This window comes from Corythoichthys intestinalis, chromosome 14 (assembly GCF_030265065.1).
Source record: "Corythoichthys intestinalis isolate RoL2023-P3 chromosome 14, ASM3026506v1, whole genome shotgun sequence".
In the NCBI taxonomy this organism is placed as follows: domain Eukaryota; kingdom Metazoa; phylum Chordata; class Actinopteri; order Syngnathiformes; family Syngnathidae; genus Corythoichthys; species Corythoichthys intestinalis.
This window is the reverse complement of record NC_080408.1, coordinates 33,562,101-33,706,279: the sequence shown is the minus strand read 5'-3', so window position 1 is coordinate 33,706,279 and position 144,179 is coordinate 33,562,101. Positions and strand designations below refer to the sequence as shown.

At 38.3% G+C, this 144,179-nt stretch overlaps 5 protein-coding genes and 1 long non-coding RNA gene across 8 annotated transcripts in view; 5 read left to right on the top strand and 1 right to left on the bottom strand.

Annotated features, from left to right (window-relative positions):
* Positions 1-49,999: 49,999 nt before the first annotated feature.
* On the top strand, positions 50,000-52,949 carry LOC130929990 (regulator of G-protein signaling 5-like). The gene is made up of 5 exons (XM_057857644.1): positions 50,000-50,137; positions 50,244-50,333; positions 50,448-50,503; positions 51,198-51,361; positions 51,438-52,949. Exons 1-5 carry the CDS (start codon positions 50,094-50,096, stop codon positions 51,636-51,638), a joined length of 555 nt encoding a protein of 184 aa, XP_057713627.1. The 5' UTR covers positions 50,000-50,093; the 3' UTR covers positions 51,639-52,949.
* A 21,300-nt stretch (positions 52,950-74,249) lies between these two features.
* LOC130930217 (carboxyl-terminal PDZ ligand of neuronal nitric oxide synthase protein-like) lies at positions 74,250-96,952 on the top strand. The gene is made up of 10 exons (XM_057858010.1): positions 74,250-74,687; positions 74,949-75,020; positions 82,382-82,471; positions 82,546-82,604; positions 84,861-84,969; positions 89,663-89,792; positions 90,053-90,174; positions 90,391-90,552; positions 92,720-92,888; positions 92,993-96,952. Exons 1-10 carry the CDS (start codon positions 74,583-74,585, stop codon positions 93,511-93,513), a joined length of 1,539 nt encoding a protein of 512 aa, XP_057713993.1. The 5' UTR covers positions 74,250-74,582; the 3' UTR covers positions 93,514-96,952.
* Positions 88,919-90,137, bottom strand: LOC130930219 (uncharacterized). The gene is made up of 3 exons (XR_009067014.1): positions 90,088-90,137; positions 89,938-89,999; positions 88,919-89,725 (listed from the first exon to the last, which is right to left on the bottom strand). It is a non-coding gene; the product is annotated as an uncharacterized LOC130930219 (long non-coding RNA).
* A 5,834-nt stretch (positions 96,953-102,786) lies between the features above and the next one.
* Positions 102,787-114,732, top strand: LOC130930218 (discoidin domain-containing receptor 2-like). The gene is made up of 17 exons (XM_057858011.1): positions 102,787-102,860; positions 103,181-103,278; positions 104,016-104,118; positions 104,195-104,432; positions 104,516-104,663; positions 104,753-104,855; positions 107,579-107,765; positions 107,841-108,081; positions 108,178-108,243; positions 109,257-109,393; positions 109,491-109,698; positions 109,882-110,102; positions 110,170-110,297; positions 113,211-113,429; positions 113,525-113,759; positions 114,016-114,165; positions 114,323-114,732. The coding sequence occupies exons 1-17, from the start codon at positions 102,844-102,846 to the stop codon at positions 114,446-114,448; spliced, it is 2,625 nt and encodes an 874-aa protein (XP_057713994.1). The 5' UTR covers positions 102,787-102,843; the 3' UTR covers positions 114,449-114,732.
* A 1,844-nt stretch (positions 114,733-116,576) lies between these two features.
* Positions 116,577-126,516, top strand: hsd17b7 (hydroxysteroid (17-beta) dehydrogenase 7). 3 transcript variants are annotated; one of them, XM_057858350.1, is made up of 9 exons: positions 116,577-116,970; positions 120,006-120,144; positions 120,219-120,311; positions 120,407-120,521; positions 125,009-125,203; positions 125,291-125,395; positions 125,489-125,545; positions 125,631-125,729; positions 125,829-126,516. In XM_057858350.1, the coding sequence occupies exons 2-9, from the start codon at positions 120,017-120,019 to the stop codon at positions 125,925-125,927; spliced, it is 891 nt and encodes a 296-aa protein (XP_057714333.1). In that variant the 5' UTR covers positions 116,577-116,970; positions 120,006-120,016; the 3' UTR covers positions 125,928-126,516. The 3 variants fall into 3 exon arrangements, with proteins under 3 accessions (XP_057714333.1, XP_057714334.1, XP_057714332.1); XM_057858349.1 differs by lacking the exon at positions 116,577-116,970 and adding an exon at positions 118,090-118,284 and having other exon boundaries at positions 119,941-120,144; XM_057858351.1 differs by lacking the exons at positions 116,577-116,970; positions 125,489-125,545; positions 125,631-125,729; positions 125,829-126,516 and adding an exon at positions 118,070-118,284 and having other exon boundaries at positions 119,941-120,144; positions 120,407-120,534.
* Positions 126,517-135,458: 8,942 nt separating this feature from the next.
* Positions 135,459-144,179, top strand: part of LOC130930299 (plasminogen activator inhibitor 1 RNA-binding protein-like) — a 24,504-nt gene continuing 15,783 nt past the window's right edge. Inside the window, exons 1-3 of the mRNA XM_057858161.1 lie at positions 135,459-135,839; positions 142,621-142,825; positions 142,900-143,040. Of these exons, the coding sequence (XP_057714144.1) occupies positions 135,584-135,839; positions 142,621-142,825; positions 142,900-143,040 (602 nt within the window). The 5' untranslated portion in view covers positions 135,459-135,583. The remainder of the gene's footprint in view (positions 135,840-142,620; positions 142,826-142,899; positions 143,041-144,179) is intronic.

Below are 144,179 nucleotides of genomic sequence, written 5' to 3'. Positions count from 1 at the left end.
CGATAAATAGGGGGCCTGCATTGTTGACGAGGCCGTCAAAGCTGACCGAGTGGAATCACAGACAAAGAGCTTTTTTCGTTGAAAATTTTTGTGAATAAATGCTTAAATCCTTGAATTCTTTTAAATATCGACGTAAAACAGATTCTTGGTTAAAAGCAAAAAAAAACAAAAAAAACGTGCAGATAGCATTTAATTTCTGTAATTATGTCGAATGTGCGGCTCGTCTTTAAGTTCACTGTGGCGCCACAACACCACAACAAAGAGCTTTTACATTGAAATTCTTGTGAATAAATACTTAAATCTCTGAATTCTTTATAAATATGGACGTAAAAAACAGTCTCGATTCTTGGTTAAAAGCAAAAGAAACCATGCAGGTAACATTTATTTTCTGTAAATATGTTGAATGTGGGACTCGTCTTTAAGTTCACCCTGGCGCCGCCTTACCACAACTCCACAGCAAAGAGCTTTTACATTGAAATTCTTGTGAATAAATACTTAAATCCTTGAATTCTTCATAGATATGGATGTAAAACAGTCTAGATTTTTGGTTAAAAGCAAAAAAACGTGCAGTTAGCATTTATTTTACGAACATTGCGAACTACATTGCGGCTTATTTCTCCATTTTTTCACAACGTTTCAAAATGCATACATGGTACGAAAAATATATTAATTACCTTAAATCCTCGAACAAATCACTCCTGAGACAATCCTTCCTGTTTGTATGTAATACAGCTTTCGTACTTTTTGAACCGAAATCCACCGTTAGTTCGCTGCGTGCGTGTGTTTGTGAATAGCTTCTCTTGATGTGAGCGGCCACCTGCTTGAAGGAATTGCACAGTGCATGGCCGAGCTGACCCATCAATAATGATGATGTGTATGACTAAATATAAATATAATGTCCAAATCTGTGGACACCATGTCTTGTGTTAAGTTTATTTTTCAATTATCAAAAAATTTATAAGCCCAATAAAGGCTTTAGTAACATTATTTTACATTCCCTTCACCCATGGTGAATATAGTCCAATAAAAGTATGCTTTCCTTCAATAGAAAATTTGATTTAACCCTTTTGTGGTTGACCTCATAGATTTAAAGACAGTTAGACTACCTCTGAATGTATCGTATGCCAGCTCAATGCCACCAACAGCACAGCAGATCCTCTGGCAACAAGACTGCCTCCACTCATTTATTGAGTTTTTTTCCTTTGTCACCCGTGAGCTGCCCTTTGTGAGTGAAAACACTATGAAATTCTCTTTGGAAGGTAGACAAATCACCTTAATGGATTTTATCTCCATTTATGAAATTACCCTTTTAGCTTAAGTGCTCTGATGAATATGTTCAAAAACTGAACATTGTGAGGCGATCGTTTGCCTTTTTCGTTGTCATACCGTGCACAGCTGTAATTCCGCTCATATATGTCAGAAAATTACTTGGCATTCTTCCTCAAACTCAGATTTGAAAATAATAATAGTAGCTACACTTACAGAAGTAGAAGCGTATTATAAACTTGGAGGTCACTATCGAGACTCAGGGCTGCTGTATAAAGCACAATTTCTAGTATGTGGAATCCTTCAATCCCATTATTTTGTTGAATAGAGCAAAAAAAAACAGTCTTAACAAGAATATGGTGACACATATTTTCATTTTCTTGTTGTTTTTTGCTGGTTTCTAGTTTAAAAAATCATTCTTCACGCTTAAAATCCAATGCAGTCCCTTAAAAAATATACATATCAGTTTTACTTGAACCTAGGTTTATCACTGTTAAAGGCACTGAAACATTGTCCTTCACTGCCAGACCTCCCACCATAGGTGGTAGAAAGTGTTTCATGGCCACGCACATTTTGGCGCAACTGCTGAGTCACACAAGGACATGTCTAAAGAACTTGATGAGAGCTGAAAAGAAGACCTTTTTCATTGATTTGCAGACGCACAATTGTGCCCAAAATGAGCCTATCAACTTCAGAACAACAAAGCACCGACGTGAGGTCTCACATAGGGAACTAGTCAAGCTGGTACAACCAATAGAGGGTCAATTTTGGAGAGATTTAAACTCAGGAACTCCAGGTACTCCAAGTTTTAGTCATAACACATAATGTGTGATTGATTTTCTTTCACCATTTGTGTTATCAGATGAACGCTTTAATTTGTCTAATTATTTGGCTGTTGATTGCACAAATATTGGCACACTTATCAACCTCATGAGAGCACGCGGGGCTAAAAAAGGTAAACAAATAGAGTTGTTTATATCTTTAAACCCTTGCCTGGCCGGTTTTCTAATATAAACTTTCTTTTTATTTTACCAACTACCACAACACATATTCTGTTAATTCTATGCTTATACCTGGGTTCACAGTGAATGAAGTAAAGGGGAACTAAATCAAATGTGTTTCAATGATCTGGTATTACGGTATTTCAAATTCGCAGATCTCCTTTATCAGCTGCACTTTACCTAAAGTTTTTTATTTTTATTTTTTTTTCAAGTAAAATTAAACATTAAAAAATAAATAAGGCAGAAAACACAGACAAAAGCCGTTTCTGCTCTTGCACTCCTCTTTAAAAGAAACTGCAGTATTTTAAGCCAAAACAACTGTTGTGTTTGATAGAACAATATGTCTATATGCTGCCATAGCAGATTCATGGCGCATTAAGCCCCCAAACTATTTTTAATTTGTCCGTTTTACCCTGAAAACCCCCGTTTACAGACGTCTCGCAACCGCTTTTGTTTCAACCTAGCCATAAAAAGAAGGTAAATAATTATATTTATTATTACAAATGTGTGTCATTTTTAACTTTGAATCATTTATTGATGTCTAATATTTAGTTTAAAAAAGAAAACGACTTTTAAAAATTATTCACTCGCATATTTTAAACTTTTAAACAAATTATGTCGCAATGAAAAATTTGGCGTCTGTAAAAAAGTCACGGATATCTTACCTCATAACTATCGCTTAATTGTTTTTATTTTGTTACTGTCGCATTTTCCCAGATATGTTAGGTGATAAATAATGGATCCAAACAAAGAAAAATTGAAAAATAACGTTTAAAAGGGTAACTATATAAAAAAAAGAAAATCTCAACCACTCCTTGTTGTCTGCGATTTCTGCATCACGACCCTTGTTATATCACCATGTTTCACCCATAAAATCCAAAATAAATCTGGCAGTGGCCATTCACTGCTGTGCCTTGACACTCGGTAATACATGCTACATGGAGTTTTTGGATCAAAAAACAAAGGTAAGTACGTGATAATATCTTGTTAAAATCGTGGCGTCTTTAATTCTGCTCTTGCATGTTCTCGCCTCCTGTAAGGGTTTTGCTGTTTAATTTTTTTTTTTTTTTAAATGCCCTCCTCTTCAAAATTGTTCTTCCCCCAGGAAATTGAGATTTTAAGCTTTCCAATGATGTATCACACGTGCATATCGGACAATTTTGAAATTTGGCCGAACTGGGTGCCTCAGAGCGGAACTTCAAGTCACCTGAGTGTTTTCCGCCATAAATAAAAAAGGAAAACTGCATTTATGCGTATGTATTCCAAGCATGGTACAGTGGTACTTCTATATACAAATTTAATTCGTTCCAGGACCTGGTTTCTAAGTCGAAATGATCGTATGTCGAGTGGGATTTTCTCTTAAGAAAACATTCGTTAAACAGCCCAAAAACCTATCCTAAATCCTGAATAAATGCTTTTGGTACAATTTCAAATAGCAATTACACATAAAAAAAAAAAACAAATACATTCTAAATACAATTTGGAATTATAATACTAATTATGTAACAAATCAGGTTCTAATGTGGCGGTTGTGTTTTGCATGCTGTTCCTGAACGCACCTTGTGACTGATGACAGCGCGAGACAGGTGTGCTTTTTTGTTTTTTTACTTTCACTTTTTGTGTTCTGTTGTTACCGGCGTCGGCTACGGCAGACAGTAGCCGTGCTGTGTTGCACAAATTCTCAAATAAATGATTAAAAGCCTGACGAGGCTGGCAATTTCCTTGCTAATGTTACAACAATAATAATTTTCACCTTAACTTGTAAAGACTGGCAAACGGAGGTTGTAGGAGGACCGCTGAGATTGTACACATATTCCGGCTGTATTGTCGGATCCCTTTCACGGACGAGCACACCACGCTCATCTTTTTCTATCATTTTCATCTTGATTTAAATGCTAAGGGTCACCTTTTTCCTTTTTTCATCACCTGCACTAACCATCTTGGGACTCAAGTTGCTTTCTCTCTAAAGAAAATCCGCTGTGTGTCCATCCGTCCTGCAATGAAATTGTGACGCTGTCATAAATTGTCATCTTTCGGGCATGTTTTCATATGTCGAGACACATGGCAAGTCAAATTTTACATCATTTTATGTCGAAAGGATCGTATGTCAATGCGATCGTGTGTCGAGGTACCAATGTAGTTTGGTTGGTCACATACAGTATTTAGTAGAGATGTGATTGAAAATTTGGCGCCGAAAACTTTTGGTCGAAATTGCATTTTCAGTTTTCGATTAAAAGACCCAAAGTTTACCACCGAAAAGTGTGAAGAACTATAGCTCTTGTGATGACGTACAGTGTATCAAAAAAGTGAGTACACCCCTCGCATTTCTGCAGATATTTAAGTATACCTTTTAATGGGACAACACTGACAAAATGACACTTTGGCACAATAAAAAGTAGTCTGGTGCAGCTTATATAATAGAGTGAATTTATTTTCCCCTCAAAATAACTCAAAATATAGCCATTTATTGTGCAATAATCTAAATGTAACATGTATTTGTTACATGTTTTGATGCATTTCTTTGCATCATATAAGATTTATATCAGAATTTGGAGGGGCTTGGAATGGATTAGGGCATTTCAATGAAAAACGCGTCTCTACCTAGAATTTTCAAGTTACGAAACCAGTTCCAGAACCAGTTAATTTCATATGTACAGGTAATATTGTACTTTTTTGTTTTTGTGAACTACAGTTCCACACAAATGAACATCGAGAGTTCATTTAGCTTAGCAACTCGAGGCATGAGACCCATTTTTCGAGTGTCCCAAACTTCCAAGAAAGCACATTTATCAAGGTTTCATCGGCTGTGACGTGTGTGTCTACATCTACCGAACAAATGCTATGACGACGCCAGCGCTCACTGCCGCCAGGAACGCACCCTCCCACGGGGTTTCAGAATTAGCACCTTTCAAACTAAATTTCTCATGCCTCCTGGGTTGTAGAACCAATGGGAAGGCAAAGGGCATTAATGGAAAAATAATCAAATAACCGTATGTTTCGGACTATAAGTCGCACCTGAGTATAACTCGCACCAGCCATAAAATGCCTAACAAAGAGGAAAAAACCATATATACGTCGCACCGGAGTATAAGTCGCATTTTGGGGGGAAATTTACTTGATAAAATCCAATACATAGAACAGTTATGTCATCTTGAAAGGCAATTTAAAATAAAAATACAATAGAGAACAACATGCTGAATAAGTGTACAGGATGATAATATTACATGATACATGAACAACGAAATGCGAATTTGACCGGTATGTTAACGTATCATAGCTATTAAAAGTTATTCAAATAACTATAGCATAAAGAACATGCTAACAAGTTTACCAAACCATCAGTGTCACTCCAAAACACCAAAATAACATGTGAAATGATATAATAATGTGTTAATAATTTCACACATAAGTCGCTCCAGAGTATAAGTCGCAGTCCCAGCCAAACTATGTAAAAAAACATGATTTATAGTCCGAAAATGCAGAAGATACATTTTTGTAATGAAATAAAAAATGAATTATACACATGAGTAAAAAACACATGGCCTTTCGGTTTTCGGCCAAGTGTTTTCAATATTTGGTTTGGTTTTGGCCAAGAATTTTGCTTTCGGTCTTGTCTGCGAGACCCTCTATAATACAAAACACAAGTTAAAACATGGTAGCACTTCTTTTTCTTATTTTTGTTTGTGCACATATAAAATTTCCAGAGTTTTGGGGCAGAAATTGCACTTAATCTTTAAGAAGTTATTGTGATTGATGTTCTATTTGATTCATATTATATTACTAAACACTATACTGCAGTATTATACTATTTTTGCATGTGTTTACCAAGGACAGAAATAACATTCCACACATGGACACATAGCGATAAAGCATGAAAGCACTATACTTTGCCATGTCCACTATGGAAAAATGCATTATAATGAGATTCTCGGAGGAAAGATGCAAGAAAAACACTAGAAAATGTCCAAGGATTTCTGCAGGGTTAGAAAATTGATCATAAAGACAGAACACACATTCTCTTTCTGTTTATGTTCTCCTCACATAACTGCGAATTGTGTGCTTGTTTGTGAGACACTGTAGGGCTGTGTATGTGATGCAACTTCCATCCATAATGTTAATTCACCAGCTCACAGGCATACATGAACACACAATCCTATTATGTGACACAAAAGCCTGCTAAATGTTTTTAAGGCTTGGAATTTACTGATTTGCTTGTGCTGAGTGCACAATGCCATCTTAATAATGTGCAGGTCTCTGTATTTTTGGGAGGTTTAGAAGTAATTCGGTGAGTTTTTTTTTTTCATTCCAAGCATTCAAGTGACAAGCTTTATATATTTATTTATTATTGTAGTTGTGATGGTGGTTGAATGGGTTGCTCTCTGCACAGATAGATGTGTCTTTGCTGTCCTCAGATGGCTATATATGGAATTGCATGAATGCGGGAGGTCGAAAAGCACATTCGGGTACAATCATGGCAAGCATGTAACACTTTCCAGATTGAACATAACAGTGAGCAGTGATTCTGTTTTTTAATATATACATAATGCTGTTGATAACCTTTCATGAGTGTATCCGAATGCAAAGACGGAGAGCCCAAGATTGGTACTGTCTGACATTAACACCACTTTAAATAGGGTGTCCATTTCCACAACACTAAAAAGGAGGGCAATTTGTGGCATGTTTTGTATTTTAACTCAAGCGTACTCCCCAAATAATACAATTTTCTACATGATAATATGGGTATAATACAGTGACTCTGAGATAGTTAATCACAAGACAATTTATCAATGGGACCACATTATGATGGAGGACTTTCTGGGAAATAAATATTACGGAGAAGTTGAAAATTATTTGTACACAGTAAGCTATTCTTATTTTGTCAATGCATCCCTCTTGCAAAGTGCAGTTCCAAAAAACATTTATGGCTTTACATACACAAAATAATTTTGCATAAATATAGAGAGTGAAGATGGCACATTTTTTACTCTTTCATGAATATCTTATAATCAACACTGCTTCGAATAATAATTCATTTATTAGAAGGAAGCTTCATATCTTGGCAGGTTTTTGACATCCTCGTTTTTCAAATATTTTTTTTAAAACAGCAACATAATATAATCAACCAAAACAGCTTAACACTTTACGACACTTTGTGACAACCATGCCCACACTATGGGGTTCGTTGTCATTCTGAATTTTAAATGGGATTGAAAAAATATAAACTTTTAAATGATTTTTTAAAAATGATTATTATTCATCTTAATAAACATGGAACGTTAACTGGACTACATTTTAACATTTGTATTAGATTAGAAAGGAATAGGGAATACTTCAATATTTTAAAATTTTCTGTAAAAAAGTTATTGCCTCTTATCTCAAACCAATATGTGACTTTACAGTTACAGTTTTTCTCAATTCTTAACACACAAAAATCTAAACTTTGGCACAGTTTGCACAACCTTAACTTAACCTTAACGGATCATTTGCTCAACCCGAATTTTCACTACTGCACACTCCCTTAACTCCCCTAGACTCTGACTTTCCTTCTTTACAATCTTTAGCCAGTTGCACATCACATTCTTGTCAAAACCACACACACTGCACACCTCTCGTGTAAAAGCTCAAAGCTTCAACCTACAACACAATGCAATCAATTGCACGTTAAAGTGCCTACGACAGCAAAAAGCATGTTCATTTCATAGTTTATGCGGTATTTTATGCTCCTGAATGAAATGGACCGCTTAGATGTGTGTGGAAGCGATCAATTTATATTCAATTTTTTTAATCCCGCGCCATGAAAATGAGTGACTTTCTGGATTGAGGAAGAATGCCAATGTGACGTCACCAGCATCTCACAATATAGCCTGCAGATGGACTGCGAATTCCGCTGATTTTGCGGATTATTTTGTTTATTTTTCGCATCACTCCAGCCAAATGTGCTGAAGAGTTTTGTTGCTGCACCATGGAAAGGCGTGTGAGCCTTTTTGGGTTTCAAAAATTTCCTGTTTACCGCGCAAAAAGGCCAAAACAAGTCCGACAACTGTGGGACCATTGGACTTACGAGGAAGTGAGTAAACATTGTGTTTTGCATTATGTCAAATACGGGGATCATGGCACACGTTTAAATAAGGAGGTGGCTTGCATTTTGTGGGTGACAATGCTTTCTGTCCACCGGGAAGACCACTCGGCCGACGACCGGAGACTTGTTTCACACCCCCCTTGGTCCTCTTCGCGTGCCCACCGAGAGAGCGCTATACCCAGCTTATGCTCGTGCGATTCTCCATATCGTCCAGACTTCCAGCCCCCTCTGCCCTTTTGTTGTGCCCAGACCACTATCCTCGGGTTGGGTTCGGGCAGCTACTCGCTCCTCCAACATCGGACGATTTGTTGGGCAGTCATTCTCCAGCTGCTTCCCCGGCAAACGAGCTCTCCTGCCCGCAGCAGGGGAACGACGAGCTGTAACTTGCTCGCTGCTGCTGGGGTTGCCGATCGGCGAAGACAATCGACAATCCTGCCGCCGTGTGAAATGATCCGGAGTAGTTTTGTGTGATTTTTCGCTTCGTAAAGCAAGAATAAGACTTGGAAACGCCGCTCGATTCGGGTTATCATGTCGGCTAGCTGTCACGCCTCCTGTTTTTTTTTTACGCTTTTTGAAGCTGGGGCAGGGAAATGACAAAAGCCGGACTAACTCCGGTGGCATAAAATATCGTTCGGGGGTTGCAATTAGTCGACAGTTTTGACCATAATGGAGTAATTTTGCCATGTTGTACTGAATAAATGCATTTTTATTATTTCATATTCCATTTAGCACAAGACTGTTATTTGTCATGACCATACCCTTTATTTAGCAATTAGGGGAAATAGTTAGATAAAAAATATCCTGTAAAAATATTGGAGTAGAGAGATTGAAATTGACATTTTACTGCTCTCTTCGTCGCATTTTCCTCGTTCTGTATAATTCCCACTCAGTGGGCTGAACTCTAAATCAGATGAAATCCTGACCCTGCCGACGTCATCCTCCAGCTGGGGACGCTAGAGCGCTATAATTACAGGACAAATTTCTCGTCATCTGCGCTTTGTGTCTCAAAATATGATTCTAAATTACATAATAATGCTATTTAAGATTTTTTTTATGCTGTCACGGTTACTTTAACCTGTTGTTAAAACACTACATACAATGTTTTGCTGTAACACACACCTCATGTAACATGCCAGTTGTATCAACCTACAACACACGAGTGTTCAAAACGCAACACATTCAATGTCTGATGAGCAATTTATTAGCAATCAGGACTGCAGCATATAAGTGCCTTGCATCTCCTCCTCTTTGTTTGGTGAACCATAGAAAACCTTCCAGAGAGCGACCAGAGAAGTGTAAAAGTGAGAGGAGGGGGAGGACGGATTGTAGCAGGAGGAGCACAACGAGGAGGTGGAAGAAGACTGAGAGGAGCACGAGGAGAAAGACAGACTGGAGCACAAATAGGACAGAGAGGAGCAGGAACACGAGGAGCAGAAGGAGAATAGAAAGGAGGAGAAGGAGTGAGAAGAAGGAGATTATGGCCACTGTGATGGACCATGTGCGAAAACATGGTTAGAGCATGAGGAAGGCTGGCTTGACGGTCCAGCCCAATCTCAGCCAATGTACAATTAGTGCCATCATAGGAACATTCTGGATAGAAAACGGGTAAATCTATGTCTCGTGTACAATAAAACAATACAGCATTTGTGTACTATATACCGTATTGGCCGAATATAAGACAGTGTTTTTTGCATTGAAATAAGACTAAAAAAGTGGGGGTCGTCTTATATTCGCGGTCTTGACGTTATACCCATTCACGACGCTAGATGACGCCAGATATCATTGAAGCGATGTTCCGTCATGACAGATCTCAGCTATTCTCCAGTTTAACAAGTTTGCATTATTTTATTGCAATGTTTTTCCTTATTCAGATTTGTTTCAAGACTACAGTTACAGTTGGATTTCACTTTAATGGTGAATGCAGTTATTGCAATTTTGTTGTTTTATCACAATAGATTGGTTTGTTTACATTTCAAAAACCAGAAGACATTCATTTACGAATGTGATTGCACTTTAGTTTACATATTTAAATGTTCAGATATTAAAATTTGAATGAGGCTAAATAAAATGCCCTTTCTCTCAAATATATTGTTATAATCATTTGTTTCAGATGTACTGTAATTATTTTCTGTATAAAAATTAATTTGGTGTTCAAAAAGTCTATATTCAAACTTGAGTCTTAAAAAAGAGGGGGTCTTATTATAATCAGGGCCGTCTCATATTCCGGCCAATACGGTACATTGTGTATTGTACTGTATATACTCTGTATTTCCAATGTATAATAATACAGTGTGCTCACAGTAGTTCTAATTTGCATGACCGAAAGACAACCTGACAATGGGGCGTGAACACGTGTTTTCACACCAGACGAGGAGAGCCTAGTTGTGAACATGGTTTGTGAAAAAAATGCAATTACCCTAAGGCAGATTAAACAGAAGATCCTAACAGATAATGCAGCTTTCAATACGATCCAAGCAAGCCACACAAGGTGGTTCTTCCAGAGATGTCAAGATCGGGAGAGCATCACCTGTGATGTGGACCAGGCATGCAAACTTGCCACCTTTGGCAAAATTTCGCCGTTTTGAAATCAAAATGGGTCATTCTTCTGAATCACGTAGATCCGAGGAGAAAAAAATGGGCGAGGTGGGGAGGGTGGGGGGACTGGGGGGTCTGTCAACGAGCGAGTGAAACCGTTAACTTCAAAACCGCAGTCTATTCTCAAAACTACACTCTAGTCCAGGGGTCCCCATCTGCAGGGCCGCGGACCGGTTCCAGTGCGCATTTGCTACCTGGCCGCACAGAGATAATAATTTAATAACGACCGCATTCTGTCCGAATTAACCCTGTGCCTCTGCTTAACACACCAATATCCCTGTCTACTCTAGATATAATACTACGGGATTGATTAGAATGTCGTCATAGAAATTCATTGATTGGACTGCTAGCAGTACATCTTGTTTGTGTATATAATATATCTATGTGCACTTGTCCTCGATAATAACGTACTACTAGGCCGCGGGCGCAGCACATTTGTTCCCAGAAATAATTAGCCCCCACACGAGCGAAGATGACTGGAAAACGGACGTCTTTGGAGATATTTTTACGGTGAAAAGGGCACCTGACGAGCCTACAACCTCGAAGACCCACGAACGGCAAAGGAGTGGATTCTTGACCCGTTTGTGAATAAACCTTATTAAACGTACATTTGAGACAACAACTCTACCGAGGTTCTGGATTAAAGTCATTCCGAAATATCCTGACATCGCTACGAGAGCACTGAAAACCTTGCTGCAATATCCAAAATCGTATCTTTGTGAAGCGGGCTTCTTAATTAATGCTTAACGACGAGGCGAAGTCGTTAATGGTGCAGTTTTTGTGTGCAGCTAACATGGCAGGATGTATCTGTGGAGAACTTTTCTACAAGTCCTTCCATGATCAAACGTAAGTTAATATTCCTTTCTTTCAAGAAAGTTTGTGTAGTGTTTACCTTGGAATCGCTGCATTTGCGCATTTTGCGGCTATGTTTAACGTTACGCGCATGCGCAGAACCACATCGTTGCAATTTTTGATGGGTTGCAAAATTTGTCAGAACACCGGTCGGTGCAAAAAAGACCCAAATAACACCGGTCCGTGGTGCAAAAAAGGTTGGAGACCCCTGCTCTAGTCCGATGACCTAGACCTATCACTGCCACTCTCTTCTCATGACAACAAATGACTGACAATAGTGAGAGACGGGAGTACATCTGTTCTCTGCTTAATGCAAATGGGACATACTGTATATTTTATTATTTAGATTTTGTATAATTTGCTACTTAATGCATCTTATATGTTCTGATTTCAGGATGAGAGATTTAGACTTGTATATGTGAAATTATTATGTACTGTGTTTAATTCGAGATGTCTCTGGTTGCACTATGAAATGCACTTTTCCGCGCATGCCGTGTGTCCATGTTACTTTGTCACATTTTTCACCCCTAACCAGTTTGCATGCCTGTGATGACGGCCTCTGGCCTGACAGAAATCAAAGCATTAAGATGCTTCATCATGATGAATCCTCAATCATGTACAAAAAGAAAAAAAATAAATTTGGCTATATATTTGTGTGCTGTTTGAAAGCTTGTTTTATGAAAAAGGAGGGTATACTGAGTCATTTTTCTAAAAGGGAAATTTTTTTTTTTTCCAGATACATTTTCATTTATTTAGTGAATTCCATTTGACAATAGTGTTTTCAGTTTTGCACTACAATGTGCTGCAAATGCTCAGTAGTGTGCAGCAAAAGCTTAGCTGTGTGTACCGAATGAATGGTATGTGTGTCATTGGAAATACGACTGTATGTAACAAATGAAAACAAGAGTGAAAACAATGTAGATATTTGATGGTACGAGTCTTCCTGCAAAGGGAGTGTCAGGTTTAGCATTTTGTGTGCAGTTTTCAGTTTTGTGTGTTCAATATTTAGAAAGCCGTTATTGTATTGAGAAACGTGTGTTGACAATCGAGAAAAACTGTAAAAAAAAAAAAAAAAATGTTGCTTTTCTGAGCACCATGATAATCATTTCAATACTGATATTGTGCAAAAGTCACCCTCAGGTGGTTGAGTTGTAGTGTGACAACCAACCCATGAGATAAAAAAATCTTGCTCTCCCTTAATAGATGCAGACGTCAGATAGGGAATTTGTGCTGGGTTTAGACCGTTTATTTATTTATATATTTGTTTGTTTATTTGATAGGGACAGTGCACATTAATGAGCATCTATTTAGACACATCCAAAAGATGTAAATATGCTGGATTATAGCAAAAATGCTAATTAACATCCACTGTCCCTAGGCAGGTAACAGAACAGAGAGACACAGGAAGACATAAGAATAAGAGGTTACAATAAAAATCAGCACAGGACAACATGGGAGGTGGGGCGAGTCCATCTAATACATCACACAAGGGATTTGAATTCTCAAGGCTTGATAAATTGTACTTTTTTTTTTTTTTTTTTTTTAGTATTACAAACATCGAATGCATTGGTTTTGTGGCATAGACCATTAACAGTTTTTTATAGAGAGATTGTATGGTGTTGCATGTTTTCACACTTGCCAGTTGCCAACGTGTAATGCAATATTCAATGTGTGATAGAATCATTGAATGCAGAAACATTCTAGAAATCCCAAGTGTTATGAATGGCCGTATTTGTTTAAAATTGTTGACGTTGAATTTCACTGATTTGTTGTACTATGCTGATGATACATTGTGCAAGGTAATCCTGCGCAGCACAAGAAAAACCACAGATTTTCCCATTATGTCGCATTGTGTTCAAGTGCAATTAGAAAAGGAGGACAAATTATCGTCCAGTTTGAGGCTGTGCAGGACTGCCTGGCCTAAATCCAGACATATGAACGTAAACAGAACATTCACTTAAAGTGCAACAGAATGATACACAACAAGTGCAACACCTAACCCTAACCCATGCAACTATTATTACACAATGAGCAAACACTAAAACAATTCAGAACAAGCATTTATTTACAAATGCGGCTAGGTATGCTGCAGTGCTGAGTTTTAATAGTTGTCGATCCCTGAGGTAGTCGTAGATGTTTTTGTTTTTCCGACTTGTGAGTAAGGTTGGTCACTCAGTGAGATAATGTATCATTTTAATGAAGGACTATTACAGTGATCCCTTGTTTTTCATGGTTAATAGGGACCAGAACCAGCCGCGATAAGTGAAAAACCGCAAAGTAGTGACCCCCCTGAAAAAACATTTGTGTATGTGTGTGTGTGTGTTTGTTTATTGTATTTATTCAGATTTTGCACTGGAAACAGATACATACAAGACATGTTTTGATTTTTAAAAAATATTAACATAATTTTTTTTTAAAAATACATAAATAAAACTTTTATCATAGACATCATCATTATTGATGGGTCAGCTCGACTATGCACTGCGCAACTCCTTCAAGCAGGGGGCTCCCCACATCAAGAGGAGCTATTCACAAACAGCGAACTAATGGTGGATTTGGGTTCAAAAAGTACGAAAGCTGTACCACATACAAACAGGAAAGATTGTCTCAGAAGTGATTTGTTCGAGGATTCAAGGTAAATATTATATTTTTCGTACCATGCATGCATTTTGAAACGTGAAAAAAAATTGAGAAATTAGCCACTCAGGCATTAGCATCATTGTTCGCAATATTTACGTAAAATAAATGCTACCTGCACGTTTTTGTTTTTTTTTTGCTTTTGCTTTTAACCAAGAATTGAGACTGTTTTACGTCCATATCTATAAAGAATTCAGAGATTTAAACATTAATTGAGGAGAATTTCGACGTAAAAAGCTCTTTGTTGTGGTAAGGCAGCGCCATAATGAACTTAAAGACGTTCCGCACATTCCACATATTTGCGTAAAATAAATGCTACCTGCATGCTTTCTTTTGCTTTTAACCAAGAATCGAATTGTTTTACGTCTATATCTATAAAGAATTCAGGGATTTAAGCATTTATTCACAAGAATTTTTAACAAAAAAAGCCTGTTGACTGTGATTCCACTGTGTCAGCTTTGACGGCCTCGCCAACAATGAAGGCCCCCTATTTGTTGACCCCCGCCCCGTAAATTACATTATGAGGTCTATGCCTTTTATGTATAAACATTTTTTTAATAATTGGTTTTTAGGCACTTCAAATGTAATAATTGTGAGAGGTTTTAAACATGTTACTGTCCCACCGAATTATTTTTAAACAAGAATAAAGTAGAAATATGCTTGCCTTTATTAAATGCTTCATTGAGTGAGTCCACTCAAATCCGCTCAAGCTGTTCACTTACACACAGTGAGTTCCCACAGCAAATGTTTAACAAGTTAAACGATGATTGATGCATACGGCGCCTTGAAGTTTCTGCTTACAGGCATCTCTGGCAAGATCAAACCTTTACGTCTGTCAGTCATCGTTAACTTTAATAAGCAACTCCAGTGCACTGCCTGACTACGAAAAAAGCAGGAGGGAGAGTGTGACTATGTGATCGGATCAGGACAGCTCATCTCTATTTATTTTTTATTTTTTTCGTTGGAAAACAAATCGGCAATGGACTGAGGGCTGGAAGTAGCGATGGATCACTGTATTTGCTTGCTTGAAGGCAAGTGGTGGATACATGCAGAAGGTTAATTGTACACTCCACCATCTACTGGAAGTGTACTCAATAGTTCTGACTGACATTACATATGAATTGTCCAGACGGATAATGTTCCTGTAGCATCATTTTTTGGACAATAAACTCAATGGCTGACACTGACAATGATAGACGCCCAATACTTTCTCATTTAGGTGTCATTTAGGCTGCCTGCACGTTCAAATGGTGATCTATTGCCATCAGTAGCTGTTTGTAAGTTAACTTTGTCCACAAACGTAAACAATAGAGGAACCTTACACATTCCTACATAGGTTACGTTACATTGAATAATCAGCACACCTGATTACAGTGCTGGCCAAAAGTATTGGCACCCCTGCAATTCTGTCAGCTAATTCTCAATTTCTCCCAGAAAATGATTGCAATTACAAATGCTTTGGTAGTAATATCTTCATTTATTTTGCTTGCAATAAAAAACACAAAAGAGAATGGGAAAAAAATCAATCATGATTTTACACAAAACTCCAAAAATGGGCCGGACTTAAGGATTGGCACCCTTTGAAAAATCATGTGATGCTTCTCTGATTTGTGTAATTAACAGCACCTGTTACTTACCTGTGGCACATAACAGGCGGCAAACCAAATCACACTTGTAGCTAGTTCAAATGGATTAAAGTTGACACAACCTCTGTCCTGTGTCCTGAACATGGTCCCCACAGTCAAACAATGCGGCGGTTCCCTGATGTTTTGGGGTTGCTTTTCTGCCTCTGGCACTGGACTGCTTGACCGTGTGCATGGCATTATGAAGACTACCAACAAATTTTGCAGCATAATTTAGGGCACTGTGTGGGAAAGCTGGGTCTCCCACAGAGGTCATGGGTCTTCCAGCTGGACAATGACCCAAAACACACTTCAAAAAGCACTAGAAAATGGTTTGAGAGAAAGCACTTGAGACTTCGAAAGTGGCCAGCAATGAGTCAGACTTGAATCCCATAGAACACCTCTGTAGAGGTCTGAAAATGGCAGTTTGGAGAAGGTCCCCTTCAAATCTCAGGGACCTGGAGCAGTTGGCCAAAGAAGAATGGTCTAAAATTCCAATAGAGCATTGTAAGAAACTCATTGATGGATACCGGAAGCGGGTGTTCGCAGTTATTTTGTGTAAATGTTGTGCTACCAAGTATTAGGCTGAGGGTACCAAAATTTTTGTCCAGTCCATTTTTGGAGTAAAATGATCTTTTTTTTTTTTTTTTCCCGATTCTCTTTTGTGGTTTTTCATTGCAAACAAAATAAATGAAGATTACTACTTACTACCAAAGCATTTGTAATTGCAATCATTTTCTGGTAGAAATTGATTATTATCTGACAGAATTGCAGGAGTGCCAATACTTTTGGCCAGCATTGTACTGTATATCTCAGGGAAAATTCATATGCCACAGCACACATGTTGGGTAGCAGGCACATGTAGCACATACATGTACAACCATTGACAGCTGTAATCTAACAACCCCTCTAAAACCTAAAGGGAACGAGAGACAGCTTTAAATTGCACCACATGAGGAATAAAACTTTAATTATGCATGAATGTTACCCCTAATTCCATTTAGGGTGCTTGGAAATGGTGAAGAACTCCTAATAAAGAAGAAATACAGGATATGTGAGAGAACACTAATGCCTGAATATTGCTTTTCTTTACCCAGGCCTGGTTTATTTGACCTTGGAGTCTTTGCTGAAGAAGATGCATTCATAGCTTTATTACTGATTATTTTTCGGTTTTGTGTTTTCTTGACAATTGGCTCATGTAACTATTTCCCAACTGGAGTTTTCTTTGAATGTTAAGGGGTTTAAAACAATAACCTAGAATCACCAAGAATGATTGTTAAGAAAGAATTTCCACATAAGTGATGAGGGTTGCAGTTCATTCAGTGATGATAATGGAATACCGCGGTATTCAATCCCAAGGGTGAAAAAGAGCAATTCCCACACATGACGGAGGCTTGCAGTCACATGACTGGAATTTGGCAAGATGGGAAAGTTGTTGCTCATTCCTATTATTTTCACTTAGGAAGATAAAGTCACAAACAGCTGTCAGCTTTAATGTTAACAACTGTAAATTTATAATTCTCCAAAAAGCCATAATGGAGGTGCTTAGGGAAACTAAGGGTTCTGTGTTAGCAAATATTCTCCAAATTAATTGCTTATTATAGTGTGCGGAGCAGACACAGAACAGTGACTTCCTGCTGGTATTCAACAGAGTTGAGTGGGTTTAAAAGCATCGCTTTGTCACTGTACAAGTCGCATGCTGTGCGAATCAGCTGTATTCGACACTGCTAACACAGTGAAACATATTGTCTTGTTTTGTGAGTGAAATCATTAGAAGAAACAGATCTGGTTCAAGGTTTAATGCAATACTGTATGTAGCATTTGCAATATTTGATGGATGGGCTATATTGATCGAAAATAGATACGCTCATAAGTTAATTGTATATTTATTAGGGCTGTCAAAATTATCACGTTAACGCGCGGTAATTAATTTTTTAAATTAATCACGTTAAAATATTTGACGCAATTAACGCACATGTCCCGCTCAGAAAGTATTCTGCCTTTTGGTAAGTTATACAGTAAGACTTTTTGTGCTGTCCAACAGCGAACTCTTGTGGTCGCTTTGCGACATGGTGTATTGTTTTCTTTCCAGTTCATTATGGCTGCACGACGTCTCGGGCTGATAATGTTGTTTATATGATCCTTGGACAAGATTTGTCCGTTAGTATGGTTGTTGTAAAGAATGTACATATTATGTTAGTAAGCGAAATGTTATATTTTTTGTATGAGACGCTTTTTGTTTATGTTTAGTGAACCTGTATAGCGTGCTAAGCTAACGTTGTTGCTAATGCAATGCTTGTGTACTTTTTTTTCTAAAGAGGACAATGGTTTGAGGCCATTTTATTAATAAATCAGATGAAAAAGGAAGAAGTCTAATTATTAAGGCGTCGTTCACTAGCTGTCTAGCTTTGGAAAAAGTAGACGCTTCGGAGTCAGGAGAGCATAGACAGATTTAAATGACAGTAGAGTGAAATGCCCACTACAGTCCTTTTGTACCGTATGTTGAATGTATATATCCATCTTGTGTCTTATCTTTCCATTCCAACAATTTATTTTACAGAATATATATATAATTTACAGAAAAATATGGCATATTTTATAGATGGTTTGAATTGCGATTAATTGCGATTTATTACGATTAATTAATTTTTAAGCTGTAATTAACTCGATTAAAAATTTTAATCGTTTGACAGCCCTAATATTTATATTCTTACTCATACTCAGGCTGAGCAAATTAACAAGTTCAACTCCAGGCTAACTCACTAAATAATTAACAAAGTTAATTATTGCAATCAGGCATTATCATTACAGCCATCAAAGAAGATGTTAAGCCTTTTGTCTGCTTTATCTGTGTCTAATTCTCAACAGTTGAGAACCCACCATCAGTTAGGTCAATCAATTAAAGTGGTGGGCCAAGGATGCAGGCTCACATAGCAGCTTATTTTTGGTAGAATACTAACTGGTTATGTTGCGCTGTGACAAAAGAAAACAAAAATGTTTAAAAGTTGTAATTGTGTTGGGATTTTTCTGAAAGAACACATTCATTAATTCAGCAGTACTGTATATACAGTTGGAGCTAAATAACACTTGTTAATTTTTTTAATTGTGTGTAACAATTCATCTCATGCACAAATTATGATTTTTCTTTTTCTAGTTGTTTTCACCGATTTTTTTTTTTTTTTTAATTCAGATAGGACAGGGTACTCAAACATGCGGCCCACAGGCCAATTGCAGGTCCACAAGACTCTATTTCGCGGCCCCCATGTGATATCCAATTGTAGTATTAGTATTGCCTGCGAGTATTTTAAAATGGGCAATTTAAAAGAATATGTAAAGAATTCTTAATTATAATGCATTATTTAACTAAAAGATCCATTTTGGGGAAAAGATAATGATTTAATCATCAATTAACGATTTAATCATAGGGCATTTGAAAAAAAAAAAAAAAAAAACATGAGTAATAAATATATATATGGCGGAAAACACAAACAACACTGAAAAAGTCATTTCTGCTCTTGCGCCCCTCTTTAAAATAAACTGCTGTATTTTAAACCAAAAGAACTGTTGTGTCTGATAGAACAATATGTCTACTGTATATGCTGCCATAGCAGTTCCATGGCACATTAAGCCTCCTAACTATTTTCAATTTGTCTGTTTTACCCTGGACAGCCCCGTTTACAGCGCTCAACCACTTTTGTTTCAACCCAGCCGTAAAAGAAGGCAAGTAAATATATTTATCATTCGAAATGTCTATCATTTTTAGCTTAGAATAATTTATATTTAGTTTAAAAAAAATAAAAAAAAACACTTTATAAAATTATTCACTCGCATATTTTAAACTTTTACACAAATTACGTCACAATGAAAAAAATAGTGTCTGTAAATAGGTCAGGGATATCTACCACATAACTATTGCTTTTTTTTTTTTTTTTTTTTTTTTTTTTTGGTTACTGTCGCATTTTCCTAAGTATTTTAGATGATAAGTAATTGATCCAAACAAAGAAAAATTGAAAAGGAAAAAAAAACGTTAAAAAGGGTAAATATTTGAAAAAGAAAATCTCAACCACTCCTTTGCATTGCGACCCTTGTTATATTACCCATAAAATCCCCAAAAAGTCCAGATGTTGCCATTCACAGCTTTGTCTTGACACTAGGTAAGACATGCTACACGGAGCTTATGGATCAAAACAAGGTAAGTACGCGATACTGTAATATCTCGTTAAAATCTTTCATTCGTCTTTCATTATGCTCTCTCATGCTCTTACCTTGAGTTAGAGTTTAGGGGTTTGAATTTTTTTTTTTTTTTAACGTGCCCTCCTGTTCAAAATTTATCTTCCCCGAGAAAACTGAGATTTTAAGCTTTCCAATTATGTACCACACATGCATATAGTGACAAATTTGAAATTTGGCCAAATTGGGGGTCTTAGAGCGGAACTTCATATACAAAAAAAATTCTTTTTTTAATATATACCTGTATATATGGTGGAAAAAATAGACAAGACTGAAAAAAACAGTTTCTGCTCTTGGAACTCCTGGTGTATTTCAAGCCAAAAGAACTGTTGTGTTTGATAGAACAATATGTCTATGCTGTCACAGCAGACTCATGGCACATTAAGCCCCCAAACTATTTTTAATTTGTCCGTTTTACCCTGGAAACCACCGTTTACAGACGTCGCGCAACCGCTTTTGTTTCAACCTAGCAATAAAAAGTAGGTAAGTAATTATATTCATTATTCAAAATGTCTGCCATTTTTAGTTTAGCATCATTATTTGATGTCTAATATTTTGTTTGAAAAAAAAAAAAAAAAACTTTAAAAAATTATTCACTCACATATTATTCATTATATTCACTTTTAAACAATCATGTCACAATCAAAAAAATGGTGTCTCTCAATAAGTCACAGATATCTACCTCATAACTATCGCTTGATTTTATTTATTTTTTTGTTACTGCCGCATTTTCCCCGATATGTTAGATGATAAATAATTGATCCAAACAAAGGCAAATTTTAAAAAATGTTTAAAAGGTTAAATATAAGAAAAAGAAAATCGCGAACTCTCCTTGATGTCTGCGATTTCTGCATCGCGACCCTTGTTATATCACCATGTTTCACTCAAAAAATCTCCCAAAAATCCGTCTGTTGCCATTCATAGCTGTGTCTTGACACTCGGTGATACATGCTACCTGGAGTTTTGGGATCGAAACAAGGTATATACACGATAATATCGTGTTAAAATTATGGCGTCTTTAATTAAATTCCCTCATGCTCTCACCTCCAGTTAGGGTTTTGCTGTTATTTATTTATTTATTTTTTTAATGCCGTCCTGTTCAAAATTTTTCTTACCCCAGAAAATTGAGATTTTAAGCTTTCCGATGATGTATCACACATGCATATCAGACAATTTTGAAATTTGGCCAAATTGGGGGTCTCAGAGCAGTGTATCATGCCTACAGTCAAGCATGGTGGTGGGAATGACCCCCCGCACCTCTTCAATCTCTGCAGCAATGCTGTTAGCACTCCTGTAACGAGTCACATGACATTTTGGAGGGAAAATGACAAGCAGTACTCAATTTGGACATCGAAGTAATCCCCATGGGGTGTACTCACTTTTCTTGCCAGGGGTTTACATATTAATGGCTATATTTTGAGTTATTTTGAGGGGAAAATAAATTAACTCTATTATATAAGCTGCACACAGACTACTTTTCACTGTGTCAAAGTGTCATTTTGTCAGTGTTGTCCCATGAAAGGATACACTTAAATATCTGCAGAAATGCGAGGGGTGTACTCACTTTTTTGATACACTGTTTATATGGCGGAAAACACTCAGGTGACTTGTAGTTCCGCTCTGAGACCCCCAATTTGGCCAAATTTCAAAATTGTCCGATATGCACGTGTGCTACATCATTGGAAAGATTAAAATCCCAATTTTCTGGGGGAAGAAACATTTTGAACAGGAGGGCTTTTTTTTTTTTAATGTTTTTTAAACAGCAAAGCTTGGCTTAAAATACAGCAGTTTATTTTAAAGAGGAGTGCAAGAGCAGGAACTGTTTTTTCAGTCCTGTCTGTGTTTCCCGCCGTATACAGTTCTAAATAAAATAAATAAATAACAAAATATATTGGGAAAAAAATTCAAATAAGTATTTCCCGTGTGTAATTTGTTCTGTGAATTATCTTTATTTAATTAGTTTTATTTTATAAATCTCTTCTCCTCACATAGGTTCACTCTTTGGCTGCCATTCATGGCAATCAATGCCATCTAATAGAAGTCCAATGGAAAGGGGATGAAAGTGGTTGAACGACCGCTTCAAGCCCCCCCAGTGACTACTGACCCTGAAAGGGTTAAAGTGATTAACCACAGGAGACTTGTGCCAAAATTTTGCGATTAGAAAAGAATTGTGATTATTATCCTGCCCTCATTCTTACGTACAGCACAGATCTAGATTGGGCTGTCGAAATGCGAGCCACCCTCTTTCACCCAATTAATGTCGAAGCAATAAGGTTTGTGTTTTAAGTGACTTTTTCAATAATTGTATCTGCTTGGAAATACACAACTGAAAAAGATCAGTGTACAAATCGTTTGCGCTAAATCAAGGAGTTAAGAATAAAATGTTTTATGTCACAGTCGAGGGCCTTTGTTTACCCTCTTTGTTTTGTCTTTGGCATCACACCTGTGCTTTGACTTTGCGTCTGTGCAGTACGGTATTCCAGATGTACTATTTGTGGATAGATTGTGTTTGAAACAACCTAAAAGAGACATAAAAGAGACGTTACCCTTGTAGTCGCTTCTTTCCTTGGACATTGATGCTTTGCCTGCAACATCTGTTAAAATAAACAAAAACAAGATTCAAAGAAACAAACAAAACACTGGGAATAAATTTACCACAGAAAGAAACAATTACAATGGTACCCAGTGGTGAAAGAGGCTAGATTTTTTCGCCAGAACTCCCTGATATAAAGGTCGCCACGGAGCCAGAATTTTTATTTATTTATTTATTTTGGGAGGGGGGTGGGGGGTCAAACTTTCTAAAACCATTGAAATGCAAAGAAATCTGCTTTCGGCATAATTATAACATACTCTCACAAGACAAACATGAGAAACTGATTTTCAATCAAAATTGCATTTTTTTTGTCAATGATTTGCAAAATAACAGTTAATAAAAACCCCAGTTACGCCAACTTTTATTCTCATAGTAATAGTACGAGAAAAAAGTCGAACTACTACAGAAATAAACGTCAAATTAAAAGTACGAAAGTAATAGTCGTATTATTATGTGGGGCTAATGTAGCTGGATAAGCAGCCATGAACTTTACGTTGTGCGTTGCCGCCCTCGTTAAAATCAACAATATTGAAGGCATCTTGTCTTTAAGAATAGTTTTACACATAAGGAAATCCTTAATATTTTGCCTCATCTACATCAAATTATAATCAATAGAAGGATTTATTCTAATGCATCATCGTAGCTCCTAGCTAAGGTACACATACGTAAAATGTGTAGCGACCTACAACTACATTACCCCTATGTAATAATACAACTTTTTTCTCGTAGCCAAAGTAAGACTTTAATCTTATAGTCCACTTTTATTTCCCCCTTTATTTGGCCCAAATACGCTGTCATAGTATGTAAATCTGACATTGGTAGATTGTTTTCTTCTTGGAGATGAAATGTTTGTGTGGAAGCCTGGCAGTTTATTTTTAAACATGTTTTAACAGTTCCTGTCATATTTTATGGATCAAAGCACCGTTCTGCCCCTTTCCTGCCACGAATCTTTTACCGAAACGGCGTTCCGGGCCGTTCCGTTCTGGCCCACTTCAACCCCTGGTTGTACTTGTACTTACGGCATTAATTGGTTGTGGAAGTAGTCTCGTAACCTGAAAATTCTGTAAGTAGAGACACATTTTCCATGTAACACATTCAAATCACTCCATATACCTAACCTAACCGTTAATACCTGTGATGAAGTAGATAATAGAACATAATGCAAAGGAGAAAAAAAAAATCCCTTTCGAATGAGGCGATGTCCTCTTCTTTCACGAGGATGAAAATGGCTTAGTGCAAAGTGGCATTGTCGCAGACTCCCGTGTCAGTGATTGTGTCTCCAGCTATTTCCTTGTCCTTAATCCAGAGAAGAGGTCTCTCCATCATCATGAAACTGACTTCTCTTACATGAAAGGATACAGTAGTTCACGCTCTTCAAAGGTGTTTCTGCTTTGATGGCTTCCATCTCTTTCAGTATGGTGCCCATCTCACTTTTCGTGATACTGAAATGCGAGGAGACCTGTACTCTAATATGCTATCAATGTAGAGAACTGTGTGTTAGCTTGAAAAAAAACTCTTTGTGAGATAAAAATGCGAGGAAACCTGTGCTCTTTTGCCGAGGAAGCCCGCTATCACAACAACAACACCGTCACTCCTGTGCACGTCATCATACTGCCACACCCAAATTAAAACATCATCGACAATAGGCCAACAGGAGTTTATAATCACATTACTGAATCATGATGGGAAAGATAATGACCAATAGGGTGTGACATTTAAAAGCAGAAAGTGCGTATGTATCTTTTACAAGGGCGTAGATTTGGTCTAAACATTGTTGAGACTATAACAGCATAACCTGCATATACACTTTTTGCTGGGGACGGGACATTAATAAGACCAGACAGATTGGGTGAACGGGGGTCAGGGCTCAGTTCTCAGATATATGCTGATGTGTTGCCTACGTAAAAATGAAAAAAGTTAAATTTGTTTCCATGGGGGAAATCCCACCTTCTTCACATCAAGGAAATTTACAGTGGCTGTGTTTTTGTGTGTGTTATTTTTTTTAAGAAATGTATGCATAGGCAGCAAATAAAATTATTTTTCAATGAATGATGGAGAAAATAAATAAATATATTTTAATCAATGAATAAATGAACAGTTGAATTAACGTTAACGGTAGGAAACACATACATTACAGGAGGGACATCTCTAATCTGCTTCCTACTCGAGTTTTGCAGGTTAGCAAGTTAACACAGTTTAATATTATGCTAACTGTGATGAAGGTTGCAGACTTTCAGTAGCAAAATTAGTAGCGTGTTCCTCCACAACACTGACGTCTACTTACAGTGTCTGCTGCTGCAGCTGGCCGAAAAAAAATTCTAATATCCCTCGTCTTTGAAAGGAGTGGAGCAAACGGCATGTTGACATGTATTTCTGTCATGGTTGTGTGAGTGTGCGTGCTTGTTTGTTCTAGTCATCAGCCAATCAAACGTGCATTTGAGAAGAAAAAAATGGACCGGCACATTCAGCAGGTGAAAAGGGGTAAAGTCTGAACATAATGAAAATACAGAAATTCACTTAGTAATGGAAGGGTCAATTCTATTCTTACAGCATATGGTAAGACACTATAAATTAGTATAATTAATAACTGTCATCAATTATAATCATTATAAAATTCAAATAAAGTTGCTTAAAAGTTGGTGGGGACAGTTTCAGCATCCTGAAAAGTTGGTAGTGTTATCTCCCTACTGTCCCTATGCAAACCTACGCCCTTGATCTTTTACAGTACTGTACTGTATTTTTTCCTGACGTATCCTGAAATTTCTTACGTAACAAGAGGCAATATTCTCCCATTGAGGCGTGTCATGACATGAAAATTCCGTTTGTAGAGTTACTAATGCATTTGGTTTTTTTTAACAGTGTCTGAGCAAACCATTTTAGCAATTATTGTACATTTATGTGAGTATACAGTAATTTAGTATTAAAAGGCAAGAAAAAAAAACAAAATATAATATTGGTACGTTATCAGCATTGCCCGATTCACACAGCCAGGTATCGGAATTGGTATCACAAGCCAAAAATATGGTATCGGTGCACTCATAATAAAGCTGAATTTGGATTGACATGGCCATACAGTATTCATTAAACATGTTTAATTGGTTGTAGTTCATGGTCATGCTGAACTACATCACACTGTGAAGCGTTTCCATTTTGTCCCCTCATTTAGAAAGTTAAATGACACGGGTACTTAATGAAGCCCTCACTGATCACACAAGACGTGGCCGTTTCATGTAGGCTTTACTTAGCGCTTCACCGTGTGCTGTCCGAGCATGCTGCGAGCATGGCCTTGCAGTCTAATGGCCAGCCTAGGTTTACTTTCTGAGAAGCGCGCCTGCCTGCACCCATTTCTCCACTTGATCGTTGCTGAGCAAGCTCTCAAATGATGGGCTTTCAAGGTCCTTGTAGGTTAAGGCGTCACCTGGCAGCAAAAATAATACAAGGCGTGGGGCAAACTCCTGTCTACCTTTCTTGAGAAAAACAAATTGAAATAGCACTCAGGAGAGCGCAGAGGTCCGCCGAGGGAAAACAATCCTGAGCATTTCCATCCGACTTGTTTACTGACATGGAATGGCTTCTTGCCAACTCTATACAAAGTTTCACAGGCAGGAGTAATGATGATCAGGAGAAAAAGTAAATAGTAATCTTTATAAGTTCCTTCATTTAATTACTCTATGTTCATTCATTTAATTACTCTAACTAGAAAATGCAATTTCTCTAGTGGGGATGCTTTGCTCTCTCTTCCATGGGTCACTTCCTGTACATTTTGGGAACTCGATTTTAAATAGTGATTTTATTAACTCATTCGCTGCCATTGCGGCATCAGGAAAGGCGAGGCAAATTTATTTGTATAGCACAATTCAACACAAGGCAATTCAAACTGCTTTACATCACATCAAGATCCCACAAGCAGAGATAAAATGATTTGTAAAAATCACGTTAAGTCAAAAGAAAGTTAAAAACAAAGAAAATTGAAACAGTAAGATTATACTTAAAAATTACATTAAATCAACAATACAATTTCAAATAAAATAATTGAAATCAGAAATAGGGATGGACACATGAAGCCTCATGAAGCAATGAAGCTTTGCAGCCAATTGGTTTGCACATGTAGTAAAGCTTCATGGTGCTTCATTTACTCTATGGCGCCATCAAGTGGTCTAGAAGCCCAAGAGGTCAAGCTTAAAACCCTTTATTGCCAAATGGATTACATTTGATACACTTAGAATTTCATAATTTTGAGACTAATTCAGAATTTTGAAATATCTTTCCTCCAAAAAAAAATAATGGATGCAAGTCAACTAACGCATCTGCAGGTTCCATGAGGGAAAAAAAAGGATTTAGCAAGGGTTATAGATACTAGAGCGCTTATTACACACATATATATTTTTTTTTTCTTTTTAACAAATTTGAAAAAAAGGTTTCATTAAGACCTTATTTTTCAAATTTTGTGATTCTCTGACAATTGCTTCATATTGCTGGCATTACAGGGTTAAGACAAAGATATGAATGTGCTTGTGTTAGTAATTTAGTATGTGAACAAAATACAACAAGTGCTAAGGATAATTTGTTATTCATTTTTATTTAGAAATAATAGCTATCCCACAGTGGCTGGATTTAAACGGTTTCTTTTTTTTTGGTCCATATTTCACCAGCTTTAGAAAATATTCTTTCACAAGGCACAGATGAAGCTGGGGTGGAGAGTAATGCGAGTGCCAGTTCATATAAATTTGGGTAGGTATTTTTATGTGTATCCCAGTACACTAATGGATTGTTCATTCTGTCGATGTTTGGTTCAGATAGGTACTTTTGGACCTCCAGGGTTATTTCAGCTAGGGTGTTTGGGATTAATAAAGTTTTTCTGCCTTACCTTATTGGAAGCAATCAAATCAAAATGTTCCCTTACAGGGGAGGATTGCCTTTTTCGCGCGGGTTCCATTGCAAGCAACGGACAAGGCTGGAAAAAAGATTGCACTAGTTGCACTGTTGCGCACAGGTGTAACAACTATAGGAGCCCGAAATCCACAAAATGTGAAATAACAGGCGATCGCCATTGCGTTTTGCAACCAATTTATACCGTAGTCTGTACTGTGCTTGCAATGCACACCAAACGTCTGACCTCTCCCGAAGCGTCTACGTGAATCAGCGGGCCGGCAAGGCTTTACACGTCATAATTTCCGGGTTTTGCCGAAATGGCACGCGCCTTGATACTAGCTTCGTGGAAACGCCCTTCCCATTACTCGACACAAGCTTCGGAACCTCGGCCCATTTCGTCCCATCACTATCAGAAATAGAAATAAAACAAAAAACAAATAAAAGCAAATAGCGTGAAATTCTTGAAATATATAGACAGTTATGAATATGCTGTGATAAACAAAAGCGTTTTTAGCCCTGATTTAAAGGCGCTAACAGTTTGAGCACGCTTCAGATCTTTAGGTAACTTCTTCCAGAGGTGAGGAGCATAGTAACTAAATGCTGCCTCACCCTGCTTGGTTCTTGTTCTTGGAACATACAGCACACCGGTTCCAGACGATCTTAAGGTTCTAGATGCTTCATAGGGATCTAAAAAAATCAAGCATGTATTTTGGTCCAAAGACATTAACTCATTTGCTCCAGAAAAACGTATAAATACGTTCTATTTTTAATTGCTTCAGTGTCCCAAAAACGTATTTATAGGTCTTTTGCGTTTTTTTTTTTTTGTTTGTTTTTTTTTTTTTTTTACAAGAGGCATCTATAGGTTCCGAACTATCTAAAGTATAATGCACAAAGCTCAAAACCCATTTTAAAGCAATAAAACTGGCCACTGGAGGTCAGTAGCGCATTTGGTAAGAACTCATGTCGAGCCAAGAAGGGAAGTGAAGAAAAATAGTCCGGAAACGGAAGTTGGAGGGATCTTGTGAAGACGCATGAGAATTTGAGAAAAATGTGGAGAACGATCGGGAAAAAAAAGGCACACGACACTAGAGGAGTGTTTTGAAAAGAAAACGAAACCATCGTCAAAGAAGGATTTTTTAAAAATCTGTCTTGATGAGACAGACTTTGACGTCCACAACAGCGTCAGGTTCCACACGCGTTCTGTGTTAGTCCTTTACTCGAAGTTGAAACCAACGATGAAGATGATGAATAAAGTGAGACCGATCTTGATCCGGACTCATCAGATTAGCCATGGGAACAGCCGAGAGCTTTCCTTTATTGTTATGTGCGCAAATAGTTCAACAGTTCAATAGTTTAGTTATGTGTAAATAAATTGTTACTTTGCGATCAAAAGCTCTATTTGTCTTGTTGTTAATGTTATTTTGTAAAAGAAAAACATTTATCAGATGTAACTAAAGCAAAAAATTGTGTGCATAAGTCAATTTATGTTTGAAATGTATGCTTTCACAAAAAGTTCAATTTCTCTGTTTTTTCATCAGAAATTGTAAAATTGCTCAAATTAACCTATTTTCTAAACCTGATTTCGAAAGAACGGAAAAAGATATTAACTTTTTTTTCTGCTGAAAGAAGAGACTCTTATCTTTCTTTTGGTGGGTTCCATGTTTATGTAGCAATAGAACAGAATTTTCTTTGGGCCTTGCAAAATCAGTCAAAATCCAGTAAAACGGCGAAGGGCCTTGCTCCGGTGAAAATGGCTGTGAGTGAATGAGTTAAGTGTTTTGTAAACGAGCAGTAGTATTTTATAGTCTATCCTTTGGCTCACCAAAAGCCAGTGTAACGATTTCAGAACCGGTGTAATATGGTCCCGTTTCTTTGTATTTGTAAGGACTCTGGCAGCAGCATTTTGTATTTTAGCTGCAGCTTTCTGACTGATTTTTTATTAAGACCTGTAAATATACCGTTGCAATAGTCCAATCTACTGAAAATGAATGCATGCATAAGTTTTTCTATGTCATGTTTAGTCAGAAGACCCCTAATTCTGGCTATATTTTTAGGTAGTAATAGGCAGATTTAATGACGAACTTTAGATGGCTGTCAAATTTTAGGTCTGAGTCAATAATTACGCCAAGATTTCTGACTTTATCTGTAGCTGTAAGTGACATTGTACCAAGGTGCATGCTGATCTTTGACCTTTCCTTTTATGGCCCAAAAAGGATCACTTCTGTCTTCTCCACATTTAGCTGGAGAAAATTATGGCACATCCATTCAGTGATTTGATGAATGCATTTACTCAGGGAGACTAAGGGACTATAATCATGCGGGGACACAGAAATGTAGAGTTGTGCGTCATCTGCATATACAGTTGCAATAGTCCAATCTTCTAAAAATCAAGGCATGCATAAGTTTTTCCATGTCTTGTTTGGTCAGAAGCCCCTAAATTCTGGCTATATTTTTTTAGGTGGTAATAGGCAGATTTAGTGACAAACTTTAGATGGCTGTCAAATTTTAGGTCTGAGTCAATAATTACGCCAAGATTTCTGACTTGATTTGTTGCTGTAAGTGACATTGTGCCGAGGTGCGTCCTGATCTTTGACCTTTCCTGTTTTTGGCCCAAAAAGGATAACTTCTGTCTTCTCTACATTTAGCTGGAGAAAATTCTAGCACATCAATTCATTTTTTTGAAGAATGCATATACTCAGGGGGACTAAGGGACTATGTTGGGTCTAAAACACCTTCTTCAATTTAGCTGTTGACCCAGAGCGAGGTGACAAAGGCAGGACACAAGGAGGCAGGAGTCAGAGAGTGGACTTTTACCAACTGCAGTTTGGGGAGAGGTCTGAGATCGGGCAACGTGATTAAGAGCGTCTCATCGAAATCTCTCTCAGAGCTCCCCATGCTGCTGACTTTTATTGAGGGCTTGTTGCTGGGCAGAATATAGTTACAACACTGTTGTCCAACGTGGCAGTTTCGATCGGGCAAGTTCCTTATTCTAGTCATTGATTAAATTAACAGTCACACTCAATGATTAAATTAACAGTCACACTCTTGAGCGAGCAAGATAAGTTTGTTTTGAACACACATTTGCACTCGAAGTAGCTTGGTGGAAAAGTACTGAGACGTTGTGTGATGAATCAACATATGTGTGTGTATCTATTAATCAGCAGAATGTGAGCAATTGCCGGTAATAAAAATGTAAGCACATGATTATGGGCTAAAACTGTATTCTTCATAATAGCTTGGGAGAGCGCATATAATAGCTGTGGGAGAGCAAACTTGTATAACCCGCAGAGTATAATGGTCATGCAATCAAGCATATCTTACAGTATGATGTTCTTCGGATGCAATTCAGTATTCTTTCCCCTCCAAACACGAGAACCTGTGTTTCTACCAAAATGTTCTATCTTGGTTTCATCTGACCATAACACATTCTCCCAATCTTCTTCTGGATCATCCAAATGCTCTCTAGCGAACCGCAGACGGGCCTGGACGTGTACTTCTCTTCAGCAGAGGGACACGTCTGGCAGTGCAGGATTTGAGTCCCTGGCGGCGCATTGTGTTACTGATAGTAGCCTTTGTTACTGTGGTCCCAGCTCTCTGTAGGTCATTCACTAGGTCCCCCCGTGTGGTTCTGGGATTTTTGCTCACCGTTCTTGTTATCATTTTGACGCCACGGGGTGAGGAGGGAGTTGAAAGTCTGTGTTGCCCAACGTCAGCCCCAAAACATTACTGCTCTAGAGGAGATCTGCGTGGAGGAATGGGCCAAAATACCAGCAACAGTGTGTGAAAAGCTTGTGAAGAGTTACAGAAAACATTTGGCCTCTGTTATTGCCAACAAAGGGTACATAACAAAGTAATGAGATGTACTTTTGGTATTGACCAAATACTTATTTTCCACCATGATTTGCAAATAAATTCTTTAAAAATCAAACAATGTGATTTTCTGTTTTTTTTTCCACATTCTGTCTCTCATGGTTGAGGTTTACCCATGTTGGCAATCACCGGCCTTTCTAATATTTTCAAGTGGGAGAACTTGCACAATTAGTGGTTGACTAAATACTTATTTGCCCCACTGTAGAGGTTAAATAAAGCCCTTTTCACACACATATCCAGGGAAATGCCTGTGTTGACAACTGGCGCTCTCTGTGCGGAGAGTGTTGCTGGTGCGATTTTATTACCCGGACATTACATCATTTTTAGTTGGTATCGGCTGTCACAATGTTGGTCAAATCGTGTTTTGTTCCGGAGGGAGTGTTCCCGACATCGTAACTGCAGCCAATTCAAGCTCATCAAGACTGTATTGAAGCCCAGGCGATCCAAGAGAAGGGTGGAAGGAACAATCCCGCTGGCTTGGGAAGGAAGAATCACACTGGATTTGTTTTGTTGTCTTATTGACTCTCTGCCTACCGCTTCAGTTAGAATTTTATTGATCTCCGTCGACCTACTGTCACTGTGTCATTGTGTTTTTCCCCTTTTTCAGCGATCGTGTGTATTTTTGTATTAAATAAACCATTGAATGCATCCCTCCATTGTTTTGTGCTTCGAAATACATCCTTGTTTCCACAGTAGGAACATCGGGAACAAAATAAACCATCATTTCCAAAGGTAGACGATGGACTCTCTTACTCGGTTCTACTGTCACGGACGCGTTGTGTATTTCTCCTTTTTCAGCAATCGTGTGTCTTTCTGTATTCATATAGCCATTGAAGGCATCCCTCTGTCCCCTCTCGCGGTGGGGAGAGGCTCGCTCTCTCTTTTATTGCTTTAAAGTGGATTTTGAGAGTTGTGCTTTGGAGCAAAGTTGCATCACAACCTAGAGATGTCTCTTGTGAAAAAAAAACGTAAAAGACGTATAAATACGTTTTTGGGACAGTGAAACAATTAAAAATAGAACGTATTCATACTTTTTTGGGAGCAAATGAGTTAATAATAAGAGCATTAGACGTCAGTTCCTTCATTTGCCCCCTCATCGTCAAAATAGATTGGACATCTAGCGAAATCAATGACACTGAAAGATCATCAGTTCATTTTAGGATACACTTAGGTCACTACTCGTTGATTTGAGTCACCTTGTGTTGATTTTAGGGCATTTATGGGTCGCTTTCTGTAGATTTGGGGGATTTTTAGGTCACTTCCTGTTGATTTTGGATCATTTTTTTTTCGTTGGAAATTGGGGCCATTGGAGATAAACGGGGATCTTTTTGACAAATTTTGGTGGAAACGTATGTTTTTGGCAAAAACTACAGTATATACTTTGTGCAACTTAATTCCCTGATTTGTATTCATTATTAATGACTGATTTTTTTATATGTTAATTATTGAATGGGATTAAAAAGAACAAGACACATTTAATTTTCAAATGTATTTGCCATTGAAAATGAGTGGGGGTTTTTGTTGAAAAACCTGTGTTTTTTTCTACAACGATAAATGTGACGGGCAAAATTGAAGGAGAGCCTGCGTCGTGTGAATTTTGGGAACATTTAAAAAATGAAACGGTGAAGATTGGTCAAAGTGTTTGGGCTGTGCGGTGCGCCCAAAAATGTACAGGGTAAAAAAAATACAAACATTTTACAGTATGTGGAGAGCTTTGCCGAACATTACTACAATGATAAAGAGCACCTGTGTCAAACTCAAGGCTTGAGGTGCATATTCGGTCTGCTACATCATTTTGTGCAGCCTACGGAAGCAAATCATTTCGAATCAAATACATTTTCCCCCATAATATAGACAGTTTTAAAAACATTTAATAAGCATTTATCACATGTATATTGATTGTTCACTGGATGCTGATTTCTGAACCATGTATCACTCAATTTTTTGTCTATGTATTATACTTATAGGTATTCATAACATTTATGTGTTCACCGTTATGATGGCTCTCGAAGGGAAAGCGGTGAAAAAAATGAGTTTGACAGCCCTGAGACCGAGTTAAAACAGTCTTACAATTTACTCGTGATAAAAAGGGTGTAAAAATTCACCTATATGATATAATAATATCAATTGGTTAAGCAACGATCCAATCAAATCGAGTGAAATACATTTTTTAATATGTTGCTTTATCCAGAAGAATAGTTTTCATTCAGATAGTTAAAATGTTTCAGCAACATAATTGTCAAAAGTTTCAAGAAGATTTTCTTTTTTACATTGCTACAGTGGTCACTGATTCTGTTAAATGTTTAAATCGCTAATCGCTTGTAGGCTCTTAAATCAAAATCCATTCGAGGCAGACTTTGTAAAATTAGCAAATATTGTATCTTTGTCTTAAGAATCTATATGGAATCGTATCATCATGAAATTACTTAAAGTACAACCATAAAACCATATTCAAACTTACATTAAACTTATACTTTTGTCGAGCTCCTTTCCTTCCTAGCTTCTCCTTTCATCTCTGTTCACCAATTGTTTGGAAGCACCATGTTGTGCAAGTCAGTCTCATAAAAACCCCAACAAATATGGAAGACGCGGCGGCGCCCTCATCACTCAGAGGTGACATTCGTGCTTTGTTTACCGACACCTTCTGCTCCCGCTCAACCTATTGTGTCACCGAGCAGCTATATTTCAGAATAAAAACGGCCACATTAGTGTTATACAGGGGCGCGGACGTTTCCTATAAATCAGCTTTCTCTCGCACACAAGCCCATTTGTGGCAATGTACCCAATTAGCTTTGTGTCGCACATCCTGCTGGTGCCTCGCCAGCCTCCCTACAAGCTTATTTGTTTCTGTGCTGCTGAGTCCAAACTTATTAGCCTCCTGCGGGTTATTCTTTGGAAAATTCAACTTTTTTGTTTCTGACTCATATAATTCATAGAAGGACTTTGCGGACCTGTTGAAGGAAACAACAGAGTCTTCTTGAACTTATTTACACAGTATGTGTTTTGGCATTATTTTTATTACATTCAATCATTGGAGCGGGAAGTGGGGTGCTGAGGGTGCTGGAGCACCCCCTGGTATTGGGGAGAAAAAATGTTTTTTGGTTGGTTCCTTTTTTTTTTTTCCATTAAAAATGAATAAATAAAACCTATTGAAACAATAGCATATTTAACTTTGGGGATTAATATGTGTTTCTTTTTTTAGTAACTAACACCTTGCTTGCTAACAGGTCACTTTTGAATAAGGTGGTATTGGAACGGAAAAGTAAACACTTCACAGAGGACGTGTTAACATGGCACAAAAACATTAGCGCTTTTTTCTTTACAAAACAGTAAAATTTTCGAAAATTCAATTTGAGGTTGAAAATGAAGATGATTGTCCTTTAATGTCTTCAAATAAGTAAGACATGCTTGCATTGTAGCCATATTAATGTTTGTTTTTACTGTTTATTTTAGTGTTTTGAAAAGGGGGTGTTAACCGAGATATATTGGCCCTTTTGTTATTGCGCCGTTTAGCTGTGGGGATTTGCATTATGATTATATAAATAATATAAATTATATTTGCGCTTTCATTTCCAATACAAAAACTGAAACACACACTGTTGGTGAAATAGAATGATGTCTTTGTAGTAGCGTAGTAGTAGTACATAAACTATCCAGCATGCATGTGTACTGCCATTGTGCACGCCTTTTATGGAGAAAAGGCGCAAGCATGACAAATTTGGATCGAAACGGCTGTTTTTGGATAGGAAAAACTAAAAAGAGCCTCAGCATCCCCTGCTGTGAGTGATTTCCAGCGCCCCTGCATTCTTACCTCCTTTTCACAGCAAGACTTCAATTCCATTTGGGATTGGACTATGGAATCATAGGAGTGCCAAAATGAAAAAAGAAACTAATGAATACCCGAATTTTCGGATTATAAGGCGCACCTGACTATAAGCAGCTACCGACCAAAATTTGACACGAAAGCGGCATTTGTTCATAGATAAGCCGCACCGGACTATAAGCTGCTGCTGTCCTCACTGTATTATGCGATATTTACTCCAAAAGATATTAATTGGTAATACTTTATTTCACAGGGGCATCATAAGACTGACGTAAGACCAAATGAACCCCCATGAAGCTTTAAACCAATTGACTGCAAAGCTTCATTGCTTCAAGAAGCTTCATTTGGCCATCACAACTCCCTTGAGGGAGACAGTCAACCCCTGCCGCCAACTATTGTCGAAACTTATTTCGTCCAACATGCCTCCTAGCATGCATTGCAGAGCCACAGATGTAAATATAATAGAGGTAAATGTGTTCTGTGCTAATCATGTCTCCAGTTACTGTTCCAGTTGTTTCATTAATTGCTAGTTATGGTATCTGGTAACACTTTATTTGACAGTGGCGCTAAAAGACTGTCATAGGACCATCATAATTATGACATGACACTGCCATGAGCATTAATAAATGCTTACGACAAATGTTATTTTGTGTCATCCGGCAAATGATCTATCTTTTGAATTGATGTAAAAGATCCAAGCAGGACATAAATGGAGTTAGTGACATACTTTGCCAGATGACACTTAATGACATCTGCCATATGCATTCATTAATACCCACGATGGTGTCAAGTCATAACTATGGTGGTCTTATGGCAGTCTTAGGACACCGCTGTCAAATAAAGTGTTACCTATGAACCCAAATCAATCAACAAATAAGCCGCACTGTACTATAAGCCACAGGATTCAAAATGAGGGGGAAAAATAGTAGCGCATAATAGTCCGAAAAGTACGGTATTTAAATAAATGAAAATATCAAAGTATATTTTGTCATTAACTTTTACTTATTGTCATTGAAAAACACCAATGGAACAAAAATTGGCAATTATTTTCCAATAAATAATGAAACAAAAATGCATATGTGATACAGATTTTTCCCCCAATTGCTCCAAGACGTCACTTTTCTTTAGGCAAACTAGGAGTAATCAGCTATCGACTATTGTTCCTGTTTAGAAAGCTCCTCCCAACTCCATTTGATTGACAGACCATTCATTCCGGTCAAAGCAAAGGCAAAGACACTGACAAGCGATATAGAAAAAGCAAAGGAAAAAAAGGCCATAGTTTTTTTCCGTTGGTAACACTTTACAATAAGGGTCCCTTAATTAACATTAGTTGATGCATTTTTAGACTACAACTAATGTTTAAGTAACATTACAATAATTAATACAATTGCTTATATAACATTTATTAATATATTAATTAACATGAATTAAAGTATTTGTTAATGCATTAGTTAATGCATTAGTTAATGCATAACCAGACAGTAACTAATGGTTTGGTAAAATTAGAAATATTTATAGGCCTATATAGGGTTAGTGTTTGTTAACTTAAGCATTTATAATTTCTTAGTTAACCCTTTAATGCCAGCAATATGAAGCAATCATCAGAGAATCCCAAAATTTGATAAATAAGGTCGTAATTAGGGTTGTTCCGATCATGTTTTTTTTGCTCCCGATCCGATCCCGATCGTTTTACTTTGAGTATCTGCCGATCCCGATATTTCCCGATCCGATTGCTTTTTTTTTTGCTCCCGATTCAATTCCAATCATTCCCGATAATTTTTCCCGATCATATACATTTTGGCAATATATTAAGAAAAAAATGAATAAAACTCAGACGAATATATACATTCAACATACAGTAAATAGGTAATGTATTTGTTTATTATGACAATAAATCCTCAAGATGGCATTTACATTATTAACATTCTTTCTGTGAGAGGGATCCACGGATAGAAAGACTTGTAATTCTTAAAGGATAAATGTGACTTTGTATATTGTGACTAAATATTGCCATCTAGTGTATTTGTTGAACTTTCAGTAAATGATACTGTAACCATTTAACTGTTCTGCCCAAATGCATGATGGGAAGTGCAACCATGACTGTGCATAGTGGCACCAATTGATATATCTTCTCTGCGTTGGGAAATAACATAGGGTGTTAAGAAAAAAATCAACTACTACCTTTCTTCCCCACATTGCTTTCCACGATATCTCTAATTGTTGAGAGAGGGATTGTAAAGCTTTAGCCAATTAAGGAAAAAGGCTTCAAAGGCTGCCTAAATTCTCTCTACTCATTCTACGCTGCCTTTTAGCTCTAAATATAGGCGCCATAATAGATTGAACGCGACAAGGCGTGAGTGGGTTGTGCAGCGCATGCATTAATTGCGTTATATATTGTAGCGTGATTAATTTTAAAAAATTAATTACCGCCGTTAACGCGATAAATTTGATAGCCCTACGTTAAGCCAAAACTAACGACTCTGGACGAGTGTAAGACATTTTGGCTGTAACGTTAAATACAATTAGAAAACGGTTTAATTAAAATATATATATATATATATATATTAGGGCTGTCAAACGATTAAAATTTTTAATCGGGTTAATTACAGCTTAAAAATTAATTAATCGTAATTAATCGCAATTAATCGCAATTCAAACCATCTATAAAATATGCCATATTTTTCTGTAAATTGTTGGAATGGAAAGATAAGACAAGATGGATATATACATTCAACATACGGTACATAAGGACTGTATTTGTTTATTATAACAATAAATCAACAAGATGGCATTAACATTCTGTTAAAGTGATCCATGGATAGAAAGACTTGTAGTTCTTAAAAGATGAATGTTAGTACAAGTTAGAGAAATTTTATATTAAAACCCCTCTTAATGTTTTCGTTTTAATAACATTTGTAAAATTTTCAAGCAAAAAATAAAGTAGTAGCCCTATTCTGTCCTCAATGTGTGTGAGTACACAAATTGACAGATAGCGAACATAAGAAGTTCCAAAAAGAAATCAGACGGTGTGGCAAAGTTGCATGGGCTTTACTGAAGTCATCTCTTTTTGACAGGAGCACGTTTCTTGTATTTTTGTAAAACTGAAAACGAGGCAATGTGTCAATAACTTGCATAACTCACAAAATAACATAAAATGTACACACACGTGTCCATTTGAGCAGTAGCACTAGCCAATTAGCTCACAAGCATCTAACAATGTAACTGCATTTCACCATATATGTGAACAAATTCAAATACACATCACCAATAACTATCTAATGCTCATGAATATAAACAAAGGAGGAATATAACTCACAAGCCATGCATGCATTAGACACAAACAGTGTGATGAGGCTATGAGAACTGCCACTGAATACTGGATGCAGACGTTAGCTGGTCTGAATAGCACTGTCTATTAGTGTGAGTTCGCGTCGACATATAATCACGTCAGAAAAGCGCGCCGAAACCCAAATGATCAGCTACATCGAATCGCCAGCAGAGGGCGACATTACGCCACATAACATATGCAAGTCACACCCAAGCGCCAGCAGAGGGCAGAAAAACTCCATAAAACACAACAAGTTGGCCTTTCACTGTACTGACATTTAAATTTGTCTGAGCGGGGCTAGTGCGTTAATTGCGTCAAATATTTTAACGTGATTAATTACAAAAAATAATTAACGCCCGTTAACGCGATAATTTTGACAGCCCTAATATATATATATTAAAAAAAGGCATGTCCGATATTTTTTTGCCGATTCTGATACTTTGAAAATGACGTGATCGGACCCGATCGATCGGCCCGGACATCTTTAGTCGTAATGAAACCTTTTTTTCAAATCTGTAAAAAGAAAAGTCAAAATGAATATGTGTAATAAGCGCTCAGATATATATAACCCTTGCTAAATCCTGTTTGTTTTTATCATGGAATCCGCAGATGCATGTGTTGACTTGCATCCATCATTTTTCTTTTTTTTTTTTTCAAAAGAATGAATTAGTCTCAAAATCACAAACTTTTAGGTGTATCAAATGTGATACATTTGGCAATATAGGTTTAAGGGACACATGCTACACTTTACAATAAGGGTCCCAAAAGCATTCAGTAATGGTTAATAAAGGTTAAGGGGGGGGGGGGGCTTAAGCATTTAGAATTTGTTACTTAAGGGACACGTGCTACACTTTAAAATAAGGGTCCAAAAACATTCAGTATTGGTTAATTAAGGTTAAGTAATGCTTATGAGGTACGTTCACGAGAAATATTACCATACTTAAGGTTAGGTTAGCTGCACCCAAGGACTCACAGAGCAATGTTTCTCATTTTAAAATAACATAATCACTTACTAGTACAAGCATACATTAATAGCTATGTATTAATGCACTAATGTACTGTATATGTGAATTAATGTTAAGTAATGTATTATATATATGATATATTATAACCTAACCTAATGAATTATTGTAATGTTACTTAAACTTTATTGTCTTAAAATGCATTAACTTAATCCATTAATTCATGTTAATTAATATATTAATAAATGTTAGATAAGGGATTAAATGAATTATTGTAATGTTACTTAAACATTAGTTATCATCTAAAATGCATTAATTAATGTTAATTAAGGGACTCTTATTGTAAAGTGTTACGTTTCCGTTTGTGTTTTTCACTGACAAAAAGTAAAAGTCAGTGACAATTTTGTTTGTTTGTTTGTTTTTCAATGAAAAAAGTAAAGGTCAATGACAAAAATTGTCATTGTTTTTTCCATTCGTGCTTTTCAATGACAAAAAGTAAAGGTCAATGACAAAATATACTTTTATATTTTTATATATTTACTCATTTAGTTCTCTTTAAATGTATTTATTTTTTTTAATTTTGGCACTCCTGTGATTCCATATTGGATGTCAATTACCGTCAATGACACCGGATAAGTAAAAATGTTATTATTGCCTATCGCTTTTTGTACACACCATTGAAATTCTACTTATGCTGAGACTCCTTAACATTGATTTGTCATCTTCGCTGCAGCAAGTTCACATTTTAGACGTCCAGTTGACATTTGATAACATACAGATAGCATCGTCTGCACCACAGGCGGCCCTGAGCTGAGCTTCTTAGTTGGGATGCATCAGGTAAGTCTCCACCTGTTCTCTGAGCTGGATCACAGCCTGAATATGCAAATGGTGCGTTCTCTTTCCAAGTCCAGATGGTTATTCGCGACCTAACGAAAGCTGTGCATACATCCATCAATCCAAAGCCAGAGTTGAGCAAATAAAAGCCATTTGTTGGTGTAGTTCTTAGTTTGTTGGTGTAGTTCTTAGTTTTGTCTACCGTAGACAAAACATGTAGACGTATTGAGAGATGGAGGCGGTGAAATGCTGGAAACTGGAGGGGGGAAACTTATTTTGTCTTGGCCTCCTTCCAAATTAAATCTTGGCTCATGTCAGATGGGAAACGGAGTGACAGTTTGGGAATTCCGTGGTACTTCCCACTCTTCTAGAAACAAGGCGATGGAAATTCATTTAAATCATTTTCGCAAGAGAGTGACAGGAAGTGACTGTCCCTCGAGTAACGAGATAAAAGTGTTTGACACAACTTTTATCAACAGCTATTGTGCAACACTTCATCCCTGTAGTTTTATAAGATTAGCCTGTTTTGCTTAAATTGGAATGATTACACAGAAATATCAAATCAATGATTCCTGAACATTGCCCTAAAGGTATTTTGATACAAAGTCAGTTTTTAGACTGAGCCACAAGATATATTTAGGCCAAGATCAGTCAGAATACAATGAGCAAGTCTTCATGGTCAAGTTCAATTTGCCTGCAGAGTTGATGATAGGACTCAGTTGATGTTTTTGTGTACACATTGAACAAGTGTGTTGAATTCGATATGCTTCAAGTTTGTATTGAAGGCTAAAATTAGACCAAAGGGAAAATACAAAATAGAATCTGAGCAAGTCTGGAACTGCTTGCCATCTTAAAGTTGATTTTCACAAATAGTGAACTACAGATACCTTTGCGACAGAGACGATCATATTCAGAATAACAATGAATGAAACAGATTCTTTTTAGATTGTTTTTGTCATTTGTTTTGTTATTTCGTTGAAAATGGAGATCTCCGTCAAAAAACGTGATAAGCTACAGTAAATGACAAAATTACACTTTTACTCAGAGACAGGGCTTTTGACGACGCTAGATGTCCAATCCATTTGGACTGGGAGGAGGCGAATGAACAAACAAACGTCCAGCACGGTCAATGGCAGCCACTGAGTTAATGAAATCATCATTATAAAATCGCATTTTGTTTTTACTAGGCTATCTTAAAGAATTATTGTTGTAGTAACATGTAGCATGTACTCCGTTACATTTACTTGAGTAACTTTTTGAGAAAAATGTACTTCTAAGAGTAGTTTTACTAAGCCGTACTTTATACTTTTAATGGCGTACCGCAAGCAACACATCACTTTTGCTCATTAATATTCATGACGTTAGCAATTGTTGCTTGGCTGGTCAACCTCCCATTTGTCCCTATTAGTAAATGAATGGAAATAGTGTACGAACAAGATTTTTATTGAGCTAAACCTACCAATTCTGTCCAAAAATGGTGTCCCTGGTGTCAAATTCACTGGTAAAGATGTGGAAGAACAAACAAATGTTTAGTTAAAGAGGTGCCTTGAGTGTCGAGGGCTGAAAAAGATGGGAAAAAGAACCGACCTGATCCAGAGTTAGGTTTTTTATCGACACCTTTTTCTTGTGTGCGCTGCCTTATGCCACTTGTGTGCATTGCCTTATGCCACTGACAATGACATTCTCGTGTTTCAACAATCTATCCTTTACCACCATATGCGCTGTCTTTCTTTTATATTACATCCTCTGGTTGTCTTACATCTCTGAAAGTTCTTGTATATTACATCCTCTGGTTGTCTTACATCTCTGAAAGTTCTTGGGGGCAATTTACATTGCTATTTTTGTGTAGCAATCGCAAATGCTACTCAGTGACAGCCAACGAACACGTTTAACTTTTTCATTAATAACAAATCTTAATTCTATCATTTATTTACACTTCCCCCTTACTAAAGTTGCTTTTTACAACAGAAAAGGTACAGTGGCAGTCAAATACCATTTCAATTTTTTTCCAGGTCATTCATTGTCAGACAGAAGCAGCACGGCAAAACGCCATGCTAGAAAATAAGTAAAAATATCAAAAAGGCTTACCTCTTCGTCCTCTGTAGGATCCTGGCCCCCAACAAATGTTTACTGCGTATGAAATGTGAATGGCTTCACCTTGCTGGTGTTAAACTGGTCTTCTTCACATTTTTTCCTCCCAAGTTTTTGGTTTCGGGAAACGTATGAAGAAAACATCCTTTATATGTTGTAATGTCTAGAGTCGTTTCTACAAGTTCTATAGCAGCAGTGTTTGATATGCATGTTCTTTTTTGAAAGATTTGAGAGATTACCTATAATGTCCCACTTCCGCTTTACGATGGGGACGTCACGGTCTAGAAATAGCATGCGTGTGGTAAGCTATTGAGTTGATTTGTGAAGAAAAAACGCCACTCTTACTCCGCTACTTTGGGCTACACAAGAGTCGTTACATTTTTCCTCTTTATTATACATTTTAGGTGGGGGTTTTTTGCCAGCGTTGCCAAGAGTTGCGCTACTAATTTCACCAATGACACGTCACAACAGTAATCACTAGGGTTGTACCGATCATGTTTTTTTGCTCCCTATCCGATCCCGATCGTTTTAGTTTGAGTATCTGCCGATCCCGATATTTCCCGATCCGATTGCTTTTTTTTTTTGCTCCCGATTCAATTCCAATCATTCCCGATAATTTTTCCCGATCATATACATTTTGGCAATGCATTAAGAAAAAAATGAATAAAACTCGGACGAATATATACATTCAACATACAGTACATAAGTACTGTATTTCTTTATTATGACAATAAATCCTCAAGATGGCATTTACATTATTAACATTTTTATTAACATTCTTTCTGTGAGAGGAATCCACGGACAGAAAGACTTGTAATTCTTAAAGGACAAATGTGACATTATATATTGTGACTAAATATTGCCATCTAGTGTATTTGTTGAGCTTTCAGTAAATGATACTGTAGCCATGCCCAAATCCATGATGGGAAGTGGAACAATGACTGTGCGTAGTGCTACCAATTGATATATCTTCTCTGCGTTGGGAAATGACATAGGGTGTTAAGAAAAAGATCAATTACTACCTTGCTTCCCCGCATTGCTTCCTACAATATTTCTAATCGTAGGGAGAGGGATTGTAAGGCTTTAGCCAATTAAAAAAAGGCTCCAAAGACTTCAACAATTCACTCTACTCATTTTACACTGCCTTTTAGCTCTCTATATAGGTAAAACGGCGCCATTACAGATTGAGCGCGACAATGCGTGAGTGGGTCATGCAGCGCATGCATTAATTGCATTAAATATTTTAACATGATACATTTTTTTAAAAATTAATTACCACCATTATCGGGATAAATTTGATAACCCTACCTTAAGCCAAAACTAAAGACTCTGGATGAGTGTAACATATTATGTCTGTAACGTTAAATACAATTAGAAAACAACTTAATCAAAAAATATATATATATTTAAAAAAGGCATGTCTGATATTTTTATGCCGATTCCGATACTTTGAAAATGATGTGATCCGACCCGACCGATCAATCGGGACATCTCTAATAATCACATGACTCCATTTCACCAATCAAACGAAAGCTTGCCGTTCTATGGTCACGCCAGCCTGTTTAATCACGTGGTGTCTTTAAAGTGCCGGAAAAAATGATTTTTTTTTACATAAAGCTCAGCTCTCAACGTGACTCGAAAGCACAGATTTAAACCTCTCTCCCAGTTTTTATTTGGCACCGATTTACCACAGAAAACTGGAGATGTGATCCTTCTAATTTCATAAGCGTAACTATGAAGGAACTACACTATTCTCTATTTAAACTAGGAACTATTTTCTCCACTAGAGGACACTCATGCTCTTTGGACAAATAATGCCTCATTTCTGTCTTTTTTTTTTTTCTCTCGCTGGAATTCAATGTTTTTTTTTGTATTTCTTTGGCTTAATGTGGTTACGTAGTGGGTTATTTCACAGTATCATTATAACAACAGTTCATATAGATACGCTTGTGCTGAAAGAAAAAAAAAAAAACCAATATTTAAAAAAAAAAAAAACAATGAAAATAAGCAGTTACTCTTTACTCATAATGTTACTGGATGACTAATTTTACTTTTACTTGAGTAACATTATTTTGAAGTAACGCTACTCCTACTTGAGTAAAATTTTTGGCTATTTTACTCTACTCTAACCTCTGTTTTTGAGTCATTCTTGCTTCTAGAGGTCCTCGGGTAATCGACACTGACATGGCATCTGCCATTGAGGATGAAATCAGATTGGACAGAAGCATTTAAAATCCATCAGTAAAAGCAATTTAACCAAGAGTTGAACTGCAGAACAAAACAGAATTAACTGCTGATAATGAATTAATACTATTTAATTGAAGAAATGTTATCATTTAGTTGGTAAATGTAGGTCAGCGTTTCTGGTAGCATTTGACCAGAATGATCGAACAGCAATCAGTTTATTGTTAATTATGAGTTCTTTCACATTTGTGAGTCAGTTGTATTGAGCTTAAACTAAAAGGGACCACGAAGTACGGCAGTGACCTATTTTCATGAGTTATTGAAATGTTAATTACAGTGTATTATTGTTTTATGACACTGAACCAACAGACACTTCTCATTCTTTTCTTTTTCTATACATAGTGTGTGTGGGGGGGCGGGGGGGGTGCACCTTGGCATCTGTCTAACCTAAATTATGATTATGACATAAAAAGGCTGTTGATTATGATTCAATGTAACTGTGTCACTGGACACAAAAAGGCGAGAGTAGACAAAAGGCACAAATAATACAACAGCACACTTTCCTGTTAGATAACACAGGAGATGCATTATGTATTATATCATTTGTTGCTTCTCTGACTGAAAATGGTACAAGGTGAAAGGCTGCACAGAAAAGGTAATGTGTGCAGTCAAAGAGTCAAAATTGTTCTAAGACTGAGAAAAGTATAATAATGGACTGATCGTTAACTGAGAAATGGAGAAGTAGGGGAGGTTTAAATAACGTGATGCTTCCTCCTACTTTTGTTTGGCATACTCAGTAAATTATATTATTAATATTCTAATAATTATTATTGTCTTGACTATTGTTTTTGTTGTCGCATTGCTTTTGTTTGATTTTTAAATAGTTTTTCTTTTCTTTGTTTTTTTTTTCCTTTCTTCTTGGATTTGTCAAAAAACAAGCATTCAAAAATATAATAAATAAAACATTTAAAGAGTTCAATCACATGACTGTCAAAGTCACCACAGATTTGCCATGACATCGGGTCTTTATTTTTCAAAGGAATTTACTGAACAAAGAGCTAATTGAAGTAAAATTCAAACAAAAGAAATGAAACATTAAAAGGTGTATTTAGTGAAAATTGTTCCTGAATACTAAGAACTATACTTAGTGTTACTCAGAATTGAAGAATGACAGTTTAATTTCAAATTTTATATACTAGAAGCTGTCAAAGTCAAACATGCTGGCCATTTTCTGACTTTTTTTTCCAATGGGAAATAATTTACCCTCGCATTCATACCATGATGACTCAGACGAATGAACTGCTACACTGTATAGATTAAAACTATATGTTTTTATTCAAGGGTTTTTGACTCGACAGGTTTCACCTGTACTACATAATCTTTAGTAAATGTTGAGGATTTATTAATAAAGAACTGACTTGACGCATGCACACATTGCAATAGAAGAAGATTTTAAACACCTCATTATCTTAGACTTACTAGTAAGGCTGCAACCACTAATCGATTAAATTGATTAATACATTAGTTGCCAGCTAATTTGATAATCGATTTTTGCCGGCAGCTATGAGCAGTCCCGTTAGGGTCCTTTTTTGTGTGTAACGTGAGGGTGCGCGTGCCACCAGTGATTAGAGCAAGAGAGAGTGAGTTCACTGCTCCACTCAGGTTGAGTTGGTGGATAAATAATAATACAAAGTGTTGAGAGTTACATTGTCTTTTGTGTTGTTAGATCCAGTGTGAGTAAATGAAGCAAATTGTATCATTTGTATTCTTTGTTGATGAGACGTTACTACTTAGCACGGAGCACAAAGCTAGTTAGCGATGATGCTAATCATTGTCTTAAGTGTCCCTTTGTATTGTGTTTTGGAGAAGCTTATTAGTACTGTGTTATTGTTAGATAGTAAAGTTGTCTCATTTATTTTTATAAAGAAACCACACACATAAACCGATTCATATTACAGTTTAGACTTTAGAGTCTCCTTTCAACATTAACTCTCATTCAAACTGTAAATTGTCATACAAATGAATGTGTTTTAAAATTGGATTTGAATTGTATTTATGAACAACTGTTTCATAAAGAAAACTGACTCATTACAGTCTGCCTCCTCCTTATTCGATTTTGTTGTTTAGTTTGTTTAAAGAAAATAAATTAGTCATTGACACAATTTATTTCAGCACTTTGCCCACAAGAAAAAAAATGTCAATCGGCAGCACTTTTTTTTTAATTTGAACAAGCCGGACTTTTGTCTGATTTGTGTACTGAGAAATTCTTTTTATGTTTTATACTCAGAACCATTATTAAAAACTTTTTTTATGGGCTTAGAACAGTACAGTTGTAGACTACAGTTAAGTCAGGAAGATGCAATAAAATACAATTTTTGAAGGAAATAGCCATCCATTTTGTCTTCAGTGTTACTTACAACATGCCTAAAACAACTTTAATTTAAATTGTGAAGGTGATTTTTAAAAAGTGACATTTATCCGATTGATCGATTGTTTAGTTAATCGTTCAATTTTTCGAAGAAAAAAATAAATAAACGTTAAATGCAGCTCTACCGACTATTATCCGGAAGTATTAGCCATTAGTACTAGAAATCAGGACTAAATGCAATCTACTCCTCTTTGAAGGAAATTGGTTCAGACACCTTCAATCCGTCACCCTGCATTTTCATTTTCTCTGATTCTGTGACCTCTGTGAGACTTCCTGCTAATAATACTTTATGCTCAAAATAGATGTTCTCCTGCACTAAACAATAGGTTTGCTCAGACATTGCTCAATTATTAAGTCTATATTTATCAGGTCTACGTTCTACCAAGGAAAAGAAATGCTCATTCATCATTTCCTGTTAACATGTACTGTACACCATATCTGAGACATAGCGAGGATGTGAACCTTAACTGAAAAAAATATATATTATTATTCTGTAATTGACCATTTTTTGATTGATATCCAAATAAAATAAAGACAAAAATTTCTGAGGGTTGTCTGTTTTGTATGACCGTGTCATATCAGACATCCAATCATGTGGCTTTTTTCATCCTACTGCTGTGATTTTAAATGAGTTTATCACCATGTCCAATCCATTTGAACTGGGAGGGCTGGAAGCGAATTCATTCCAGGCTCCCAGATAAAGTGGGGCAAATAAGTATTTAGTCAACCAGTAATTGTGCAAGTTCTCCCACTTGAAAAGATTAGAGAGGCCTGTAATAGTCAACATGGGTAAACCTCAACCATGAGAGACAGAATGTGGGGGGGGGAAAAAAACAGAAAATCACATTGTTTGATTTTTAAAGAATTTATTTGCAAATCATGGTGGAAAATAAGTATTTGTTCAATACCAAAAGTTAATCTCAATACTTTGTTATGTACCCTTTGTTGGCAATAACGGAGGCCAAACATTTTCTGTAACTCTTCACAAGCTTTTCACACACTGTTGCTGGTATTTCGGCCCGTTCCCCCATGCAGATCTCCTCTAGAGCAGCGATGTTGTGGGGCTGTCGTTGGGCAACACGGACCTTCAACTCCCTCCACAGATTTTCTATGGGGTTGAGATCTGGAGACTGGCTAGGCCACTCCGGGACCTTGAAAAGCTCCTTACGAAGCCACTCCTTTGTTGCCCTGGCTGTGTGTTTGGGATCATTGTCATGCTGAAAGACCTAGCCACGTCTCATCTTCAATGCCCTTGCTGATGGAAGGAGATTTTCACTCACAATCTCTCGATACATGGCCCCATTCATTCTTTCCTTTACACATATCAGTCGTCCAGCTCCCTTTGCAGAAAAACAGCCCCAAAGCATGATGTTTCCACCCCCATGCTTCAGAGTGGGTATGGTGTTCTTCGGATGCAATTCAGTATTCTTTCTCCTCCAAACACGAGAACCTGTGTTTCTACCAAAAAGTTCTATTTTGGTTTCATCTGACCATAACACATTCTCCCAGTCTTCTTCTGGATCATCCAAATGCTCTCTAGCGAACCGCAGACAGGCCTCGACGTGTACTTTCTTCAGCAGGGGGACACGTCTGGCAGTGTAGGATTTGAGTCCCTGGCGGCGCATTGTGTTACTGATATTAGCCTTTGTTACTGTGGTCCAGCTCTCTGTAGGTCATTCACTAGGTCCCCCCGTGTGGTTGTGGGATTTTTGCTCACCGTTCTTGTTATCATTTTGACACCACGGGGTGAGATCTTGCATGGAGCCCCAGATCGAGGGAGATTATCAGTGGTCTTGTATGTCTTCCATTTTCTAATAATTGCTCCCACAGTTAATTTCTTTACACCAAGAGTTTTACCTATTGCAGATTCAGTCTTCCCAGCCTGGTGCAGGTCTACAACTTTGTCTCTGGTGTCCTTCGACAGCTCTTTGGTCTTGGCCATAGTGGAGTTTGGAGTGTGACTGTCTGAGGTTGTGGACAGGTGTCTTTTATACCGATAATGAGTTAAAACAGGTGCCATTAAAACAGGTAACGAGTGGAGCCTAGTTAGACCTCGTTAGAAGAAGTTAGACCTCTTTGACAGCCAGAAATCTTGCCTGTTTGTAAGTGACCAAATACTTATTTTCCAGTCAAATTTGGAAAATAATTCTTTAAAAATCAAACCATGTGATTTTCGGTTTTTTTTTCCTCATTCTGTCTCTCATGACTGAGGTTTACCCATGATGACAATTGCAGGCCTCTCTAATCTTTTCAAGTAGGAGAGCTTGCACAATTGGTGGTTGACTAAATACTTATTTGCCCCACTGTATCTATCTCCACTCTGAGTCTGAGTTTAATTTATTTCATGTCTAAATATAATTTACTCATGCCCTCCAATATGTTGCAGGCATTAAAAAAAAGCTATTTGTTTTATCAGTTGGTACCTTGTCTTTGTAGCATATTCAAAAATTAAAATTATACTAATATGTGTTAAGCAAATGGAAACAAAACAAAACAAAACAAAAATTCATGAAGATTATGGAGGAAGAAAAAGAAAATGTTACTGTCAAGAGAAACTAGAGAAAGTATTCATTATATTATTACAATGGACCCCCGCTATTCAGTGTCACGGTGGTCTGGAGGAAAGCCTCCTCAGCCACCCGCACTGCTCTTCTTCGATTGGCTGAGAGCTGTGATGTCACTGAGTGGACCACCCTATAAAAACAACCTTCTCCTACCCAACCTTCAGACCAGCTCAGAGCTATCCCTTATACAAGAAAGCAGCCAGGCCAGGCTCTTCACAAGCGTGGAAATATCTACCAGCAGCCTGCCGGATAACATCTCACCATGTGCCGAGGACTTGATCTACTGCCAGTCACATGCCTCGAAAGGTGAGTGATTCATCCCCTTATTCAGATGACAGCTGTTCAGCATATACGTGCATTTCCGTTTCTTTCTATATTTAACTTTTGTTTTATTCTCTCTGTTCTGTCACAGAGCCAAAGAGCTGAAAGCTCTATTTGGAAATTTGCTGCACAAATCGGATCACAGCATCCCTGTGCAACCCCCAAAAAGTGAAACTCACAGGTAAGGTAGATCCATCTGCTCTCTAGATACACTTAATCCAAACAGGACTAATATGAGACTTGCTGAAAAAAATATAATGTATATGAGATATTGAATGTTTCTTTTGTCTTGCAGTGTTGATGAGCGCACGAAATGGAAGGACTCATTTGAAAAACTGCTGTCTAGTCAAAGTAAGTGCAGCTTTGCAAAGTCATGCTATACTGTCACTTGGCACAATATTAGGTACATCTGCACAATCCAGTATAGATCCTTAGGTAAAATGATACTCCATTGTATTGTTCATACAGTGATAAAAGAAATTTAGTAAAATTGATTTTACGTTTGTATTTCATTTGCAAGATGATGTCACCCAATTTCAAATTGTTAGAATCCTCATTGATAATGATGTGCTCTTTAACACCGATGTCAAGATAATAACATGCTTCAGCCAGTGTGAAGTATAACATACAAATACAACAATACAACAAAGTTTAAAAATCTCATAAACGGAGCAGAAATAAAGATCTTTTGGTATATAGTTGCATTTTTTTTAGTTGAAATATAATTATATTGAGGTCGATTTTTTTCAGCAGGTTTGTTGCTAACATAGCCTAACAGGGAATGATAAATACAAAAAAAAAAGCAACTCTTATGATAAAGCTCCTCAAAATTCAGTGTCACTCTCCGAGAGATGTTAAATTAACCCTGTTATTATTGTTATTTTAATGGTGTTGGGACCACTATGCATCATTCTGAGAGCTGTTTTATAAACATTCTGACTCCCTTCTTCTCATCTGAGGAGGGAAAAAAATAGTAGTACACCTTAGCACTTTCATCTTTCCGGCACCATGAATTAAATGCATCTATTTTTTTCTCTCGTCTCAGATGGGCTATGTCTATTTCGAGCTTTTCTCATGTCAGAATTCAGCGAGGAAAATATTGCCTTCTACTTGGCATGTGAAGACTACAGGACTTTGAAACCCTCGAAAATGGCCGTTAAGGCCAAGCAAATCTTCGATGAGTTCATCAGTACAGATGCACCCCGAGAGGTAAGCGATAGACACCCCAAAATGGCCACATTAACGTCCCACCACGTCATTCATTAACTCGTTCATCCTTTGGCAGGTAAATCTTGATCACGTCACTAAAGCGATCACCAAAGAGAATGTAGAGCATCCCTCCAAGTCATGTTTTGATCTGGCCCAAGCCAAAATTTATACTCTGATGGAGAAGGACTGCTACCCTCGCTTCCTTAAGTCCTTGAGCCAACAGAGTGGACTAAACAACTTTATCAAGAACTGTGCAGTGAGTGGGAGGCAGATGTGATTTTCCCAGCAGAGGAGATGCAGAAGCTAAGAAGTATGCAGCAAATACGCGAGCCGAGGAGGGTCGGCAGGCCAGGGTCGGAGCTGAAGCACTTGAAGCTGTGAGGATGCGCACCGAGCTCCTCGTAAGAAGACGTCGAAATGAGTTTTCACACAATGCTGACGGCCACAGCAGTGTCAGCGTTAAACAATGAAGAAACAGACGTGTTTCTTTCACACAACAAACCCCATCGTATTAATTTATTCTTCATTAAATGTGTATTTATATTGAAAACAATGAATGTTTGCATTGCAACTGTTTTGTGTTTTTTCTATTGTACAAAGTGGAATAAATGCAACAATTAAAGCGAGGCACGGATGTCTCTGGAATATTCTGTTGTTGCCGAAATGCCATTAAACATATGCAGTCTCTTTAGTTCCATTTAACTAACAGACTATACGACTCGTTTTATCCATGAATGGACGAGATTCAACTCATTGGGTGCCGTAGACAAAAATAGACGTCCAATCACTGTCACTGCCAATCAATGAGTTAAAGGTAAAGAGATGTTTACTCTGTGATTGTTGCAGAATATGGGAAAAGAGACGGCGGTTGTCCAGTGTCTTATGCATCAGAAGCAGAGGGCCTGCTAGCTTTGTGCTCACAAACCACCACATTAGCCAGTTGTTTTCACAGGCATGTATATGGAAATTGAAAACGTTTGAAATTGGTTCTCAAAGCGGAAGTTACACTGTGAGCATAGATACAGTGCTAGACAAAAGTATTGCAATTCTGTCATATAATGCTGAATTTCTCCCTGAAAATGATTGCAATTACGAATGCTTTGGTATTAATATCTTCATTTATTTTGCTTGCAATTAAAAACACAAAATTAAAAACACAAAAGAGAATGGGGAAAAATCATTATCATTTTACACAAAATTCCAAAAATGGGCCGGAAAAAAGCATTGACACTCTTTGAAAAATCATGTGATGCTTCTCTAATTTGTGTAATGAACAGCCCCTGTTACTTACTGTTAGGTTTTGTGTTGGTTTTCTCCTTGTGTGACTTGTCTCTGTGATTGCCCATTGATTTCACCTGTTGTGCCTTCTCCCAGTGTCCTGCAATCTGCATCCTAGTGTGTTACCCAGCTGTTCCTCGTTGTCTTGTTACCCTTTGTCTACGTGTGTGTATATAAGCTCCCAGTTTTTTTCAGTCCTTGTTGCGTCATCGTCAATGTCAATGCCCATGTGCTTGTCGATGTCAGTCTCCTCCGTCAGTGTATATGTCAACGCCAGTTTCAAGTCCTGTCCAAGCCCTCGTGTTCGTCTCAGTAAGTTTTTGATATCCAGCCTTTGTTAGTGACCTGAGTTATTTGTTGATACTTTGTTTTTGCTAGCCTTAATTAAATCGTTTTTGCATCGTCTACCTGCCTCGCCTCACTTTCCCTTCATTTGGGCCCACACACCGCTTGCCTGCCCCGCACATACGTGACACTTACCAGTAACACATAACAGGTGGTGGCAATAACTAAAACACACTTACAGCCAGTTAAAATGAATTAAAGTTGATTCAACCTCTGTGCTGTGTCCTTGTGTATACCACATTGAGCATGGAGAAAAGAAAGACGACCAAAAAACTGTCTGAGGACTTGAAAAGCAAAATTGTGAGGAAGCATGGGTAATCTCACTGCCACAAGTCCATCTCCACAGACCTCAGTGTTCCTTTGTCTGCTGTGTGCAGTGTCATCCATAAGTGTAAAGCCCATTGCACTGTGGCTAACCTCCCTAGATGTGGATGGAAAAGAAAAATTGACGGGAGTTTTCAACGAAAGATTGTGTGGATTGTAGATAAAGAACCTCGACTAACATCCAAACAGTCCCAGGGTACAACAGTCTCAACCCGTACTATCCGTCGGCATCTGAATGAAAAGGGACTCTATGATAGGATACCCAGGAAGACCCCACGTTTGACCCAGAGACATAAAAAGCCAGGCTGGAGTTTGCCAAAACTTACCTGAGAAAGCCAAAAAGAGATAAAAGTAGAGCTTTTTGGGCAAAGGCATCAACATAGAGTTTACAGGGAAAAAAACGAGGCCTTCAAAGAAAAGAACACGGTCCCCACAGTCAAACATGGTGGAGATTCCCTGATGCTTTGGGGTTGCTTTGATAACTCTGGCACTGGACTGCTTGACCGTGAGCATGGCATTATGCAGTCTGAAGACTACCAACAAACAATGACCCAAAACACACTTCAAAAAGCACTAGAAAATGGTTTGAGAGAAAGCACTGGAGATTTCTAAAGTGGCCAGCAATGAGTACAGACCTGAATCTTATAGAACACCTGTGGAGGGATCTGAAAATTGCAGTTTGGAGAAGGAGCCCTTCAAATCTCAGAGAGCTGGAGCAGTTGGCCAAAGACGAATGGTCTAAAATTCCAGCAGAGCATTGTAAGAAACTTATTGATGCATACCGGAAGCGGTTGTTCGCAGGAATTTTGACTAAAGGTTGTGCTACCAAGTATTAGGCTGAGGGTGCCAATACTTTTGTCCGGCCCATTTTTGGAAATTTGTGTAAAATAAATATATTATTTTTTATTTTTCATTCTCTTTTGTGTTTTTTTTTCACTGCAAACTAAATAAATGAAGACATTATTACCAAATCATTTGTAATTGCAATCATTTACTGAGAGGAATTGGGCATTTTATGACAGAATTGCTAGGGTGCCAATACATTTGGCCAGGACTGTAGTTTGGACGACTAAGGTTTTTCACTCAAGGCCAGAGTAACTCCAGATGCTTTGCTTGGTCAATATTTTACACAGAGTATATTATGTTGACTGGCCAGCCCAGATAATGGAACAGTGGACAACTGGCTTAACCCTTTCACACATTAATCATGAATGTTTTTTTGTTTTTTTTTTCAACCCTTACAGGGCACTCATTGAACTTACTGGCTGCCGTTATGATAAGGTGGGGCAAATGCACGTTGATTCCTTCACCCCACCCAGTCAAAATGGATTGGACATCCATTGCCGTCAATGGCATGCAATGAGTTAAAGACAATGAAAATTCATTTATTCAATCATTTATGAATATAATTCTTGTTATTTAAAAGGAGGAAAAAAATAAAATTATTAATAATAATAATAATGATGATGATTATTATTATTATTAAAAACAAAAATATATATTGACCTAACATCTTTTTATGTCACTTATTCTAACCACTACGTGTCTTATGACACGTCGATCCATTTTTTCCCCTCTCAAACGCACATTTGATTGGCTGATGACTCTACCCCTGCTGTCCCGCCACACAGACGCACACCCACACAGCCCCAACAGATTGATGTCGACAACATGCTACCTCCTCCACCCCCTTCAAAGAGGAGGGATATTAAAAGTTTTTTGGGCCAGCAGCAGCCACTGCAAGTTATTAAAAACATGTCAATTTTGTGGAGTTGGGGAGAACACCACTAATTTTGCTACTGAAATTCCGACCTGCATCAAAGTTAGCATAACATTAGACTGTGTAAACTTGCTCGCCTGCAAAACTACTGTGGTCAGGCCACCCTCCACAGGGAACAACCAAATCAAGCTAGCCGTCCCTCATTTGCACCATTGTTTGCATTATGTGCATTAAAGTAATGCAACGCGGTGGCTTCAGAGTGCGAGTCCCTTTATTTAAAAAAAAAAATAATAATTTTAAAAAAATAATAAAAACAACGAGGAGCCATCCAAGAAATGTTCCACTTCAGGCGACACTGAAATGAACATGAACGTGCACTGACATGAGAAAAAGTCTGTGAAATGAAATCACACATCAGAATTTCATGAGAGTACTTTGGGGTAGTCTAGTATGCCTCAAATGTTGATTGGTCCTTGGAAATCTCTTTTTTTTCGTTCAGTTTTTCCCCACATCACTTTTTTATTTCAATACTTTAGTTTGAGTGGCGGGTGCCTGGCCCCCATTCAATAATCTGTTTGGTCTTATTAATGTCCCGTCCCCAGCAAAAAGTGTATGCTACATGTAGGTTATGCTGTTATATCCCTACCAATGTTGAGAACAAACCTACGGCCATGATTACAAGCTTCCCTTTTGTAGAGCTAAAATCTCCACGCAAAACTTTTGCTACTATTTATAGAAAGAGATTCAGGTTATATTTACTCTAATTAAGTCCCTTCTATGTGAGCGTATTTTATTAATTCTACACACCTAGTAGTTATGAGCTACACTGAGCGGAAAGAATTATCAGTCATTAAATTATTCGTACCATGTAATTAGCTTCTGGCTGTTTGTATTTACTAAACGTTTTTCTAAAATGGCTTTGACTACAGCTCATTGTTACCATTTGATGTGTTGGTAGACAATAAGGACACAATTAGTCACCTAGTGAGCCTTCCACATGCAGGTTTGTCTTCTTCCTAAGAAGCCATTTACTACCTGAGTCAGAGCTGCTTTGTCAGTAAGCCTCTTTCTTTCATTGTTCTGCAGACTGTCACACTGCCTCGGAGGCTCACTTCCCACGCGCACAGACTGCAAGGCTAGAATCCTGTTCAAACAATCAGGCCCTGAGGACGCAGAGGCGCAGTCATTAACACCGTTCTAACCCTTGTGGAGAATGACGACCCTCTATAACCTCTCATTTCTAACAGACCTGGCATAAGAATGTTTTTTTACCCTGCTATTTGAGGATTACAGTATAGTACTATAATACTTTCTTCATACTTTTTTTCATTCTTTTCTTTCGATGCCATTGACAGCAGTGATCATTCACCGCCAGCCTTTCCAGTTCAAAAGGATTGGTCGTCAATCGCCGTCAATTGGAGCAAATGAGTTCATCCATTCAAACACCACAAAAAAACACCCCAAAATGATTTTTTAACACATTCACGTCCAGTCCTCCATTAAATGGATATTTGGCTTTTATATCCGTCAATGGCAATGAATGGATTAGGTACTCTAAATAAACATTTGTGCTTTATAAATTTCCTATGACTGTTATTGATAAAGAGACCTGTACTAGGGGCTTGCATGTTTCATAAAGGAGTATTTCATTAGTGTTAAGTGGGTGGCGCAATGATCTGGCCTACCTAAAAATCTACTCCACGTGAACACCCACCGAAACAGTAGATATGAGCCCGCATCCTTATTTCCATAACCTATTTCCCACGTGCCTGGTGATTAATAGCATGAGTAATAGTGCGGTGTATTGTGCAAAAGCAAAGTGCCGCAGCCATGGTTGGCAAGGGAACACAACCTTTATATATATATATATATATATATATATATATATATATATATACACAGTGCCTTGCAAAAGTATTCGACCCCCTTGAATCTTGCAACCTTTCGCCACATTTCAGACTTCAAACATAAAGATATGAAATTTAATTTTTTTGTCAAGAATCAACAACAAGTGGGACACAATCGTGAAGTGGAACAACATTTATTGGATAAATTAAACTTTTTTAACAAATAAAAAACTGAAAAGTGGGCCGTGCAATATTATTCGGCCCCTTTACTTTCAGTGCAGCAAACTCACTCCAGAAGTTCAGTGAGGATCTCTGAATGATCCAATGTTGTCCTAAAGAATCCACCTGTGTGTAATCAAGTCTCTGTATAAATCCACCTGCTCTGTGATAGTCTCAGGGTTCTGTTTAAAGTGCAGAGAGCATTATGAAAACCAAGGAACACACCAGGCAGGTCCGAGATACTGTTGTGGAGAAGTTTAAAGCCGGATTTGGATACAAAAAGATTTCCCAAGCTTTAAACATCTCAAGGAGCACTGTGCAAGCCATCATATTGAAATGGAAGGAGCATCAGACCACTGCAAATCTACCAAGACCCGGCCGTCCTTCCAAACTTTCTTCTCAAACAAGGAGAAAACTGATCAGAGATGCAGCCAAGAGGCCCATGATCACTCTGGATGAACTGCAGAGATCTACAGCTGAGGTGGGAGAGTCTGTCCATTGGACAACAATCAGTCGTACACTGCACAAATCTGGCCTTTATGGAAGAGTGGCAAGAAGAAAGCCATTCCTCAAAGATATCCATAAGAAGTCTCATTTAAAGTTTGCCACAAGCCACCTGGGAGACACACCAAACATGTGGAAGAAGGTGCTCTGGTCAGATGAAACCAAAATTGAACTTTTTGGCCACAATGCAAAACGATATGTTTGGCGTAAAAGCAACACAGCTCATCACCCTGAACACACCATCCCCACTGTCAAACATGGTGGTGGCAGCATCATGGTTTGGGCCTGCTTTTCTTCAGCAGGGACAGGGAAGATGGTTAAATTTGACGGGAAGATTGATGCAGCCAAATACAGGAACATTCTGGAAGAAAACCTGTTGGTATCTGCACAAGACCTGAGACTGGGACAGAGATTTATCTTCCAACAGGACAATGATCCAAAACATAAAGCCACATCTACAATGGAATGGTTAAAAAATAAAGGTATCCAGGTGTTAGAATGGCCAAGTCAAAGTCCAGACCTGAATCCAATCGAGAATCTGTGGAAAGAGCTGAAGACTGCTGTTCACAAACACTCTCCATCCAACCTCACTGAGCTCGAGCTGTTTTGCAAGGATGAATGGGCAAGAATGTCAGTCTCTCGATGTGCAAAACTGATAGAAACATACCCCAAGCGACTTGCAGCTGTAATTGGAGCAAAAGGTGGCGCTACAAAGTATTAACGCAAGGGGGCAAATAATATTGCACGCCCCACTTTTCAGTTTTTTATTTGTTAAAAAAGTTTAAATTATCCAATATATTTTGTTCCACTTCACGATTGTGTCCCACTTGTTGTTGATTCTTGACAAAAAATTAAAATTTTATATCTTTATGTTTGAAGCCTGAAATGTGGCGAAAGGTTGCAAGGTTCAAGGGGGCCAAATACTTTTGCAAGGCACTGTATATATACATATATGTGTGTGTTAGGGCTGTCAAATTTATCTTGTTGACGGACAGTAATTAATTTTTTTAATTAATCACGTTAAAATATTTAACGCATGCGCAGAACGACCCACTCATGCATTGATGCAAACAGACTACAATGGCGCCGTTTTATTTATATTGAGAGATAAGAGGCAGAGTCGAGCGAATGGAATGGATACAGGCATTCATTGATTCATTGGCGCTGTGCTATTTATTGGCATAAGCTTTGGCATCTCTTTCACATCAATTATAACTATTGTGGCGTGCGACGTGGGGAAGAATGTCAGGAGATGATCTTTTTCTTAACACCCTGTATTGAACACAACGCAGAGAAGATATACCATTTTCAGCCACCACTGACAGTCATGGTTGCCCAACTTCCCATCATGCATTTGGGCGGAACAGTTAAGTCGCTACAGTATTATTTACTGAACGCACAACAAAAATAATATCCCCATCAATTGTAAATCTATTGTAGCGTCGCACTGGATATAGAGAACGCACGGAGAGTTGGTCTCACCTACTTTTTTATTGCAGGATTAACGGTTACTGTTGGCTGTAACCACGCCGAAAAAGCCATCACCAAAACAAGCTGTTTTTCCAACCTCGTTTGTTATCCGCACGCTTCCTCTCTCTCTTCCAGATACATTCTCGCAGTCAGACATCTGGCCATTAATGACGTCACCAGCCACAACAAAGCGCTGCCATATTGAAATGGGGGCAAAACACGAGTCACAAGCAGTTGCTCTGTCGTGCATTGTAGTACAAACGCGTTGAACTTTTGTCCTATTTGCAGTCTTTTTTTCCGTCAGAATGACTAAAAGTTGCCGTGTTGCGGGTTGTAACACAAGGAAGAGTTCGGAGCCGCATTTGAAGTTCTTCATTCTTCCTCGTGAGAAGAAAAGGACAAGCAAATGGCTGAAAGCAATCAATTGAAGAACAATAAAAGAAGACTGTTCCGTGGACCATTTTCACCAGTGGGAACCTAAATCCAGGCACATTTACATTTGCAGCCGACATTTTATTACTGGTGAGTAAACTTTCATCGATTTTTTTCTGCACCAATTAGCTGCTAGGATTCAATAGACTAGGCAGTGGTTATTATTACCATAACCGACAACTTGCAAAGCGTTATTTTTCTTTTGCCGTGAACTGCTCTGATCGGTCAATCGGTATATTATTGGCCTGGAGGGAACTGGTTATTTTGCCGTGACGTGTTCTCGGCTAAATAACGCTTGGAGACGAATTACCGGTTACGACAGAAATAATCACTCCGTATATACTACCAGTTTTCTTAGTTCCACACAGTACATATTCCACGTAATTGATAAAGGTCAACTTACTGGGTGACTTTAGGAGGTAGTTGTAGATGTTTCCAAACTCCACTGCAGGCAATTCCTTTGGATTGTTTATCCAGCTATCAGCTGCTACTTTGAACTAATGACTACTAATTTTAAGTTGTAACGCCTCTTCGCGTCTGTCGGCAGTGACTCGTGATAATAATAAGTCATGTTTAAGATGTTTTTATGAAAAAAAGACGCAAAACACAGCTGAAATATATGATTTTCAGACAACGTTTGTCTACGGATGTTTACTTGTGCGTGCCCCCATCTCAAAATGGCGACACGTTGCTATGCGAGATGACGTCATCGTGACATCACGCCGACAGCGAGAATTAGTAGGTAGATGAAGGAATGAAAAACAAATAAATAAACCCCCAGATAATTTATGCAGCCTCAATGGGACACAAGCCAGTGTCCTACTTGCGCCGGTCCCAAGCCCGGACAAATGCAGAGGGTAAAAAATAGCCTGCATTGGGGGTCCCCCCTCAAGATTTCTTAGTGCCCACTCTGGTGGGTAAACCTAGATCCGGGCCTGTTGTGTGTTACTCCCAAACAATTCAACTTTGGTTTCATCAGTCCACGAAATATTTTACTTCTGTGGAGTGTCAAAGTGCCTTTTTGCGGACATTAAACGAGCAACAATGTTTTTTTAGGCAGCAGTGGCTTCCTCCGTTGAGTCCTCCAATGAACACCATTCTTGGCCATAGTTTTAGATATAGTTCATGTGTGCACATAGATATTGGAATATGCCAGTGATTTCTGTAAGTCTTTAGCAGACACTCTAGGGTTCTTTTTTACTTCTCTGCGCAGAACTCATGGTGTCATCTTTGGTGGACGGCCACTCCTTGGGAGAGAAGCAAAAATGCCAAACTCTCTCCATTTGTAGACAACTGACTGTCGATTGATGAACATCCAGACTTTTAGAGATGGGTTTGTATCCTTTCCCAGCTTTCTACAAATCAACAATCCTTGATCGCAGGTCTTAAGACAGCTCTTTTGACCGAGCCATGATGTACATTAGACAATGCTTCTCATCAAGACAATTATTACCAGGTGAGTGTTTTATAGTGGACAGGGCAGCTTTAAACCACTCATCAGTGATTGGGCACACAACTGAATTAATTTTTTGGGTAAAAATTGGTTTCAATTGATATTTAAGTCTCCTTTGGCAGAGGGTTCACTTACTTATTTTCCCCCCATCTGTCATTGTTTGCACACTATCCACATTAAAACATGAAAACCTATAAATGTTTGGGTGGTTTTATATTAAGCAGACAGTTTTTAGATCTGTGTGATTTTGACAAAGATCAGCTCACATTTGATGGCGATTTTATGCAGAAATGTGAGAAATTTTAAAAGGTTCAGATACTATTTCATATAACTGTATGTATATATGTATGTATATATTTGTTTTTTAGTTTTGTACTCTGGATGCTAAGTTAATAGAAAATAATCAAGTGTTCATGCCTGACCAGCAAGTAACCTCACTCCACATCACTGGTGTTGTCCTTCCCTCCACATCACTGGTGTTGTCCTTCCCAATGTGTCCCCCACTTTCTGTCAGGAACAGAGTTACAGAGAATTGTAGATCATTGAGTCATCTGTGGTGTGTTACGCTGTGTAATAATGTGACCATCCAATAAATGTTGAAGAGAATTATGTTGAAAATGTGTCCTCATCTTTGAGAATCTGCCTCTGTAGTTCAAAATCCAACCTCGGAAAGTTTGGTTTTTATATTTCCCATGACTGCTGTGACCTGGAGAAGGTGGGTAAATCTTTAAAGACAGCTTAATGCAACATTATTTATTTTACTTGAGATTATCTCAAAACATTCCTCATTTAGACTTTAATCATACGTCCATTAAAGCTCCATTGCGAAATGAGTAACTAATAACATCGAAGGCCATGCATTTTAGAAGAATATGTATTCAATTTGACATATGGCTGACCTGAGTCATTTTGTTACATCTATGTGTGTGTACACGTGAGTGCATGTACATGTGAATTCTCACTCTTGCCTACAGGATGGAAGGCAGCCTCCGAAATGCTATGACCAGCTGTTCCCACTTTGAGGTAGAGCATGTTTCGTCACATGCAGTAACTGCCCTCTTTTTCCTCAAAAATGACATGTTATCATTTTTGTTAGAAATTTAGAATGACCCGACAGAAGTGCATTTGTGAAATAAAAAAATCCTTGCCTTATCTAGTACCTATAATTTTACTTTAACACCCCCACAACCAGCCCCACTGTGCGAGTGTTTTACAGATCACTGAATTGAATATGCTTCTCTCATTCCCTTTAAAAATGGCACAATCCCAGTCTGACATAGAGATGAAGGAGGGTGATGCATAATCTACAAAGGGGTGTAAATCACCAATTTTTATGACAATATAATAGAGCTAACAGTTTGGCTAGGCATACTACTTGTGCTGGCTTGTTAGGGCTAAAATTTGTTAAAGTCATCCTCTAACTTAAATACATGTAGGCTCTAATAAACCACAATTGTTCTCTTGTACTAAAATATGTTGTTAGAAACACATAAAATGTTAAATCAATGGCAATATTTTATAATATTTAGTCCATATTTTGACCGTTAGTTGGCGCCATGGTTTGCGGGCTCGCAGTGATGACGTCATTGGGATCTTTCCAAATGTGTAGCGTGTTCAACAATTGCTTATTGCTGCCCAAACTCATGAAGTAAAATGCCACGATGTGCTGCTTTTGGATGCAAGTTCCAGTCAAATGGAAACAAGGGGAGTGAAGTGAGTGGTCAAGGTGGAATTATTATTTTTAGTGAATAAATGTGCATAAGTGGAAGCTTCTCCCCTTTTTGGTCCCTGTATGCACGTATCCTACCCACCACGCTCTACAACTGGCGCCCGAACATTTTTCCTGGATCCTCAGTCAAGTAAGTGATCCGTCTATTTTCTGGATCCGACGGTCCCACCGCGTCTGCAATATTGGTTTCGGATCTGTCCAGTTTTTTTATTCGTTGGTCCCACGGCGGCTTTTCGGATCAGTCTATTTTGTGGAATCGACGGCCTTATCGCGGCTGCGACATTGCCATGGGATCCGTCTAATTCCCGTATATTCGAATAAGTCAGTACTTCTCAAATAGTGGGGCGCGCCCCCCTAGGGGGGCGCAGAGCGATGCCAGGGGGGGCGCATGTGTCCTCGGGGAACATGCTTTTTTCTTTTTTCTTTTTCCCCTACTGGAATAAAGTGTACTTGCACATCCACTCAGTGGGTGGCAGTGGCGCTCTCATCAGAGTGCGTGCAGTATTTTTTAACTAAGGAAGAGCACTCAGCACACAGAAAACAGATATGAAGAGCAGTGCGCCACCGCCGTTTTCGAAAGCCGTTTTCCGACCGGACTCCCTCACGCAGCGACCCACTGTCTTGTCCGGTTCTCACGTCGCCGCCCGAGAAGTGCCATTTTCGGCTTGGGATCGTCACGACGACCGCCCTCACCTACGGTTCTACCTCGGCCGCCGAGAATGCGTTTTTTTCGTGCCGTTTGCCTTTTAGCTTTGACTTTTAATACGGTGGGTGATGAGGAAAGACCACTGTTTACTGTGTCTAAATAAAATAATTATAGCGGACTGCCAGAAGCCAAATCAATTAAGACGCCACTTAAAGACATTCGACCCCAATCTCATTGATAAGCCGCTTGATTGTTTTTCAGCGAAAACGTGCCGAATATTGCCAACAATCGTCCTGCTTTGTCAGTGTTATATCAGTAAACCAGTGAGCATTGTTAGCATGCTAATTACAAAATGACTCCACACCATTGCAAAGGAGGTATTACTGAGTGTGAGCAGCAAAAATAAAAACTGTCCTTCTGTCCAAGGACACTCTTTTTTTCCCTTTATTTTTGTTTTTTCGGTCAAATTTTTTGGCATATTGTCCTCATGAGTGAATGTTTCTATTCTAATCAATTTGAATTTGTTATTATTTACTGATTTTATTACATTTTATTTTTCTGTATCAAATGGTCAAAAATGTACCTTGAGTGTATTTTTACAGTTTGAATATGACTTTTTTTTTTTTTAATTCAGGCAAATTGATCCACGTCAAGTCTTCTCTGTTACAAACAAAACAATGTTAATAAAGTTATACTTTATTATAAGTTGATCTACGTTACTTTTTTTCTTTATTAGAAAAAAAGGACACAATGTTAGGCAGATGCGTATTTATAATAGTAATTTTATAGACAAATAATAATATTTACAGTGGCGGCAGAGAGTTTGGGGGGGGGCGCGAAACATTTACGTCTTGCTTGGGGGGGGCGTAACAGAAAATAATTGAGAAGCACTGGAATAAGTAAAAACGCGGATTTGGATTACTATTGCTATCTTTTTTGTTGACTATTCTTTGTGGGAGATTTCCCCAAATCAAACAAAATAATTAAAGCACTATGGCACGCTACAGTGACTCTGACGTGGACCTTACAACAATGTTGGAGTTCGTCAGGGAACGCGTGTTTGCGTACTGCTGAGCTCCCGAGTGAAGAGTGGTCAGGGTGGAAATATTATTTTTTGTGAATAAATGTGCATAAGTGGAAGCTTCTCCCCTTTTTGGTCCTTTTATACACGTATCCTAGCTACCACGCGTTACAATGTCCAAGACATGGATTACACAAGGTGTGCTCTTTGGCCTGTACTGTATGTAAAGCACACGACAGCTCTGGATGCTAACAATCTACATAATTATATTGGGATAAGTTTGAAAACGCAATATGCTTACCTTGAATATCTGCAAATAAAACCGGAGTTCCAAAGAGCATACACTCCGGCTCCCAACCGGAGTTCCCACTTCCCAACAGCACTCTCTCGCATCACCAGTTTTGCCCAACTATTGTCTTATCAGGTATTTGCTGCACGCATTTTTCCCTGAAGCTCGTCTTGTGAACGACCGACAGTGCTGTCCTGCTCTTCACTTTCAAGATCTGGTTCAAATAGGAAGGGTAGAACTGACGACATGTTGGGAAAGCTAACGAGTGACACGCTGGAATTTCGGCAACGGGGCCAGTGACGTCACGCACTGCGACGTAACAAGAATGGCAACCTATCACTTAAAATAATTTTACTAACTTTATTAAAACAAAAACATTAAGAGGGGTTTTAATATCAAATTATTATAACTCATACTAACATTTATCTTTTAAGTATTACTTGTCTTAAAAATAGAGGATCCCTTGAAATCAACACATTGGAATCCTTGAAATCAAGGCTTCCCCATGATTTGGAATCCTTGAAATCAAGGCTTCCCCATGATTTTCTTTTTTTTTTATGTATGCTAGATAGGATTTATCTAGCAGTATGACCCGACGTTGCTCCGGTGAAAAAGTGAAAATTTGCATTTTTTGTGCTAGGTTTTTTTTGTTTCAAATTAATTTTCCGCACTAAATGGGGGCCTAAAGATATCAAACCCATCTAAGAACGCTCCTAGACACATAAAGTACAACTGTGTAAAATTTTGTCAAAATCCGTTTCGGTGTCCATAAAAGACGAACACACAGACAGCCACATGCAAAGAGAAACTCGCCTTTATAGAGATTAAGATATCTAGGCGAAATGAATCCCTCATTAATATTAAGGAAAATTTATTTTACTTTTCAGAATCCGCCCAGCCATTTCTGAGTCCATAGGGAGTGAATGCACACACACAAACACACACACTTACGCACGCACACACAAAGAAAAAGTTCCATTTATATATAAATATAGCTCATATAGCGATTAATGTTTTTAAAAGTTTTATACCAGCATTTTATGAAAAGTGTATATTTGTTTCATTACCTCACTCTCAAAAACAGTTTGTTGGGAAAAAAAAAAAATTTACTCCTAGTAACCGAGTATTTATCTTTCGAGGTGCTATTTTGACACTTTAAGTGCAGCTCATGTACGTCAGGCAGCATTTAGTCCACTCTTGCATTAGTTTACTTAGTGCTCCCAGCATCCAAATCAAACAAAGCAAAACGGCCAAGTCATTCAGTGAAGCTCACCTGCATGAGGCTTTTTAGGAAGCTCTCATTTGTGTCAAGGTTTAAGATTTCATCATGAACAGGAGCTATAAAATCAATTCAAGTGAGGGCTTGCAGTTTAAAAACTAGAGGCAAGATTAGAATGCGCACTGTAATGAATGTACATTTGCTACAATCACGCCAGAGGTGTAACAATTAATCAAACTGGATCGATTAAAGCACAACTAAATCGAAATTGATCAAAAAGATCAACAACGTCATGTTTTAGACATGTTACTTTGTTAAAAATAAAAGGTTTTCATTTCAATGTCTGAAATGTTACACAAAGAAAACAGCTAAATTGATTTGCAATTTTTATTGCTTAAAGGGTACCTCAGATATAAGGCATGTACTTCTTCAAAGATAAATGTTAGTACGAGTTATAATAATTTGATAGTAAAACCCCTCTTAATGTTTTCATTTTAATAAAAATTGTAAAATTTTATATAAAAAAATGACTAGCTCGCCATTGTTGTTGACGTCGCAGGGCGGTGACGTCACACGGCCACGCTGCTGTACTTCACAGTGTACTCTCTTTTTTAAATACACCACAAGGTGTCACTGGCGAGTTTTAAATTAATAAGAAATCAAGCCAATGAGTGTGTTTTGTCCATCGACTGACGCCTTAGTTTTCAGTTTAATGTAGGTCCATTGTGATTTATCTTCATTTTAGTGTTGTCTTCACAACAAACAAGACTTCTGATAATGGCTCCCAGCATCATAGTTTGTATATTGTGACTAAATATTGCCATCCAGTGTATTTGTTGAGCTAAATGAGTTGCTAAAATGTTTAAATAGAGTTTGACCAAAGTCTGAGTAAGTTTTATGTGTATTTTGCATATCTATTTTGATTGTGAATTGGTGAATCCCAGTTCTCTTTGTTGTTTAACTGTGTGAGAATAGGGCCTCATTATTACAGATTGAAACTTTTCTTTTTGTGAACATTATTTTTGAAAGATATTATTTTTGTTGTATTTTTACTACTGTATATGATACTTATGTTTGTTGTGAAGGAGTTGCCAAAGCTTGTGCCAATAAAGCGGTCCGAGCTACGAATCTGGACGCCTATGTCCACTTTCCTTTCTTTCTGCCTTACACCCGACTGTGGATTAAAGTAAAACTACGGCGTCAGTCATGTTATAGTTACAAGTTATAACTCATACTAAGATTAATCTTTTAAGAACTACATGTCCTTCTATTCGTGGTTCCCTTTAAGGTGAAATTTAATTGATTGTGTTAAATGGAGAGGGAACATCACTTTAAATCAAACAAAAGGACCTTGAATCGAGTTGTGGCAGACTTTTGTATTTTTGGCAAATATCATTGTCTAAAGAAGTGATATCTATATCTATACTTAAATGTATAAATGATACTTCCGTGTGTGTGGGTGGTGGGGGTTGTTCCCAATAGACTCCGAAACGGCTGGACGGATTTGAAAGAAATTTTCCACAGTTGTGCTTTATGTTTCTGGGAGTGTTCTCAAATGGATTTGATCTCTGTAGGCCTCCATTTAGCGCGGAAAATTAATTATAAACTCCAAAAATTAGCATAGAAAATCCCTGATTGTGTAAGCGAATGCAGTGTCGTAGTTTCAGTTTCGCGGCTTTCAAACTGTGCAGTTTCATGTACAAATTCAAATGTAATGTGACGAAAAGTTGTGCCTTTGACTACTCCACAACAAGATGCTGAATTAGAAAAAAAACGCACAATTTTCCAGACTATTAAGAAGTGATTCATTTTGGCTGGATATTCATACTGTAGCGACCTTTATTTATTACAGTGGGGCAAATAACTATTTAGTCAACCACCAATTGTGCAAGTTCTCCTACATGAAAAGATTGGAGGCCTGTTATTGTCAACATGGGTAAACCTTAACCATGAGAGACAGAATGTGGAGGAAAATAACAGATTTTGATAAGAACTTAAAAAGATAAGATTTTGAGAAGAACGTATTTCCAAATTCGAGTGGAAAATAAGTATTTGGTCACCTACAAACAAGCAAGATTTCTGGCTGTCAAAGAGGTCTAACTTCTTCTAACGAGGTCTAACGAGGCTCCACTCCACTAACCTGCATTAATGGCACCTGTTTTAACTCATTATCGGTATAAAAGACACCTGTCCACAACCTCAGTCAGTCACACTCCAAACTCCACTATGGCCAAGACCAAAGAGCCGTCGAAGGACACCAGAGACAAAATTGTAGACCTGCACCAGGCTGGGAAGACTGAATCTGAAATAGGTAAAACGCTTGGTGTAAAGAAATCAACTGTGGGAGCAATTATTACAAAATGGAAGACATACAAGACCACTGATAATCTCCCTCGATCTGGGGCTCCAGCAAGATCTCACGCCGTGGCGTCAAAATGATAACAAGAACGGTGAGCAAAAATCCCAGAACCACAAGGGGGTACCTAGTGAATGACCTACAGAGAGCTGGGACCACAATAACAAAGGCTACTATCAGTAACACAATGCGCCGCCAGGGACTCAAATCCTGCACTGCCAGACGTGTCCCCCTGCTGAAGAAAGTACACATCCAGGCTCGTCTGCGGTTCGCTAGAGCGCATTTGGATGATCCAGAAGAGGGCAGGGAGAATGTGTTATGGTCAGATGAAACCAAAATAGAACTTTTTGGTAGACACAAAGGTTCTCGTGTTTGGAGGAGAAAGAATACTGAATTGCATCCGAAGAACACCATACCCACTGTTAAACATGGGGGTGGAAACATCTTGCTTTGGGGCTGTTTTTCTGCAAAGGGACCAGGACGACTGATCTGTGTAAAGGAAAGAATGAATGGGGCCATGTATCGAGAGATTTTGAGTGAAAATCTCCTTCCATCTGCAAGGGCATTGAAGATGAGACGTGGCTGGGTCTTTCAGCATGACAATGATCCCAAATACACAGCCAGGGCAACAAAAGGAGTGGCTTCGTAAGAAGCATTTCAAGGTCCTGGAGTGGCCTAGCTAGTCTCCAGATCTCAACCTCATAGAAAATCTGTGGAGGGAGTTGAAGGTCCGTGTTGCCCAACGACAGCCCCAAAACATCACTGCTCTAGAGGATATCTGCATGGAGGAATGGGCCATGTTGAAAATTACTGGCCTCTCTAATATTTTCAAGTGGGAGAACTTGCACAATTAGTGGATGACTAAATACTTATTTGCCCCAATGTATGTGTCACACCCGCATTGGTTAATTGGTAGTTGTGGCAACCATAACTGAGCGTTGTAGTAGCCTTTCTTATGTATTGGTGTTTTCTGTTCAATAAAAGCGCTGTCTCTTGGGGTCCCGCAGTGTATGGAGCACAAGAACAGCAGGTGTGAAACATAAAAATTGTCTCTCTCACTGTTCTTTATGTCACTCGCTATAATACTGTACAGAGTAATGGAAAAGCGGTTTCACATTAACCTTTTTATGTTGTCCTTTCACTATTACAGTGGTAGCTCGGCATAAGATCGCTTCGACACATGATCTTTTCGACATCCTACGTAAAATATGACCCGCCATTTGTTACCATATACAACAACATGCTTGAAATACGACGATTTATGTCAGCGCCGCAGTTCCTTTGTTTTGCCGGAAGACGGACTCACGACGGATTTTCTTGTGAGAGAAATCAACACTGGTTCAGTGCAAGTGGGGTAAAAAAGGAAAAGGTGACACTTATCATTTAAATGAAGATGGAAATGATAGAAAAAACTGAGCATGGTGTGTGCATCCGTGAACTGGCTTGACAATACAGCTGTAGAATGTCAAACTCAACGGTCCTCCTCCGACCAGTCTTTATAGGTTAAGGTGACAATTATTATTGTGTTAACATCGGCAAAGAAATCGCCAGCTTCGTCAGGTTTCTAATCATTTATTCCACCAACTTGTGCAACACAACACGCCTACTGTCCGCTGCAGTTGATGCCAGCAACAAAACATTAAAAAAGAAAGTAAAATAGAACCTCACTCTCTATCTCACTGTCACGTCAGCCACGTGGTGTGTTCAGGTACAGCAAGAAAACGTCCGCCACATTAGAACACGATTCGTTACATTATTACAGGAATTATTAGTGTTATTACCGTATTGGCCCAAATATAAGACAGTGTTTTTTGCATTGAAATAAGACCGAAATAGTGGGTGTCATCTTATATTCGGGGTCTAGACATTATACCCATTCACGACGCTAGATGGCGCCAGATATAATTGAATCAAATGCCAAACTTGAGGACTAATGTTCTGTCATGGCAGATCTCAGCTACTCTTTTTAGTTTAACCAGTTTGCAATATTTTATTGCAATGTTTTTCCTTATTCAGATTTGTTTCAAGACTACAGTTACAGTTAGACTTCCCTTTGATGGTTAATGCAGTTATTGTAATTTTGTTGTTTTATCACAATAGATTGGTTTATTTACATTTCAAAAACCAGAAGCCATTCATTTACGAATGTGATCGCACTTTAGTTTACATATTTAAATGTTCAGGTATTAAGATTTGAATGAGGCAAAATAACATGCTTTTTCTCTCAAATATATTGTTATAATCATTTGTTTCAGATGTACTGTAATTATTTTCTGTATAAAAATTTGGTGTTCAAAAAGTCTTTTTTCAAACTTGAGTCTTGAAAAAGAGGGGGTCGTCTTATAATCAGGGCCGTTTTATATTCGGGCCAATACGGATTTATAATTTATTTGTTTTGCTTTGTGTAATTGTCATTTGTAATAGGACAAGCAGTATTTATTAAGGATTTAGTGTAGCTATGGCTATGGAGGCTGTGGCTATGGAACGAAATATGGAAATATAATGTATTCTTAAGGGAAAATCCTGCTAAACATATGATCATTTCGACTTACAAACAAGATCCTGGAACAAATTAGGTTCCTCTGTAGAGGTACCACTGTACTACATTACAGCTGCATCTCTAAAGAAAGTATGTTTTATCTGGCATTCAGTTGTACTGCGTTCACGTTACACAAACCCGAGCAATGCCAGGCCCTACTGCTAGTATATTATAAATGAGGAGAAACATAAGTGATTATTCCCTTCAAGTCCTGCCTGTTCAAATGGATTGGACATCTAACACCATCAGTGTTGCACAAAATATGTAAGAAAATAATAATGCTTTGACCTCATTTGGAAAATCTCAGGCGCGTACAACCATAAGATGCACGTCCAAACTGAACACTGTGTGATTCTCCCTTGAAAAAATAAATAAATAAATAAACAAACAAAGTATGCGTCAGATGACAGACATTCTGATGAAGACTTCAAGCTCACGTGTTGGTTTGGAGTGGAACTTGCAGCTCAGCACTGATGAATCACAAAAGAGGTGAGCACCTATTAAGTAATTAAGCTCTGTATAACAAAGTACAGTATGTTCTATTTTATAGGAAGTTCATTCATAGAGATGTTACTCCATGTGAGTCAATCACATGAGGAGACCTCCTTGAAACCAGAGAGAGCCTTCCTGTTTCAGCATTTCTAGAAGTAATATCTCCAGGACTTGCTGTTCCCTATGTGGGTGACAGGGCCTTCTGCTCCTTTTGACCTTGATGGGAGAGCAGAGTCAAAAAGAGGGCTCCATGACGCCGGTGGTGAAGAAGCAAATTCTGCAAAGAGCTTCTCATTAAGTTTGACTTTCACTTCTCTGGTTGGTTAACTTTGCCGTTGCGATCACAAACAACTCTATTGCCACCTGCTGGGCAGAATTATGGGGGCTAAACACCAAGGATTTCCACTTGGAAACCCATTTTTTTAATACTGCTTGTCCACATTAGGACGGGCGAGCTGACTGTGGCAGTCAGGGAGGCAGTATTGATTTAATTGTTTTGTAGTTTGAGGTCGTGCTAAGCACATTGGTCTCACAGTTCTGAACACAGGTTGAAATCCTGGAGTTCGGCTGCAGATACCAGAATTTTACTGTTAAAAAACGGTGAAACCTTCAAGCAAGTAAAAACAGTATAATGTTTTGGTTGCTGTAAATTATACGATATATTTTTGTTGATTATTTTAAATTAAAGAAATGTTTAAAATATATATTGTTATGTTTTACAGTCTATTTAATATGTAACCATTCTTTATGGTGGCATCATGTTGCACATTTTCTTATTGTCCCCTTTCTCCAGTCTGGAGTCAAACCCGATTTATCTCGGGAGTCAAACGCGCTAACTACTGAGCTATTGTAGACCAGTTGGATGAATTACTGTGCATGTAGATTGGGATAACATAACTCCCTGAGCGCTTATAAGTGTGGCACCTGAAGCTATATTGTGCTATGGGTTCAGTAGTCAGCACACCTGACTCCCACAGTGACAACGTGGGTTCAAACTTCAATTGGAGAAGGGGAAGAACAAAAAAGGAAGCACAGTGATGTCACCACCATCAGACTGCTTACACATATGTACATTTGCAGTCATTGGATGTAAAACAACAATTATTTAGTCCCAGGGCTGTCAACAGACAAGACAAGAGACAATTATAGGCCCGCCCACCCCACCCCTGCCACCGGATTGTCAAGACAACATACGCAGTACTTTTAACGCTTTGCATGCGATGACAGTGTAAATTTTCAAATCATTTGATTTGAAATGGACAGTTAAATTTAACAGACCGTAATGTGATGTGACACAATATAAACAAACAATTTTAATCTATTGCCCCATGTAGGTTACAATACAATGTAACTGAGAGTGCTATGCCTGCCTGCTAAGCAACAAAACAGTACAACTAAACATCCTGCCCCCTCCACATCCCTGGGGTTATCAAGCCCTCAAACAGTGATGCGTCTAGATTTTTTGACAGCAAATTCATTCATAAAATCAGTGAAATCCAGTTTTTGACTAAGCTCACACTCAATGGAGAGCATGGCTAGGTTGTTAACCCAAGATAAATCCAGCCACCAGACCCGAGTCTGTTCCGCTTCCCGCACCTGCTCCCCACAGACTAACATATATCCCTGATCTACCATCACCTTCTCTCTCCTCGGCACGACGCGAACAGCATGTCTTGTTATACCGCAGCTCAATAGGCTACAAGCGGCCGGTGACAGACTTGAATCGGGCTTTGGTCACGGTGATCGTGAATGCAAACGTTCAGTGTTAGCGGCTGTTGTTCACTTACCGACATCACCATCCACAGCCAACTCTAGCCCTAATTCTCTGGCTTCTTGTCTCCCTTTTTAAAACATCATCATTTTTTCTAGTTCACCTCTATGATCTTCATCTGTTTTTCTTTTTTTCTTTTCTGCGCACCCGATTTATGAAGACTCGCCATGTTTAGAGTTTATAACAATGACAGATTTTAATTTATCACTTCAGAGCACTTACACTACGTGGTGTAACCTTGAGTGCGCCAGAGCGCGGTCAAACCATTCTCTACTTAGACGGGGGGGTATATATTTGAAATATTTAATATGTTTAAGTTTTTAAGTATATGTCAACTAGAACATAATATTTAATCAGACAATGATTTGAATAAAAAAGAAATATGTGAATGTATTAAGGGTCATTCAGGGGCCCCTTTGGTCCTGAGGCCAGGGACAAAATACCTGGTTAACCCCCCCGGTCGACGGACTTGTGTAGTCCATAAAATTTTATATTAGTTTGTTATTAATTTGGCAATGAACATTTTACGGTTTACAGTTGCCAGTATTTGACCATCAGTTCAATGTCATTTTCTAATAATTTTTTCTCACAGTGTGTTACCGTATGTGTTTTCTTTGTGTTCTTTGGCTTTTTGTTTATTTTTTGTTTTTGGTTTTGGGTTTTTTGGGGGGGGGGTTATTTTGAGGACCTGCATGACTCGTGACCATATTTAAGAGTTAAGAACAATAGATTTCAGACAGTAACAAAAATTACACCTTCTATTGCCGCCATGTGCACAGTCACTCACTGATCACTGAGCTCTTTATAGGAAAGTTATCTTATCTGATATGTTCCGTGTTTGAACTCATGCAATAACAGACTTACTTAGTCTTTACATTTAGTGTTTAATTGTAGCACAGTCTCATTAAATACTTTTTCAACTGCACCCATATTTCAGCATAGCAATTTTCATTCAAGGGCATCCTTTTCCATCATATTCTTTTCCATTATTAAGGCCTCGTTTCTTTACAGCAATCCAGTAATTCAAAGTTACCTTTTTTACTAAAACACACATCAGGAGAAAAATATATTTCAACTCTTATAAAGATAGCTTGGAGGTATGCAGAGCTCCTATAAAAGGCACCTGTAGGATGCAGTATGTTCCCAGTGGTGCCACTAGATGTCAGTCAAAGCAACAGAATCCAGTCCTGCTCGAATGAAGCACTTTGCTTATCTTCCACCCACTTCAAAGGATGGCAAGCACTCGCTGCCTGTCAACGTTGAGCATTTGAAACAAATAGACTCTTGATGCAGAGCTTCGAGGAAACAACAGTCATCACGTGTTCAGTCACCCACAGACCAACAGTGACGCGTAAATCTTCCGTCGTGCCTACGACAAGGACGCACGGTCTTCGGCTACTGCGCACATCGATCAGCGATCAGCTCCGGAACCCGAACTCATCGATACGGCTCGACCCAGATGACCTCCAGGGAGTGACAGTGCGCAGAAAGATGCGCATCCGTGCTCGTCTTTAGTGTGTCTGAGGCCAAACAAGTGTCGAGTCTGCAATCATTCGATAAATGAGCGATGCCAGGGGTGACGAAGTACAATTTGGTGGATGACTCCCTCGATTTGAGGATCCCCATGCATAACGAGGAGGTGTTCCAGCATGGAGTCTGCTTCGAGGCAAAGGTTGGTATTAATTGCACCCTTAGTCATGTGAGGTCTGCATCATTTACTCCTGATTTGGTAGATTACTGCCATTGTGCATTAATGTGTTCCAGTCCAATGCCTATTTTCTTTACTTTGCCTAGATGTCATTTAATCATTCACTTTTTCTGTCCAACATTTTTTGTCCTTTTAAGTGTGACATTATGAGTTGGACTTGATGCAATAGTAGAGTAACAAGTGGACTTGTCCCTTTTAACATCAATTTCTTTTTGGATTTTACAGTACATTGGCAGCTTGGAAGTAGGTCGTCCTGGCAGCCGCATGGAAATAGTTGCTGCAATGAGAAGAATCCGAGTAAGAACTTCTAAAATATTTCATATTTGTGATTGTTTAACGAATAAAAGCAAAGAAAACAAATAAGCCAGCCACCATATTCACAATTCATCCAGCAGTGCTGAATTCTAATTTCTACCAGGGGTTATTAAATGAAACCTGGATTCTGATTTTATGCCTGAGGTTTATTTGCCACACCATTTGAAAAACCAACATCTTTCGAGGCTCCGGTCCAGACGAGCCCAGTGACTGCAGAGCAATTACTTCTCACTGCAGTAGGAGGGAGAGGACAGGATTTACAGGCTGCTGGTCTGAGATCTAATCTAACATCCAACTTATTGAGTCGCAGTGAGGTCAGTCATGTCCTCGATGACACGCAGTGAGGACTTAATCCTCATTGAGAAAGTGATGCCCATTTGACATATGTTGAGGAAATTTGACTCTTTTACAAAACAATTTCTGTCAGCACTCAATGTTGATATGCAAGTGTGTGTTAACAGCTCATCTAAAACAACACAAAAATTCTGGGTGTCTGGTTTCTTTTTACTGAATTTTGTTTCAGGTATGATAAGAATATATATGATGTTTTTCACTCCTCGACTGCAGTTCAGAACTTTATTGCTGTTAGATTGCTCCAACACGAACACTATAATTCATCCTATCGATGGTAACATTCCCATGTAGACTTCAAATTATTGATTATTCTTGCACTTGTAGCAATTGACAACCTGCAATTCAGGTTATCAAAGGTCCTGACGTCTGTAGGGTAATAAAAGCTTACAATTCAACCCTTTAGATTCTCCCTGGGTTTGCATAAACACCTGAAACGATTTTTGAGAAGTTTGCCAAACAGTGTCAATTGTACCAAGTGTATGAGTGGTGAGATGGCCATAAAGCTTCTCAAACTGGCCTGGTCAGAGAAAGGGCTGAATTTTCTATTGCCAGGATCGTCCTTATCCCAGGAGTCAAACTCAAGGCTCATCTTGTGTGCAGGGGTGGATCAACCAGGGTGGCATTGGGGGGCAACTGCCACCCGAAAAGCCTCCCCAGTCAGCACCAATGAAAAAAAATACTAAGGCTTGGTCAATTTGACATTTACTGCCATCAATTAAGTAATGGTTCTGTGAGTATCCTTATAATATTCATTCATTCATCTTCTCAGTTGCTTATAATAATCATCATAATAATTAAAAGACTTTATACAACTATGTTTCTCTATCAATTTGTAAATGTCACTTGTGCCACTTTGTAGTGTCTACATACGATTTCATAGCAATCTGATTCATTATGTAGTCACATCTGCCATATGTTGTTACAAAGGGTGTAACAATTAGTTGATGTGGATCAATATATCAGTTAAGCACAATTGAATATAATTCGATCAAAAGGCAAAATGATTATCATGTCAAAATATGGTTTTGTTTAAAAAAAAAAAAAAAAAAAAATTAAATAAATCATTAAAAATGTCTGATGTGTCCTCAATAGAATTGTCATACACATAAAACCTGATTGATATTTTTTATTTCTTTAGGTAAATTGGAACTGATTATGTTAAATGTAAGATGCATTAAAGACTCAATAATGTATTATACCATTATGAAATATTTGCCACCCCTCAAAAAGTTCCTGCCCCCCACTCGCAGCCCCATAAATATTTTCCTAAAATCCGCCCCTCCTTGTGTGGCTTGCGAGAGTGAATAATGTGACTTTGTTTCTTGCAAAAAAAATAATGTAAATAATATTTCTGTAGTCCACAATGAAAGATTGAGGACTGCAGGTATCAGAGAATATTGACATTTTTCTTTTAAAAATAATATTTGTAATAATAATTAACCCTTTTATTGCACTCATTGGCTACCAGTGGCCTCTAGCGTCAATTTTAGAGTCTCACCACGGTAACACACCAGGCACGTCTACGGTGCGTCGGCGATGCCAGCACTCAACACACCACTGACGCTGGCCCTCAATTTCCATAGGACACGTTTTACGAGCAGAGCGTGTGTGGAGCGGCTCGATCGGTTCACGTGAGGATTGCAAGACCGTGCGAGAATAGCGGTTATTTAAAGATAAAAATACAACATCCATTTGCCTTTTAAACCCCGCGTATTGGTCAGCTTTCTTTCTGAAAGAAAAAAGAAGTCCTGTGCTAAAGAGAAGAGAAATCCCAATGACAAAGACTTTAACATGTACACTGAAAAAAAATTACTGGTGAATTTACATGATAAAATCATTGTAAAATTTTGCACTTACTTTTATTAAGTAATTTTTTTGTTTGCAATATTAAGATCAGTTCACAAGCAGTAATATTTAGTAGTGCTGTCAAATTTATCGCGTTAACGGGCGGGAATTAATTTTTTAAAATTAATCACGTTAAAATATCTGACGCATTTAACGCATGCGCGGAATGACCCGCTCATGTATTGCCTCAAACAGATTACAATGACGCACTTGAGAGCTAAGAGGCAGAGAAAGGTGTCTTGTTTTGTGCTTTTTCTTAACAAAGGTATACCACATGCAACATTCTGGCACTTTGTTTCTTTATTAGCACATTCAGCTTCAACATTAACACAGCTTACAGCTCTCGGCAGGCCGTAACTCTAACTAACTCAAGCATCATGTGAGTAAACAACACTGGCGCCGCGTGCACTTCAGGGTGCCTCGGATAATTCTATATCACAATATTACAAAAGACGAGTGGACACAGGCGTTCATTGGACCATGCCGTTTATTGGCATAAGCTTCTTCAAGTCCTTCACAACAAACATAAGTATAATTTAGTGAAAGAATGACAAAATTAATATCTCTCCAAATAAATAATGTTCACAAAAAGAAAAGCGCTTCAGTCTGTATTAATAAGGCCCTATTCTTACACAGTTAAACAACAGTGCAAAGAGAACTGGCATTCCCAATCAAAATAGCCATGCAAAACACACATGAAACTTACTCAGACTTTGGTCAAACTCTACTCAAACATTTCGTTTTAGTTCAACAAATAAACTGGATGGCAATATTTAGTCACAATATACAAACTATCAGAGGTCTCGTACGTTGTGAAGCCAGCACTCAAATGACGTGAATAACAATGCTTCACTGCGTTGATGCTGCGGCCACTACTGGTCTATTACAGGGGTCAGAAGGACATTTAACGGCTTTGCCTTTTTTGCATTTTTTCTCATTAAAAGAGACATTAACTCATTCACTCCCAGCCATTTTCACCGGTGCAACCCCTTTCATTTTACTGGATTTTGACTGATTTTGCAAGGCCCACAGAAAATTCTGTTCTTTTGCTATATATAAACATGGAACCCACCAAAAGAAAGATTAGACTCTCTTCTTTCAGCAGGAAAAAAGTAGGTTCATATCTTTTTCCATTCTTTAGAAATCAGCATTAGAAAATAGCTTAGTTTGAGCAATTTTCCATTTTCTGATGAAAAAACAGAAATTGAGCTTTTTGTGAAAGCATACATTTCAAACATAACTTTGACTTTAACACAGCTATTTTTTGCTTTAGTTACATCCCAGACATCTGAATAATGTTTTCCTTTTACAAAATAACATAAACAACAAGACAAATAGCGCTTTTGATAGCAAAGTAACAATTTATTTACACATAACTAACTGAGAGATGACGCTGTTGTGGCCACGACAGCCAGGTAAACTTTTCCATCATCGCCGCCTGTCTCATAAAGATGGATTTTTTTGAGTCTCTGCGGTGTCTGCTCAGGGAGATGCACGGACTCAACGGCATCGTCCGCTGCACTGGTGGTCCCGGTCGTTCTGCTCGGTCGTCCAGCGCCTGGCATCCTGGGCATCCTCTAGTTTGTTCTCCTTTTGGTCGTCTTCCGCCAGCGCCCTCGCCGTGCGGCCCTGCCGTTCGTTGCCATTGAATCGGGTTGAGGGTCTTATCAAATGTGCTACTGTCATCCAGTGGCCAGTTTTATTGCTTTAAAATTGATTTTCAGCTTTGTGCTTTGGAGCTAAATTGAATAAGAACCCAGAGATGTCTCTTTAAAAAAAAAATAGATTAAAAAAAAAAACGTAAAAGGCGTATAAATACATCTTTGGGACACTGAAACAATTAAAAATAGAACGTTTTTATATGTTTTGGGGAGCAAATGAGTTTAAAAAAAAAAAAAAAGAGGATATTCACTGTTTTCCCTGTTTTTTTTTTAAATGTAAATTTGAAAAAAAACAACAACAAAAAACAATGAATGACAACTGAAATATAAATAAAAATTAGGGCTGTCAAACGATTAAAAATTTTTATCGAGTTAATTACAGCTTAAAAATTAATTAATCGTAATTAATCGCAATTAATCGCAATTCAAACCATCTATAAAATATGCCATATTTTTCTGTAAATTATTGTTGGAATGGAAAGATAAGACACAAGATGGATATATATATTTAACATGCGGTACATAAGGACTATTTGTTTATTATAACAATAAATCAACAAGATGGCATTAACATTATTAACATTCTGTTAAAGCAATCCATGGATAGAAAGACTTATAGTTCTTAAAAGATAAATGTTAGTACAACTTATAGAAATTTTATGTTAAAACCCCTCTCAATGTTGTCGTTTTAATAAAATTTGTAAAATTTTCGATCAAAAAAATACACTAGTAGCCCGCCATTGTTGATGTCAATACTTACTTACACAATGCTCATGGGTGCTGAAGCCTATAAAATCAGTCGCACCCAAGCGCCAGCAGAGGGCAGCAAAACTCCACAAAACACAATTAACAAGTGGGCATTTCACTCTACTGTCATTTAAATCTGTCTGAGCGGGGCATGTGCGTTAATTACGTCAAATATTTTAACGTGATTAATTAAGAAAATTAATTACCGCCCGTTAACGCGATAATTTTGACAGCCCTAATAAAAATTAAAAGACGATATTAACTGTTTGTTTGTTTGTTTGTTTTCATTTCAACACAAACAAAAATAAAATCAATTTATCATGAAAAAATTTACTATATTTGACCCTTTTTGATTTTGTAATTAAAAATGTAAATTAAACAATTAAAATTAAAAATATAAAAAGTACAAGAGGAGGAGCTGGATCAATGTACCCTCTAAGCCGCGCGCGTGCGCAATCACACAATGCTTGAACATACTCTGCGCTCAAGAAAATCAAAATAATCAAAATAAAATTCAACATAAACGTATTGTAGGTTCACTACTTTTGCCAGCACCGCAGTAGTGTGTCAGCAGGGCACTCCTATTGGTGTGTTCGATGCAGTATTGCGACGCTCCTATTGGTGCGTTCGATTTGGCAACGCAACTCGGACAACTGTCGGCGCCACTTTAATGTGTCAGCGCGACACTCCTATTGGTGCGTTCCATACGGCAACGCATCGCTCACATTGCCATTGCCGTTTTTTTTTTCTCAAAAAAAAAAAAAAAAAAACAGGTTTAAAGGGGTTTTGGGACAACTGGCCCTAGCCCAATTCTTTACCCTAAACTTTACTAGACACAGGGGTATTGCGGATATTGGGATAACTAGATAGTAACCTTTGCTATGTGTGGAAGTCATTTAATGTTGTGAATCAACTGTTAAAGTTGTTAAAATTGCTCCCATTATTGCATTAGTTCTCTTCTGTCCACTTTTGACATGTGTTTTGACATGACAAGTTTTAAAACTATTTCATCATTTAAAGATTGATTTAAGTCAAGATTTTGCCGTTTTAGCAGCATTTTAGATACAACAGAGCCTTCCTGAGAAGTTTACTGCTTTAAGATGGCGGCTGTTTACTAACGCATCTAGTTCTTTATTATACATGTTGCTAATGCAGCCGTGTCTGTCATTTTTATCTAGTTCTGTATATATGTGATATCTACCGAAGCATCATGTGGGCGTAGTTGTAGGCTATCGGCTACAGTCAGGTATTATTGGAGCCACCTAGCAAAGTAGCATCGTGTTTGCAACGGCGTCACTCTCCCTTGCCTCCTCCCCACTCCTGCTCTGCTCTCTTGTCTCCGTGAGTCCATCTTTCTCAGACTTTTCTCACGTCAGTCAACCAAAGTAGTAATGCACGCCTTTCCCGCCTCAGTAACGGTAACGGCGTTGCCAAGGTAAGAAAAGTAATTAATTAGATTACTCACTACCGAAGAAAATAACGCCGTTAGTAACGCTGTTATATTCTAACGCCGTTATTAACAACACTGCACATGAACAATGAGATTTTTGTCTTTTTCTTCTTACGTCGGCCAAATCAATTATATTAAAAGTAAACTAATGAAAATTGCTGCTGTAGTTTCATTCTTTTAATAGGCCATGTAACTTGCTATGACCAGGGTTTTGAATAGGCATGATACTGATGTGTGGCCCAAGGGTACACACCTGATGTTGCTCACTGTGGTCCGCAGTGTGCTCAGGGAGCTTGTGTGTCTGCTCAGACACATGAAAAATTAGAGGGAACATTGATCTGGATGATTTTTAGGCCAATAAATTCTCTATAAGATCAATCGAATATCAAAATTGTCGAGTCAGTTAATCGTGGCAACCCTGGTTGGCAGACATAATTTCCTTCTACAGGAAACCAATACTATGATGGGGTTCGCGTCAAAGATGAGTTTGTAACCCCCGGGTGTGCATTTACGAGCACATAGATGATGAGTATCCTTCACCTTTGTAAAGTCAGAAAAATTCCCACTCCTCTATCAGATGGATAAGTGGTGAGTAAGAGCATATGACAAGATGTATTATTGAATCTTGTGGATGTTACGCACGCACATCACAGGCTAGTAGATAAAATTGCTCCTGAGTCATTGGCTCTGACATCACGGCCACTTGCCACCTGACTATAAATAACAGCGACTTCATTTGAAATCCTGACGGATGGTTTTCGGTCTAATGTGTCAGGACGGGTCCGTTCAACATGAGGACAAAGCAAATATGACAAGTAGAATATCCTTAACTGACTTTGTATGAGTTTTGTGATCAATTAGTCATCCTATCTTTTCAAACATGGTTTGTGATTTCAAATACACTCTGGTTCCTCGGGGAGGAATGTCTACGGAGGACGCTCTATCATTAATCATGAAGAGGGATGAAAGTGTGCCAAACATCTCAACCACCCGCTGCCAAGTTTGAATTTGAAATCTCAAACCGTTTCCACAAGGAGAAACTGAAAGCAGCACCGTGTTTACTCAATCACAGATTTCCTCTGAGGGGACACTAATCAAAAACGTCCCACTATCTGGATGGTCCCGTTTCTCTTTTCTGATATATCATCTGTCACTGTGTAAATAGAGCCGTCTCAGTGGGAGTGTGCGGTATTCATCACTCTCTCCACCAATGTGTTTTCCAACCTCTTTTAATTTGATTCACTGACCTTGAAATGTGAACACTGTTGTTTTGTGTTTTTTCGCAGTATGAATTCAAACTGAAGAACATCAAGAAAAAGAAGGTCAACATTGTAGTTTCTACAGATTTTGTCAAAGTGATACTAAGAAAAAAGAAGGTCAGTACAATGCAGTATTGTTTAATATTGCATCAAATACTAACTCGGTGTTGTATTTTTACATGTCCTGACAGCGAAAAGGATGGTCGTGGGATGAAAATACAATCTTGGTGACACAAGATCCCATATTCAGGTAGGGGCCAAACTAAAAAGATGCTTGTTGCTAAACATCCACTGCTTTTGAGGGTAATGAGGCATATGCCAGTATGAGATTTTGACGGTATAATAACCTTAAGCAAAAATACAGCGGTTTCACGATTTGCAATTATAGCTCTAAAATGTGTTATTTTGAGATGTATGGGTTTAAAACAAATCTATTGAACAGGATTTTTTTAATTCTTCATAACATATTTGCAAATTGAAACATCGACATGAATTAATGTTTAAATAAATAATATACCAAAAAATAAATAATTGAAATATTTTAAATGCAATTGAAATGAATGGAAATTATAGACTAAACCCAGAGCCACAGATCAAGTTGCTAAACAATAGAACATAATTATAATTATTTTCCATAAAAAAGTAAAAACACTTCTAAATCAAATTTAAAATATACGTATGTTCCGTATTGGCCCGAATATAAGACGGTGTTTTTTGCATTGAAATAACACTGAAGAAGAGGGGGTCGTCTTATATTCGCGGTCAAGACATTATACCCATTCACGACGCTAGATGCCGCCAAATATCATTGAAGCGATGTTCTGTCATGACAGATCTCAGCTGCTCTCCCCATTCACGACGCTAGACAGCGCCAGATATTATTGAAGCAAGCGATGTTCTGTCATGACAGATCTCAGCTACTCTTTTTAGTTTAACCAGTTTGCATTATTTTATTGCAATGTTTTTCCTTATTCAGATTTGTTTCAAGACTACAGTTACAGTTAGACTTCATTTTGATGGTTAATGCAGTTATTGCAATTTTGTTATTTTATCACAATAGATTGGTTTATTTACATTTCAAAAACCAGAAGCTATTCATTTACGAATGTGATTGCGCTTTAGTTTACATATTTAAATGTTCAGATATTAAGATTTGAATGAGGCAAAATAATGCTTTTTCTCTCAAATATATTGTTGTAATCATTTGTTTCGGATGTACTGTAATTATTTTCTGTATAAAAATTTGGTGTTCAAAAAGTCCTTTTTCAAACTTGAGTCTTGAGAGGGGGTCGTCTTATAATCAGGGCTGTCTTATATTCGGGCCAATACGGTATATCAGGCACTTCACTGACTTTAAAGCTCCATCTCAACATTTTTAGGTTTCTTGCCTCCTCAGGTGTAGTTTTGGCTAAGCAAAGCAAAGGATAGTCTCTAAGGTAGTCACATGATCTGTTCGAAAAATGATTTTGACCTATTATGAAATACCTAGTAGGATTCATGTTCATTTCATTAATTTTTGTTGTTTGTTTTATTGCTTTACAACTTTTATAGAGAACATTTTAACGGCTAGGCCTTTATTTTAAAGCGGAAGTCCGGATTTTTCGACATTAGGCTTGATCTTGGATTTAGCGGGGGTTTAATGAGTCATTGGAGTTGATTTGAAGAAACTGTGCAGTTTGTCAGTTATTTGTTAGTTTCAGGGCTTCAGAGTGGCTAAGCTAAGTCAATGGTGGTTGGAATCAAATCCATCGATTAATTAAACCCTCGATAACTCCAAGATTAAGCCTAATGTCAAAAATTCAATTACATGCGATGACATTTTTGTTGAGGCGGCAAAAGGAGAAAAAAAACTGTAAAAACTGATAAGTTACTTTTAAAGTAACTTATTTACTTTGATAATAAAGTAATCAGTAAAGTAACAAGATTACTTTTTTGAGGTGTAATCAGTAATCAGTAACTAAATTACTTTTTTAGGTAATCCGTGACAACACTGCTCGTTAAGAAGCTAGTTACGTATTTAGCATTTATAGTTAGTATTTGTTTTACCATCGCTAGACCCACTAAACACGCTGAAGAGAAATCTCGTAGCTGGTGGGAAACGTAAATGACAGCGTTTACTTACCTTCAATTTTGTATAAAGTGACGGATGATGGTCACGTAAATTTGCAGCCACCCTCGGCAATCAAGTCTTGACGTCGGATGTAACAACTGGAGGGGGAGGGGTGAGCGCTCACATTCCAAATTTCGCTGCATTTTTGGGACATAAAAAAAAGCTAATACCGTACTGATGGAATATTTTAGTGGTTTTGAAACCGTGATGTTTTAATACCACGGTGAACGTCGAAACCGGTAACCGGCACATGCCCAACGGTAATGGACGTCCAATCCATTTTGATTAGAAGGGCTGCCTATCCTTCGCTTGGGAGGCCTAGCACTGAATGGTCACTATCGATGTCAGTGGAAGTGAATGAGTTATGAAAACCTCCACACTTTGTTCTGCCACCAGGATTTTTTACGTCTCACATGACGCGCAAGACCTCAAGATCTTCAGTTATATTGCAAGAGATGGAGAAAGTAATAGCTTTCGCTGTAATGTTTTCAAGTCAAAGAGGAAGGTAAGTTTAATTCTTCACAAAATCGAAAGAAACGGCAGGGGGGGCAGTCTATGACTATGCATTTGTGTTGTCATATGTACTTCCATTTAAATATTCTTCCAAGACAAAGATCATTTCTTTGTGATACCTTCACCATGGAAACGAGACAGACAATGACTTTGCTGGGACTGGATATTAATGATCCCAGTTGGAAGAGAAACTTGTGTGCGGGTGCGTGTCTAGCAAATTAGATTTTTTTCATCAACCATGTTGACGAAGCTTTTGGCTTCAGTCTTGGGAATTGTGTTTTTTTCTATTAGCCTTATTGTACATTGACTTTGGTTTTATGTGGTGCACGTTACGGCAAAGATTTTAATCTTGTTGAACTATGTATAATGACAATAAAAGCTTTCTATTCAATTTTATTGTATTCTATTTTATTTGGAGGAGGGCCAGTAGTTTTTAATTTGATAAGGCAATAGATATCAAATCATTTCATCGAGACAGGCAACACCGAGTATACAGTATACAGTGGTATGAAAATGTATCTGAACCTTTTGGAATTTCTCACATTTCTGCATAAAATCACCATCAAATGTGATCTTATCTTTGTCAAAATCACACAGCTGAAAGAACTGTGTCTGCTTTAACTAAAACCACCCAAACATTTATAGGTTTTTCATATTTTAATGAGGATAGCATGAAAACAATGACAGAGGGGGGGGTGGGGGGATAAATAAGTGAACCCTCTGCCTAAAGAGACTTAAAGAGCAATTGAAACCAATTTTACTATACATTTTAAGTCAGGTGTGTGCCCAATCATTAGCCACGTTTACATGCTGACTTTTATTCATACCGATTCAAATCATTCCGAATGGAAATTTCAGATCAGCTGTTTACATGTCACTTCATCTATTCCGATCCAGCGTTTACATGTGACTGCCTTTATTCCGAAAGGACGTTTGACAACTGCCGTCTGACATGCGCAGATTAATCAAAACAAAGCCTCACGTTGCAAAACATGGAGATCGATCATCGGAGTGCTGCTGTTTTAACTTTAACCCACTTGTTGTGTTTGTAGGGTCGTATCCGCTTCTGCTGTTTTGCTCTTTTCCCTTGTAGTAGCCGGTTTTCCACCGGTTTCTAATCTGGTCAACGCTCCGGTCTATTCCGGCTTCATGTAACCTCTCGTGAACTTTTTTAAATAGTTCACTGTTCCTCGTTTTACGCCCGTCTAAGCGAGCAATTATATTCAATTCTTTTAAAGTTTGAATTAAATACAATCTTTCCGCCGGACTCCAATTAGGTGCGCTGTGCTTGGAAGCCATGTTGCAAGTGACGTTACTTACGTCACCAAGTGACGTCACCACGTCAGTACAGAGCATGTGCAGAAAGAACGCAACCAGACACCATTCCGCTTCCCTGTTTACATGATATAATTTTACTTCTAATCGGTTTGGGAAAAGGAATATTCCACCCCTGTGAATCGGAATGAAATTCCATTCGGTTTGGGCCTGTTCATTCCGAATGGGGTGTTTATATGGAACACATTTATTCGGTTTGAACAAATATTCCGATTGTAATTGGAATATTTGGCTCCATGTAAACGTGGCAATTGATGAGTGGTTTAAAGCTGCCCTGCCCACTATTAAACACACACCTGGTAAGAAATGTCTTGATGAGAAGCATTGTCTGATGTGCATCCTGGCTCGGTCAAAACAGCAGTCTGAAGACATGCGATCAAGGATTGTTGATTTGTATAAAGCTGGGAAAGGATACAAAACCATCTCTAAAAGTCTGGATGTTCATCAATCGATAGTCAGAGAAGTTGTCCACAAATGGAGAGTCTGGCACTTTTGCTTTTCTCCCAAGGAGTGGTCATCCAAGAGTTCATCGTAAAATACTCAGAGAGGAAAAAAAGAACCCTAGAGGGTCTGCTAAAGACTTACAGAAATCACTGGCACATCCCTATATCTCTGTGCACACATCAATTATATGTAAAACTATGGCCAAGAATGGTGTTCATGGGAAGACTCCACAGAGGACGCCACTGCTGTCTAAAAAGAACATTGTTGCTTGTTTAATGTTCACAAAAAGGCACTTGGACACTTCACAGAAGTTTTGGCAAAATATTTTGTGAACTTATGAAACCACAGTTGTATTGTTTGGGAGTAACACACAATGTCATGTGTGGAGGAAAAAATGGAACAGCTCACCAACATCAAACACCACATCCCTACCGTGAAGCATGGTGGAGGGAGCATCATGATTTAGGGCAGTTTTGCTGGCCTGGACAACTTGCAATCATTAATGGAAGAATGAATTTAAAAGTTTATCACGATGTTTTGTAGGAAAACCTGAGGCTGTCTGTCAGACAGTTGAAGCTAAAAAGAGGATGGATGGATGGATGGATGGATGGATGGATGGATGGATGGATGGATGGATGGATGGATGGATGGATGGATGGATGGATGGATGGATGGATGGATGGATGGATGGATGGATGGATGGATGGATGGATGGATGGATGGATGGATGGATGGATGGATGGATGGATGGATGGATGGAACAAGACAATGATCCAAAACACACAAGGAAATCAACTTCAGAATGGTGCGTTCTGGAGTGGCCATGCCAAAGTCCAGACATCAACCCCATTGAGATGCTGCGGCATGACCTGAAGACAGCGATTCATTCCAGACATCCCAGGAATCTGACAAAACTACAGCAGTTTTGTAGAGAAAAATGGGCCAAGATTAGTCCTGATCGATGTGCCAGACTGATCTGCAGCTACAGGAAGCGTCTGGTTGAAGTTATTGCTGCCAAAGGGGGGGCCACAAAATATTAAATGTGATGGTTCACTTATTTATTTTTCCTCCTTCTGTCATTGTTTGCATACTATCTTTATTAAAATATGAAAAGCTATAAATGTTTGGGTGGTTTTAGTTAAAGCAGGCACTATTTTTCATCTGTGTAATTTTGACAATGATCAGATCACAATTGATGATGATTTTAGGCCGAAATGTAAGAAATTCCAAAAGGTTCAGATACTTTTTCATAACACTGTAAGACCTTTGCTCCAAGTATTTAAATATTCAAATGTTGATGGGTGTCAGTTCACCTGGGCGGAGCCAGTGACATTAGACCCCTGCCAGGCCCTTCCTAAGGCCCACCCCAAACACTGTGCCCGCAGCGCCCGTTAGCGACACACGTTGTCTTCCTGCTTTGCCGTCCCTCTAGCTCCACTTTTAAAGATTTTATTCTAATTCAAAATTTTCCACTTGCTTCAGAGAAAATGCCTTGGTTTACCGCATTCTCTCTCATTTCACTTTCTGTTTGCTTGTAATACATCGTGTTAGTCAACAAGAATTATACTTAACTGGGTATGTCTGGGTACGACTGGCTTCATCTGTGGCATGTAAATTTGAGAAAAGTCTGGAAAAACCACCTCATCTAAGTGATCATGTTTGCAATATTTGAGTGATTTTTCAGAATTCAAGCATTTACATTGCCTGTTTTTGTATTCAAATTTTAGGTTTTGCAAATTACTTGCTGTGATCAAAACTCAACCATTGTATTGATAGAGAAGTGCATGAGACAATGAGTATTAATTATGTCACGACCCTCAAGGAAGGGCGAGCAATGTGGGATACTCTCATTTCATTGGCAAAACCGTACAGGTCTTGCTGAAACATCTATCCACACTATGCAAGGCCACTTCCTGGAAATAAAGGCTTTTATTTTTGTTATTCTCAACTATGACACATCAGAACAATGTAATGAAGTATTATTTCAATTTATATAACACGATGGGTATCGCTGTGATGCACATGAGAAAGGGATTGATTGTTTGTCCCTTTGAGTACTTAGCTATTTTGTTTAGTTTTCCCTTTTTTCATATCAAATTTACAAAAACCTCTGAAAAAAGACACACAAATGAGCGGCTCTGCTCTGCACCCATGTTGTGCAATTCATTTGGTTTCATTTGTTTCTCACAAGTGATAGAATTTTCAACATTCACATAATTGAGAAATCAGTTATTATGCTCCTTGTAAACCAAGCAAAGTAAGGTATTTAGGGAAAAAAGCAGGAATGTAAAGCAAAAGGCTGCTGTGAATGTGTATTTTTTACCATTCTTTCTACAGTATGTCTTTCTCCCAGTTGCTGTTGATTCCGGTGACACCTATTTATGATACTAGTGATTACTTAAAGGAGACGTTATAGGAAGTAAAATGTAAAAGTGTGATATATTGTAATTGTTCAACTGTATGACAGAGATTATCAAATCATTGGCTACAATTGATGGCGCTAGAAATCCAGTCCATTTGATTCGAAAGGCTGGCTATCCTTTGCTGCCAGCATCTCCCAGTCTAAATGGATTGGACGTCTAGTGCCATCATTGGGAGCCAATGAGTTAAGACAAGTAGGAACCTTTTTTTTAATTATGCAGCAAAAAAAGCATTTGATTTTATTTTTTTACTTCCTTTCATAGAATCTTGACTTTCGGTTGTAATTGGCCAATTCATCACTATAGCAGCAGAATCAATACAGAGCAATCGAAGCTTTCCCCTGTTCGCTCCCGCCGCCACTCATGAGTTATGTCAAACAACCCCCTGAGCAATCCTTTCTCCTATTCCACCTCATTTTCTTCCCACCGGCTCCCTTTCCTTCCAGTCCGCAGCCGAAAAACAAACGTTCTTGTCTCCCTTTGCAGTCACAAGCCATGCGGATTGTGCGGACAGTAGGTCAAGCGTTTGATGTGTGTCACCAGCTGACCCTGCAGAAGAAAACAGACGAGCAAGAAGATGAAGAGGGAAAGGAGAAGCAGCTGGAGGGAATGCCAGGTGAATCATAAACAGCCTTTTCTCCTGTCACAAATTTCCCTTGCTTTCCATATGCCTCACTAACCTCCCTTTTTTGCCTCCTCAAGCATCTTCAGAAAACAAAACACACAATATGTCACTTTCTTGAAATGATAGTTTTCATTACCTTGCAGTGCTGTAGCTGCACTTTATTGATCACGCTACGATGCCCTGTAGATGAGCTGCACGCTGTCAAAAAAAAGGCATTAAACGCCCCCGCTGCACCTCTGCTTTCTCCACAGCTGATAAGAGGTTGGCTTTGTCAGAGGAGACCGACCTTGAAGCCACAACAGAGGAGAGTATCGAGTGCAACACTTCATCAGACCTGGAGAGGAACAAAAAGGTCCTTGGTAATAATAGGAAGGTAGAGATTGTAAATTATACTTGATCATTTTAGTGCCACTAGTTGTTATTCCATTCAAACAACAGGAGGGCTTTTGCACACAAATGAGACCATCCCCTCCCCAGTGACATTTACGAATGTTTTCAGACAATTTACAACCACCAGACATTTTATCTGATCACCAAAAAATTTATTTCCATCTCAGCAGTCTGTCAGGTAATGTCGTCTCCACTGCAGGGCTCCAGCGGTGGCTCTCTTCTGCTGAGCTCTCCAGCGAGTAAAGCTTCTGTTGAGGCGAAGTCAGCCGCAGAGGCTCACTGCGCTTCAGACCACCAGGTTCAACTCTTGCAGAAACAGCTAGAGCAGCAGGAGCAACAGGCATTGGCAGCATCAGCCCAGGTACTCTGGCAGTGAGTTATAGATACTAGAATGTGTGAATACCTATCTTATGCAGTCGCAAGATATTGTACATCCTACTGGTCAAACGGTAAATTAATTAAATCACATGCAAAGTAGTCGTCCTCCAGTCAGCATACTCTTAAAACAAAAATACTGTATTTTGCGGATTACGAGTCACACTTTTTTCGCTTGGCGGGCCTGCAATTTATACTCAAGTGCAACTTATGTTTTTTTTTTCCCATTCTGACCGTCAATGTTGTGTTTTTAAGGCTATAGTAATCAAAAAAACATAATATGTTTTGCTAATAGAGGCTTACTTAGCCTGTTGTTTAGATTATACAGTACATTATTACTTCGTTTATGATAAATTACAAAATCATCCTGCAAAAATGCGACTTATACTCCAGTGCAACATACACCGGTATATGGTTTTTTTTCCCTCTTCATTGTGCATTATTTGCGTATTTATTGGTGTATATCCAGGTGCGAAAAAAAGTATGTATTATTATTATTATTGTAATACACATATATATATATATATATATATATATATATATATATATATATATATATATATATATATATATATATATATATATATATGTATATATATGTATATGTATATATATATATAAAATACACATACTTTGGGTGTAACGATACACAAAAATCTCGGTTCGGTACGTACCTCGGTTTTGAGGTCACGGTTCGGTTCATTTTCGGTACAGTAAGAAAACAAATTGCAAAATATAAATGTGCTAATTGTTTATTACACACCTTGGGGCTTTCAACAATAGGAACATTAGCCTATACAAAGCTAGAATTCTGTAAAAAAAAAAAAAAAAAAAGTAGCGGGTATTTAAAGATAATCCAACAACAAATTGCCTTTCAGACCCCGCGTATTGGTCAGCTTTCTTTCTGAAAGAAAGAAGAAAAAAGAAGTCCTGCGCTAAAAAGAAAAGCAATCCCAATGACAAAGATTTTAACATGTATTTTACAAAGGAAATGTCTCAATGAATCTTTTTTTTTTTCATATTTCTTATTATTTACTTGTTTTGTTGTGGTAGGAGGGTTTTGTATTGAACACGGGGCCGTGTTGGTTATTATTATAGCAGAGAAGACAGCAGTAAATCAACAAAGACAGGTCAAATGTGCCCCGATCTACCACTCAAGAGATCTGGTGTACTCAAAAAGTGGGTTACGATTGCATATTAGTTTGAAAATCGACCGGATCCACCGTATTTTTATACGAGTGACTTCCGGTCGGCCCGATCCTAGCTACCGGTAGTAGTATTGACGCAGGAGGGTCGCGTCTTGCGTTAAATAATAAACTCGGTTTTTTTTTGCGTGCGTCTGTTGAGCCACTTCTGGGATGCGTCTAATACGCGGCCGCACTGCGACTGGTGCATTGGCTGATTGACTTTAACGCCCGCGTTTCACTGCTTTCTCGCGACGGCCACGGTGTCGTGCCGTTGACGTTTCTGGGTTATACTGTCCTACCGTGTTGGTCCTCATTATAGTAGAGAAGACAGAGTAAATATAATCTACACAAAGAAACTGTAACCCGATCAACTCACAGCCTCGAAAAGTAAGGTTTACATTACGTATCGAGGGTCTGGTAATGAAGACGGCGGTTGCTACACAAAGACGAAATAGGACAAAAGAAGTAAAAATGATGACAATATTGAATATCGCAATGAATGCACTCAGTACATGTTGCTCACAGGTGTTGATATTGCACATATGAAATAATAAATAGTTAGGAAATTTTTGTGAATTCAATATTATATAAGTGTATTCCATTTCCTCCCACCAGTTCCCTGAGTCCACCCAATAAAATTTATCTTCATACAGCATTCAACAATGTAAACAAATAAGAGAAAAGACTGCTCTAAAATATTTGTAAAAGGAAAAAAATACTACATCATAAGCGAAAGCAATGCTCTAAAATTTTGTTACAAAAAATACTTTATCACGAGTATCTCCTCAGCTTGAAAAAAATTCTACAGTGCAGTGACAATAATAATCTTGACTCCTTTGAAGGCTTCAAATTAATTTGAACGCTTTGATTCCAGACTTACAGACAGATTCTTGTGAATTATGCAGTATATTCGGCATATGGGCTCAATTTCAGGATGAACCTAAAACACATTTTGGATTTTCTCAGGTGCATGTGCTACGGGGCCAGCTGTCCGTGGAGGTGTGCGCCCGAAGTGAGGCCCAAATGAGAGTGCAGAGGCTGTTGCAACAGAACACAGACTTGCTGCAACACATTTCCTTGCTGGTCAAACAGATCCAAGAACTCGAGCTTAAAACGGGTGGCCATTTAACATCCAGTGAGTGGAATAGACTGCAATGCTACTTTGGAGTTTCCCGACTTATGGAACTTTGCAAATTTAATTCTCACAGCTCATTTTTTTTCATTCTTTTGTGTCCTCAGTGGGCTCCCAGGACAGTCTTCTAGAGATCACTTTTCGTGCACGACCCCCCAGCACGCCCAGTGAACCCCTCACCCCATCCCCCTCTACAGGGCCCTCTTCAGCGTCTCTATCCCAGCAACAGATCAGCGACAGTGCTTGGGTCTCCTGCTCTTCCAGCACGACAGGCGCCGAGACCAGCCCCCTGAACCTTGGCGGCAACGCGGTTCGTCTGGAGTGCTTCCGGTTCTCTACGCGAGTTCCGGAAGGCCGTGAGCAAAGCCCTGGAACCGGCGAGATGCCCAGCGACGGCCCACAAGATGACAGTTCACCTCAGGGTGAGCCGGTCCTGGGAGCTCTGGAGCTGCTCCGGTTCAGGGAATCAGGAATCGGATCAGAGTATGAATCCAACACGGATGAGAGCGACGACCGGGACAGTTGGGGACATGGAGAGGGAGCTGGGCTAGATGGTACCGCTCGCCTCTTTAATGTGTTGAATACTGAGAGTTTGCCAGACTGTTTAGGAGATGAGATGGCCGTATAGAAGTGCAGTGCTGCACCAACCGAATCTTAAAAAGATACTTTTTCCACCGGGTCGGTCCAGTTTCATGCTTTTTGTGACTTACAAAACGTCGAAAATTGCGAATGTTATGGCAAAGCGGACGTGAAATCGCACTTGCATGTTAAATAATCAATGTAATCGAAGTAGCAAGAATTGCATCGTTTGAACCACAGCAGATGCTTATGAGAAAACTTTTTGTTTGTTTGTTATGTTTCATCTCCACATATGGGTTGCCAATGACAGCGTTAGGCAACTAGATACATTTTGAAACCTTTTTTTTTTTTTTTCCGGAAAATTGCCGTTTACAGGCGAACAGAAAGATTTTCGGGGCCGTTTGAAAAATTCCTTGCGTCACACGAAAATTCCGATCCTGCCGATACTTGGAACAGTGCCGTTCGGTCAAACGGTTCGGGCTGTGCAGCGCGCTGTTTTTTTTGTTTTTTTTTCATTAAAAATGAATAGGAACATTTTGGGCAAATTTCTGGGGAACCGTAATTTTTTTTCAAATTCTGTATACAACTTTTATGCCCCTCATCTTCCCGGAATTGTTGATGCCAAAATTGTGTGATTTGGTCAAAAATTAAAGGACTAAATACATTTTGAAACTTTCCTTTTTCCCATTAAAAATGAATGGGCAAGTTTTTGTCAAATATCCGGGAAACCGTACATTTTTTCAAAAACATTTCCTGTGTCACTTTTATTCCCCTCGCCGTCCCGGAATTTTTGATGCCCAAATTGTGTGATTTGGTCAAAAATTGAAGGAGTAGATACACTTTGAAACTTGTCTTTTTTCCCATTCAAAATGAATCGGCAAGTTTTTGGCAAATTTCCGGGGAACCATAAATGTTTTCCAAATTCTGTGCATAACATTTATGCCCCTCACCGTCCTGGAATTTTTGATGCCCAAATTGTGTGATTTGGTCAAAAATTGTAGGACTAAATACATTTTTAATTTTTTTTTTCTCATTGAAAATGAATGGGCAAGTTTTTGTCAAATTTCCGGGGAACCGTAAATTTTTTCCAAATTCTGTATACAACTATTATGCCCCTCACCGTCCCGGAATTTTTGATACCTAAATTATGTAATTTGGTCAAAAATTGTAGGACTACATACATTTTGAAAATTGCTTTTTTTTTTGGAAAATTGCCGTTTGCGGCGCAACGGAAAATTTTTCGGAGCCGTTTGAAAAATTCCCTGTGTCGCGCAAAAATTCCGGACGTGTCGATACTTGAATGGTGCCGATCGGTCAAGCGGTTTGGGCTGCGCGGCGCGCCGAAGGAATCCTATTCAAGAAAAAAAAATGAATAACATTATCTGGGTCTTTGAAAAAGACCCAGATAATGAATCCATTTGAACTTGGAGCTCTCTGAGAGACATGATAATTCACTGCCACCCCTCCAGTCCAAATGGATTGGATGTCTGTTGCTCTTGATGCCAACAATTTGGAGATGCCTTTATTAATTTTGTACAATTTAATTCATATATTTTTTCAGGATCTTCGCAGTACTGGCAATTACTGCTATTTGGCTTCACCTGAATGGAAGAAAAGCAGGATTTCACTTGTGCTTTGGCATGTATATAATTAAACAGACAGCCAGTGATTCATTAAAGCACTGTGTAATGGAGGTTTCAGACATGCTTGATGCATATAGAGTGTTTTGCTGGTAACAAGAAACTGCCTCCATACAGCTCTGTGATCTACTGCAGCTCCACACAGCATTCGCATGCTTTGCAAAGTGCGAATTGTGCCAACAATTTTTTGTGTTCCTCTAATCTATGTTCAGTAATGTATGCGTGTGTACAATGTGAAAAAGGTTGGCTTCTCTGCCGTGGCGACACGAATGCTCTCCATGTTGTTGCCATACCAACCATACGGTGGTTAAAACTGTGGTGTGACACATTTCAGCAAAGATTTTTGTCTCTACATTTTAGAAACGCGGGGAATGACATCTTTTCTTTTCGTGAATGTATACGATGAGATGTATTCATGCCCAAATTGTATCTATAACTCCTTTTTTTATGTGAGGTGCCGTTTGTAAAGCGGCTATTGATAAAAATAACAGAAACATTTTGTCACATTGAGCTTTGAACAATGTTTAAAATCCGGTGTGAAGATTTGAGAGTCAATTGTGAAATCCAAATATTAAATGTTAAATTCAATGTTAAAAATAAATCAAGACGTTAAATATAAATCAAAACAATAAATCAAATATTACATATAAATGTACAATCGAAAGATAAGTGTTTTGAGTGAAACTTAATGTTTAGTTGATATTCAAATGGAAATGCCGGTACCTGGATTTAGTTTAATTTTTTTTTTTATTTTAAAAAAATTTAGGCTAGGTTCATACCACTGGTCTTAATGCACGAATCTGATTTTTTCGTGTTTTTCCGACTCGAATGAGGCATCAAGTTGACGGTCTGAACGGGAAAAGTCGCATTAAAGTGGACCATTTCAAATCCGAGCTAGGTCACTTTCGTATGTGGTTAAAATCTGATCTGGGTCACATTTTTCCGGAATAAGGCTGTGGTCAAAACTGTCAAGTCCCCAAAATCGAAATCCATGCAGCAGCTACGTCAACAAAGAGCAAGAGAGACAGGGAGCTACGGTAGCGATGGAGTTCTGCATTAGCGTTAGCGCCTAGCTTGAACGCGGCTTTCAGGGAAGAGGAGGCATGACAACAGTCATAAAAAAATAAAGTGTGGGGGGGGGGGGGGTGAAGCCTGAGAATGTTCAGTTTTCTCTATGTGCTCCAAATGAATATTTCAAGATTGGTTACACAGCCGAGAGTCGGGGCAAACTGTCCGTATGTGTGTGAGTCATGCACACACAGTGCATGCATGCTATCAATCCATATAAACTTTGAATATAAGACTGAACATGGATTATTTATGTCTGTTTTTGAGTCCTCTTTTTGGAATTCAAAATATGATCACCCTTGAGTGACGTAGAGCCAGCATGTGTAGTCATTTGTTTTGATACTCCTGCGAATGCGGGTCAGTTTGCTCAGTGCATCTCGGATGGCGAATTAGTGCACATGCGTGATACTTGAACAAGCTCAATGGACAAAAACAGTCTGAACGGGCACGCCAAAAAAAACAGACATGACAAAAAATTGGAATTGATAATTAAGACCTGCGGTATGAACCTAGCCTTAGATTGAGATTACATTTAGATTTAACACTTAATATTTGGATTTGACTATGGACGAATATTGATCTTTTTAAATACGCACAAAAATGGCTTGCAAATATTCACTCCAGGTTTCTCTTTGATGCTAAATGTACAGATTGTTGATGAATTTTCAGCATGGGCCGCTATACCAACAGCGCCCTATACGCTCACACCATCTAAGTTTATTTTGTTTACATGATGTGTGCTGAAAGATGAAAGTGCACTTAAAACACACCAGTGATGTACCGCCTTGTGGAATTAAACATATTCCCTCATATGTGTAGTGTGAAGCTTGATAGTTATGGTAAGCGTACCCCCAGAAGCTGCCTGCTACTTTCACTGATGCGATGCGCCCCCATCTCCTCACCCCAGTGATGTTTCTCTTTGGCTACAACAGTTGAGCGGCTCACTGCGCCTGTTTCACTTGAAAGGATAAACCCAAGTCTTATCATCCCCTTGCGGCTGCACTTTAGATTATCATTTTTCATTTTAAGTGAAATGTCTCCAAAAAAATAACTTCCAGCTTGAATTGCTGTGAGGGTTGGGACAGATGGAAAATACTGATCATTATGGTCGAAAGAGATTACAGTGTATCCTCTTAATTCCCTGACATTTTTTTTTGCTGGTGCAATGCTTTATTATATGAGCAAGACTGGGAATTACATAAACGTAATGTCAACAGATGTTACTTGTTCTGTTTGCTCATATTTCTTTCATCATACCAACACATTTGAAGCCACTGAATTATGTGGACTATAATCTATAGGAAATTTTACGTCCCACATAGAAAATTCTTAAACATGCAGTTTCTGAGTAAATGTACTGACACCAAATCTTTAAAAAATAATAATAATTTAAAAAAATTATGCTTAGAAATAGTTTTTAAAATACCAAAAATTTCTGGAGTACATCCTATAATCAGTGTAATGCCATTCATTCTCGTGTTCTGCCCACGATAGTAATTACCAACCCGAACATTTGTTTTAACAAACATATTATTTCAAATAATTATCTTTTATCAAATATGTGTTGCATAAATCCACGCCACCCTGTTACCAGAACCTTTTTCGTATTGTAGAAAAAGGAGTGAATTACTATGCTGGGCTTGAAATCATCAGTTCTCCCCCAAAAAAATAAGCGCAAAGGAACACGAGCTCTTCTATTTTACATACAGTATATGTATAAAAAAGTTAAGACTTAATGTGTCACTCTACCTCATGTAGCTCTGTTATGCATTTCAACAGAATAAGACAATTATTATTTTCTTTAGTTATTTATATAAATGAGTTTGCCCTTTTGGTCAGCGGGAACAACTAGTTAAACCGCCAGCTTTTACGCCTGGGAAAAAGCTAAAATTAGTACGCTTACAAAATTGCAACCCTGTTACTGTGATTATATCAAATGTAGTGAACACCAAATAGATCATGTAATAAAAATCTTACTATTGATCAGTAAACTGATTTAATGAAGCCTTTAATAGTTTATTACCCATTTAATTGATAAATATGTAGCCGAAATTTTGAACATTTTAGGCACATTTTTCAATAGCTTTGAAGCCAAAATGTCCTCTTATTCTGGAAAGTCCCATAAGACCATGTTACAGGGGGGAAAAAATGAAAATTTCCTGGCTTGTAATCATTGTACTTGAGTTGCTGGGATCCAGACGAAATGAAAAAGTACCACTTAAAAGGTAAAAGTTTTGCTAAAATTAGAAGCTATATTCAAAATTTCTGATTTTACGTCCTAGTTAGGCAGAAAATATATGTTAAATGTCACTTCTTCGTGTTTCAAGTCAAACTAATTCTTAAAATAAGGAGGAAAATGTACATATGTACAGGTAGTCCCCGGGTTACGAATGAGTTCCATTCCTACACTGGCGACCTAACCCAAATTCCGCATAAATTAGAATTAACTAATAATTAATCAATAATTAATAACTATTAATAATTAAGTACCCCTAAATACCACCTATATCTCATAATAACTATCCAAAAACATGTACTATACATCTTTGTACTGTCCTCGCCAAGACGTTGGAGTCCTAGCCAGACAGCGAGCTAAGCTTTGATATTTCTCCCCTCTCTCTCTCTCTCTCTCTCTCTCTCTCTCTCTCTCTCTCTCTCTCGGCTGCGGGACTTCTTCGTGGGTGCAAATGCACTCTTGCTTGTGCGTGCGCTCTTCTTCGTGTGCACTAATGCAAATATGTTCTTCTTCATGCTCTTACTCGCGTGCGTACTTCCTGCTCTACGCTTCATGCGCCAAAATAAACACTCAAAACAATGGCACATGGTATTTATGCAAGAACCTTATATGAAGTGGTTTCAAACAACTGCTTTAAGTAACTATTAAGTTATGTCGTTGAATGAAAAATGCCTAGATAATTTAAGTAAGACTTAATAAACTACTTGAACAAGTTAAATAATTCCTATTCAAACTTTTTCATGCAAAATGTGCAACCACCTTTTGTTTTCTTACAATAGGAGATTTAAATTTTAAATATTCATTGTGATGTTGTTAATATTCTGGATGAGTGGGGGAACCTTGTGCAAAACATGGGTCTAACTCGCAATTGTACCCTACTGTTGCGCTCGCGAGAGGTAACAGAGGGACTTTGCAATCCTTTGCAAAGAAGTCTGGCTCACTATAATGTATTTTTTCGACTGAACATACTCCAGCTATTTACAGACAACACTACTTACAGTCGTGGTGTCACTTCACCCACAAGTCTTTGCATCTGCTTTGTTTTCTGACACGTGCACTTAAACTTGGTGTGGATGATTAACTCTGCTAGTAAATATAACTCTGCCGAAGTGTCTTTGTTCATCTCACTTAATTGAAATCACCCTAAGAGCGATTCTAACACCGCTAGTGTTAAAAGACCACCCAAATCAACACCAATCAACTCAAAAATAATTTAGACTGAAAAAATGAACTCCACAGATTTTGCTGTGTACAGCAACCTCAGAAGCAAACAAGTCATACAATTTGTGCAATCACGTTACATATATATCAAGCAATGCTTTTTTATAAGTGTTTTAATTGACTCTCTTAATTAATTAATACAACAAAGGAATTCAACAAAGAATTTCAAAGTCGTGACCACAAACCCAAACTTTTTAGGAAACAAAAGTATTTTTTTAATGTCAATGCAATGAAAAAAACTTGGAAATACCACTTAGAACCTGGAAACAAAATATGTGCTACATGATGAACCAACTTTTGTGTACCAAGCGTTTCTCTACAAATTCAAACATGGTCTTTGCAGAAAAATTCACAACGGCCGTGATAAGATAAAACACAACGACATCACAGCTTCCTTCCACATCTACTAAAAGTCAGTGTTGTTAATAACGGCGTTAGAATATAACAGCGTTACTAAAGGTGTTATTTTTTTCACTAGTGAGTAATCTAATTGATTACTTTTCTCATCTTGGCAACGCTGTTACCGTTATTGAGGCGGGAAAGGCGTACGTTACTATGTTGGTTGAATGACGCGAGAAAAGTCTGAGAGAGACTGACTCACAGAGACGAGAGCAGAGCAGGAGTGGTGAGGAGGCAAGGGAGCTGTGAAGCGCGATGCTAAGTGGCTCCAGTGGCCGATTGCCTTCAAACTACGCCCACATGATGCTACGGTAGATATCACATATTATAGAACTAGATGCAAATGGCAGACAGGGCGGCATTAGCAACATGTATAAAGAACTAGTCACGTTAGTAAACAGCCACCATCTTAAAGCAGTAGACCTCTCAGGAAGGTTCTATTGTAGAGAACCTTCCTGGCGAACCTACAGTGCCTTGCAAAAGTATTCGGCCCCCTTGAACCTTGCAACATTTCGCCACATTTCAGGCTTCAGACATAAAGATATTAAATTTTAATTTTTTGTCAAGAATCAACAACAAGTGGGACACAATCGTGAAGTGGAACAAAATTTATTGGATAATTTAAACTTTTTTAACAAATAAAAAACTGAAAAGTGGGGCGTGCAATATTATTCGGCCCCCTTGTGTTAATACTTTGTAGCGCCACCTTTTGCTCCAATTACAGCTGCAAGTCGCTTGGGGTATGTTTCTATCAGTTTTGCACATCGAGAGACTGACATTCTTGCCCATTCTCCCTTGCAAAACAGCTCGAGCTCAGTGAGGTTGGATGGAGAGTGTTTGTGAACAGCAGTCTTCAGCTCTTTCCACAGATTCTCGATTGGATTCAGGTCTGGACTTTGACTTGGCCATTCTAACACCTGGATACGTTTATTTTTGAACCATTCCATTGTAGATTTGGCTTTATGTTTTGGATCATTGTCCTGTTGGAAGATAAATCTCCGTCCCAGTCTCAGGTCTTGTGCAGATACCAACAGGTTTTCTTCCAGAATGTTCCTGTATTTGGCTGCATCCATCTTCCCGTCAATTTTAACCATCTTTCCTGTCCCTGCTGAAGAAAAGCAGGCCCAAACCATGATGCTGCCACCACCATGTTTGACAGTGGGGATGGTGTGTTCAGGGTGATGAGCTGTGTTGCCTTTACGCCAAACATATCGTTTTGCATTGTGGCCAAAAAGTTCAATTTTGGTTTCATCTGACCAGAGCACCTTTTTCCACATGTTTGGTGTGTCTCCCAGGTGGCTTGTGGCAAACTTTAAAAGAGACTTTTTATGGATATCTTTGAGAAATGGCTTTCTTCTTGCCACTCTTCCATAAAGGCCAGATTTGTGCAGTGTACGACTGATTATTGTCCCATGGACAGACTCTCCCACCTCAGCTGTAGATCTCTGCAGTTCATCCAGAGTGATCATGGGCCTCTTGGCTGCATCTCTGATCAGTTTTCTCCTTGTTTGAGAAGAAAGTTTGGAAGGACGGCCGGGTCTTGGTAGATTTGCAGTGGTCTGATGCTCCTTCCATTTCAATAGGATGGCTAGCACAGTGCTCCTTGAGATGTTTAAAGCTTGGGAAATCTTTTTGTATCCAAATCCGGCTTTAAACTTCTCCACAACAGTATCTCGGACCTGCCTGGTGTGTTCCTTGGTTTTCATAATGCTCTCTGCACTTTAAACAGAACCCTGAGACTATCACAGAGCAGGTGCATTTATACGGAGACTTGATTACACACAGGTGGATTCTATTTATCATCATCGGTCATTTAGGACAACATTGGATCATTCAGAGATCCTCACTGAACTTCTGGAGTGAGTTTGCTGCACTGAAAGTAAAGGGGCCGAATAATATTGCACGCCCCACTTTTCAGTTTTTTATTTGTTAAAAAAGTTTAAATTATCCAATAAATGTTGTTCCACTTCACGGTTGTGTCCCACTTGTTGTTGATTCTTGACAAAAAAATTAAATTTCATATCTTTATGTTTGAAGCCTGAAATGTGGCGAAAGGTTGCAAGATTCAAGGGGGCCGAATACTTTTGCAAGGCACTGTAAGTAACTTTTTATCCAAAATGCTCCTAAATCGGCAAAATCTTGACTTAAATCTATCTTTAAATGATGAAACAGTTTTAAAACTTACACATATCGAAATTAAACAGAAGGGAACTAATGCAATAACGGGAGCAATTTTAACAACTTTAACGGTTGATTCACAACATTAAACTACTTCCACACATAACAAAGGTTACTGTCTAGTTATTGCAACATCCGCAGTACCCTTGTGCCTAGATAAGTTTAGGGTAAAGAATTGGGCTAGGCCCAATTGTCCGAAAACCCTTTAAACTTCACATTGTGTGACCTGTTTTTTTTTTTGTTTGTTTTTTTTTTTAAACATGAAAATTATCACCAGTTACTTTGCCAAGTAACTAATTACTCTTACATTCAAGTAATTGAGTTACTAACGCAATTACTTTTTGCGAGAAGTAATTTGTAACTGTAATTAATTAATTTTTTAAAGTAAGATTAACAACACTGCTAAAAGTACTCCCTCTTCAAACCATAATTTCAACCATTTGTGAATCAGGTGGAATTCTGGGAGGTTGGCCTCCTCCTCAAAACCCCAAAGTGTTATTTTCTCTGTTTCTTTCCACCAACCTCCGTTTCCTCTCGCTCACTCTCCTTCTCTCACTTCTTTCCACTCCCAAAAAGTCCATAAGAGTCCAGCAGCAAGACGATGAGGATTATTAGCTCAGCCTGATGACTTCCTAATATGAAAAATAACCACCGGTAAGTCCAATCCATATCTTGGAAATCATTCTTTTAATTGTTGTAGTCAAGTTTATGTTGGCTTGCATCTTTGCATTGAGATACCCAAGTGTCCTTAATTACATCATGCTGGAAAACTGTGAAATCAACCAATTACTACATTGGAGAATCTTTTTGTCTTTCTAATGTGTGATTTTAAACTAAAAATAGCAAGTAAATAGTAAATCCATTGACAGCAATGAAATCTTATTTCGACCTGTAACAGCCAAGTGATTCATCCTACTAAAACACACTCGACTGTAGTTGTTAACCTTCAATTTTTACATTCTTCCTTCTTAAAGCAGGTGTGAAGTGAAAGCAGTCATGTGGGTTAAAGAGGCCACGCGCCATGTCATCTTTATCCTGCTTGCTGCCACCACACAGTGTCAAGTTAATCCAGGTAGACATTCATCTTTTTCTGTAATCTATATCTATGTATTTACTGCATATAAATGTATTTTTCTTTTCTAAGAGTGGTAGATTGCATGTTGACAAGTTGCTCAAATGATCAAATCAAACAATATAGATGAGACTCGTGATCTTAAAAATAACTTTTTCACATTTGTGAGGAAACTATATGGATGCAAAATGGATTTTTTTTTAAAAAAGCAAATCAAGTGGGTGTGATTAAAGTACAGGCTATTGCATGTGTGAGTTTGGTTTACTCAATGTAAGACAGCAAATACAAGCTGAACAGGCAGACCTTTCACAAGCGGTTTCTAGGCGTATTCGTGGGCAGTCTCCCCACTTTGAATATTTTCACAATTTAAGGCGTTGTTGTCCTGCTGCTCCAATAGAAGACATTTTAGTGAGGAAGGGATTCAATCCAGAAAGCTCAGTGTGTTGCTTTTCAATATATTTTATGAATCTGCCACAAAATAAAAAGTTCTACATTAGAAAGCCAAACATCAGCCTCACATGGTTGTGATGGAAGTTTGGGGGAAAAAAAGGAATGGCCACTTTTTAGACTGGCACCTAGACAGTGATACCTCTGTTCCGCAGCAGAGGCCTTGCAGTGCTGCCGGAAGGGGAGTGCGCCATGAAAACCACACTTCATTTGTAAATACATAGACTGTATACATATCCATATGGTATGTGAATGTGTTCATGCATCAGGTATGCCTTGTTCATTTGTAGAAATGTGTCGGTATCCGCTGGGTATGGCTGGTGGGCAGATTCATGATGAAGACATCTCAGCTTCCAGTCAGTGGTCGGAGTCTACTGCTGCGAAATTTGGGAGGCATGTTCTTGATTGCTTTATCCCTTTCACTATAGAGCATTTTTTCCCCCCAATTCATTGTTATTATCCACTGCAGGCTCGATTTCGACAACGGAGATGGAGATGGTGCCTGGTGCCCTGACATTTTGTCAGAATCAGACGGCCTTAAAGAATATCTCCAGGTGGACCTGCGCTCGCTTCATTTCATCACACTGGTGGGCACGCAGGGGCGCCACGCTGACGGAATGGGTAATGAATTCGCCCAGCGGTACAGGATCAAGTACAGCCGTGATGGCAGTAATTGGGTAGGCTGGAGCGATCGAAAGGGCCGGCAGGTGAGCGCCCTGGGGGTCATTGTGGTCTTGTACATACAAACAGTGAAATCAACACTTTAACTGAGGAGATTCTCATCCACCAGGTCATCGAGGGGAACCGAAATGCGTATGATGTGGTGCTTAAGGATCTGGAGCCACCCATTATCGCACGATACGTACGCTTCATGCCGTTGACTGACCACTCACTGATCGTGTGTATGAGAGTAGAGCTCTACGGTTGCGAATGGCTCGGTTTGTCGTTGTGTTTGACTTTATTTACTTATAATGTCAGCGTATCGGTAAGACCAAATGGTAACTCATTATATCTGTTTTACCTTTAGATGGTTTGATGTCGTACAGCATCCCTGAGGGGCATCAAATGATCTACCGAGGCTTGGATGTCGTCTTCAATGACTCTGTTTATGATGGCGCAATCGCTGAAAAGTGAGGAAATTCGACATTTACAACATGGAGTTTAAGCACTTGGCTTGTAATTAATGTTGCACCGATACCATTTTTTTGGCCCTGATACCGATACCTGGCTGTGCAGTATCGGCCGATACCGATACCATCCCGGTACCACCCTGTTTATTTATTTTTTTTTTTTTTTCAAAGAGCTACATACTTGGATGTGAAATCATTGCTATCATGGCTTCGTCAGGCTGCTGCTTACATTTAGGAAAAAGACTAATACAAAGTGAATAGTCTACTAAACCCTAATAGACAATAGTTGAATAAACCTTTGGCTCTCAAAGGCCAAAATAGTGCTACATTTGTTAAATTAAAACATGTATAATACTAGCCCAACTGTAAGAAAGTAAAAATAAATTCATAATAATAAACTCTGAATGAACTGAATAAACTTTTTAAACCTCTCATAGGCCAAACAGTACAACTTTCATGAAATTGTGAGTAATAATAATTGACCACAGCATCCTGTTTCTATATTAGCCTATGTGCCTCAGCAGCAACATACATACTTACTTACTGATTACCTCTACAGCACTTTGAATAGGCTTGCCACCCGTCCTTTGAAATAAGGAATTGTTCGTTTAAAAGTTGTGTTCTGTATTGAAACAATACGGAATATATATAAATAGATATATTTCTATGCATTTAAGGAGTTTGGGGATGTCCCTATCACCTGTACGGCTTTGGGCGGGAGGGGGGAGTCCCTTATTTCTGTTTCTGAAAGGTGGCAACCCTACTTTGGAAACATGTCCCAAATTACTGCGGCATTTCTTTCAGTTAAAGACAATAAAAGTAAAGTAGACGTAGTGAACTGACAAGAGATTGTTGCTCCGGTCCAGCGCCCTTCCTCTGGATAGCTGTCCTGCTGTTGCAGGCTCAAACTCTGTGTTCATTCACATGTTTCGTCTTCAAATGTTTTATCAGGTTCAAGAATTGAAACTGGCTGATTTAACTCCATCTCTCGAAACTTTCAGGCCGCAAATCTTGCATGCAGTTATTGTACTCGACGGAGATTAAATATGTCCACACCGCCGACATTTTACTCTCGTAATTTGTTTTTCCTCCAAATGAAAAAGCAGCCCCAGCATTGGTCAAGAGTGGCTATTGACCCGCTCTCATTGGTCTGGAGCAGGCCAACAGCGATAGCTGCTTGGCATGCAAACTGTTCACGTGTCATCACACAACACAGAGACAGAGTGTAGAGAGCGTCACAAGGAAAAAAAGGCTGCGGTCAAATGTTTTAACAGTGGACCGGTAAATGGTATCGGTACCGTCTTTGTTGGTACTCGCCGATACCGATACCACCATTTCGGGCCGGATCGGCACCCTGCCGATCTTGGTATCGGTGCTTCTTTAGTTGTTATCACCAATTTTATGACGATAGGATATCGATTCTTTGAATAACGATCCAATATTTGCCAATGTTGCAACATCTGTATACTGCATACTAAATAGCAATGTCTGTACATAAAAGTACAATAGTGATTTATAATCAAGAAAAAAATAATATAACGATAATTGCTAATATTTACATTTTTATAAATGACCAATAGCAGTCACTTGCACTACAAACAGTCCAAGGTCTTAAGTGTTAAAAAGAAAGATTTTTAGGATTACCAAAAATAGTCATTTGCTCTACAAAGAATTAAGGTTTTTCTATGTCAACTTTTGAATAGCTTTCCACTGTAGTGGCCACGCAACCTGAAAGAGTTAACACAATGAATTGTCTTTGACAATTTTGCTGAACATTGAAGGCCGTTGTATATATAAATGTTCTTTATATTAAAAAGGCATATTAAAAAGATGACGATATTGATCAATATTTTGCTTTTCAATCGATTAGATTCAATAGTTGCTTAACCAATTGATGTATCCAGCCAGATCGATGTATCATTACACCCCTAACAGTATAAAACACTTTAAGCACAGCAAGCATCTAATCTATTAATTTATTTACCAGTGGTACATTAATACAAATAGCCTGAACACATTACACAAACATAATTTGGTTCTGATAAACTAAGTAGTTTGGTTTGTAACATCTGTCTTTAAAATATTTTCTATCGCAGTATTCCTTAACCTTGCTAAATGTACTGGACCCCACGAGTTTCACATGTGCATTCAGCGAACACTTCAGAATTCGGTAACAAAGCAATAAAAAATTTAAAAAAAACAATTCTAAACCTGTTATATCTAAGCTAGAAAGCTAATAACTAAGTGGATTCTTCTTCAGATTTTGTCACATTTTGAAAATAGGTCAAAATTTGAGACCATGCTGACCGCAAGTCTGTTGTACTTCTTGACACCCAGTGCGTGTCAACCTTCCACTGAGCAAACCAGTTTTTCATCTTATTAGATAGAGGGCTAGCAGTTGAAAAAATGGAATACAGCCTGTAAATTGGATGCAAACCACTCCAAAACCTGGTCTAAAACACCACTTTTCCCGAGATTGTCAGTGTACGAAAATAGGGGCCTTCACTGAACCCCATAAACTTACTCACAGAACCCCTGGGGTCCGATCGAACCCAGGTTAAGAACCTCTGTTCTAAAGTAAAACAGAACATTGAAATTTGGTTCAACACAAAGATAATCAGTCTGTATACTGTATTTATTCCAAGGAGGCTACATTTGTGAGGATTTGGACAATTTTCAATATTTAAATGATGAATCGTTGCAACTCATGTATTTCTCCATAGCAAATTGACAAAGGGTTTGGGCCAGCTGAGCGACGGAACATGGGGTCTGGATGATTTCTTCCACAGTCACATCTACGGAATGTGGCCGGGGTACGACTACGTGGGTTGGAGCAACAGGAGTTTTCCCAGAGGTTATGTAGAAATTATTTTTGAATTCGACCACGTGCGAAACTTCACCTCAATGAAGGTAATACGACAAAAAATAGAAATGAATCTTGAAAGGAAAAATGTTTGTAGCTGCTTTTCTGTCGCTCGTCTTTAGGTTCACTGCAATAATATGTACGGTCAAGGGGTTCGGATGTTCAAACAGGCCAGCTGTTATTTTCGATCAGGCCCAGACTGGGAATCTGACCCGGTGACCTTCAGGCCACCGGTCGACCACGTGAGCCAAAGAGCCCGTTTTGTCACCGTCCCTCTCGGAGACCGTACAGCCATCGCCATCAAATGCCGTTTTCATTTCGGTGACCTCTGGATGCTGTTCAGCGAAGTTGCCTTCCAGTCAGGTGAAATTGAATATTCAAGTCATGTTTCCTGAATGCAGGGTTTCTGTCCATAGTTTTGGTTCGTTCATTGTCTATTCGTTTTGTGTTTTCTTTCAGGTTCAGCAGTGTACAACACCTCTTTGACTCCTCGAAAACATGGACACCCAACAAATATGCTTCCAGGTTCTGTTTGGTTACTAGCTGTTTTTTTTTTGTAAGCATATAATGCCCTCTGCTGGTAGTCTTTCTGATTCTTGAATCAAATTAAGTAAGTATTTTGGTCATTACAAAAAACCAAAAACAAAAAAACACACACAAAAAAAGGATGACCCTAATTGTGATGTCCACATATTTGGACACGGAGGTTTATAATTAGATTGATTTTTTTAATTATTATTACTTTTAATTATTGTTTATATTTAAATTAAATTAAATAATAAATAAATTTAATCCATTTTGACAAAACAGTGTTATGTTTTTATAAATATATTAAATGCAAAAACGGCTTCTTTTATTATTTTTACTTTTAATATGTTTCTTTAACAACAAAAAACAAATAAAAAGCACAATGTGCACATATTCTTTTTTTATTTAATTATTGTTCCGTTAATTTTCTTTTTAATTCATTAATTTAATTTTGAATTGTATTTATTGTTGAAGAGCACTACATTGGAAAAAGCAAAAAGAAATGTAAATATTATGTAAATATTAATAAATGTAAACATATATATGTCTTTATATTCGTAAATCATATCATTCAAAAACAACTGATTAAAAAACAATAAATAATGAATAAATAAAATTAAGAAATATTATTAAACAAAACAGTAATACATTCTGGTTATGTCCCGCAATAACACTCTAAAGTGTTTAAGTGTAAAGTTTTATTTTATTTTCATAGTATTTAACTTATTACCTGCCATTGACAAAAATAGACGTCTATTTCATTTAAACCGGGACGACTAGCTGCGAATGCTCATCTTGCAGTGCCACTGACAGCGCGAGATGTCCAATACACTTTGCCTAGGAGGGCTAACAGCAATCAGCCAATCTCCCAGTCAAAATAAGGTGGAACGTCTAGCACCCTCAATGGCAGCCAATAAGTTAAATCAATGCCTTATAAAGGGTACAGACTTCATCGTAGGACTTTATGTTTAAAGTTATATAATTCAAATCTCATTTGGCTTATTATTTAGGAGAGGATCCGACTCACAAAGTGGACGACAGTAATACAAGGATCCTCATTGGCTGCTTGGTGGCTATCATCGCTATCCTTTTGACCATCATAGTTATCATCCTGTGGCGGCAGGTGTGGCAAAAAATGCTAGAAAAGGTGCGCACGGTTCATTTAAGGGCAATTCAGGGAAGTTTGCTTTGCAAACACTTGAAAGCGGTGATATGATCAATTTTTATTTTTTAATCTTACAAAGGCGTCACGGCGAATTCTGGACGAGGAACTCACAGCGCGACTCGCACTTCAGACTCAGGCCTTTTCCTTCAACCGTTCCTCTTTGTCCTCCTCTCTTTCCACCTCTATTTCCACGTATGAGAGGATCTTCCCGCTTTGCTCTGACTACCAGGAGCCTTCTCGCCTCATTCGGAGACTGCCCGAGTTTTCACATTTCAACGAACACTTGGGTGAGGGCCACAAAGTCTCTTGTGAATTTCACAGGAAATTTTGAAAACATTCCCAATTTTGATCTTTTCATAAAATTGTACTCCACTTCAGAGCCGTTCACCCACCCAATCCTTTAAAACTGAAACATCTAAATTGAACCCCTAACAGAAAATCTGCCACTGCATCTGTGTTTTCCACTTTAGGACCAAGCAGCTCATACAGGGCTATTGCAGCGGGTGGTTCTGATGGTGCCCCACATTATGCAGAGGCAAACATCGTCAGCCAGCAAGAGTCAGAGAGTAGCAGTGATTCCATTACAGCTGTTAACCTCAATATCTTTGCTGGTGTGGATCCATCCATGAGAGAATTCCCCAGAAACAAACTCACATTCAAAGAGAAACTAGGAGAGGGCCAGTTTGGAGAGGTGCATTTAACTCCTATGTCTTTTTACTTGGGATGTATGGAAACAGTGATATTGAAAATGTTTTTAGGTACACTTGTGTGAAGCAGAAGGCATGCAGGGCTTATTAGATGATGAATCATCTGGAGAAGGGAATGAGGATGCACCTCTGCTAGTTGCGGTTAAAACACTGCGTGAAGATGCCAACAAAAATGCAAGGTAATCTTTTTCTGACATAAAAGAAGAGGTGACAAAAGTAGTCACATTCTACAAGAAGTACAAATACTTTTGTTAAATTTAAAAAAAAAAAAATACAAGTGGTAATTCAATTCCTTTAGTTGAGTAAACGTTTGTTTTTAAAGAAAAGTTTTTAAAAAATATATTATAGATATCAAACATCACATGGGAAGAGAAAGACATCCTTGCACACAAAACACAGTTAGGTGCAGTGGTACTTTAAAAAGTATCTGAACATTTTGGAATTTCTCACATTTCTGCATAAAATCACCCTCAAATGTGATCTGATTTTTTGTCAAAATCACAAAGATGTAAAACCAGTGTCTGCTTTTACTAAAACAACCCAAACATTTATAGGTTTTCAGAATTAATGATGATAGCATGTAAACAGTGATAGTAATATTAAATGCATGTTATTTGAAAACTGTCAAATTCATCAAAAGGGTAGTTTAGAAACTTCCAATGCTGTGTCTTTTGTAGTGTTGTATCGGTCGCGAACGATTCGTTCTTTTTGAACGAATTGTTTGGGTGAACGAGACCGAACTAATCACCATCTGCACTGATTCGGTCTACGAAGTTGGTGGCGCTTGTTCGCTGCGTGGGAGGGCGTTGAGCAAGCGGCAGCGTCTTCTGACATCGCACACGACCAATCAGACGCCAGCCTCATCGCGGGCAGGGGAGGGAGCGGAAACACAATCAAGGCGTCTGTCACTCATTTCCACGTGTGGCCAATAAGCAGCCAGCGTGCAGGCAGGGGGGAAAGACTGAGTTTTGTCACTTCCCGTTCAGTGATTCGGTCCTCCGGTTCCTGACCTAGCTTGCTGCTAACTTGACTTTCCAGTACTGACTATGCGGTGAACGAGTCATAAAATGAAAGGAAATGACTTTGTCACATATTTGTTAACGTGGAGCCTATCAAATGCTGCTCAAACAGACAAAAACACCACACAAATCCAGCGAGCATGGTTTAGTGTTCTACTTTTCTCAACAGACTCAGGACTGTACCTATGACGATATACTATCAAATGTACAGTAATTTAAAACACGCGTAGCTACGAGGCAAGCAAAAGCTGAGCTGCGGTCGCGTGACGGCAGTGAAGCGGGCAGAGAACTGTCACTATACGGAGGCTTCATGGCAGCGATATTTACCTCATATGTGCACAGAAAAAAAAGAATATTTAGTATGATCACCATAATACTGATTTGCAATGAAACTGTATATACATGTCAATTTTTTCCGAGTGTTTTATTTTTTTTTTTGTGTCAGAGGGTGTCGGTTGGTTTGACAAATTATGTCAATCCGTCCATCATGTGCTACTCAAGCACCCAAAAACAAAGCGCGCGGACACGGGAGATGTCGCAATATGTCTACATTTTTCTTAACAGACTAATGAGAGTAGAAAGGCGACATCATAAAGAGCAAACAATTATTTCTCGTCAGCATTTGACGATCTGAGATGCGGGGACGACAGGGGAGCTGACCGGATTATTTTATTTATTAATACCAGTGCAAAAATTCAATACGATCATCTTAATAATAAAAAACAAAAATACAACAGAGCGAAAGGTAAATATGATGTGTTGGTCGTTCCATATTTAGAAATTAAACTTTCGATTTATTTTTATTTTCGTGACAGCAAGCATGCCGCGTTGGCTGGTAGCAGCAGCATTGTATATGTGAGCAAGATCATGTTAAAGAAAGTCCGTGCGCCCCCGACCCCAAACCCCCACTTCCCCCTCAAAAGGAAAATGTTTAACCGTGTCCTAAATCAAAATGCAAGCACGAGCCATGACTTTGAGCCCATAGAACTAGGACAGACGACGCGTTCTCCCTCGCTTTTGCAGCAGCGGGAGGGAGACGAGGCTGTCTGTGAAAGCAGAATGATATCGCCTGTCACTCATTTCTGAAACTACGACGAGTGGTGAATGTGCAAGAGAGGGAGGGACCAAGCAATGTCACTTCCCGTTCAGTTATACTGCGAAGCGGTCTTTGGTGATTCGTTCGGCAACGTCACTTCCCGTTCACTAACCCAGGGGTTCCCAACCTATTCCACTAAGGCACACTGTGGGTGCAGGATTTCATTCTTACCAAACAAGATGACAACACTTTTTCCCCAATCTGGTGTTTTACAAGTGCAATCAGTTGATTGCAGTCAGGTGTGGCTTGTTTTAGCAGAAGCCTCATTGGTTCAACTGTCTCTGCTGGATCGGCTGGAACAAAAACCAGGACCCACAGTGTGCCTTGAGGACTGGGTTGAAAACCCCTGCACTAACCGAACGATTCATTTGGGCGGGGAGGGAGATGAGGGGGGCGAACGATTCGTTGAACGATTCGTTTGAACGAATCTTTTTACTGAACGAACCGGAATGGATTTGTTTACTCAAGTGACCGACAGATCCCGTCACTGGTCTTTTGACCGTGCTTTCGGAATCTATGTTTTGCACATTATTCTTGTGTCCTTCGGCAAGACACTTCACCTAACTCGCTTATGAGGGAAAAAAGCGAGTGAATGGTTGGTGCTGGTCAGAAGGACAAATGGCGCAAAATAGCTGCTTCTCTTCTGTCAAATCGACCCAGGGCATCTGTGGCTTCATTATTAGTTTATCACATCCTATTGTGGTTTGAATGAATAATAATGAATAATGTCCTGAATATTCAAAATTCCCTGTATCATTCATTCTACTTTTATGGATCGTCTGACCATTTCTATTTGTTGTGTAAAATTGTAAGATGAACAAAAGTATTAATTGCAACTTTAAAGCAAAAGATCCTCTGAAAAAGAATTCTGTACATGGGCCTCTCTATTCTGTAACTACAGTCAAATTCTACTTTATAACTTATTAACAACGCAACAAGTCATACAAATTCATCTATTTTACATGCCTATGCTTTAGGAATGATTTCCTCGAAGAGATCCGAATCATGTCTCGCCTGAGGGACCCCAACATTGTCCGTTTGCGTGCTGTGTGTATGGACACGGACCCTCTGTGTATGATCACTGAATATATGGAGAACGGAGATCTCAACCAGTTCCTTTGCAACCTGAGACTAAAGGAGGTCGAGGAGAAATGTGAGGCAGCAAAGGAGGAGAAGGAAGAGAAGGATATGGTCAGGTAGGTTTCATCTTTATTCAAGACCTCTAAGTGCTGTCTCAGAAATTGTTGATTGTATTCATGGAAAGAGCCTCTTTATGCCCTTTGTACTTTAGCTACAGCAAACTAATTGACATGGCCGTGCAGATAGCTTCTGGCATGAAGTACTTATCTTCTCTCAACTTTGTCCATCGTGACCTGGCCACACGAAACTGTTTGGTGGGGAAAAACTACACCATCAAGATCGCAGATTTTGGCATGAGTCGCAACCTGTATCGCGGCGATTACTATCGGATCCAGGGACGAGCTGTTCTGCCGATCCGATGGATGTCTTGGGAGAGTATTTTGCTGGTGAGTGGCAAGTCAGAATACAACACGAGTGACTCAGTCTAGTGCTAGACAAAAAAAAACACCAAAAAAGTATAAACCACTGTCATTTTGTTTTTTACCCTTTAGCTGACTTCTATTTCAGAATGTCAAGACAATAAGTCCAATAGTCACAATAGCACAAGCTGAATGTAAAGCAGCTAAATAAAATGAAATGTCTGCTATAAAAAGTAGAAGTAACCTTGAGTTGAAGTATTTTGTCTGCTTATCTGATTTACAGGGTAAATTCACTATGGCCAGTGACGTGTGGGCATACGGGGTGACTTTGTGGGAGATCTTAACGCTTTGCAAGAAGCAGCCTTACTCCGACCTTTCGGATGAGCAGGTCATTGAAAACACAGGCGAGTTCTTCCGAGACCAGGGCAAACAGGTGAGCATTACATCATTAAGCCTGTCATATACTTGAACCTCTTATATTAACGGCCTTAATTTTATATCACAACAATATTAAATTGTTCAAAAATACTGTAAATTTGTACAGGAAGCCATTTTGTGTTTTTCAATAACATTTTCTTTCATATTTCCAGGTCTACCTGCCTCAGCCACCACATTGTCCTGATAGTGTTTATAATGACCTGATGCTAAGTTGCTGGAGGAGAAATGCCAAACAGAGGCCGAGCTTTCAGGATATACACGGTCAATTGGTTGCATAACAAATGGGACACATAATTTCTGCCCAGTCAGAAATTGTTTTTTTAATAACATGGAATGACAGTCAACCCTGCAAATGTTATCCAGTTGTTTTAAACTAGTTTGCGGCAAAGGGACTCTATATAATATTAAGCAGCATGCAAGTGAAAACAAATTTATGGACACTGTGCTTATTATGATTTACTTAATGTATTTATTATTTTTACTGCCTATTCAGTGTCTTTTTACAGTTATATTATTCTTCGGGTTTGAAACATATTTGTGCAACTTACATCATGTATTTTGAACACCCTAGTATTGTCTGTACTTGTATGTTTCAACAGATTGTATTATAAATACTTTCTGTTAAATAAAGTGGTTTTAGTTTACGAGGGTGTAGAAATTAAAACGAATTTGGTTTCTTGGTTTATTCACAACAGTTTATGAAGTGTAAAGCATTGCAAATTATTTGCATATGTAAACAGTTGCCAACTCAAGGAAATGGTGTCTATATTTTTGGGGGGTTGGTATCATATTTGTTTGATAAACTTGTCTTATACAGTGATTTGTCGTTTTTCACTGTTCATGGGGACCAGAACCTGCCGCGATAAGTGAAAAACTACAAAGTATTCTAAATATTCTAAACAATAGAACCATGTGAAACAAATTGAAGTATAATTTAACCACATATAACATATGCAGTACAAAAAGGTTTGGAGGGCATTTTATATCGTTGAACTCATTTTGGCATAAGGCCACATTATTGTTGTTTTTCCACGGAGGGCATAGGCGGAGTTTGACTTTTGGGGCAGGGGTGGCAAAACATGATGATAACCCCAAAACACAGTGTCAGCAATAAAATTAACTTACAATAATATTTATAGTAATAAGTTGAAAAGGAGCTTTGTACAATTTGTGTCTTTAGTGGGGCAAATTGAAACTCCGCTCACCATTTTGGCGGTGCTGTCTGGCATTTGATGGTCCACATTTTCAATCCTTGGTTCTTGCTCAGTAGTTGTTGTCGCTTTTGAAAGCTTAGGTTTGAAAAAATTATGTATATCCATCTTGCCTCGTCGGTCCTCAGGTGGTTTTGGCTAAGCAGAGCAAATGACTGTCTAAGGTGCTAGTCACATGATCTGTTTGAAAAATAATTTTGACCCATTATACAGGTCCTTCTCAAAAATTTTGCATATTGTGATCAAGTTCATTATTTTCTGTAATGTACTGATAAACATTAGACTTTCATATATTTTAGATTCATTACACACAACTGAAGTAGCCTTTTATTGTTTTAATATTGATGATTTTGGTAAAAAAAAAAAAAAAAAATCAAGAAAAAAACAAAAATCCCTATCCCAAAAAATTAGCATATCATGAAAAGGTACTCTAAAGAAGCTACTAACCTAATCATCTGAATCAAAAAATTAACTCAAAACACCTGCAAAAGATTCCTGAGGCTTTTAAAAACTCCCAGCCTGGTTCATTACTCAAAACCGCAATCATGGGTAAGACTGCCGACCTGACTGCTGTCCAGAAGGCCATCATTGACACCCTCAGGCAAGAGGCTAAAACACAGAAATTTCTGAGCGAATAGGCTGTTCGCAGAGTGCTGTATCAAGCACCTCAGTGGGAAGTCTGTGGGAAGGAAAAGGTGTGGCAGGAAACGCTGCACAACCAAAAGAGGTGACCGCACTCTGAGAAAGATTGTGGAGAAGGGCCGATTCCAGACCTTGGGGGACCTGCAGAAACAGTGGACTGAATCTGGAGTAGAAAACATCCAGAACGTCTCTACATAGCGTCTATTATCATTTTTTATTACCAATAAAACTAAGGACAAAGCAGAGCCCCCCCCCCCAAAAAAAAAAAAAAAAAAAAAAAGAAAATGTAAATAAAATAATTCAAAAATCAAAACAAAAGTTAAAGTGTCTGGGCAGGGGCGGACTGGTAATCTGTGGGTTCTGGAGGATCACAGAACGGCCGGTGCCCTGGACGGCCGGCGGCCGCCATTCCTTATACATCACTGTTTTTATCCCCCCTAGCCTCTCATTATCTACAGTTCGCATCCAATCCGACAGGTGGCAGCAATGCGCCTGGCTGTTCATTGCCAGTCTGATAAAAGAACGAAGAAAACACAAAGTACCCTTCATTGGTTCTTTGTACTAAGCAAACTAGCGACGAGCGTTAATGCACAATATGGATGGTGGTGGCAAAAATAAGAAAAAAAGGGTGGCACGGAGAACTTAGGTTAGGGAGAAAAAAATCAAAGAAACAGGAGAGCAAAGCATTTAAATGTCTTAAGTTTACAAATATTTTCACAAGCAGCAGTCTGGCTGCAACGGCCATGTCGGGTAACAGCAGCCTAGCCCCCGGCAATGGTGAGAGGGGTAGCGGGAGCCGCTCTGACGTGCAGCCGGTGCAAGGAGAGAGAAAAGAAGAGGGAGGGTGTAATGATAAGCTGGTGGAAGTTCCCCATACAAGCGCAGGGCAAGTAAAAAGGGATGAAGAGAGTCACTTGCTCGGTATACCGGAAATTGTTATCCACCAGGTAGCTACATTTTAAATGACAATTAAAGGGTTAGTGCCAGCTAGTCCATTTGCAATCGTGACAAGTTACAGTATGCTAGTCCTACTATCACTCTCCTAAAGAAAAATATTTTAGCTGTAAAACAACGTATGCACACGCAGCAGCAATATTAATTCATAAGAAATATAACAAAATATTAATAAAATGAATGGTTTTACTTTAAAGTTTAGTAAGTCAAATTGATATGATTTTTTTTTTTTTTTAATCGTGTATATATCGTTTTGTTTTCTGGTTAATACTTTCCAATGAAGGTTATGTATCCAGGATTTGTCTTGAAATGTTTATTGTATTTTCATTGAAATTTATTATTTGTATGGCAAGATTAATTATGGCAGGGGTCTTCAAACCGGTCCTCAAGGGCCGCTGTGGGGCCTGGTTTTTGTTTCAACCGATCGAGTACGGACAGTTTAACCATTGAAGTTTCTGCTAAAACAATCAGCACCTGACTGCACTTGTAAAACACCAGATTGGTGCATAGGTGTTGTCTTGTTTTGTTGGAATGAAATCCTGCGCCCGCTGCGGCCCTATGTGGAATAGTTTGGAGACCACTGAATTATGGCATGAACAATGAAATCATTTTATAGACAGAGATATATTAGAATAAATTAGATACATAAAACTTGCTTTGAAAAATAAATTCTTTCATTTGTTTTTTCAGGTTGTTCATAGAGCTAGTACAGAAAATGAACCCAACTCCAGTTCAGCATTGCAGTACTTTGAGCGCCCCAAGTCAGACAGTCACAATCTAGACACATTTTCTTCATTTTCTCTCAAAGTGCACGAAATTGATGCATTTTACAATAAAATGAAAAAAAAAAAAAAAAAAAAGTCTTCCCGGGGGTGGCGGGGGGGGCATGCCCCCGGACCCCTAGGGGGTCCATGTTTCCCTTCGTATAGCGATTCTTGTGGGCTGGGCCGAGTCAAAGTCCAGGGCTGCTTTTTAGTCCCAGTCCGCCCCTGTGTCTGGGTGAAACTTGCTTTGCATAAAATGAATGTTTCAGTGAATGGTTTTCAAATTTTGCGCAGCACTTTTTTGGTTCCCGTCCTTCGCCGTAGTCTAATGGTGATTGGCCAGTGTTTCGCACCACTTTCCTGCTTTCGCCCGTTGATTGGCTCATACGTGTTTACACCGGAATCGAACCATTTGACCTGTCCAACCTGAACCACCCAGTGGCGAAGGTTCTTTCTTTATTCATTAATAAACAGTTGTTAATCTAACAGGAACAAACCTCACTCTGACATGGAGAAAGTTGTGATTGTAACCGGCGCAAATAGGTAAGCTAATTACGGAAGCTTACTTCCTTATCGAAACAAAAAGTGATTACGATGAGTCGCAAACATTGTACTCGATGAGAGGAGTCAACTTCACATGAATATTGATAGTTTGGGTGTCCTGGACCGTTTTATTCCCAAATCAATTGTCGTGTTGTTTTGTTTTTTCTTTTTGTTTTTTTTTTTAATTATTATTATGCAAATACAGACATGTTTGCAAATCCTCATTTTCATCAACGTGGGAATTTGATGACATTTTCAAAAAGTAACAATATGTACCATGTTTTAGAAAACCACAGATTCAGAAGATGAACAATAGGGACAATGTGCCAAATGCTATACTGCTGCTAAACTGCTCCAATATGTGAAAATAGTGAACTATGACAAGCTAATGTTGACAAGGATTCAGAAAAAATATGTATAACTACAGTATGTAAAGGACTGAAAAGTTAAAACTGGTAATGGATTAAAAGAACCTGCGTAAGTATAAAAATGTTTATTGCATAAAACTAAAACATACAGGGAAAATTGATGGCAGATTTGAAATGAGTGATTTTTAAAAAATCCACAGAATCAGTTAAAAAAAAAAAAGTCATCTAAAACGTTCTAAAAGGCATTCTGTATGTAAACAAAGAAGGTAAGATTGCTTTACCAATCAAAAACATGGATGCTAGGTTAATTGAAGACTAAATTGTGTGAATGGTATTTTACTGATAGTTTGTAATTACTGGACTGTCTCAGAAAATTAGAATACTCTGTCTCTGAGACAGTCAGGAAATTAGAATATTGTGTATTCTAATTTCCTGAGACAGTCCAGTATATTAGGGCTGCAGCTATCGATTGGTTTAGTAGTCGATTAATGTATCAACGAGTTAGTTCAAACAATCTAGTAATCGTATTAGGAACATTTCATGCATTGCAGAATAGATTTTAGGAGATGTAAAACAAAGAAAAGAGCATTAAATGCGAATAAATGCGAGTTTTTCTTCAAACTATACAGTAGTGAACGTTCATTTAAAAATAAATTAAAATACCTGAGCTTAGCTTCAAACGGCATAAAAAATAAATACATGAGGATGTAAACACAACCAAAGAACAATTGGCTAACTTGCAGAGCAAAATTTCGCTATCTTAAATATGATAAAATGCTAACGTTGTTTAACAATGCTCTTAACAAATCGGACAAACACATAGTCCCACAAAAAAAAAAAGGTTAATCACCGTACATCTGTAAACTAAATTCCGAATGCATTAAAAAATATATTTTGGCGCATACAAAAACTTACCTTATGTTGCTCTTAACAGGGAGCAGCTGAATTCAGTCATGTTAATTGAGTTAAGTCATATTCACTGTTCCCACTAGAGGGCAGTGTATCCACCCAAATCAATAAAACTAAATGCACTTTCAAAACAACACCCCTCTAATTAAACAAATACTAAAAAAAAAAAAAAAAAATTGATTCAAAGCTTTTTTCTAATCGAATTACTCGAGTTAATCAATTAGTCGTTGCAGCACTAAATTGTGTATTTGTGATGAAATAGTGGTGGTGGTAAGCAGGTAACCTATCCACTGAAGGCCCATTTTCCAAATGCACTGCCCATTGCTGTCAAAAAAATTATCTGCCATTATTCTGGTATTAATCATTTCCATTTTTTCAGTGGTATTGGTCTAGCCTTGTGTGAAAGGCTTCTCACTGAGGACATCCACCTCCGTTTATGTCTAGCGTGCAGAAACATGCAACGTGCCGAGGCTGCCCGCTCTGCCCTTTTGTTGTCACACTCCAAGGCCCAGGTGGACATAGTGCAGCTTGACGTGGGTTCTGTGCAGTCGGTGTTTGCTGCTGCTCAAGAACTCAAGGCTAGGTAGGTTGATAATTGTATGAAAGCTGACATACACTGACATACGTGATTGTTGAGTTTAATTTTTCTTTCCGCAGGTACGAAAGAATTGACTTTTTGTATCTGAATGCCGGAATAATGCCCAATCCGCAAGTGGATATAAAAGCTTTTTTCAAGGGTTTGTTCTCAAGGTAAAAGTCCAATTCATTAGGTATCAAATTTGTGAGTTTTAAGGGAGACTATGTAAGTGTGTGCTCTAATTTAATGCGTGCCCTGTCCTTACCAGAAACGCCATCAACATGTTTGCAACAGCAGAGGGTCTTTTAACACAGCAGGACCAGATTAACACTGATGGTCTGCAGGAAGTTTTCGCCACAAACCTGTTTGGTCATTTTCTTCTGGTACTCACACCAAGTAACCAATTGTATCCTTTGATTACACACTTAATTTGGTATATTAAGACTAGGAGTGCACGATATCCATTTTTTGAAACTGATATCGATAACTTCCTGCTCCTCAAGGCCGATACGACAACCGATAATATATACAGTATATAATTTTTTAATGTATATCATTCAATCAATATCATTGATGATGTGTCCCCTGAACAATGAGCACTGATCTAAAACAAACATAAACCCAACAGGTACGTGCTTTGTCAGTAGATAAAACATTTGGTGCATCAGGAGAGGAGACTTTTGTCGTCTTGGTCCATGAAACAACTTTCTTAACCTGGCAATTATAGAACAGCAAGCCTATCAATAACCAAAAGGCCTCTCAATTACTTGTAAACATAACACTGTAAAATACAAACATAACTCAGTGAAGGAAAAATACGGCCTCTAGAACAGTAACAAGCCTTTGCATACCGGCAAAACAGGAGTGGAAACAAACGCACACATCCCAATCCGACACCCAAAATAGTATTAATAGGCCCGATAACATAGATTGTTATTGGATTTATTTGGATGAGTATTTATATGTATAAGCGCACGGGACTATAAGATGCAGGAATATTCACACCTAAGACTACTGTTGTCACAATACTAAAAAATTTCAACTCGACACCGATACTCAAAAAATGACTCCGCACCATTTTCAAAACTAAATTAATTTTTTAAAAAAATAATAAATAAATAAATAAATAAATGTTTTGGTTTTTTTAACGAACTCTAAGTGCCATTGACGATGCCAGTCATTCATTCACGTGGCTGTTAAAACTAAATTGAATAAACAGTTCATCTCTTGTAGCTAGGGTTGTTCCGATCATGTTTTTTTGCTCCCGATCCGATCCCGATCGTTTGAGTATCTGCCGATCCCGAAATTTCCCGATCCGATTGCTTTTTTTTTGCTCCCGATTCAATTCCAATCATTTCCGATAATTTTTCCCGATCATATACATTTTGGCAATGCATTAAGAAAAAAATGAATAAAACTCGGACGAATATATACATTCAACATACCGTACATAAGTACTGTATTTGTTTATTATGACAATAAATCCTCAAGATGGCATTTACATTATTAATATTCTTTCTGTGAGAGGGATCCACAGATAGAAAGACTTGTGACTTTGTATATTGTGACAAAATATTGCCATCTAGTGTATTTGTTGAGCTATCAGTAAATGATACTGTAGCCATGGCCAAATGCATGATGGGAAGTGGAACCATGACTGTGCGTAGTGCTACCAATTGATATATCTTCTCTGCGTTGGGAAATAACAAGGGTGTTAAGATAAAGATCAATTGCGACCTTGCTTCCCCACATTGCTTCATCATCTCATCTCATCAGATAATCTACATCCTCCAGAACTGCTCACTGTTTTTGAACAATTTGATCTCCTTCCATTGTCATCTCTGTCTGAAATAGTTAGTGGCATGAAACCCACTAACTGTCCGTTAGATATAATTCCAGCTGGGCTTCTAAAGGAAGTCTTTAGTTGCCTCGGACCAAGTCTGCTGGCTCTTATAAATAACTCTCTCAGTACCGGTTCTGTCCCAGCTGCCTTCAAACAGGCTGTAGTCAGACCCCTTCTTAAAAAACCCCATCTCGACTCCTCCGTGCTGTCCAATTTTAGACCCGTCTCCCACTTGTCTTTCCTTTCTAAAGTTTTAGAAAAAGTTGTTTTTATTCAATTGCAAACATTTCTAGAGACAAACTCCACCCTTGACAAGTTTCAATCAGGCTTCAGGTCCAGACATAGCACTGAGTCAGCACTGTTAAAAGTGCACAACGACATTGCACTTTCTGTAGCTAATGGAAACCCAGCAATCCTTGTTTTACTAGATCTCACAGCAGCATTTGATACAGTCGACCACACAGTCCTTGTATCTCGTCTAGAACACTTTATAGGTATCCGTGATAAAGCTCTACAGTGGTTTAAATCGTACCTGGAACATAGGACCTTCTCAGTAATGATTGGGGAATTTTCCTCCTCACAAACCTCTCTGTCTTGTGGGGTGCCACAAGGCTCCATTTTAGGGCCTGTTCTCTTTGCACTTTATCTCCTACCTTTAGGATCAGTTATAAAAAAACATAATATCTCTTTTCCTTTTTATGCTGATGACCTGCAGCTGTATCTCCCCCTGAGACCCAACGAACAAACTGCTCTCACTAAATTAATGGAGTGCATATCCGATGTGAAGCAGTGGCTAGCGCAAAACTTTTTACATCTTAACGAAAGCAAAACTGAATATATTACTTTTGGCACACCTTCTATGTTAAATGCCCTTGAGCCCAACCCTGGCACTCTGGCTCCCTTTTTTAAAACACATGTTAAAAATCTCGGAGTGATATTCGATTGCAGGCTCAACTTTGAAAAACAGATTAGTTCTGTTGTAAGAGCAAGTTTTTTCCAGCTCCGTCTCCTGGCCAAAGTGAAGCCTTTTCTTACTCGCCACGACTTGGAAAAAGCAATTCACGCTTTTATAAGCTCAAGGCTGGATTACTGCAACGCTCTTTATGTTGGTCTTCCCAAATCCTCAGTTTCTCGTCTCCAACTTGTTCAAAATGCTGCTGCTCGATTTTTAACAGATACACCTAGACGTGAACATATTACCCCCGTACTATCATCGCTCCACTGGCTTCCAGTCCATTTTAGAATTGATTTTAAACTTTTACTGTTTGTTTTTAATTCTATTAATGGCCAGGCTCCTTCTTACTTATCAGAAATTTTAACCATCCGTAACTCTGGCAGGAGTCTTCGCTCTACCGGCCAACTTCATTTGCAAGTCCCAAGGTCCAAACTCAAACAGTGGGGAGACCGATCTTTTGCGGTTGCTGCACCCAGGTTATGGAATAGTCTTCCCCCGGAAATCCGCACCACTACAAATTTGGGCCTTTTTAAATCTCGTTTAAAGACACACCTTTTTAGACTCGCCTTTCCCCAAGATTAGTTTAGCCTGGTTTTATTTCTTTAGGGTTTTTAATGTTTTCGGATTTTATCTGTTTTATTGTTTTATTTGGTGTCTGACTAATCGTGATGCGATGGTTCGTTTTTTTTCTTTTCTTTTCTTCCTAATGTCATTTTATAACACTTTCCTGCCTTTTATTTACTATGTGCCATGTTTGTCTTTGTTGTAAAGCACTTTGGGGACCTTTCGGGTTTTGTAAAGGGCTATATAAATAAATTTGATTTGATTTGATTTTGCTTCCCATGATATTTCTAATCTTAGGGGGAGGGATTGTAAGGCTTTAGCCAATTAAAAAAAGACTCCAAAGGCTGCCAAAATGAACTCTACTCATTTTACGCTGCCTTTTATCCCTCTATATAGGTAAAACGGCGCTATTACAGACTGAGCGCGACAATGCGTGAGTGGGTCGTGCAACGCCAATCGATCGGGATGCCGATCGATCGGGACATCTCTACTTTTAGCTGTAAAGTCCATTTTAGCTGGGAGTTCAATCGCTGCCAGCCCTTCAAATTGATTAGACGTCTAGTGCTGTCAGTGACAGCCAAAGAGTTGACAAGGAGAGTTCAAAAATATCCTCCATTACTATCAAGAGTAGTGCACACTAAAGTTTACCCCATGACAACAAATTTCTGATGATATGTGGTCGTGCAAAAACAAATAACTGAGTATTGATACTTTTGCAGTCCAATATCATATCCGGTAACAACATTTCAGTATCAATACTTTGATCATTTTTGATACTTTGACTGTCCTACTATAAGCATATAGCTCATTGGTCCATGAAAATCCATATACTGTATAAGCCACACTGGAAAATAGGGCTGCAACTAACGCTTATTTTCTTAATCGATTAATCTAACTATTAATTAAATGATTAATTAGATAAATGTCACTTTTTTCAATTACCTTCACAATTCACCTTGAAGTGTTTTTGGCATGTCATAAGTAACAAGGAAGACAAAATGAATGACTATTTCCTTTAAAAATAATATTTTGTTACAGCTTCCTGACCTAACTGTAGTCTACAACTGTATCAATTATCAAATTAGTTGGGAACTCATTTATTATTCGTTTTAATCGTTTAGTTGCAGCAGCCGTATTAAGAAAGTAGTTTAGACAGCAGGATGTCCGAAATTTGGCGAAAAAAATGTGAATTTCATTTCATGTCCTACTTCAACTTAACAAAACTGTTATGAGGAAATCTGATATTTACAACTGAGAAGTTATACTGTATATACTGTATGTTATAGTTTCACGAATTTAGACAAGTTTAAGGTGAAGAAGGTCCGAAACGATTGTTTGTCAAAATAATTGTCATTAATTTGCTAATCGATTAGTTGTCGATGAATCGATTAATTGTTGCACCTCTGCTGGACAATGAACCATAGGGTTTAAATTGGAGAAAAGTAGTGGTTTACAGTCCAAAAATTATATCTTTTTAATAAGCTGTAATTGTCATGTTTCCGTGTTAGGTCAGAGAGCTGGAGCCTCTGTTGTGTCAGGCGGGTCACACATCACGTGTCGTGTGGACCTCTTCAAGCAACGCCCGGCGCACTGCCTTCAGTATCGAGGATATCCAGCACAAAAATGGGACGGAACCATACAGCTCCTCCAAGTATGCCTCTGACATGCTCAGTGTGGCCCTCAACAGACATAAGAACTGCCAGGTTTGGTTTTGCTCATCATATACATTGTTACTATACACACTTTTGAGAAAATTATCTGTGTTTAAATGTTTCCCTCATTTTAACCAGGGGCTTTTCTCCTCTGTGATATGTCCGGGCCTGGTCATGACCAACCTCACTTTTGGTATACTTCCCTCCTTTTTCTGGACTTTCATCATGCCAATCATGTGGCTGGTAAGCATCATGTAATTTTTGCAGCTGTTTTTTTGTGTTGCCCCCTCCATCCTTTTTTTTTTAAAAAGCATGTTTTTTTACTGTGTTGAACAGATCAGAATCTTCACAAACACGTTTACACTCACACCATATAATGGAGCAGAGTCACTGGTATGACCATATGTTACTAAAACTTCAAAAATATTTCGAAAGATGTTACAGTATTTTTAATGTACAATTCTATGGACTTGTACAGCATTGGCTGTTTCTTCAAACACCAGAGTCTCTGGACCCCAGGGCAAAATATCACAGCTTAACATCAGGACTTGGGGCAAACTACACACAACCACGGCAAGTAAGTCTCTCACAAAGTTCAATGACTAATTGTTTGACGCTATCAAAGGTACTGCTTCATACAAAATTCTGTTCACAATGTGTGTTTGTGTTCTGTCAGATGGACATTGATGATAATATGTGTGAGGCGCTTTATGAAAAACTTCTTCAACTGGAGACACACATCAGAGGAGGAGCTGCAGACCTAAATAAACCTTAGAGTAATGCCTTTTACATCATGGAAATGTTTACCAAACAATCAACAGTAAGAATTTCGCAGGATATAATTGCAGAATTACACTCAGTCTCTAGCCTCCTCGAGTGACAGATATCAAACTGCAAATAACAGATACAGTAAAAAGCCAATCAATCCATAATTTTACTATGGTGTAATGAACTTTGCTGTTGTATAATTCAGTGGTTTGATTGTCTAAGATGACAGTTCATTAGGGAAAAACAAAAACTCAAACTTAACATGAATAAAGTCATATTACCCCCAACACATCATAAAGTTGTGATACAAAAAGATTTTTTTTTTTTTTAAAAACCAAAGTAAATAATATTTTTTACATGACAATATATTAATACATATTACGTGACAAACGTTTCCTATTAATGGTAACAATATATGCAAGAAGCTTGAGAATCATTGTTGTTTTTATTTTATGGCATTTAGTATTACTATTCAACAAAACATCTTCCTACCAGTGCCTTGTTCAACATTATACAGGCATGAAAATCTCTCACCTTTCGGCGAAATTCGCCGTTTTGAAGTAAAAAAGGATGACCTACGTGAATCGTGTAGATCCGAGGAGAAAATTTTTAAGGAGGGGGGGGGGGGGGGCATCGGGTGTAGGCATGTGCCAGTTACCTTCACGGATTACCATGCTATGAAAACATCGCGGTTACAAAACCACTAAAATTTCCAGTCATACAGTAGTACGTATTCGTTATTTTTCATGTGTCGAAAATGCAGCCAGAAGTGGCTTGGCGCGGCAGCGCTTCCCCCTTCCCCTGTTTGATGCTGCGTGTGTCAGTGACGCTATTCCAGCAAACCCAAAAACAAGCACTCCAAACGCAAGCCGTAAATTATTCAATTTATTGATCTCTCAAATCGTGGTAACTGAAATATACCAATTGAATACATTTAAAACGTTGTACAATCGTATTTTTCCACATGTGAGTAGCTTCAACAGTTTAGCTTCATGAAAAAGTTCGCCAAAAACAAAACACACATTTTCCTTTCAAATTCAATACACAAAGTTACTAAAAACTTACAAAGACGAATGATAGGCAAGGCTTAGCTAGGACAGCAACTTCATTGAGGTTAATCACAGCCGCTGAGAGAGAAACAAGTTTGTATGCGGGGAGGGAAAATAAAAAAAGAGCGTCAAAGATCGCTAATTGCGACAGATGATCTTGTACTAAGCACAAATTCACATTCGCTGGAGGAGGTAAAGTATCCCAATTGTTTTTAGATGAATGCATTTGCCAGCATATTGAATTTGGTGAGTAATGGTTTTCGTTTTCATATTTTGTGGTATGACAAAGTTACTGCCGTTCGTTGCAGCTTGCGTTGAACGCTGCCGGAGCGTCCGGTAAAAAAATAGCTCCCGTTAAGGTAGGGTCAAGCTTGTGTATTTAACGGTAATATAAAAGCAGTGTTGTCAATAACGCGGTATCGTAATGCGTAACTAATCTGATTACTTTCTTTCAGTAAAGAACAATCTAACGCGTTCATTTTTCTAAATCAGTAATCTGAGTAAAATTACTTTCCTTGATGCCTGTGCGTTACTATTTTGTTATTGCCCCATAATGTGTGTAGAATGAAGAATACTGTAGTCATGGGAGTGACATCACATGTCACATTTTTTAATCGGGGATGGAACAAAAAGGGTCACGTGTATTACCATGATGCGTGAGCGCTGGGAGTTTGCGCCCAAAACAACATAGCCATGCTACCTCGCCAGGATGCAATGAAATAGGCAGGAGATATACTACAAACGGCTGCATTTGCACACTGGAAACACAGCCATTACTTCACATTTTTGTCCAGTAAAGATAACAAAAATATCTTCGTGCGCTGCGAACTTTGCGCTGGCTCAAAAAGACTGTCAACCGCTATAAGCATCTAATTCAAGCGCCACTTGGAATAACAGCACAACAGGTAACACGACAGCCAGGACTTTTTGATACTGCTCGTGCTCAATCCTCGGTTCAAGCTCAGTTGTTGTTGAAGGTTTTGAAAGCTTAGGTTTAAAGAAATTCTAAATATCCATCTTGCCTCCTCAGCTGTAGTTTTGGCTAAGCAATGCAAACGGCTGTCTCTAAGGTTCTATAGTCACATGATCTGTTCGAAAAATAATTTGGACCCATTATGAAATACTTTGAAGGATTCCTGTTCATTTTATTCATTTTTGTTGTTGGTTTTATTGCTCTAAAACATTTATAGACAACATTTTAATGGCCATATTCAATGGTCTTTATTTTAAAGGGGAAGTTCAGAATTTTTTACATTAGGCTTAATCTTTGAGTTAGCCGGGGTTTAATTAGTCGTTGGAGTTGATTTGAACAAATTCTATGCAGTTTGACAGTTATTTGTTAGTTTCAGGGCTCCGGAGTGGCTAAGCTAGCGCGAGTCAATGGTGGTTGAAATCAACTCCTTCAACTAATTAAACCCCCGTTAACTCGAATATTAAGCCTTATGTGAAAAATTAAAATGGTCAAATTTGCCACATGTAGGACGTTTTGCCGACGGCGGACATTTTGGCAGAACGCCGGAACATATTTCCTCCACACCTTTCTCACCTTTTTAACCCCTGACCCATTTTCATGCCTGATTATATATGGGAAAATCCAAACAATTATCTGTTTGGAAATGTTCAATACAGTGTGGAATTGATGTAAGATCATGGATATACCGTACTTTTCAGAATATAAGTCGCAGTTTTTTTTCATAGTTTGGCTGGCAGTTTTGCGACTTATACTCTGGAGCGACTTGTGTGTGAAATTATTAACACATTATTATCATTTTTCATGTTATTTTTGTGTTTTGGAGTGATACTGGTGGTTTGGTAAACTTGTTAGCATGTTCTTTATGCTATAGTTATCTGAATAACTTTTAATAGCTATACTACGTTAACATACCGGCCACGTTCGCATTTCGTTGTTCATGCATCATGTAACATTATCATACCGTACACTTATTCAGCATGTTGTTCTATATTGTATTTTTATTTTAAATTGCCTTTCAAGATGACATACTGTATCTGTTCTATGTGTTGTATTTTATCAAGTATATTTCCCCCCAAAATGTGACTTATACACCGGTGCGACTTATATGTTTTTTTCCTCTTCATTGGGCATTTTATGGCTGATGCGACTTATACTCGGATGCGACTTATACGCCGGTGCGACTTATAGTCCGAAAAATACGGTACTCAACGCAAACGTTTTGCCTTTGAACATTTAGCAGTACAATAAACACAACTTACACTTTACATGTCACTATTAAGATATGTTTGCAGCATACAGCTTTAAGAGCGTTCACAAAATGATTGACAACCAAAGATTATACTGTAAATTGGAGGCTGTGATGCAAGAATACATTAATTCAGGAGACCAGTCCGCTCTTAGCGCCAATTAGGAGAGAAAAAATATCAAATGGATGGATATCTGACCAAGCAACAAACCACAAAGAGGCAGCAGATTTAAATTTGAAAAGGACGCCTATTTAAATCTTTGACACTTACGTGAACTAGAGTGGATAAGCTAAGGATGAGAGTTGACGGAACATGAGCAGATGTTTTCACCAGCTATTCCCCACCACAGCGGTGCAACTTTTTATAAACCATAGAATCGAACCTAATCTGGGTAGCAGCTGCTCCAGAATTTTCACAGAGTGGTTTCAGATTATTCCTCTTTATCAAGTCAATTAAACACTTTGATATGATTGTGATGAACTGAAATTTGGAACTAAATGCCCATTGCAGTGCTAGAGTGCCAGTTTGATGGGCTTGTTTTTTTTAAAAGTCCAGTCCTGCAATGGCATCCCCTGGGGGGGTGAATATGGCCCATCTATAAATATATTGGCTGCCCCACTGGCCATCCCACTTGCTATTTACAAAGATTATAAAGAAATACATGACTATATAGTTCCTGCTTTTCCTCAGTAGTTGTTTTGTTCGTAATAAATGTACACCATATGATAGTTCGATCATTGACAGCCCCGAGTCAAATTGGATTGGGCGTCCCTCGCCGTCATTGGCAGTAAAACATGATCGCTCAATACCAGCCTTCCCAGTTGAAATAGATTTGATGTCTAGAACTGTCAATGGCTGTGAATGAGTTAAGCGCTACAAGCGAAAAAAAATCCAGAGCTGTAAGAATATTATAATACTATTTATAGTAATCCCTTGTTTTTCGCAGTCAATGGGGATCAGAACCCACCGCGAAAAGTGAAAAACTGTGATGTAGGATTTACCCCTGCTCCTCACAAATTTTTTTTTTGAATGTAAACAGTATTTATTTACATATTGTATACTTTACATATACTGTAAAGCACGTTATTTAAATCTATTTACAGTAATTACTGTCCCTACGCAGTCACTCTGTGATGCGTGGGGGAAACTTGGTCACACCTCCTGGATGTCATGGCGGTCACTCACGAGCATGTAGCGGGGATATGATGCTTCATTTGCAGGTTAAAAAAAAAAAAAAAAGTTCAAATTCTCCTATGGATGTTGGGAGTTTTGCAGCCGGCTTTTTTTGGTGTCAAAATGGAGAAAAGTATCCCCCGGAGGTCGTGGAGAGGTTTGGCGGCGCTCCATTTGCAGGAAAAATTGTTGCAATTTCCCCAGGAGGTGTTGGAGGTTTGTAGCGGGCTTTGGGTGCTCTAAAAGTGGGTAACAATAGTCCTGGAGGTGTTTGGCAAGACATAGTGTCCCATTTTAAGGTTTGAAAAATGTAAAAAAAAAAAAAAAAAGAAAAAAAAGAAAATTACCCTGGATGTTGTGGACGTTTTGTAGTGGGCTTTGGGTGCTCTTAAATCTTGGAAAAATGCTAAAGATCCTGCATAAAATGAGCCTTAAGGTCTTGTTAAAATTCTTGTGTAAGACAAGGTAAAACAAGGTCAAATGTCATAGTAGTAGTCATAGTAGGGGGTGCACAGCCAATCAGCTTACGGAATAAAGCCACTATTATGGGCGGTCTCGTTATGTCGGTCATAGTAGGGGCGGCTTTGATAGTGTTCATTTGTTTTGTCATGTGTCAATCTCGCACAACAAACCAATAGCGCCTCGGATGAGTACCCGTGGGTACAGTATGTACAAAGTCCCTGAGTCATATACAGTGATCCCCAACCTTCTTTGCACCATTGACCGGTGTAATGTGGGCCTTTTTTTCACAGAACGGCAATGTCTGACAGAAAATTAAATTGAAAATAACACGACGGGGCTAAAAACAAACATTAAGCGCAGGGAAAATGTAACCATACGCTGAATCGCCCTCTTTTAACAGCAGCCTCTCCTAAAACTTGACAGCAAATATCCTTGGTCGCAGGCATAATGAGTTCTTCTCCAATCGTGAAAGGTTTCTTGGGTTAGCAATATGGTTCGCCACGAGGTATGCATTCACATTTGTTGCCTCGTTTTCTAGCTTTTAGTTTCATATTATGCAGAATTGACTTAGTAGTAGGCTCCTCTTCTGACTCAGTAGGTTGCCTTATCCCCGTAAAATACGTAGCTGTTCAAAGACTTCGACAGCCGCAGCACACAGCCAACAGCAGCTAACGTTACATTTTACATTGACTGATGCTGGGCTGCTATAGGTGTGCAAACACTCCAGTAATTGCGGCCAACCAATAGATGGCGACGTATGCAAATCTATACTCAGATTAGTCAATAGAGTAGAAAGGCTCATTTATGTGTCAAGAGGCACAGGCCAGATTGCGGTTTTTAACAATGATGTATTATTTCTCTGCAGCCCGGTGGCAAATGCGCCACGGACCGGTACTGGTCCCGGCCCATTGGTTGTGGATCACTGATGTACTGTATGTTTTGCTGCGAAACATTCTTTCTTGAGCCTCAAAATGTAACGAGGCGTATTTTTTTATTTGAATTTGTTTATGAATACTTTTTAAAAACCCGCAAATAACTGAAAGCCCAAATTAGGAAACGCAAAACGACGAGGGATCTCTGTACACTTCTGAAACAAACAGAACAAAGAGAAACTGTCCAGCGACAGCAAAAGAGTCAAGAAAATCACAACCATGATAGCTCAATTAACCACATTGGATTATTTGTTTATTTATTTTTTTGTATAAATTTATTTATGTAAAACAAAATACTCAGAATTCTACAGTTTCCTACATTGATTTCAACATGTCAGGTTTTGACTAATAAGGAGGCACTGTTTGAGTGACCAGCTCCATCTAATGTTAACGCTGAGAAGTGCAAAAGAATGTAGGCTGAACTTAACTGATGTTTTCATAATTTGCTACAGGCCAATAAAAACTGGGCAGCTGGCCTCAGTTGACCCGTGGGCCTCAGTTTGGACGTCTATGGTTTAAATTTTTTTTTGTCTAAGAACAACATCTCTGTGATGCTTTATGATAGTTAATTAATTTTTTTCCTGGTTAGAATTAATGATGTAACATAGTGCGCCGAGACTTCGAAGCGTGTGTCGAGTAATGAAGAGACGTTTCCGCGAAGCGCGTACCGAGGCTCGCTTCATTTATGGGAGGTTCCGAAAACGATGACATCCGAAGCCTTGCTGCCCAGCTGTATCACTTCAAGGAGTGATTTAGATTTTGCCCAAGGTTGGACAGCTCGCTACAGTCCATAAACACCTCGATCTGGCTACATTGAAAATGTGGGTGTTTGAAGGAGTGTTGCAATCAGGTGGGAGTTTGGATAGTTTGGAGGGGTTTGGGAGAGTGAAAGGTTTATCAGGAGTGAGGAGAGAAGGGTACAGTAGTTGATAGGATGGAGCCAGCAAGAAAAAGGACTTCCTCTCTGTGGAAAGACTTGTTTTTTATCAAAACAGAATTACAATCCCCACCATCCTGTAGCTACACTACATCAATGTTCAAATTACACTATTATATAGTAATCAGTGCCCTTTTTCAAGTTACACAAACACATTTACTGTTCTTTCCCTGACTACGCTCATGGCATTTTCAGAAAAGAACATTGCACAACCTGCCATACCATTTATGGAATAGTTTTCACACATACACACACTTGATTCAATTAAAAAATATATTGTTGGTTTAACTTTATGGGTGACTTACTGTATATGGACGCTCCTCCGACTGGACCCAAATGTTCATAAAGTTTATTTGTATAATTTGTTGTATATGTGAGTTACTTGGCACTGCTGGTTTACAGGATACATCGCTATATCATATATTTTTGTGACTGTTGAGGTAGTGTTTGTGTGTATGTGTGTGTGGTTTTTGTTTCATATGTATAGGACCTTTTTGTTAGTTATTTTTTTCTTTTGGTTTCAGGGGGTTCCATCCCCCTCATACGTTACACTCACACAGGTTATGAGTTTAAGGTTTTGAAAAAATGTTGAACAAAAAGTATATGTATATGTAATATATATATATATATATATATATATATATATATATATATATATATATATGGGGGGGTGATAGTCTATGTATGTATGGGATATGGTCAAACAATATTTTGCAAAATAATTCCTTCCCAACAGAACAGACACACACACAAAAATCAATTCATGTGGTTGAGAGGCAATTGAATGTGATTATACACTTAGCCAATAGGTGGTACCATGCACACATGAAGCTCCGAGAAATGAAGCCTTTCTCGAACCAATTGGCTATAGTGGTTCACCATCATAAGCGGATTTTAAGGGGGGGCAGGCCCCCCGTGGTGGCCGAAAAGTATCATTGCTTTAAATTTACTTTCCTATATATATAAAAGTTGTAAAGCAACAAAACTGCAACAAAAATGAATGAAAGGAGCAAAAAAAATTTTTAAAAATTTATAATGCGTCAAAATTATTTTTCAAACAGATCATGTGACTAGCACCTTAGACGGTCATTTGCTTAGCATATAACTTTCAACAAAAAAAAAAATAGAAAAATTATTTTTCAAATGACTTTTTTTCTTTGATTGAATATATATATATATATATATATATATATATATATATATATATATATATATATATATATATATATATATACTTTTTTTTTTTTTTTTTTTTTTGATTGAAGCAACTTTTTTTAGGGATTAAATGATTTAGACACAAATGTCTCACCTATAACATGGCCCAAACACAAAAAGGATTGCTTCAATCAAATAAAACTTTTTCAATGAAAAATTAAGTGTTCAAATGTAAATTTTTCAGTCTCAAATATTTTTTCGCATTAAAAAACGTTTTCTATGACTGAAATTTTTTCTTTTTTTTTTGATTGAAGTGATTTTCTTTCTGAAAATATATATTTTTTGAAGCAACTTATTTTTTGATTGAATAATAAAGACAAAAACGTCCTAGCCAAAATGTGGCCCAAACACAAATCAACATTACTTCAATCAAAAAAGTTGCTTCAATCCCAGAAAATAAAAAAATAAATAAATCAAAGAAAAATAGCTTTCGCATGCATTTTTTTTTTTTGGTTTAAAATTTATTTTTGCATTCAAACACTTTTTTTATTGAAAATATATATTTTGATTGAAGCAATGTTTTTTTTTTTTATTGAAGCAACTTTTTTTTTTAATTGAATGATAAAGACACAAATCTACCTCCATATCGCTCCGCCCAGGGGATACGGGATACAATTTTTAAATGGGGTATCTACATTGGCACGACACCGGCGGGCGTCCCATATTCAATGGTTGACGATATTGGCGAAAAGTATGCCTAAGCTGCCTGATTTAGAATTCCCCTCAAGAATGATGGGAAACAAAAACCGCTGATTGTCAACTTATTATTATAAATATTCTTGTACGTTAATTTTATTGCTGACACTGTGTTTCAGGGTCTTCAACATGTTGCCCCCGCCCCAAAAGTCAAACTCCGCCTATGTTCACCATCACTCATTAGCCCGTAAATACCTGCAACATGAAGCAATTATCAGAGAATCCCAAAATTTGAAAAATAAGGTCCTAATGAAACCTTTTTTTTTCAAATTGGTAAAAAGAAAACTCAAAATAAATATGTGTAATACGCTCTAATATCTATAACCCTTGCTAAATCCTGTTTTTTTTTCTCATGGAACCTGCAGATGCATGTGTTGACTTGTATCCATTTTTTTTTTCTTTTTTTCGAAAAGAAATGTCAAAATTCTGAATTAGTCTCAAAATCATGAAATTTTAGGTGTGTGAAATGTGATACATTTGGCAATAAAGGGTTAAAATACAAAAATATACATTGAGTTATTCAAAGGAAACAGTTTTTTTTTAACAAGGGGTTGTAATTACGGCACGTTTTTATTGAATTGGGCTGGTTTTACAGTGTGATCTGTCATTCCGATTTGGCAATCCTATCGGGCACAATTTCACAAAGCAAGTAAGTTTTTGAGACCTCCCCAGGGCGGTCTAATAAAAAACAATAAAAGCCGTTTTCTCGTCACGTGACCGCTTTCCGCGCGAAACGCTCCTCGTAGGAAATTACAAAGCAGATTACACTACTTTGACTATTGCACGTTGTTATATAACGTCAAAAAGACATTGTACGCGGCTACGTGTTCAGATTGGCGCGCGCATCCTCGTATCCCGGATGTTGCTCGCACCGGAAGAGAAGGGGCCGCTCTCCCAGCCATCTTGTGGCCGCTTCCAGCGAATTATTCGCATCGCGCCTCGTCGAATCGGCGGTGAATCCAGCTGAAGGGGCGCCATCATGCCCGGCCACCTGCAAGAAGGCTTCGGCTGCGTGGTTACTAACCGCTTCGACCAGTTACCGGACGACGAGTCGGACCCGTCCGAGATTCTGAAAGCTGCCGAAAACAAGAAAAAAGAGGGGGCCGCTGCTGGCTCCGCTAAGAGCGCTGCCCAAGCCGCCAAGCAACCCAAGAGGGAGTCGCAGAAGGACAGGAAGAACCCGCTCGTGGACAAAAAGGAGGAGTCGCAGCCTCCGGTTCCCCTAAAAAAAGAAGGTAAATCCTCTCACCCGCACGCGGTTCGTCTGTGTTTATTCTGGTGAGATGCTCTCCTGCCATTAACACGATAGCCGCTGCTGGACAGCGTCACTCGGCGGGAGGTCAACGCGGATCCTGCCCGCTTGTTAGAGGACACGCGGAGGTTGAGTCCTTCTCTCGTGGCCGTTGTTATCGGGTCATAACCAGCGACGAGTACATGCCGCTGAGCCCGCGTCATTGGACGCGCACTGTCGGAACGTGGGCTGGTCCGGATGATACTCGGTCGGTGCGATGTAAACGTTAAGGAGCTTGCAGAGTTTAAGAAAACATTGAAATGAATGTGGGAAACTTAACGGCAACAGTGTTTTAGTGTTTAGTTACGCTCGTGTGCTAGCTTAACACACTTAAGTAGTTAACTGCTGCTTCTACGAATTCAAATAGTCACGAGTTCTCAATCTTTTTAAGTCCAGGGACCCTTTAAAGTGTAATTTATTCTTTGACCACGCTCGTAAACTCATGTTACTCCGATCTCAAATTAATTCCCCATTGTGAAATGAATGGACACGCTATTCAAGTGCTCCAGCCGTTAAAAAACCTTTTATTATTTGTTTTTCCCCCTAATTTTAATTGATACAGTATGACATCACTCTTGGATAGTGGTCATAAATCTACTCATTTAAATTAACAAATTTAGGAATATAGAATTTGAACTACTTGGAAGTAAATATTATCCCATTTTTCGTATCATTTTCTTGTTTAAACATTATTTTCTCCAGCAATTTGCATACTTAAATACTTTTAGCATTTTATTACTTTTGGAGTTATACTAGGTCAGGGGTCATGAATTAAAAATCCTCTGGGTCCGAAATTAAAAAATTACAGCAATCTCGGGTCCGGAAATATTTTTAATGCTTCTTTTTATCCAAAAAATACAAACGTATCTTTATGTGGCCATGTTGATAGTTACAACATTCAAAAATTTAAATAAAATATAAAAAAAATAATTTATAGTAAGTAATAAATAATATTTAATAATAATTAATTAGTAATAAATAATTAAGCGATCATATTGAGCCCTTCATTCCGCTATTTTTTGAGAACGGATGGCAGAGTTCACAGGGAAACTGCGAAAAAGCTGCGTGCTTTGTCTCATAGTGCCTTTTCAAATTGCTGCTTTTTACAAGCGCTACCGTTGTTCGGCCATTCCTTACTACGTGGCGAAACGTCTACACAACACTCAGCGCGCTTGCGCAAGCATTCGAACACATGCGCACATCGGTCAGAAGCGGCGAGTACTCACTATTTTTGTTTTTATTTAGTTTTTTAGAGCCTTTTCATTGCCTCAAAAATACTTCTTGCATGTATTACCCTCTCATACTTTTAACCATTGTGTTTTTTTGTGTTAGCTTTGAAGCAGTTGACCACATTAGTCATGTAGCGTATTTAAACCATCCTTATTTGGTATAACTGCATTTAAGTATTTTCTTAAGGCATTTTTAGTACGTTCTGCCTGTATGCATCCAAACAAAACAAGTTTAGCACGCACGGTAGTACTTTGGGTGTCAAATTCGACTAATGTAGGACGTTTCGCCGATGTAGCAGATTTTGGCAGAACACCATCTCTGAACAGATGAGGCATAGCGGTCTTGTGCTGCCGCCAGGTAAAATGAACAAAAATGTGTTGGTCTGCTCCTCCTTAAACGCTCTGTTTTCTGCATCAATCTTGCGTAGTTTTGAGCACGCCATTTGCCGTACCTTTTCGCCTCTTCCTCCAACTTAATTCGGCTCAGTTTTTGGCTGTCACTCCACGGATTCTGGAAAGCGAGTGTGAGACATGCTGTTCTAAAAATAACTTTCAAATGCTTCACTCCCATTGGCTGGCTCACGCGCGTCACCGCTAAGGTTTTTGTTTGTTGCCCACCTCCGCTCTGCAAACCTGCAGAAAAAAATGATTTTTGTTGTTGCAACGTGTATTAGTCCGGACAGCTTGAGATCCGGTCGAGACGGCTTGGGGGTCCGGAACCGGACCGAGGTCCGCGGTTCCGTGACCTCTGTACTAGGTCTTGTCTAGGCATTTGCCGGTATGATATTCTGACAGTATGATAACCTTAAGCCAAAATATCACGGTTTCACAGTATTGCGGTATTGCAATTACAGCTCTAAAATGTGTGACTTTGAGATACTATCTGGGTTTTAAAAAATAGGGGAAAAAATTCCATTGACCAGGACTTTTATTTTTCAAAACATATTAGCAAATTGGAACAAAACTATAATGTTAAGTTAATGAAAAAATTCTAAATAAAATTAAAATAAATGCAGTCCTTTAAGTGAGCGTAAACCCACAGCCACAGCTCAACATTATTACCATCAGAAGAAAAATACAGTGGCACCTCGACATACAATCGCTTCGACACAATCTTTTCGACGTCTGACTTAAAATTCAACTCGCCATTTGTTTCTACATCCGACGACGATTTATGACAGCGCTGCAGTTTCTTTGTTTTGCCGCAAGACGGATGCACGGCGGATGTTCTTGTGAGAGTAATCAACACTGGTTCCAAGAAGGTTAGTGCAGGTGGAGAAAATAAAAACCAGTGAAATAAAGATCGAAATGATAGAAAAATATGAGCATGTTCTATGCATCCGTGAACTGGCTCGTAGAATGTCGATCTTGACGGTCCTTCTCCTATCTCCGTTTGCCAGTCTTAATAAGTTAAGGTAACAATTGTTATTGTGGTAAAATTGCCAAAGAAATTGCCAGCTTCGCCAGGTTTCTAATCATTTATTCCATCAACTTGTGCAACACAACACGCCTACTGTCCGCTACAGTTTACGCCAGCAACAAAAACTTAAAAAAGAAAGTAAAATAGAACCGCACTCTCTATCTCACTGTCACGTCAGCTACGCTACGCTACGATCAGGTACAGCAAAGAAGGTCTGCCACATTAGAACCCAATTTGTTACAATATTACAGGAATTATTAGTAGTATAAATACAGTGGTACCTCTACATACGAAGTTAATTCGTTCCAGGACCTTGTTTGTAAGTCGAAATGGTCGTATGTCGAGCAGGATTTTCCCATAGGAATACATTATAAGTCCATTAATTCGTTCCACAGCCCAACAACCTACAGTAAATCCTTAATAAATACTGCTGGTACTATTAAAAATGGCAATTAAACATAGAAAAACAAATAAATTATGAATAAAAATCGGAATGATATAATAATATTATTATTATTATTATTATTATTATTATTATTAATTAATAATCATTCCTGTAAATAATGTAACGAATCGGATTCTAATGTGGCGGACACTTTTTGCTGTACCTGAACGCACCGCGGGGCTGACGTCACAGTGAGATAGGTCAGTGCGGTAGAGATAATACTTTCGTTTTCTCAAGAGCACAGAAAACCGCGGAGGGAAATGGACGTTTTGTGTTGAATAAGTTCTTAAATAAATTATAAAAACGTGACAAAGCTGGCGATTTCCTTGGCGACGTTACCACAATAATATTGTCACCTTAACTTAGAAAGACTGGCGAACGGTGGTCGGAAGAGGACCGTGGAGCTGTATTGTTGAGCCAGCTCATGGATGCGCACCCCAGCGCTCATATTTTTATATAATTTGCATTTTCATTTCAAAGGTAAGCATCACTTTTTTTCCTTGTTTGACCAACTGTACCAACGTTTTGAAAATCTGTGTTGATTTCTCACACATGAAAATCCGCCATGCGTTCGTTTGCGGTGCTGTCATGTCGTCGTATTTGGAGCATGTCGTCGGATGTAGAAACAAATGGCGAGTCAAATTTTACGTCGGATGTCGAAAAGATCGGGTGTCGAAGCGATCGTATGTCGAGGTACCACTGTATTCAGATTTTTATTGGTATTTTTTTGTTTTGCTATGTGTAATTGCCATTTGTAAAAGTACATGCAGTCTTTATTAATAATTTAGTGTAGCTTTCCGGGCTGTGGAACCAATTAATGGAAATATAATGATTTTTTTAATGGGAAAATCCTGCTCGACATACAACCATCCCGACTTACAAACAAGGTCCTGGAACAAATTAACTTCGTATGTAGAGGTACCACGGTAATTTTGTTATTTTCTAAAAGCACGTGTGTATGACTCATATGATGTTTACATTATACACACACTCTCCTTCTCAAGGCAGACAGTTACCAGAGAGAAAAAACACATGTTTTACCACCGCTAGACACACTAAACACGCTGGAGTTAACTCTCTTAGGTGGTTGAAAACGTTGATGACAGTGTTTACTAGCATTTAATTTTGTATAAATGGGAAATCATATTGGAGGTATTGCCTCTTCGGCAGCCACCCTCCACATGCATGTTTTACATGTCGTTTGGTCATTAACTTTTCTGTAGCCGAAGTATTCCCATACCAGCGATTTCGTTTTCTTCGATGAGAAAAAGTTCAGGAGTTTAACACCTCCAGCTCTCGTGTAGCATAGCTGACTCACTGAGCTAAAAAAGCAGTGGGGAAGTTTGAGCCTTGCAGCTGCAAGCGAGGGATTTCTTCCTGCATTTTTGGGACATAAAAAGTGGCTAATACCGTAGGGATGGTATGACTGAAAATTTTTGCGGTTCTGAAACCTTGACATTTTCATACTACGGTATACTTTATAACCGGTAATCTGCACATTTCTAGTCTTTTCTATTGCTTTCAGCAACAATCCAATCAAATCGGATCCGCCTTATCATTGTTAAAATATGCTGTTTTATTGAAAAGAATAGTATTCTTTCAAATGTCCAAAATATTTCAGTAACCACAATGTCAAAAAATACAGTCAAGATTGCTTTGTAATATTTATTGCTTGTAGTTGACATTAGGAGTGGGAACCTCAGGGCACCTCACGATACGATAAGATTCTCAATACAAGGCTCACGATAACGATTATCTCACGATATCACGATTCAGCAATTATCGATATATTGGTCAGAAATTTGATACATGATATTCTACGATACAATGTTGAAATGAAAAAAAAAGATATTTCAAAATAGAAAACAATACTGTCTAAGTCACAGGTGTCAAACCGATTCCAGAAAGGGCCTAGTCCCTAGTGGGTGCTGGATTTTGTTCCAACCGATAACATGCAGAGAGTTTAACTAATGTGTACCTGCAGATATAAAGGAAACAATCCACAACCACTGTTATCTCTTGGAGGGATAATGGCATTCTTAATTTCTTTAGTTTTAAATCTTTAAAATATATATATATATATAACAGCGCTGTAGGTGTCGGCACTTGAGCTTGGAGTAGGGCAATGATAATATTGGTGGGTCTCTTTTCTTCGACCTTTGTTGCCAAAAGCATTGGTTTGAGCACTTCCACTATCTGCTTTAATGTTTGAGATGTCGGACTCAGTCAGTCATATTCTTCCTCACCTTAAAAACAAGTTACAACAATGAATTAAAAATGAATTGAATGTATAGAAATTAAAAATGCTATAATTACCTATTTTTAATAAGTAGGCGACATTAATTATCATGCACATCACCTTATATATCTTGGAAGGTATGCAAACCATTTTTATAGCTTATTTCAAAATGGCAGTAATAAGTTTGTGTAGTAAATTAGATGGAAAGTATTTTTCAAATAATAGCAAATAAATCAGTAAATTCTTGTAGGCTTTCTCGATAGTCATTTTCATCCAGTTTGGTTTATTTTTTTATCATTCAACACCAAATGTCATCAAAATAATACATGTAAATTAAAAAATCAATTACATTGCAAAACTTTCTTACATCAAGTGATGAAAGCGAAGCAGTGAAGAAATCCGGTGTCCACTTCGTCACCAGCTGCCAGTGAACCTTATTTTTGTCAGACAATTCTTGCATACAGCAAAGTCCTTGTTCACCTTACTTCCTTTCTTGTTGGTGTAAAATCTAAAGTGTGTCCCTGATGAACTCGCCTAAGTATCCTTGAGCAAGATACTGAACCCCACATTGCTCCTGGTGCTGCGTCACCAGTAGGTAGATGGCAATGTAGTGTAAAGTGCTTTGAGCACCTTGAAAGGTGGAAAAGCGCTATACAAGTATAACACCACCACCACGCGTGTGATTTGTAGCAATAATTTTCTCACTTTTTCCTCCACCGTTCTTACGAAGCTTTTTTATTTTTTTCAACCCACTTGGAGCTTCCTCTCTTCTTCTCTAGACGACTTGAGCACACTTTATCTTAACCGCCACTCTTGAGTGCCCCTAGTGGACTGCCAAGGAATTGCTCAAAAATTGAGCAGTTTAAAGCATCCATACTACATTGTATGGCCAATATGTCAAACAAAAGTATCGATACTTGGCGGGAGGATATCTATAACCGATCGGGTTGTGAAATATCGCGATTTATCGCTGTATCGAGATATTGTCACACTCTTAGTTGACGTGTAAATGATTGTGATAAATTTTTACCTAACATTGCCCTAAATCACGCAAAGGCCCTTGAATCGAATTGTGGTAGTCCATGCAATACCGGCAAATGTTGTTTTCCAAACAATATTGTGTTGTATCGTGATGTCATGAAATTGAAGATATATAGCCCTCTTTTGAATAGTGAGTACAAACCAAATCAGTAACTTAATTATTTGCAATTTATGAAAAGAAATCATCAGTGTCGTTGGTCAAAATGAAATATAAAAGATCGAATGCAGGAAAATATTTAGATAAAAGTCTGTTTAGCTTATTGACTAAATCAACATTTGTGTCCTCACGATATATTTTTTTTAACCTGAAGAGTTCAGCACTGACTGTGCACCTGTTTGTGTGATTGACAGGCATCCGGCGAGTGGGTCGAAGGCCGGAGCAGCAGCAGCAGCAGCAAGGCCATCAGGGCTCCCAGCATCAGGGGGCCCAAGGGGATGGACGACCCATAGACAAGAGGCCAGACCGCCGACCTCCTCGCGAGCGACGCTTTGAGAAGCCCGCCGAGGAAAAGCCTGAGGGAGGAGTCGGCGGCGGTGGCGACTTTTCTGCAGACAAGTCAGTAACTCTGACACTGTTTTGATGAATGAAAGAGCAATGTGGAGCTTCTCTTGATTGTTCCTTGCCTTCAGGCCTTCAGGAGAGCGGCCCCCGAGGGGGCGAGGAGGCGGCCGCGGTGGGCGCGGTGGACGAGGGCGAGGCATGGGCCGAGGAGAAGGCTTTGAATCCCGTGGCAAGCGAGACTTTGACAGACACAGCAGCACTGAAAAAACGTAAGTAGTGAAAATGAAATCAGGCAGAAGCCCAAGTTAAGATATTTTTCCCTGCAAAATCAGAGAAGCAGTTTCACAAATGAAACAAGTTAAAAATCAAAATCGCTTAGTATTTTGACAGTGTGAAAGAAAACCCCAGAATTGTTTTTGGTCTGACTTCCTGACTGTTTCCAATTCTACAATTGAAGTTTAACGTAAATACAAATGCTTGCTTACATATTCTAGTAAGGGTGGGAACCTCTGGCCACCTCCTGATACGATTTGTGATACAAGGCTCATTTTAACAATTATCTCACAATTTGGCGATTACAAAAACTAGCTATTTATATGGGAAAAATATACAATGTTTTTGCACTGTCGCGACGATCTGTAAAAAAAAAAAAAAAAAAAAAAAAAAACAGAACAGAATTGAACTGTCATTTCACAAGAGCAATAAATGCATTAAAAAATAAATGAAAACACCTGAGTTTAGCCTCAAACGGTATAAGAAATAAGAGGATCAAAGTACAACAGAAGAAAAATTAGCTAATTTGCATAGCAAAAGTTTGCTACCTTAATTGTTATAAAATGCTAACTTTTTGTTTTTACAATGCTCTTAAAAAATTGTTCGTACACATATTCCCACAAAAAAACTCCTAAATACACCTCTAAAATGAATTACAAATGCATAAATAATCATATTAGCTCAAACTAAAACTTATATGTTTGTCTTAACAGCGAGCAGCTGAATCCCAGGCGTGTTTTGCCACTAGAGGGCAGTGTATCCACCCAAATAAATAAAACTAAATGCATACACTTTCAAAACAAACCATGACAATACCACTCATTAAACAAATCCTCCAAGCAAAACAAATTGGAGTCTAAGCTTTTTTCTAATCGAATTACTCGAGTTAATCGATTAATTATTGCAGCACGAATTGATTGTTGATGGGAGCATATCGATAACCAATAGACCCCAATCACCAACGTCGCACAATCACGTGATCGGTGTATTGTGCCACCATATTGTCCGTCATTGTGTGTCGTATTGTCATTGGTAGTAGTTTCTAAATGTGGATTCACTTGCAAATTATGGAAGCCCCGGTGCTTTCAGACACTGTAAACATATTCGATGAGTTGCATAAAATCCGTTATTTGGA

Bases quoted from the DNA above. Each gene is read 5' to 3' on its own strand.
- hsd17b7 (XM_057858349.1), top strand. From the start codon at position 118,250: ATGGAGAAAGTTGTGATTGTAACCGGCGCAAATAG. The intron at 118,285-119,940 runs GTAAGCTAATTA...CCATTTTTTCAG, and splicing joins ATTGTAACCGGCGCAAATAG to TGGTATTGGTCTAGCCTTGT. The intron at 125,204-125,290 runs GTTTGGTTTTGC...CATTTTAACCAG, and splicing joins ACAGACATAAGAACTGCCAG to GGGCTTTTCTCCTCTGTGAT.
- LOC130930218 (XM_057858011.1), top strand. The intron at 108,244-109,256 runs GTTCTGTTTGGT...CTTATTATTTAG, and splicing joins CCCAACAAATATGCTTCCAG to GAGAGGATCCGACTCACAAA. The intron at 114,166-114,322 runs GTGAGCATTACA...TCATATTTCCAG, and splicing joins TCCGAGACCAGGGCAAACAG to GTCTACCTGCCTCAGCCACC.
- LOC130929990 (XM_057857644.1), top strand. From the start codon at position 50,094: ATGTGCCGAGGACTTGATCTACTGCCAGTCACATGCCTCGAAAG. The intron at 50,138-50,243 runs GTGAGTGATTCA...GTTCTGTCACAG, and splicing joins CCAGTCACATGCCTCGAAAG to AGCCAAAGAGCTGAAAGCTC. The intron at 50,504-51,197 runs GTAAGTGCAGCT...CTCTCGTCTCAG, and splicing joins AAAACTGCTGTCTAGTCAAA to ATGGGCTATGTCTATTTCGA.
- LOC130930217 (XM_057858010.1), top strand. From the start codon at position 74,583: ATGCCAGGGGTGACGAAGTACAATTTGGTGGATGACTCCCTCGATTTG. The intron at 74,688-74,948 runs GTTGGTATTAAT...TGGATTTTACAG, and splicing joins GAGTCTGCTTCGAGGCAAAG to TACATTGGCAGCTTGGAAGT. The intron at 90,553-92,719 runs GTACTCTGGCAG...GGATTTTCTCAG, and splicing joins CATTGGCAGCATCAGCCCAG to GTGCATGTGCTACGGGGCCA.